General features: G+C 39.6%; 13 protein-coding genes and 1 non-coding gene across 23 annotated transcripts; 7 read left to right on the top strand and 7 right to left on the bottom strand.

The window, feature by feature from the left end:
• The first annotated feature begins 5,429 nt into the window (after positions 1 to 5,429).
• LOC108602256 (general odorant-binding protein 99b) lies at positions 5,430 to 5,989 on the top strand. Its single transcript, XM_017990310.2, has one exon. It carries the CDS (start codon positions 5,471 to 5,473, stop codon positions 5,921 to 5,923), a length of 453 nt encoding a protein of 150 aa, XP_017845799.1. The 5' UTR covers positions 5,430 to 5,470; the 3' UTR covers positions 5,924 to 5,989.
• An 18,110-nt stretch (positions 5,990 to 24,099) lies between these two features.
• LOC108601505 (doublesex- and mab-3-related transcription factor A2) lies at positions 24,100 to 27,625 on the bottom strand. Its single transcript, XM_017989405.1, has 4 exons — positions 27,479 to 27,625; positions 27,308 to 27,409; positions 26,825 to 27,227; positions 24,100 to 25,130 (listed from the first exon to the last, which is right to left on the bottom strand). Exons 1-4 carry the CDS (start codon positions 27,623 to 27,625, stop codon positions 24,262 to 24,264), a joined length of 1,521 nt encoding a protein of 506 aa, XP_017844894.1. The 3' UTR covers positions 24,100 to 24,261.
• Positions 27,626 to 33,145: 5,520 nt separating this feature from the next.
• On the bottom strand, positions 33,146 to 42,895 carry LOC108603394 (protein RUFY3). 3 transcript variants are annotated; one of them, XM_017992171.1, is made up of 7 exons: positions 42,195 to 42,360; positions 41,329 to 42,122; positions 37,204 to 37,637; positions 36,887 to 37,140; positions 36,431 to 36,830; positions 35,108 to 35,205; positions 33,146 to 33,983 (listed from the first exon to the last, which is right to left on the bottom strand). In XM_017992171.1, the coding sequence occupies exons 2-7, from the start codon at positions 42,113 to 42,115 to the stop codon at positions 33,350 to 33,352; spliced, it is 2,607 nt and encodes an 868-aa protein (XP_017847660.1). In that variant the 5' UTR covers positions 42,116 to 42,122; positions 42,195 to 42,360; the 3' UTR covers positions 33,146 to 33,349. The 3 variants fall into 3 exon arrangements, with proteins under 3 accessions (XP_017847660.1, XP_017847662.1, XP_017847661.1); XM_017992173.1 differs by lacking the exons at positions 41,329 to 42,122; positions 42,195 to 42,360 and adding an exon at positions 42,472 to 42,895; XM_017992172.1 differs by lacking the exons at positions 33,146 to 33,983; positions 35,108 to 35,205 and adding an exon at positions 35,306 to 36,220 and having other exon boundaries at positions 41,206 to 42,122; positions 42,195 to 42,359.
• Positions 37,796 to 40,983, top strand: LOC108603395. 3 transcript variants are annotated; one of them, XM_017992176.1, is made up of 5 exons: positions 37,796 to 39,679; positions 39,827 to 40,149; positions 40,208 to 40,353; positions 40,414 to 40,549; positions 40,782 to 40,983. In XM_017992176.1, the coding sequence occupies exons 1-5, from the start codon at positions 37,816 to 37,818 to the stop codon at positions 40,860 to 40,862; spliced, it is 2,550 nt and encodes an 849-aa protein (XP_017847665.1). In that variant the 5' UTR covers positions 37,796 to 37,815; the 3' UTR covers positions 40,863 to 40,983. The 3 variants fall into 3 exon arrangements, with proteins under 3 accessions (XP_017847665.1, XP_017847663.1, XP_017847666.1); XM_017992174.1 differs by having other exon boundaries at positions 37,796 to 39,685; XM_017992177.1 differs by lacking the exons at positions 40,414 to 40,549; positions 40,782 to 40,983 and having other exon boundaries at positions 37,796 to 39,685; positions 40,225 to 40,332.
• Positions 42,896 to 43,143: 248 nt separating the features above from the next.
• LOC108603396 (zinc transporter ZIP13 homolog) lies at positions 43,144 to 48,287 on the top strand. 2 transcript variants are annotated; one of them, XM_017992179.2, is made up of 6 exons: positions 43,144 to 43,485; positions 46,663 to 47,010; positions 47,079 to 47,192; positions 47,248 to 47,661; positions 47,725 to 47,880; positions 47,941 to 48,287. In XM_017992179.2, exons 2-6 carry the CDS (start codon positions 46,800 to 46,802, stop codon positions 48,117 to 48,119), a joined length of 1,074 nt encoding a protein of 357 aa, XP_017847668.1. In that variant the 5' UTR covers positions 43,144 to 43,485; positions 46,663 to 46,799; the 3' UTR covers positions 48,120 to 48,287. The 2 variants fall into 2 exon arrangements, with proteins under 2 accessions (XP_017847668.1, XP_017847667.1); XM_017992178.2 differs by having other exon boundaries at positions 46,650 to 47,010.
• Positions 48,288 to 48,889: 602 nt separating this feature from the next.
• LOC108601739 (40S ribosomal protein S8) lies at positions 48,890 to 50,403 on the bottom strand. Its single transcript, XM_017989659.1, has 4 exons — positions 50,307 to 50,403; positions 49,903 to 50,009; positions 49,275 to 49,686; positions 48,890 to 49,052 (listed from the first exon to the last, which is right to left on the bottom strand). The coding sequence occupies exons 1-4, from the start codon at positions 50,308 to 50,310 to the stop codon at positions 48,949 to 48,951; spliced, it is 627 nt and encodes a 208-aa protein (XP_017845148.1). The 5' UTR covers positions 50,311 to 50,403; the 3' UTR covers positions 48,890 to 48,948.
• On the bottom strand, positions 49,126 to 49,172 carry LOC117134887. The gene has a single exon (XR_004458901.1). It is a non-coding gene; the product is annotated as a small nucleolar RNA R442 (small nucleolar RNA).
• Positions 50,404 to 51,315: 912 nt separating the features above from the next.
• LOC108602991 lies at positions 51,316 to 52,454 on the top strand. The gene is made up of 2 exons (XM_017991385.2): positions 51,316 to 52,079; positions 52,135 to 52,454. The coding sequence occupies exons 1-2, from the start codon at positions 51,435 to 51,437 to the stop codon at positions 52,396 to 52,398; spliced, it is 909 nt and encodes a 302-aa protein (XP_017846874.1). The 5' UTR covers positions 51,316 to 51,434; the 3' UTR covers positions 52,399 to 52,454.
• A 74-nt stretch (positions 52,455 to 52,528) lies between these two features.
• LOC108602989 (maker224) lies at positions 52,529 to 54,401 on the bottom strand. 2 transcript variants are annotated; one of them, XM_017991382.2, is made up of 4 exons: positions 54,069 to 54,401; positions 53,814 to 54,005; positions 53,113 to 53,751; positions 52,529 to 53,056 (listed from the first exon to the last, which is right to left on the bottom strand). In XM_017991382.2, the coding sequence occupies exons 1-4, from the start codon at positions 54,312 to 54,314 to the stop codon at positions 52,565 to 52,567; spliced, it is 1,569 nt and encodes a 522-aa protein (XP_017846871.1). In that variant the 5' UTR covers positions 54,315 to 54,401; the 3' UTR covers positions 52,529 to 52,564. The 2 variants fall into 2 exon arrangements, with proteins under 2 accessions (XP_017846871.1, XP_017846872.1); XM_017991383.2 differs by having other exon boundaries at positions 53,814 to 53,999.
• A 111-nt stretch (positions 54,402 to 54,512) lies between these two features.
• LOC108602988 (KAT8 regulatory NSL complex subunit 2) lies at positions 54,513 to 57,207 on the top strand. 3 transcript variants are annotated; one of them, XM_017991378.1, is made up of 6 exons: positions 54,513 to 55,084; positions 55,142 to 55,334; positions 55,397 to 55,560; positions 55,632 to 56,032; positions 56,388 to 56,886; positions 56,967 to 57,057. In XM_017991378.1, the coding sequence occupies exons 1-5, from the start codon at positions 54,574 to 54,576 to the stop codon at positions 56,862 to 56,864; spliced, it is 1,746 nt and encodes a 581-aa protein (XP_017846867.1). In that variant the 5' UTR covers positions 54,513 to 54,573; the 3' UTR covers positions 56,865 to 56,886; positions 56,967 to 57,057. The 3 variants fall into 3 exon arrangements, with proteins under 3 accessions (XP_017846867.1, XP_017846869.1, XP_017846870.1); XM_017991380.1 differs by having other exon boundaries at positions 56,388 to 56,870; positions 56,967 to 57,056; XM_017991381.1 differs by lacking the exon at positions 56,388 to 56,886 and having other exon boundaries at positions 56,967 to 57,207.
• Positions 57,208 to 57,314: 107 nt separating this feature from the next.
• Positions 57,315 to 59,954, top strand: LOC108602990 (glutamyl-tRNA(Gln) amidotransferase subunit A, mitochondrial). Its single transcript, XM_017991384.1, has 4 exons — positions 57,315 to 57,424; positions 57,477 to 57,724; positions 57,782 to 58,024; positions 58,927 to 59,954. Exons 1-4 carry the CDS (start codon positions 57,392 to 57,394, stop codon positions 59,918 to 59,920), a joined length of 1,518 nt encoding a protein of 505 aa, XP_017846873.1. The 5' UTR covers positions 57,315 to 57,391; the 3' UTR covers positions 59,921 to 59,954.
• Positions 58,151 to 58,825, bottom strand: LOC108602992 (NADH dehydrogenase [ubiquinone] 1 beta subcomplex subunit 11, mitochondrial). The gene has a single exon (XM_017991386.1). The coding sequence runs from the start codon at positions 58,740 to 58,742 to the stop codon at positions 58,281 to 58,283; it is 462 nt and encodes a 153-aa protein (XP_017846875.1). The 5' UTR covers positions 58,743 to 58,825; the 3' UTR covers positions 58,151 to 58,280.
• A 23-nt stretch (positions 59,955 to 59,977) lies between the features above and the next one.
• Positions 59,978 to 62,285, top strand: LOC108602987. Its single transcript, XM_017991377.1, has 4 exons — positions 59,978 to 60,915; positions 60,981 to 61,610; positions 61,664 to 61,825; positions 61,882 to 62,285. Exons 1-4 carry the CDS (start codon positions 59,989 to 59,991, stop codon positions 62,173 to 62,175), a joined length of 2,013 nt encoding a protein of 670 aa, XP_017846866.1. The 5' UTR covers positions 59,978 to 59,988; the 3' UTR covers positions 62,176 to 62,285.
• Positions 62,286 to 65,297: 3,012 nt separating this feature from the next.
• Positions 65,298 to 89,544, bottom strand: LOC108602985 (tyrosine-protein phosphatase 99A). Of its 2 annotated transcripts, XM_017991371.1 has the most exons (12): positions 89,297 to 89,544; positions 85,293 to 86,050; positions 78,297 to 78,500; positions 76,660 to 76,940; positions 75,228 to 75,344; positions 74,139 to 74,278; positions 67,884 to 68,173; positions 67,475 to 67,815; positions 67,244 to 67,410; positions 66,628 to 67,183; positions 66,300 to 66,568; positions 65,298 to 66,231 (listed from the first exon to the last, which is right to left on the bottom strand). In XM_017991371.1, exons 2-12 carry the CDS (start codon positions 85,756 to 85,758, stop codon positions 65,361 to 65,363), a joined length of 3,702 nt encoding a protein of 1,233 aa, XP_017846860.1. In that variant the 5' UTR covers positions 85,759 to 86,050; positions 89,297 to 89,544; the 3' UTR covers positions 65,298 to 65,360. The 2 variants fall into 2 exon arrangements, with proteins under 2 accessions (XP_017846860.1, XP_017846864.1); XM_017991375.1 differs by lacking the exons at positions 74,139 to 74,278; positions 75,228 to 75,344; positions 76,660 to 76,940; ... (1 more) ...; positions 85,293 to 86,050; positions 89,297 to 89,544 and adding an exon at positions 70,009 to 70,550 and having other exon boundaries at positions 65,301 to 66,231; positions 67,884 to 68,170.
• Positions 89,545 to 108,896: the final 19,352 nt, after the last annotated feature.

The following is a 108,896-nucleotide window of genomic DNA, read 5'->3' as shown; positions in this document are numbered from 1 at the left end:
AGGCTAGCCGGGCAAGTCCACAATAAAAATACAGGGTCGCTAAGGACATGTAACCAGATTTAAGATTTCAGTTATTTCTGTATGAAAGTGGTTCGCCAAATTTGGGTCCATATAAATTAAGTCGTATTTTTAAGCCCTATTCTCACCGTCTAAGAAGTTTTGGGCATTAAAAGTTTTGCATGTATTTTGTATGAAAATTTCGCCAAATTCGGGTCCTATAATTAAATCGTACTTTTAAGCTCTACTCTCTCCAACCGTTGCAGAAGTTATGGATTTAAAGATTTTCAAGTATTTTGAATGAAAATTTCGCCAAATTTGGGGTCATATAAATTAAATCGTATTAAAACGCTATTTCTCACCGTTAAGAAGTTATGGCCATTTAAAGATTTTCAAGTATTTTGTTGAAAATTTCGCCAATCTTTGCGGTCCATAAACTAAATCGTATTTAAGTCTATCTCTTAGGTTAAGAAGATTATTGGCATTTAAAGATTGCAAGTAATTTTGAATGAAATTTCGCCATTTGCGGATCCTACTAAATTAAATCGTATTTAAGCTCCTATCTCTCATACCTTAAGAAGTTGATGGGCATTAATGATTTTAATATTATTGTTATGAAAATTTCGCCAATCTTGGGTCCATATAAATTAAATCGTATTTAAGCTCCTATCTCTCACCGTTAAGAAGTTATGCCCATAACTTTTCAAGTATTTTCAAGTATTTTTAATGAAAATTTCGACAAACCTACGAACGTACTTCGACATGTTTTCGAACCAGTAAAAGCCATAGACTTTATCCAACGTTTTCTCCCAACCTAGATGCATAATAGATTCGTGGACGTGATTAATCACTGCTCATCTAAATGCTCTAGGATTACAGGCAAACATTGTTTACGGGTGGGAGTTTTCCAATGTATTTATCTATTATAACAACCCTTTCGCAGTATAAGTTTAATCTAAGCTTTTTCCAGGCAATTTCGTTATTTTAACTTAGCTAATATCTGCCAATTACCAATATCATTCGTGAGATGCTTATCTGGTATGACATGAAATAGAATTTCTATTAAAAGAGCATTTACATAACTTTTGTAACATACTGGAAATACCAGCGTCACCAATACCCCGTATTGTAACAATATTTTTAATGTGTTTGCCATCAAACTTATCGGCAATACTACTTCGGATTAAAAAACACTCTGCTCCAGAGTCAAAACAAATTGGAAAGATCTCATCTCGGTGCATCATAACTCCTTTTGGCTCAGATACAAACAATTGATTACCTCACTTGCCACCTTGCACTTTCTGTCCAAGGCCTCAAGCCGTCTCTGTCTCTCGCAGTGACTCAAGTATACACGCACGACAATCGTATAGTGCGTAACTCTCTCAAACTTCTAACCTGACGCATCAAGCCCGTTTCTAACTATTTTGACCACCTGGCAAATAACAGGAACAAAGCGTACTACAGAAGAACCGTGTGAAAAGCAACGTGCCAAATTATTTTTCATACACTGAGAACAATAATTTTAGATCCGACATATATATATGTATATATGTGTGTTTATAATTGTATTCGGTACTTAAATAAGTACATACAACGAAATTTAACTACAGTGTTAACAATCACTTTAACTCCAATTACTGCTCAACAACGGTCACCGCAATGGTGGGATCAGCCTACCACCACCGAAAGTTCTGTTATCGATCGGACACCTAGAGGACCTAGACCTGGTTCTCTTTCGTCTCTGGGCGCTTCCCGTCCCTGGCTCTTTCTATTTCTTCCCGGGCATCGTGCAGTAGTGCTGGCAGTAGTGCTGGTGTTTGCCACTATCAATTTTTTCGATGTTTTGACGGAAAAACATCGATACTATCGATTTTTCATTAAAAAATCACATTTTATTTTTTTTTGTTTCATTATCATTTTAACAAATAAATTAATTGTAACAAAAAAATTACTTTTCGGTGTGTTATATTTTATTTTTAAAGAAAATAATAAAATAAAATAAATTAATCAAAAATTTGTAACAAAAAATTAACATTTCAATTTGTATTTTTTTTAACTTAATATTAATATTTTAACGTAAACCAATTAAAAATTCAAAATTATAAAATTAAATCACATTTCACTTTGTCATATCAAATTCATAGTTCCTTTTGTAACAAGTTTCAATTGTGTATAAGCCAATTGTTCCTGCTCGTGAAAATTATTTTGTCTGAAGTCGACGGTTTAAGTGAGGATCTTTTGTCACTGATCACAATGCCAGCTTTACTAAAAATTCTCTCACTCTCCACTGAAGTGGCTGGAATACACAACAGTTTTTTGCGCAAATTTTGAAGCCTTCGTTGTCATATATCATCTGCAAAATAAGATTGTTAAATTAGTTATCTAAAAAGTTGTCAAAACTAAAGACTTAAAGTTAAAGGAAAAAGTTTCAAAACATCGATAGTGCAAAAAAATCGATGTTTTCAAACATTGTTCCCGCCATCGATAGTATCGATAGAGCCCCGATGTTTTGCCAGCACTATTGTGCAGGCCAGACGTGGTTTTAGTGCGAGTGCGGACATTTATTTTATTTAATTTAATTTAATTATCACGATACCAACTGAAATCTACGGAGGTACTAGTAACCTTCATAATAAATGCCATTAAACTACAAAACTGCTTCGTATTCTACATGTAATTAATCAACCGCATCCGTCGTTGGAAAAAATCTTGAGACCGGCTTAACATAACCCGCTCTCTCGCTCAACCGCCCACTGCCAACCTAACCTAACCAAAAAGATTGCCCCTGCTCGGCCAACCGTAGCTTAGCACTTGGACCCGCAAAGATCCCGCCAACAGCTAATTTGCGCTAAAATATGTTAACTTATTTAAGCAGCACTGTCGCTTACCAGTAACTTTGATGTTGGCACGTCGCACGTAAAAATAAACAAATAAAAAATATAAATTCAAAATAAAAATTACTGCGAGCCAAATATCAAATATCCTAAAAAACAAAAAACAATTATTATTAACACATTTATTATTATTTAATCTCTACTTACTTCCGTATTTGAACTCCTTGCGATTTTGGTGTGTCCACAATAGCACTCTGCTTCCGCTTCTGCGTCTGATTCTGCACGCCGTGCTTCACATTCTCGTGCAACTTAAAGGCCTTAATGGTCTCAAATCATGTTCCGCACTTGCACCTGCAAATAAAAATGTTTATTAAATTAATAAATACAAATATATGTTTAAAGTAAAACTTACAATTCCACAAAACCGGAACGGCCGCATACCGCCGTATGACTCTCTCCGTCCACAACTGACAGCCGTTTGTTTCGCCCGCACTTGTGACAATTAGCTGTACAGTTGTTAGTATATAGTAAATGCTAGCGCTTAAAACGTTTAGTAATCATGCCACAAACACACTTACACTCACACTCACACTCATACACAGTCGCATGCATGCGCGCCAATATAAAATCTTGCAGTAAAACCCTCGCCGACGGGGACGCAAAAGCCCTCTCCTGATTACCCAAAAGGGATGTTAGGGCACGATTCCGCGTTTCGTGCTGTTCGTACTTCAAGTTTGATATGGCGTCCCTCTTCGCCTACTCCCCCTTGAATTGCACATTCTCCTCCCGAAGCATCTCATTTTCGATAATCAATTCTCTGAAATTATATTTTTTTTAGTATTAAAACTTAATATATTATTCTAATAGAAAACCAACTTATTTCTGCTCACAAATGACAAACCGGATAACTAGAAAAAAGTGTTGGAAAATGTTTGAAATTTGGAAATTCTGTGCCGACTGTTCACATGGCTTTTAATAAGTTTTAGTTGGATATGGCTAATAAGACCAGCCTCTAATTGGCCTGGTGTGGATGATGTCTTGACTAACATTTAGCACAGACACTTTGTCGTCGCAATCGGTTTGGGTATTTACTCTATTCTAGCTAGAAAAAGCTAAAGTCTAAAAATAAAAAATTTCCCAAAAGTAGATTTTGTTGTACCAATTAAATTATATTTATAAAAATATTTCGTACGGCTGCAAATACTAACTTAGGAGCTGCAAAATTTTTGTAATATAAAATAAATATTTTGTATTATATATTGGTAATTTTTGTGATCCCCAAAATTCTACATTGTATCAGGTGCTGTTCAAAATTGAGCCTCTCACTGCATAATTTCGGGAGACCCATACACAAATCAAAGCGAGGCAAAATTCCTATAAATGCTCAATATTATTTTATTTTATCACATTAATTCTAGTGGTAAATACTAAAATTAATTAGATTAAACGAGCATTAACAGGCGATTAAAAGTTTAGAAATCAATTATTACATATCTTTTTTATAGTTGATGCATTTTTTTTATTTTGTCATAGCCTAATGTGGACATATCGAAAATGAATATTCTTTGACAATTAAATGTTAAAATTCAAAAATGAATTATTTTATTGTACAGTAATTTGTTCAGTCTTTGTTCATACATTGGAAATTTTAATTGAATTTAATTTAACAGCTTACTTTAGTTCATATAGATACTAAAATATTGTAGCATTTATTTTAAAGTTGGCAGAGCTGACCATCAAGATCATTCCCATAAGTATAACATGTTGAGCAAATATAATATAAGCAAATTGGTGCGCATGCTTCAGACATTCGCAGGAGTTGTGGCCCGATATTTTTTAACTACCCAAAAGTTTTTGGTGCGTTAAGTTCGTGAATAAATTTTTTTACCTTAGTGATCAGAATGTTTCGTTTCGTTTCGTTTTATTGCCTTTTTATACACTTTGACATTTTTGTAAAATGGAAAAAGGGTATTATGAAGTTGTGCAAAATTAGGTAACAGGGAAAACGAAAAAAAAAAACGATTTTAGGCCATTAAAAAATATTTTAAATTCTGAAATAAATCAGAAAAGCCGATGCCAAAAATTTCAGAGCATTCGGATAACTTAGGAATTATTCACATTTTAATTTTCAATATAGACAACGGGGTGTGCTTGCTGACGCGGCATACAAACGTCGCTGCTGACGCTACAGCGAAAACGAGCTATGACGCGTTGGGTGTCTTGTGTGTATGTGTTTGTGAGTGCATGCGTGTGTTTGCTGCGATGCTTTAGTCAAAGTGTGTATAAAAGTTGGTTGCGCCCAACTTTAATTTGTTCACTTGTTTTTTATTATGTTAAGTCTTATGTACCGGGCCTCGTAATATCGACTGTGCCCGACTTTACTTTCCGAATTTTAAATCATATTACATATTGCTTATTGTCTGCGCTTTATCAGAGTTGGTCGTCGTCCACTGAATGCAAATGTGCCGCGACAAATATTCTGTGACTTCTCTGACTTTGATAAGCTATCAAAGCAGCACTCAATCATTCTAGCGACCTTAGAAGGTTATTATCAGTTGAGTAGTGTCCAGCTGGGGGCTATAAATGCGAATGCAAACGCAGCAAAAAGTGCAGTTGCAATCCAAGCGTTAGTCACCAACATGAAACTATTCCTAATCTTGCTGAGTCTTACTGTGGCCTTTGCCGCCGATCATCATCACCACCATCATGGGACCGACTATGTAGTGAAGACACACGAAGATCTGCTGAAATATCGCGAGCATTGCTCCAAGGAGGTGCATGCCACACCCGAGGATGTGGCAAAATATGTCAAGTGGGAGTTTGCTGATGAGGAGAAGACCCGCTGCTACCTCAAGTGTGTGTTTGAACAGTTTGGATTCTTCGATGCTGAGCATGGTTTCGATGTGCATAAGATACACGAGCAGTTGATGGGCGGCGACCGCGTGGATCACTCTGACGAAACTCACCAAAAGATTGTCACCTGTGCCGACAACAATGCACAGGGCAGCGATGCCTGCACTTGGGCTTATCGCGGTGGCATGTGCTTCTTACGCTCCAACCTCCAGTTGGTGCAAGGTAGCGTTAAGGCTTAAAGTCTAAAGCACAACACTGAAAACTGAACACTGAAAAATAAATTGATTACTGTCAATTTTCTAGTTCTTATTGTTGTTTTTGTTGCTGCTTTTATTCACTGAACGAAGATGCTCTGCTTTTTTTTAATTACGACTAGTATATAAATTGCAACTGCAATTATAAGCTTGCAGCTGATTGCACAATTTGCCTATTAGGCTTTTTGTTTGCGTTGCAATCAAACGTAAATTTCTAGTATTTGTGTTTAGCCTTTGACTGCATTTATTTTGCTTTTTATTGTGCTTTCTCCCGCTTACTGTGACTACTTCATTAACAAGTCGCTGTGTCGTTTTCACGCTGCAATACATCTTACGCATCATTCAATCTCAACCCGTGCACATGTCACAACCACATTTGACAAAGCTAATTTCATTGCGTCGGGCGCAACCAACCGATGCCACATGGAGTACATACATATACATTCATGCATGCATATGTGTGAGTCAGTGTGTGTGTGTGTGCCTCGCAAAACGCCAAACAAACACTTCACACGACCTATTCAATTATTTCTCAATTAAATTGTCGTTGTAAGGAAATCCAACGACGCTGCTGATGTTGCCTGCGCTGCCAACTCTTGACACTTTTTTTTTTTTTTTGGTAAGATGTGGGCTCATAGTAGTCAAAGGAAAAATTGAATTCAATTTGATTTTTCATTTGGCAACGAATCCTTTAGCTTGCGGGCTGAAGTCAATCAGGAAAACAAGCTTACGTTGGATTCACCCAAAATATGGGTTTTGATGATCAAGATCACTTTTCTTACTTCTTAGTCCGGGGTAGAGATCTCAGTCTGTCAAGCGACACTTCACAAGAAAATTTGCAAAAATGTGTAAGGTCGATTATAGGCGGAAGGCTATAACTAGAGTTAATTTGTACTAGAGACCATAGCTCTACTCTAACGCGTACTCGCCAAATCGAACTGATACTATATCGGGTTATGTCAATGCTGAGAAAAAGGGGAAAACGTATGCGAATCTAGAAAATACTTGATACGTTTTAGTAACAACCCATGTTCGTTTATTCGTTTATTCAATGTTATTCAATTATTCGTACTTTTGCCTTTCATTTCTATATTCACTTCTATCTTTCTCTATCGACTCTAAATAACTTTCGATACATTGGAGCTTTCAATGTTTTGCTAACTACTTTGTTCTAACTATCCTGTCATTCACTAAGTGAATCTTGATAACATCTTCTTGACTCCCATGGCACGTGGCGTTGTCAGATCGCTGCTTTTTCGTATTTGTGACTTTATTGGAAATATTTTTGACAATTTTTTCCACCTATCCAATCGATCCAACCTAGAGTGTCACTTAAATATTTTTTTTATTTAATATACACACTATCAGATCTAAGCTATTTTCTAGTAATTTGGGTTTATGTTCGACTTTAGGTTGTGCTATGGTGCTATTTAATATACACACTATCAGATCTAAGCTATTTTCTAGTAATTTGGGTTTATGTTCGACTTTAGGTTGTGCTATGGTGCTGATCGCCGCAGTCAAAGATCTATTGAAGGGACTGTCATTTCATATATTTAATTTCATTATATACACCAATCCGCAGTGCGTTTATAAGAATATACACTAATGTCAGGCAGAAGAAAACTCTTGTATTTTCTGAAATTTTGCTGCTATGACGTGCATACGTTTCCGAATTTCGGTATTTAAGCAACACACTTTAAAATTTGTGTTCGCTTTCAAGTTTAATGGTCTGGCATGTTTTGTTTCCATTCAGCTGGGTATTGTTTCTGCCTTTTGGGCAGTCTCAACTGTGTCCATTGTATGACCTTTGCCTGGGGCAGCAACTCATTGAAGCTGCTCTAATTGCAACTTTGAAACTCAATTGCTTGCAACAGCAGACGGGGCGCCACATTTTCAGCTCGCACGCAGCATTTACATGCTACACCAATTAAATTGAAAATGTTTTGGCGCATTTTGAGCTTTTCACAGTTTACTGTATACAATTTATATGCGAAAGCCACTGTGTGTGGCCCAGCAAAAGGTCAGCGTCTATTCATTGGGTGGCGCACACGTGCGGTTTTGTTTAAAAGCGCTCGCAAAGCACAAGGACTTGCGCTGGCGGGCGTGGCAAGTCTGCGTTTAACTGCGTTTAAATGCGACAGTAAAAAGTTTATGCGCCCTGCAAGCTGCAAGCAGAAAGCGAGGGAAAGCTCATCGAGTGCGGGGGCGTGACGTAGGCGACACATTGTGCCAAAAGTTATGCAGTTTGCCAAAGTTCTGCACGCAACTGCTTGGAAAAGAAATGCAGAAAAGAAAATTGAAATACTTTGGCAAAAGTTGAAAGTTTTGCAATGCGCGCTGCTGGCACTCGATGACCGGACACAGTGGGCATGGCAATTTGTAAACTTAATTAATTATTAATTAGCATAGCCCAAAGCCAAAAAAGTGCGCTTGAAAAATAAAAGAAATATATACGAGAGTTTATATAAAATATAATTCAAGTTAAAACAGCGCACAAAGGCAGCCATTGCCATTACCAGCTGGTTGCTACTAAGGATGGGGGTGGGTTTGGGGGATGGCTGGCAACTGAAGCTGACCATTGGAGCGTCGAGTGTGGAGACAGCGAGAGTTTGAGCTGTGGCGCGTGCAGCGGCTTTTCGTTGACCGCAGTATGCGCATTAGCGGGGCTAAATTACTATAGTGGGTGGGTGGGTGCTTGCTTGGTTGGTTGGTTGGTTGGTCGGTCTGTCAAGTGTGCTTGTCCACTTGTGGACTACTGTGGACGGCTGACTGCCTCTGTTGCGTGCAATGTGGTAATTGGAATTAATTTAGCATTAAGCTGCATTTCTTTTGCCAACGCTTGGACTCGCTGCTTCTGTCTGTATAGTGCCTACATTTTATATAAATTTTTTTCTATTCTTATTTAGCAGCGCACAAAGCTTTTAATTAATTGCGCCTAGTTGGCGCTAATGGCAGTTGGCAATTTGCCCCATTGGTGGGCGTGTCAAACGTTTGCAACTTGCGGTCATTAGTGTGCGGCAATTAGCAAATGCTTAAGCGTTTGCAAATAATATCTCAACTGTTTAAGCAAAAGCAACAATAGCTTCTTGCCGTACACGTGGCGTATGCGCAATATGAAGTACACCACAAGAGGGCGAATAGATAGAGAGAGAGAGCGAGAGAGAGAAAGAGAGATAGACTGTCTGCAGCATATTGACATTTTGTCAAATCACGGGTGGATAGACAAGTTGCTCTACGGTAAAGAGCATACAATTACGCAAACCTTATGAGCAACCCTCGCTTACATATTGTCTTGCTCGTTTGTCTGCTTCTTGTTACTTTTATCTGTTCTGCATGTACGCAAACTTTCGGTGGGCGGCGACCCCTTTCAGCTCTGCCCTCGACAATTGGCAAGCACACACCAGCAACAATCTCTATATCACTCTCGCATACTCGCTCTCTCGCTCTCTCGCTCTCTGTCTCTCTTTCTGACTCTCTCACTTGCCTTCGAGTGTTATCTATAGAACTCATTAACCTGTGTGCATTCCAAAATCCTTTTGTTTGCCCACAGACAATCGGCAGCTTCAACACACACACACACACACACACACACACACACACGCATACACTTACGCTGGTCGCAGTCATCTGCCTACGTATATCTATTGTTATAAATGCGAATATAGTATATTGTTTGAGTAGATATATTCATTGTACTATTTTACGCTTGATTACAGGCAAAGGATTTTTGGCGCACGCACACCAATGTAAAGTAAGTGGGTGTGTGTGTGGGGGGCAGCTCATTGTTCGCTTGCAGTTGACCGCGTGTTTGGCACTCTCTCCTGGCAACCATTAAGTGGATACGCTTATTATACCTCGCTTGGCGTTGATATGTGCCAAACCCTGCCCTGCCCTGCTGTGCTGTGACCTGCTTGCCAACTGCAAATCCTATGTAATTTTATTCATAAACTCGACTAACACACACTGCTGGCTGGTGCTGCTGCTGCTGCTGCTTAGCTAAGACTTGTTGATGGTTTGGGAGGGCTTCTGCTTTGTTTTTGGCCTCTAGCGGTTGGCTGCTGGCTGCTGGCAGTTGGCGCTGACAGTTGGCAAGGGCAGCACAGCAGGCTGTCTAACTGTTTTTGGGCATTGGCTTTTGTGTCAATGAATACAATAACCAAATTAAATAACCAAGGTGATGCAGCCAGGCTCATAAATCTAAACTCACACACACGCACAACTTGAATGCAGACATGCATGCCATACATACTATATATATATGAAAGGGGTTTGCAGTTAACTAAAGCCGCTGCAATTAGCCGTGCACTTCAATCGCTTAGATAGATACTTATCGTTTATGCTTATGTAGATGCCACAACAATGATGATGAGGGCAAGGGGCAGAGTGCAGAGGGCACTCGAGAGACAACAAACGTTGTCTGCAGTTGTTTGCTATGGTTTGGTTTTTAACATTATCCTCGATTTTGATATGCATTTATTTATGTTTTGATATATTTGTGTTCGCTTATTCGCCTAGAAATAAATGCCGCAGGGACATTCTCATGAGCGCTTCGCTCAAATGGCAAGCAAACAACATAATAACATACTATGGACATAAACAAGCATCAGTGCCTCAAGTAGTGCAACCTGCACAATCTTCCCACCACACACACACACAGTCACATACACATACCAAGATAGACAGACAGACACACTCTTTAGTTACATTTGGGAACCTTTTTTCCACTTGAGCGCACGGCCTGCGAAATCCAGCCAAGTACAGCTTCTTCAGACCACATCTTTCAATTTTATTTTTATTATGTGTGTTTACTTTGCTGATTTATATTATATTCTTTTTTTTTTTTTGGCAAATTGCAAGCAATTTAACTGCAATTAAATTGCAATTTTTTTTTGCTACCGCACACAGCGTTTGAGCTCAAAGCTGCAAGGATTCACGCAAAGGAAATGCAAAAGCAGCAGCCATTGTGTAACCTTTTGTGTTGCGAGGAGCATAAAAAACCTTTTGACGCAATTCACAATTATTTTCGCACTAAAAATGCAAAGGAGTGCGCTTCGCCACAGTCCCCTCGCGTACATCCCCGCTTAACGCAGTTTTCTTTGGCCCCTACTCCACTTTGGGCTTTTCCAGCGCCTCTTGACTTGGCTCTGCTTTTTATTGTGGTTGTTGTTGTTGTTATTATTATTATTGGTGTTGTGTTTTGTTATTACTGCTGTTGCTTTCCTTTGTGCGCAACGCACAAACAAAATGGCCGACTGCTTACCTTTGCCCAGCCTGGTCGCTTCCTCTGTCTCGCTCTTGCTTGTGCCGTTTTGTGTGCATCGACGTGTACTTTGTAATTTGTATTTAAAAGATTTGCCTTCAGCTTATGCCAAATAAAATAAGAATTTACCTTTGTGCAACATAATTGTTGAACACTGCTCTTGCCTCTCAAAAAATGCCCTAACATCTTGTGGTTTATACTGCAGCTACAGCAGCATCTGCTGCTGCTGCTGTTGTTGTTGTTGTTCCTCCCACTTGAACTGTCACAAGGTGCTCTAATCATGGCTTAGAGTTTCTTAAGTTTTCCATACTAAAGTGTTTAAATTATAAACAAATTGTACATCTATTAAAAAAAGAACTTTAAAAAAAAAAACTACATTCCATACAAAATAAAAGCCATACTACATAATATACATATATAAATATATATAAAGATGAATGTTTGTTACTCATAGAATCATAAACTATGCATTAGGTCATGTTATGGTCTTAAGCTAAGTTGTTCTAAACCACAAACAAATGATTTGGGGAAAGGTTACTAAACTTAGTATGTATATTAAATATTTTTGGGGTCGCTAATCACGAATCTAATATCTGTTTTGAACCATCACGTCAGGATTTTGTCAAAGCAAAACAAATTTTTATTCCACAATTTGAAAACAATTTGTAACTGACGTTTTGTTCAATGAAAAGTATTTTGAGTATATACAATACATGTATAAACTTTGCTGGCGGTTCGAAGTTGTCTGGGTCTACTAGTAGGTTATAAAAAAAGAGAATCTAAATTACTCACTTTATATTATCTTAGCCTAGTGCTAGGTACAATTGACTCTTATATGTAGATAAAGGTAGAGATTTTTAGCGACACAGTGAAACAGATATCTTAAAATTTACCCCATGTCTTTAAAAGAGGAATCTATTGCGTAAAAATAGCTCGAAGCTGTTTTCCAGTTCTTGGAAGGATTCGAAATTCTGTCGCACCACAGATTACTTTTGAAACCAATACATATTAAAAAAAAAAAGTTTAACTAAATTAAATTTATTCGGTGTTGCTTACAGTATATAATTAATTTCTATTTATTTTTTATATTTATAGTGTAAGTCTCGTGGTATTTGAAAAATATTGTTAAGAGAAACAATGTTTAGTGTCTCAATAACATTTTCTTTAGATCTTATTGAAATTAAAATAAGTCACATAGCCAAGCTTAATTAAAGTTTATAATACCAACACATAGCTAATCCCCCCAAAACATTATATTATCCACTTAGCTTTAGACTTTAATATAAAATACTTCATACTACTGTTGAAGACGTCTGTTTTTTTATATTGCGTTCCGAAGCAAACCTTTAAGACACGCCTTGTAATCTTTAAAATTACATGTAGTGTAATAAAACCGTTTGCTTTTTAACTGTTTAGCTCCATGGTTATATGTGTGTGATTAATTAATTTAATAAGTATTCGCTCTCATTTGAAACCCATTTGGAGCACCTCGCATGCTTAACATATTTAGGTGATCACATCATTTTAATTATGAGCCTGATCCCCTAACGTACAAAACGTGTACAAATTGCAAGGTTTTTATGCATAAAATATAAATATTAATTAAAATAAAATCGAGTAGTAGAGGTGCCAAAGTGTTAGCTAAAGACTTGAAGGCGTGGTGAGCCGTGTGCTGCATATTTAATTTAATTAAATTCACTTGGGGAAAATAACTTTGAACTAAACAACATTTATTGTTGTTGGCGACAACGTAATGAGAAATATTTGCATAAATTTGCCTTGGCTGCTGTTGCCGATGAAAACTTGCGCCTCGTCAAGTTGAAGGTGACAATCGGCAGACCTCAAGGCTTAATCCTTTGCAGCCCGAATGCTGGCATATGTCAGCGGCAAATGTTGAAATTAAATTTGTAAACAAATTAAATGGTGCTTCATGCACCCGCTGCTCTGCTCTGGGGGATAACACAATTTTCAAATGTTTAAATATTTTGCTACTTATTAAAAAAATGCGTAGCGTGGCACGAAATGATGAGCACGTGCCGCACATAAAGCGGTTAGCTCTCGCTGTCCATTGTCCTTGCAAGGGCGGCTGCTTCTAATCCTGATTCCAACGGCTTAATGTCACCAAAACATATTTCACTTTCAAATTGAAAACAAATTCGCCTGGGTACACTATTTGCTCTGTCCTTTTGAAAAAGTTAAAAAAATATTTGTTTGCTTGTAAATTTTTATCCCGTGAGTCTATGTGTGTGCGTTGCTTTATTGTTGTGACTGTTGTTGTTGGTCGCATTGTGTTTAGTGGTCAGCCTTGCAATTTATTTGAAGTGTCCTGCCGCCAGGACTTGTGGCTGATGTTGCTGATGCATGAATTATGCGTTTTAACTGTTTTTGATCATTTTTGGCCAGATGACCAATTTTTTCTGCCAGTCAGACTTTGAAACTTTATGCGCACAGTGGGCGATATACTCAAAAGCGCGTATTAATTTTCAGGAACTCCAATATTAATCTTTTCAAATCTGAAAATAGACAACTGCTGTGGGGTTAGCGTCTTTTGAGTGGAAGGCGTATGTTTGGCAACCACTGTAGCACCCTTTTGCTGCTGCGCTCTAATAAACTTAACAATAACGGCTTTTTTATCACCCCCTGCATGTGTATTTGTCATAAATAATTCTAATAATAAATTAAATGCATCCGTTACAGCGCGGGGTTTGGGTTTGGGTCAGTGACGAGTGAATGAGTTCCATAAACGATTTGCACCCCCATTTGTCTTGCCAGGCACAGTAACAGATAAACCGAGAGAGGGACTGACAGTCAGAAGGCTGTTATCCTTGCAAAAAGATTTGTGTCCGCTTGAGGGCACCAAAAGTATTTCGAAGCAGCGAGTTTAGCAAATCACTTGAGCATGGCTAACAAATTCAATTAAACTCTTGTTACCTTTGCAAAGAGTTAATTGCCAATTGCAACTAAGACACACCTGGCAAGCAGCGTCAAGAGTGGCGTGGCACGCCTCGCAGTGAAGTGGACTGATGCTCAATCAAATTGATGTACATATAATGAACTTATTTACACACTTTGCGTGACAAAATGCTGATGGGCGCTTGCGGTTGAGCGCAGACAGCAAATGAAAATTTCAGGCATGTCAAGCACAGACTCAGGACAAACAGACAGAGAGTCAGCTAGCCAACCCCCAAAATGTTAGCTTGCCTTTTGACGCGCCAATGTTGCCACAGATCCCAACACGCAACTCCATTACACAAAGCTTGCCTCACTTTGCCGTTGCCCGCGTCGAAATATTACAAAGTGTTTTTGCGCCCGCGGCGCCTTCGTAAAGGGGCGTTACATTTGCGGGTTTGGGGCGCGACGTTTATTGCCCATACGCATAATTGTGCCAGGCAGCTGGCCGCCTGCGACTGTCAACCCCCAATTTTGGGACAACCAGTCAATATGTAGCTTCACCACTGCACAGCACAGCACAGACAATGTCAAAGTGCGATGTTTAGCTGGAAATGCTTCCGCACAACTGCCTTTGCCATTGAGTTGTGAATGAGAATGTGAATACAAAAAATATGTTTTCCTGGCATTTTGAATTATGCTCAAGTGGACGGCAGTGGGGGGCAGTACGCTTTATTGAATACCTGCAAATTATCTTATGACATTTGAGGCGTAAGTATCAATGAATGAAATTGTGACACTGCTCAAGTATACAGTGGGATGATTGCAGTACTTTGTTGTAAATAACGAATTTTTACTTAGCTCAAGTGGTTTGAAGTATTTAACTTTGTCAACATTTAGGGACAGCTTTGTGAAACAAATAGTAAATGTATTTACTCGATTAGAATTAAATATTTGAACGTGTTAAATAAATACCTGTTAAACTAAATGCTGAAGCAATGAATGAACTGATTTAAATTACGATTATATTCGCTTTGTCACAACTAGTCGAAAAATAATACGAGATTATTTAAAAAATTGAGGAAAAGAACATATTTACATATTTTTAATTTATTTTGATTAATTTTGGCATATGTTGATTATTATTAACACAAATACTAACGATATAAAATACATACATACTCAATCTAAACTTTTGCTTTGCCAATAGCTTAAAAGCTTTGTAGCTACAGAAGAATTCACTCGCAAAAGTTTTGCAATAAAATAATAATATTTTATTTTTAATAATCAAAAATAATCCTCGCTTTTTGTAATCTCAAATAGTCCCGAACTAGTTTTTGTGTTTTTGATAGTAGTACAATAATTTTTCATTAGAAATTAATCATTATTTAAAAACTATCTACTGAGCAGGCATAAAAACATATTTGTGGTCACGCTATAAACTTATACAAATTGTAAATTGTATAAGGTCGGAAAGCCCGAAAGCTTATTTAAGCATAATAGTTAAAAATATACATACTTAAGTATTACTTCACGAAATTAATACTTTTTGTTATATAATTTTATCTTTCAAAGTATGTACATATATACTTTATAATAAACGTATTCGATTTTTCGGTTGAGTAGGTGCTAACCATTTCTGAAACAGTTTTCAGCATCTGGAATAAGTTCAGTATTCTTCCGCAATTTGAAGCAATTTCCAATTCTTTAAATTTTAGCCCCGTTTGAAGGGAGAATTTGAATTGGCAACATAAGGTTCTTATTTCTTACTGCCAGCTTATGAAAGTCTGTTAACAAAGCGCAAGTGGCCACAAGTTGAGAGGGTACAATTATATTCAGCATTTAAAGACTAAATTTCCTGGAATTAAGTGGGCTTCCTGCTTTGGCAGAAAGCTTCTGTTATGCCAGACCATATGTATGTGTATCGACGCCATTGTGACGTCAATGGCTGCGCCTGCGTTTCAAGCGAAACACCATGGAAGAAGCAATACACAATGGAAACCGATGCGAATCACTTGAATATATAAACTTGTGTATTGTATATGTATATTTTACACATAACTTCATTTTTGTTCGCATTATATGCAAACGTATGTATTGTGCTCGAATGAGCAATTGAATATGTAGTACAAGTATTTAATTGAGGGGTTCACCAACGGGGGCAGTGCCACATATACTACACTATACTATACATATAATGAACACGCGAGTGGCAGCCCAGACAAAGCAACGTTGAGGTTTAGCTTCATTGTTCCCATTGTGCAATGTGTTAAAAAGTTGTAAGCGTTCCTGAGAGCGCTCAGAGCTGAGCTGCGGTGTGTGCTGCGCCGGCGCATGCGCGGCGTCTAAGATTTCAGTAGCGCATCCTGCACCCAGTAATTTACGTTTTCCTAAGAATGTTTCATGAGTTTCTGAAATTGTAATTCAATTAAATGCGAATACACTTCGTACATCCTCCTACTCAAGACCCAGACCCATTGTACATCTAATTGCAGTTGTAATTGATATTTGCACTGTGTAGCGCGGGATAACAATTCAATTAAATGCCAGCGCAGAATAGACAATAGATTAATTGTCCGTATGGCTGTCAAAAGAGATTTTTGGTCGGCGGGGGAGACTACAGAGACTGAGAGTATGACAAACAAAAGCAAAATAAAATATTGCGCATACGTCCTGCATGCCAGCACGCATGGTATAGAACATGATATAAAATGTACAAGTGCCGAATGCAACTATGTATGTATGTCAAGCTCAGCAGCAGCATATGACATCAGGCTATAACTTTAGCTTAATGCCCAGCACATGCACATGGCAATTTATGTTTGACAACATGTGTTATAAAAGACAAAATAACTTTGTTAACGAGGCTCTTAAGCGCACTCACACACATGATGATGATTGTGCGGCAAATGTACAAATATCATTTTAATATATATAAAACAGAAAAGTACGTGAAAATGTGTGCAGAAAAATGTTAAGCGTCTGGAGGGTAAGTCTGCCTCTGGTCGCACATTATCCTTTCGAGAAATGCTAATGTGCTTGAGAATATGGCCGAAAAGCAAGAGAATAGCACATAAATATGCAAATGCGAGAGCGGCAGCGGCAGCGCGTCGACATAGTTCAAGTCTTGATATGATGTCGTTAATGCGCTGAATACTGCTTATCGCTAAAGTTTTTTTTTTGTTTCTTACAATATACCGAACAGTTAGTGTATTTGCGATTCGCTGCAAGGTCTAGCCATTCAATAGCAGATTGCTTTTTGGACACTAAACAACAAATTTGAATAAAAAAGTGCATAAATTGCAGACATGCTGGGGCAAGAGTTGAGCACAAGCAAGAAAAGCAAGTTCATTGTCTTTAAAATTCAAGGGGAAGCATATCCATTGACAAATGTGCGTGTCATTACAAATTATTAACAATCCCAAATGGAAGAGCAAATGCCTAAAGTAAAGCCGTTTGAGTGAGCCACAGGAAGTCAAGGCAACGTGGCAGTTGGCAAAGAATGTCGTTGCAACGTTCGCAAGTAAGGCGAGAAATTTACATGATTTAAATACCGTTTTAATTGAGTTTCAGTGTATATACATATCATATATATACATATATGTATATATCTATATATATATGTAGTAGAGAGGGTGTACATATAGCTCAACCCCCTGTTGATGTGCAATGCCAACAAGCATTTAACCACATTTAAATGAAATTTGCCACCAACTGGGAATGCAAAGAGCTGAAAACAAAAACGCTGAGCATTGAACATGGAACATGTCGCATGCCGCACACAAGGCGAAGTTGAAGGCACACACACACATATGCATAAAAGTAGGGTGTGGCAATGTCAAGTGGTCAGCATGAATTGCCGCAGGATTGTCCAGCGCCATTGCAGTTTGTAATTATGAAACTATGCAACGACCATGAACGAGCTTATGTGTGTGTGTATGTGTGCTTGTGTTTGTGTTTGTGTGTGTGTATCTTTTGAAACTTTTCCCATTGGTTGTACTTGCAAAGCCATTGAATGCTTTGTGTAGCCGCAGTTCGAAATCAATAGCACGTTGTATCCTTCAGCAGCAACAAAAGGAACTGCTGATTGACAGAAACAATTCACACACACACGCACACACACACACAAAACCAGGAGTGTGAGAGAGGGGTAGGGGGAGAGCAACCCTTTAACACTCAACTACATTTTGATTAAAACTTTATTTGTAGCTGCGTTGTTAAAAATAAAAACTACATACAATACATTTTATTTCCCTTTGGGTAGCTCACATACACACACACACACACACTCACAATTGAATTAATACACACACTCATACATACATTTAAGAATTCAAATAAAAACTACTCGATCAACAATGCGCACAAAGGCCAACTGTTTTATGTTTATTATACTCTTTGCTTTGTGCTTGTCACCGTGCAACTTAAATGGACAGAGCGGGAAGGCGGGGCTAGGAGGAGGTCATGGGTTGTCTTGTTCCCTGTGGCCGTGTCCTGTGCAAAAGCTGTGAAATAAAATGTATTTCTTGCAAACACATTGCATATTTTCTTTTACTCTTATTTTTGTTTTCGCTCCGCTCTTTCTCTCTTGCGCTGACTATTTGCTGGAATTTATTTATTTAAATATTGCTTTTATAAAATGTACATTTTGCTTTATTTTTACATAGGCTGGGTATATTGCTGGTATTGTTCTGTCGCGCTGCCTGTGTTCCATTCTACCCGTTCCCCCCAGCTCACAGACTTTAAGCGACTCTTCTGCTTTGTTCTTGGCTTTGGTTTTTTTTTGTTTTTTTTTTTTGGAGTAGCTCTTGTGTTACGTTGCCATTTTTGTGTGCGCTCTTTGCTCTTTATTATTTGAGCATTTATTTTGCATATTGTATTTTGCACTTTACTTTGTGCGCCTTTTGTTGTTGTCTTTGTCGTTCAAGTGTCCAATAGTGGCGACTTTGCTTTCGGGCTCCTGTTTTTTATTGTAAAATACTATAAAATGAAAATAAATGCAAACATTTTGTATAGATGTCCATTTTATTTGGTATAAAGTTTAACAGTACGGTTTATACAAGTACAGGGCCATTAGGACACACTGTATTTATTAAGTTACACGTATAAAAATAATTTTTAATAAAAGATATAAACGGAATATTGCAATTAATAAATTCTTAAGACTTATAAATTTTTGTAATGAACTTGTATTTAATAATTCGCAGCAACAAAGTAATTTAATTTAATTTATACATGCCTGGAACACAAGTTTGAAAATTATTATTTTTTACTTATTTGCTTTTTGAAATGCATTTAATTATAAATAATAAAATTACAAAAATAAAAATTTAGAAGCTTAAACTATAATCAAAACTTTTGAAAATGTAAGATTTCCTTCAGCATTTCAATATAATATTGTTTATGTCAATCAATGGCATCATCATAATTACATATAAGCAAAACGAAAACTTTGAAATTTTTCACAAAGTTCGAGCTTACAGAAATTTGCATATGTCCTTGCCAACGCGTGCCAATTAACACAATACCAATCAGTCTTCCACGTGTCCTGCACAAAGCACTCGACTCATGGTTTGTTCTGCAATCACACTCACCACCCACACACAAAAATGCTGTTGGATAAACATCAACGTCCTGCAAAGCGTTGCATTTAGATATTTATCGCAGTTAACCTCGTGCTGCAGTCAATACACACCCACCCCCACCTCAGCCCTCTTTCGCAGGCAATGTCAACCGCAGAGACTACACGTGACTTCTATCCAGAGTTCAAAAATCAGAGCGTTTTGAACGATATTTCACGGGCGAAACGCTGATGAGGTCGCCGTCGAGCAAGCTGACGAGCAAACAATGAGAGATGGAAAAGAAACAGAGCTCAGCCTGCACAATTGCTAAATTTGTTAAAAAAAATTGAATGTAAGCTGGTACAGTCGCCTTGCCTCAACGGAAATTATTACAAACATATTGATTCTATCTGCCGAAGACACACACAGAAAAAATATCAAAGTGACATGTCGGCTCGGGATTAAAGAAGAAAGCAGTCGAAGAAAGCAGCAGAGGCAAATGTAAAAAATCATTTGAAAGACAACAACACAACAAATAAGCAAAGGCAAACAAACAAAACAAAAACAACAGAAACTAAAAAACAATATGTAAATTATGAATTTTGTGTAAACAAAACGGCAGAGTGAGTGCATCAAAGAACCAAACAGGAGAACTGCCATTAGCCCCCCAACTACAGGCAGTCCCCAGCTACTGTATTAAATCATATATAGTTATACTTGGACCAATATCATCTGTTGGCTGCTTGGGCGGCACACACACACACACAGACAAAATTTAATTCTCATCGTGTCAGTTGCTCAACAGGCTGCCAGGTTTCTACTTTGCATGTTTTGTTTTTATATACCTACTGTATTTGAACACTCTGCTTATTAGCTTTATGGTCCAGCCTCAGTGACGTCGCACAGTGGGCTCAATTGACGTTAAATGGAAATGGTTACAAATTAATTTAATGTTCTTTAAAAAGAAAAAAATATATATTTCTTGCAAGGATTGGGAAAACTCCTATCAGATATGGGACAGTGTTCGTTCTTAATAATAAAGTAAGTTAACCGAAAGATGAAATTATTTCCGAGTATTTTATAAAAATTACAAGCTTGATATTTTTGGCATATGCTTTGATCTTCAAATTTTGTGATTGGCATCTGTAGACCAATTGTTAACCACTGTGCAGTGCGGCTGGCGGTATCTGCTGGTGCGTCAAAAGGTCTGGAGGCCACCTACTTTACACGTTCGCTACTTGAAATGGCATTTGTTGTCTTTTCGTTGGCTTCTGCTTCCACAACTGGTGAGTTGAAAAAACAAAACTGTGTTCATTGTGCTGGCAGCAGAACCAAATTAGTTAGCCCTCTGACCCGTTCATGCCGCAGATTGGGTTACGCGCAATTCAATGAGTCGCTGCGTATTTAATGTGCGTCTTGCAATAACACAAAGTGGGGGGCAAAGCAAAAAATAACAAATAAATGAAACTAATGCCAAGACCGAGACCACCCTCAATAGGCATATGCCTGGAGAGTTAATCTGTTAAGTAACCCTTTGGCAAATGGGTTGGCAATTGAAAAAAGTAGATTTCGTTGCCTGCTTGTATTTTAATTGACGGCACTTATGGCAAGGAAGCCACAAAGCGCCGCATGGCAGCTGCTTGTGTTGGCCTCAAGGCCTCCCATAGACAACTACAACTACGTACATACATAAGTATAAACTGTAGATTTATCTAGCTATCTATATATCTGTTTGTTGGTCTGTTTGTTTGTCTATTTGTTTGGCTTCAGTTGGCGTAAGCGCCTGCTATTAATTCATTGTCCATTATGCTGCAGTTGGGCCAATGGGTGAACACTGTATGCATTTTGTTTGCGCCACTGCATGTTGCTCGCTCAGTCATTGTTATGTGTCCTACATGGTACGCTAATCTAAGATATTATCAACAACTCGTCCATTCACAATAACTGACTGACTAAAGCAAGGCGACTGCTGACTCTCTATTGTCCTTGCCAGAGCTACTGGCTACTGCGATTGGTTTGTGGGTCAGAGTCAGAGCAGAGCAGCATTGTTAGGTCCGTGACAATAGTACCGAGAGCGTATAGTGTGTGTGCATTGTATGCCTCACACACACCAACACACCAGCACACCAACACACACACATAGAGTAGACCCTATTGTTGTTGTCGTTGTGGTTGTTGACTTTTCGAGTTTGCCAAGACACACAATGGCCACAAACCTATTGGACAAATTGATATCCAATAATTTAATTTTGTTATCCATTCAGCAGCATGTTTGGAAAATAGTTTTGTAATTTGCACTCGGCATGTGTGTAACCGATATTATTGTCCTGTATTCCTCTATGTCCTTTTGCCATTGTTAAATAACTGAAATGCTCGCACTAATCAGGACGCTGCTGGTCATTTTTACCCATCCATCCTACCCATCCACCAGCTCCCTTTTGTATGTGTGTGAGGGGGGGGGGGGATTAGTTTTATTATAATTTGTTTATGTGTCGTGTGTCCGAAAAGCAAACAAGCGAAACAATTTGTGTGAAAAAGGATTTCACACTTTTCCACACTCAACAGCATGCGTGTGGTCTCTGGCTCCTTGCACGCTCCTGTGCCGTTAGTTTTGTTAATAGTGGCCTTATATGATAGATAACTTTATGGCTTAACGCTTCCCAATATCATTTGTCCATAATTATTATTTGTTCTGCTGGTGTCGAATTGGAAATATTTGATTATCATTTTATAAATTGTGGGCAATTTGAACACAGTCCTATGAGTATTGTTTTGATATTTCACACGCCTATCAAATTAGAAACAATTGATTTTTCATTATCTATTGTATACGGAGGGTGCCACTGAAATCTCTCAAACAACATGGTAGGATGCCCAAGTAAACATATTTTATTGCTTGGAATATTAATTTAAGCCAAAAAGAGTTCCAACGTTTATAAAAGATATCTTAAAATTCTGTAACAGGTCTCATTATAATTTATTTTTATTTCATTTTGAGCTATTCTCACAGACAAAAATAGAATTTTTATCAGAAAATTCTTGAATTGCTTACAAGGTTATGGCTTTGAATTTTGCCCAGAGCCCTGAAATAACCAACTCAAAAGTTAAAATGCAATTAGAAATTTTAGTAGCATATCAGTATTTTATTCAATTGCCCATTTGATTGAATTTTTTTAATTATTTTTTTATCTGAGCGATCCAGCTAATTTTTCTCTATTTGTTGTTTTTTAGACCTAAGAATAAAATTAACTAATTCATTTATAACAATTATAAATATATAAGAAATATCACCGTAAACGATTAACAAGACACAAACTATGAATTTGATTTATTTTTTTATTTATTTAATGTAATTTATTAAAAGTCGACGGTAAAAGAAAATGATAATATATTTAAAACAAAATTTAAAAGTATTTAAAAATTAAGATATTGTGTTTATTTGAATATGATAAGCTTATAGACTGGGACTGTTAAACAGACCCAATATTCGTTGCAAGGATTGGAGAAAACCCAAAAAGTGTGTAGTGTTAATTATTAATAGTTAATTGGGGTAAAATAAATCACTTGGTAATAAAATCAGAGTCCTCTGTGTTGATAACAGAATAAAGTTTGTTGTAAAATACACAGAGTACTCGAAGGGGCTCATGCAGTGAATAATTAGTTGTGCAAACGTTAAGTGATAAAGGAACAAAATGTCGAGTGTACCTAGCAGGAACTGAGAAATTAAGTTGACTCAACAAATATGAGGACAAATATGACATCTAACATAATCCGGCGGTTAGTTAACGATATAAAATATAAACACTTTAAAAACCGCTCACTGACCTTATAACTCTTTAATTATTATCAATTATATATTATATGTATTTCCAATTTTGGAGTCGATTTATATGACGGTGACGAGTAGAAAAGACATATGTGCACGTTAATTCTATTTATTCAACTACTCTCTGATTATATAAGTTAAAAATTTAAACTTTAAATAAAATAATATACAACAGAGACGTCCCAGAAGTGCTTTTTCGGATTATTTAGTTACGGGAATTAATAGCTAAGCAATTAAAGAAAATTAATAAAAAAACTTACCTCTAGCATGTAGAATAAGCGGTGGGATGATTTTAGGTTTGCTTAAGCTTGAAATAACTCTTATTTAAATTAAGAAAAACCCTTAAAGAAATTTTAGAATTTTTTGCTGGATTTATTGAGTTTTGTTTTTAAATTTATTAAATATTTTAACACAGTGTTTGAAATGTATTATCTAATAATATATGTATGTATTTATATAGTACGATATATATGTATGTTACATGTACGTAATAGTTTGCTCACTTACACAATAATCTCAATAGGATGAATTTCAACTAAATATATCTTATACTTCCTAACTGGCAACTATGCGTGTGTCTAGAATATGTTTTTTTTATATGTTACAATACTTGTGGGTGATCAATGTTTCCGCGGATCCATATCTGTTTACAATATGTAAGCGTCGCTGGAGTTTCAATTTAATGGCGACTGAAACAGAAACAGTCTTGAATATGGCGATACTATTCAAAGGGGCGGAAGACGACAGCAACGCTAGTGGGGACGTTACTGCTGTTGCTGTTGTCTCAATCTTGGGAGTCACCCGCATTGCTGCAACGGTCCATGGCCATGCTATTGGCTCCATTCGACTCCGATTGCTCTATGTCGGCAGCACTTAGCACGCCGGGCAAATAGCCCGTGCCGGCATAGGGCGCGGAGAGGAAGCGCTTGGCATGCGCCTGCATGAACGGGTGATAGCGGTGCGGATGCGTAGGTGAACCGAAGACTGTGGGCGGCACCAGTGGCGAGAAGGCGGACTTCATGGGAAATGGCGGTGAAGATGGCACCTGGGGGGGCGGCGGTGTCTGTGTCATATCCTCACCAGCCAGCATGCTCTCCATTGCCTGCAGCACATCACCGCGAAAGCGTTGCATTAGATGCTCGACATCGCTGCGTCGTCTATTGGGAAACACTCGCATGAGCACATCAATGGGTGAACGCTGTTGCTGATGATGATGGTGCTGTTGCTGCTGCTGTGCCTGAACATGTTGCGCCAGCTGCTGTTGCTGCTGCTGTTGTAATGCTGACTGAGCCACCGGATGATGAGCGGGCAGGCCAGCGGCGGCAAGGAACTGCTGATGGTGATAGGGCATGAAGCCTTGACCATGCCCATTACCAAAGGAGCGCAACAGATGCAGATTCTCGGCGGGTGTGTTTGGAGGCGAGTTGCTGTCCTCCTTCTTGAGACTGAGATTCTCGGGTGTGGCCTCATCGGGCGCCGAGTCCACATCCAAATCGGATTCAGGTGAGCTGGGCGGACCGGTGCGTGCGGGCGATAGGCTGGAGGTCAGATTGAACAGTCCCGCCACCTTGGGTCTGGGACTGCTGGGCGAGCCCGACTCGGAGCCAGAATCCTGATCAGTTTCATTGGAATGCGCAGCGCCACGTTTAGAAACTGCCAAAGAAAAAAAAAACGCAAAATAATTAAAATGAGATTAAAAACAGTCAGTCAGTCTGTCTGTGTGTCTGTCAGGTCAGTCAGGTAGCTAGCTGTGGGAAACTGTGTGCGGTTTTTCCACTTGACAAGGCAAAACAAATAAAAGTATCGAATGCTGCAGCACAGCTGAAAGTGGAAAAAATTTAATCATGGCCATGACAAACACAAGTGAGAGAGCGGGAGAATAAGAGAGTGCGTGAGCGAGAGTTCGTTGACATGCCAACCTTTAAGGCTGCGAATTGAAACAAGTTATATGATATTTTTTCTATTTGATTTGCAGTTGACGAAGCCGCAGTGAAAATTTAATTAAGTTACACCCTGTTGTTAAAGAGTCCCCTTCTCCACTTAAGCACCTGCTGATTTTTTTAGATTTTGTAAAAATTTCAAGCGTGTAATCGTCTTCAGTTTCACAGCAAATAAACAGAGCGTTTTCCTAAATGGACAGGTTCGATTGATTTGCGTGAGAATCCTGGCGTCTTTTCCTTTCTCCTTACAAGCAAATATATAAAAAGGACAACGGCAAAGTAGTCAGCGCAAAGATTGAGCGTCTCGCATTACGCCCTCAGTTCGGAGTTGCCTTACCAGCTTGCCACCAAATTGGCTCATTGAGTGGATCACATACGCGTAACTATAGAGTTTTCAACAGCTTAAGACTTTGTAACTCTTGGAGTTAGTTTTCATCAGCCTGTTAATTTGGTTTTGCCTATTGTGTGGTGTAATGTTTTTTAATCCATGTATATTGAAATGATTATATTTTCAATTTAATGTGTTGAAGTATTTACATTATGTGTAGACCAATTTATTTATTGTTGGGTATTAAAATTGTAACGATTTTTTGCCTTCGTATATTAATTATGAATATTAACGCCTTCAACCAAAGACTTTTAATAGTTGCTCTTTTTTCAACGAAACTATAACTCAAGTCAACTAATATTAACTAACTATGCGTTAGTCATAACCCTCTTATGCATTTCATATTTACTTCTTAATATACCAATTGGTCGATAAAATTAAAATTGTCATCTTATGTAGATTATCGCTTTTTAACATGCTTTCTATAGGGCTTTAATGAAAAATTTATAAATTTTAATATGTTGAAACATTTTATAGCTTACATCAGCCTAACGAATATGAATTAAAGCAAATTATATTTTCTTTAATTTTGTAAATTCTTCTCAGCAGGATTAGCCTCTTTAGCGTCAAGAACTGCATTTAAAGCTTGAGCTGCGCTGACAAGTGCGAATGAACCCTCGAGCTAAAGCCCGCGCTGGGGGTTTGCTTTAATTGTTGCAACTTTGGACCCCTTAACTTGTACGTTAAATTTACGCTATTCGCTTGTGGGTATTCAAGTGGGTTTTTGTGGTATGCGCCGTTTAACAAGATGCAGTCTATGTGGCAGCAACACCCAGTCACAGTGCTTGAGCCCGCATGTACACACATACACATATGCAATGCTAACGACAATGCCACAATTTTTAGGCAGGAGTGTGGCACTTTATGCGCCGCTGCGCTTTTGACAATTGAAAACGGAAATTTTTCTGCTGGCATTTTCTTAAGCTTCTCAACAGCAAGCTCAAGTGTTGGGTGGTGTTGCCGTTGGCATAAATATAATAATTTCATTTAATTTTTTTTTTTGGGAGCGCAACACTTACCAGGACTTTCGTCGAGCTCTGTGCGTGTGGGGGAGAAGCCTACGCTGAGATGCTCGGAACGTGTGCGTCCTTCCGTGTCGGATTCATTGCCGTTGTAATGTTGCGCCGACTGACGCTGCTGCTGCTGTTGTTGTTGTTGTTCCTGCTGCTGTTGATGCTGATGGCTGGGCGTAGTGCTGGCTTCGTAGCCATCGCTGGGTGGCGAGGGTATACCGCCGTGGAAAACACCATTCTGTGCTGGAGCTGCTCCTGCGCCGGCGGCTCCAGCATGTGTGGGGCTGTGTGAACTAGACGTTATGCTGTCGTTGCCATTTTGTTGCGCCGATCCTGGCACTGAAGTGTAAAGCAAGCCCAGCTCACGCGCCTCGTTCTCCTCCTGCGCCTGTTGGCGGCGCAAGGCAACCTGCAAATGGAACACAAAAAGGCGAAAGATAGCAGTTGAGTTTGGGTTTGGGCCAGCCTGAGAAGCTAATGGCTACCCACCTGTGCAGCCATGACACGTTGACGTTCCGCAATTAGCGTGCACTTGGCACAAACGCAATCCCGCCAGCGACAGTAGCGCTTGTGACCCTTTAACGCGCTCACCTGCAAAAGGCAAAAGAAGAAAGACCGTTTGAGCAAACCTAAAAGCAGTCGAGGATTAGGATTACGCACCACGCCATGATTGCGACAACGCGCGCACTTTGGAGTGCGCTGATAACGCTCTGAGGCGGCGCGGAGAAAGAAGGCAGGTGGCAAGGCACCAAGCACCGGATGCTGTGACATTAGATTCTGCATATCCACACCCGACGGCAAACTCATATTACGCACTCAACACTGAACTTAACACACGCAGCTTCGAGCAGTTTCACTGATCTTCCTATATAGTATATAGAGAGCTGATTGTATTTGTCATAAACAAATGCCTTTCTTATTTTTATTTCATTTATTTTTCTAATATTTAATAAACACGCTTTATTTGTATAGAGGACGAACGAGGCGCATTGGCGAACATGTCAGGCGGAGCACTCGATTGCAACTGATTCAACTTTTCATAAATCTAAAGCGAGCAGCATCTGCGCTGCGGCAAATGGCGGCAAGCGGCAACATTTACCAATACAAAAGTCGCACACACACACACACAGTCGCAGTCGTTGTGAGTCGGGGAGCGGCGTTAAAATGAGGGTTGCAAATACACAAGCACGGCATAAGTGGGACATATCAGAGAAGAGAGTGTTGCCACCACCTTTGTATGCTGCCGCAGTTAACGCCGACGCAGGCAGAAGGCAGCAAGGCAGCAGCCACAGCAGCAGCAGCAGCAATTAAGAAAAAAGTTTCAAAATCTAATTTGGTACTGTATACAAATTTGTGCACTCGAGGCTAGGCAGCGACGGCGCGTAGGCTGAGCAGAGAGCCGGCAGAGAGAAGAGCGGTGTGCAGAGAGCAGTAGCTGCTGTATTTTGGGTCTGGTTGGTTATTTTACTGTTGGTGTGTGTGTGTATGTGCGTTAGTGGTGGTGGTGCCGACGGTGGTTGTTTGAGGTTTCTTTCATTTTCTTTGTTGCTTTTGTTTTACAATTTCTTTTTCTCTTTTTTTGTTGTTGTTATTTTTTAGCTTTTGCTGCTTGTGTGTGTGTGTGTATAAGAGAGCTTCGTTAATGGAATAGCCAACCAAAAACGTTGTTACGCTTCAGCTGCAAAGCGACCTCGTTGCTGGTTGGCATGGCAGCGTAGGCGATACACGCTCACACATTTAACCTCACACACACACACACACACACACATGCCGGTAGACACAACTGACACAGTTGGCATATAGAAATAAGCTTGTTGTTGCCTCTTTTTATGTGCATCAATGGAAGAGGCAAGCTAGAGTGGCTTTGTCACAAAAGAACTTATGGGGTCGGGGGATCAATTGCCGCTTAGGATCGTTTAAAGCGTTGGGCAGCTGCTCTCAAGCTGCTTTTGATATTTGCCATGATGGCTCAGCTGCCCTCAATAAAGGAAAAGAACGTTTATTGTTTTCGCTAGTGTACGTAAAATAAAAGTCCTTCAGCATCAAATTACAGTATATTACCAACGAGTTTGGAATACACTTATCCGTTCTATTAAATTTTCTTTGAAACTTTTTTATGTCAATCATATAATTTAGCAGTTGTAATAAAATATCATAGTTTCATTCTACTATTTAAATTAATGTGTTCTTCAATTTCCTATTAAAATAAAGTAGGAGCAATATTTTATCAGTTACAGCTTGCAGTATATTAATTATTAGCTACTCAATTAAAAAATTATAAATTTATTCAAAAATTGCATTTAATTGTATGCTCAATCCAATGCCTTTCCATATCCACCCCATTGTAGAGGCAGCAACAATGGAGCGCACATAGTCATTATGGTATGGGTAGATGGGGTTAAATTGAAGAGGGCGCCTGTGGGTCGGATTGGCCTATTAGAATGTTACAAAATTATTGCAATTGAAACAAACTGCGACGGCGGCGCCAGCTGCAGCAACGCAAGCAGCAAGAGCGACATGAAGCGAAAAATCACGTGTGCGATAGAAGCGGCGACATTTTAAAAGCTTTGCGCACTCGTCCGCTCTCTCGCTCTCTGCAAGGTAAAGCAGACTCCGCCCACGTGCTGAAGGCGGAGCCAATGCTCACGCACGCATACATACATATACAGACAGGAGCACACACACATACGGACACGCATACATAATAAAAGACACAGCGGCTACAATGTTCAATTTACAAAAGAAACAAGTTTGCAAACTGAAGAGAGAAACTGCATACGACTGAGCTGAGCTTGTGTTGTTGCTGTGCGAGAGCGCGGCCACAAGGACATGAATAGCTTGTGCTCTCACTCTGTGACTTGCTGGTCCTCTCTCGCTCGCACCCATAGCCAGTTGCAGTCACAGTCGTTGGCAACTGTAAATGGCTAGAATTTGTTGGTTTTGTTATTGCTACCGGTTTTTGCGCACATTAAATTTCTCATGTTTATAACTTTGTTTAAAGTGCACACACACACACACACACACACACACACACGCGAATGCATGCATGCAGACATAAGCTGGGCGCTATGTTTGTTTGTTGCTGGGTGGCCACTTCAAAAGTGTTTTTACTGCGGGCACAAATATGCAAATTAGTTTCGAACGCGCACTGACAACTTCTTCAGCTAACAAAAGCTGAAACATGTCCATTACGAGCATGTTGGTCGGCTTGGCTGCCGCTCTTCGTGCATGACCAGTAGCCCAAAAGCCCAAAAGCATTGCCAAGCGCAGGGGGTTGCATAAGAGGTAATGCGTCGGCATCGTTCCAATACAGTACAAATAATAATCTTGAGCTAACGCTAAGCACAGCCAAGGCACCAATCCGTCAATCAGTCAATAACCAGCAAAAACAATACGAATCATAACATGAAATACAATAGAGTAATCTGAGCATATTCATATACTATATATACCTTAAATAAATACATATTTAGAAATTGAAAATTATTTATTTAAATGTCGTAAGTGAAATATATTTTTTATTAAACAAAGTCTTTGTTCCGTTAATAAGCCCAACTGATCTTTTCTTTGCAGAGTATATTATTATACATGATCATGATTATCGTTATGTTATGTTAATTCAAAGAACACAACTGTATTACACTGGTCAAGTGTCCGTTAGTTGGCTTTGACTGGTTTGTATTATGCCAAGTGCTTCGGCTGGCGACGAAAGTTGAAAACGCTTGAAGATCATTGCTACTTTACTTGCCTTACGGACTGTTTCTTTGCTTTTGATGACTCCGACGGCTGCCTTAGAGCAAGAGAGCTCGACTGAAGTGCTCAGGTGAGCAGTCAGTCAGCGAGTTACGTTGAACTGCTTCTGATTCAACCTAAGCATAGTAGATGGAGGGGAGGCAGGGACAAACGTGCGGTCACTTACAGGCGATTGAGAGACAAAAGAAAAGTGCCTTAAAATGTTGACAAATATTTGCCATGCATTGGCCGCAAAATTATTTGATCAAGACCACCGAAAAATATACAAAGATATTTTGTTTTGTGTGTTCAGACGCAGGTACGACAGTTGACACACAGCAAAATATTGTACAAAATTAAAAATGAAACTTAAAGACATGCGACTAATGAGATTTCCTTAGCATCATTGCCTCATTCATTCATTACGTTGGCGATTTGTTTGTTTTATTATAGCTGCCGTTGCCGTTGTTGTTGTTGATTATTGCTCTGCGTTGCGCAGTTGAACTTGTATTGGATGTTTTGGCTCAAAGACAATATTTGAGCAATCATTGAAGACACACACACAAATATATGCGCACATTGTCTCTATTTTGAAAGGTCTTTCGTATCTTTTGCCCCAGCTCCAGTCAAAGCCAAAGCGCTGACCCAGCCAACAAAACGCTTTCCATTTGGAACTGTCAGCGGCAGGCATTGAACAAAGCGGCGGCAACGGCGGCGACAACAACGCGCCCAGGCAGCACTCCAAGTGGACAGGGGGCGAGAAAAAAGTTAATTTAATTTCAAGTGTGTGCAACAATTGTCTGTGTGTGTGTGTGTGTGTGTGTGTGTCGGACTGGGCTTATCCTTTACATAGCATACCCGTGTTGCCACCGAAGTATGTTAATATGAAGGCACAACGTCCATGCTTTTTTGGTCCTTGGCTTTGCATATTGTTTTACAAGACATTTGTGCTTTCTTAGTTGCAGACTGTGAGCATGCTTCGACTTATCTTTGACATAAAGAAATCTCATTAAATAACTTCCGGCGCTTTCAAGTCCTGTGCGCCAGCTCCAGCGCCAGCATATTCACATCCAGCTTCGCTACAAGCTGAAACTTTGAACTCTCATGTACTTATTTCAAGTTTGTCGTTCAGCGAGCCATGAAATTACATTTTACTTTGCACATACATAGTATATATGTACATACTACAAGCCAAATTCTGGAGCTGTGCGAGGCTGCTCACGGAAGCCATATTCGCAATCCACGTGCTCTTGGCTAACACAAGGAAACGTAAAATATTGTTAAAAGTTTGTGCAAAAACTTTTGTGTGTTGCTTTCCTGCCATATTGTCAGCTACATAAGTTTCTAGCTAGTTGTTAGATTTGTTGATGTCACTTCCAGACATTCCGATCTAATACATTTCATACTGCATTCTTCTGCATGCAGCATTGTAATTGAGTTATTGCCAAAACAGCAACAAGATTTGTTGCAAATGCCGTATCAGTGTCCTTGTCACAGGACACACGTCAAAAACATTCCAAGGAAACAGCAAAAACAATGGCTTGGCCGGAAGCTCAGATTTCAAACAATTGCCGTGAAAGCAAAGAAACAGCATCGAGATTTATACAATATTGCGAATTCCGTCGCAAATTTATTTGACACCTCAGAAAAACCTAAATAAAACATTATAGTATCGTTGGCAGCTCAATGCTCATAGATTAGGATGTGCGTAATTTGAGCTGGCCACATTACCCAAAACATGCTCGCAGCCAGAAAACCCATTCAAAGTCAGTCTTGAATAGGTTTTCTGGCTGCTAATGTAATAATACTTATAATATTGTACACAGTTTGTATAATTTTTTAATAACAATGCAGAAGATGAAGTGGAAACGCCCTGTTGGGTGTAAACACTGTTTCCGATTTCGAACGCGCTGCTTCCCAACCCCCGTTATCTAACCCTCAGTTAAGAGCGCAACTTCTGTTGGAATGGACGCCCCTTTGCCAGCTCGCTGAGGCAACTGTTATTTTGTTGTACATACATCTAAACATATGTATGTCAGGGCGCGTGGTTCCCAGCCAAATATCGGGTTTAAAATGAGCTCTCTCAACTTATGGTAATGACAACTCTCGGCATGCCGTGGGCTGTATTTACGAGTAGTTTAGGAGGCCAGCTGTGAATTTTATTTGATTTAATTAAAAAATTGCATGTATTGCTTCATATAATGACCAACGAATAACGACTGCTCGTGCCAGGAGTAAGTGTGCCCTAATCGCTTACCAGTGCACATTATGAGAAAATAAAAAATGTTCTTTTCCTTTTTGGTTGAACTGTAGTTCGCAAATTTCTAGTTGCTTAAGGCTTATCTTCACTGCTAAAAAAACATTTTTTTTTAAATATAAATTCATTTATACTATCTTTTACCTTTAAAATAGCGTTTGTCCTATTGGATGCAGTTTATTAAAATTCAAATTAAGAATACCGCCTTCAAATCTCGATATTAATTCAAGTTATCGATAGATTACACAATATACCAGATGGAAATACTAAAACGCAGCTCTGGTGTCGTTAATATACCATAATATAAAAAGCAAAAATATTCAATTTTAAAGCGGTTATGTTTGTACAAAATTTATTCAACATTAATTGAAGGTTTGTGTCAACCAGTAGCAATATAAAAATACGCAATTTGATATAATAGCTCGCCTTGCCAATTAGGAATGTAATGGCGAGACAGATAGTATTAATATTATGACTATGGAAAGCCAATTACAATATGTAGCAATAAAATGTTAAGCAAATATAATTATAATTCTTGTTAATCATTTCGCAGTGGAAGTGTAGCAGGCATCACAGACTCGCACCGGCTTGCCCGGCTGTCCCTGAGCATTGAGCAACGACAGTGTGTGCTCCGAACAACTTTTACAGAAGATTTCACCACAGCTGCGACAATGGTGCTTGCGTCGCGTCAAATTGAATTCTCGTGCACAGCCGGTGCAGTGAGAGGCAATAGAGTCTGGAGCCCAGATGCCAGGACTGCAGACAGTATCTGGAGTGGCCTGCAGAGACTGAGACGAACCGGACAGCAGCTGCTGATGGCGTCGCTCGCTGTCCTGCAACTCTGCAATCTTTAGTTTGCTCACGCTTAACTGAATGCCAAGCTCCTCCAGCGTAGTCTGAGCCTCCGACCATTGCGATCGCACCTTTTCCAAATCAAATCTCAGCTTATCGCTTTTCTGCTTTTCCTCAGCTAGCTCCTTCAGGCAGTTTTGTAGCGTTGTTATCTTTTCTTTCAGTTTCAGCTCCTTCTCCTGCAATGAGACGCGCCAGTCACGTTCAATGCGCACCTCAGCTTCAGCGCGAGCCGCCCGCTCCTCAGATGCGGTTACCTGAGTTGACAGCGTTTGGGATGTAGTCTTTAATATCTCACCCAAGTTACTTTTATCATCGGTCCATCTGTTTATAAGAAAGACAAAACATATTATTGTCAATCAAAAAATCAAATATCCAAAATGAACTCAGTAATTTTCAGAAATGAATTAATTGTTGAAACATAACATAACACTTGGCAACAACTAATGTACTTAGAGAATTGTTTATAAAATAACTGCAGATTTGACTCTCTTATCTTACGATAAGTACATTTTTCATTTAATAGACAAAATTATATGGTAAAATATCTTGGTGAGGGTTAGTAATGTAAGTAGAGAGTTTGTTGCCTAGTATGCAATGATTTCACCAGCTATGAACTAGTGCCCATCCTAATCCCAGTTTAATTATTTTTAATTTTTGATAATTGAGACAACAAAAAATTTAAAAAACATTTCTAAAAATTCTATGAAAACCCTTTTCTGTTTCGAATTTGTTGCCTACTGTTATGTTAGGTAATTTTTTCATACTATTTGACATTTGTATACAAAATGGAAAGAGTATAATTAAGTTGTGCAAATGTACGTAACAGAGAAAATGAGTCGGCAATACAAATTATAAATACGAGGTGCGCTATCTGTTGCAATAACATTTGAATTCCGTCATTTCCGTCATTTTTTTGACGTATTGATGGTGGGTTTTGATTTAAAATCATCATAAATGATGAAGCTCATTTCACAATGAATGGCGGGGGTCACACGCCGCTTTCAGGCCGACGAAAATCCTTCCATTATCCAAAAGTGATCGTTTGGTGGGCCATATCGGCCAAAAAGATCATCGGTGTGGCAATGCCACGCTCACGCAATTTGGCGCCGTCGAACTTCTTTATTGGGAGGGGTATTTGAGGAGCCAGGTTTATATCGATAAGCCGCTTATAAGTCAAATATCGCTTATTACCACTGGATGGTGGAAATTGTTACGCAAAATGCACGAAAACTTGCATCTTTTTGCATCAAATATAAACGGAGCTATATTTTGAATATTATATTCAAAACAAAATGGAAATAAAATAGAAAGGAACACATAAAGTGTGTACAAAAAAAAGGTGTCCATATCAAAAGCTATTGAAGTTTCAAATGCTATATCTACATTTTACAGCGCACCTATTAGTTAAAATTTACGGTCCCTATCCATTTCTCACACATTCTTACTTTTTCTCTAATTTATCAATGGTGGTAGCCATATCTTCCTTTTGACACTCTAATTTACTCATTAATTCCGTTTTGTGGGACAAGGATTCATTGCAATCCTGTGGAAAGAAATTTAAATGTTGAAATCTTTTAATCTGGTTGATCGAAGAGGCACAAAATGTGGTTAATCAGAATGGTATAAATGAAAGACTAGGGTTAGGATAAGTTTTATTTTGCATTGAATTAGATTATGTTACAGCTAGTAGCTTCTGTTCAACATGTATAGAAACATATACATACATATTTATATAATTACATGGTTAGTATGTTAAATTAAGCGAGAGAGTATTTGGTTAGCGTTTATAATATTGTTTTAATACAAGTATAATATAATAAATCAGCTCTATACATATAACTTTGGTTTGGGTGTAATTTGGAGTTTGATATTATGCGGGAAAGGGGCAAATATAATTTCTGTTAATTTGCAACAAGTTTATTATAATCTTAAGCCAACGCGCAAATGGCAACAAATGACTAGAGGTCTCTCCGCATTGAAGGCAACGTACAATTAGGAATTATGAGATACAAAAACATATGCGTGTATTAATCTCAGCAATTTGAGTGCACAGCTCCTCTGATGACCAATAGTAGAGCTTAGACATCATCAAGCGTAGCTGTATCCACGGATAAGGCGTAGTCGCTTCTTGAACCATCGCCGCCACCTTTGAAATGCTGTGTGACGGCAGCAGCTGCCTCGGCCAGCTCATCGTTAAGTGATTTGGCTGAAGTGGGGGTCTTCTGTGAATCTTGATCAGCGGCTGTTAGAGGTGGAGCTGCACCAGCGGGAGATTTGCGATAGTTGTTGGGATTAAACGGTGGAATGCCGTCCATTTTAAGATGCATACGCTTCATGGGCGGCCCAGTGTCCTGCTTGTGTTTCTTTGTGAGAGCCTCAAACTTCTGGAGATTCTGTTGACGCCGCGTGGTAGGTGAGGCGGCGCTCACTTGCTGCTGATCGTTGAGCTTGGATTCGTATTTCTTTTCTAACGATTGTAAAATGTTACCAATTTGTGAGGCTTTCGTTTGCAAACGAGAGACCATCTCGCCTTTCTGTGTGAGTTCATCTTCACATTCCTAATTGAATTTCAAAATGTGTTAGGTAGCTTTAATAGCTCAATTGTGATGACGAATTAGTTTAAAACAACAAATAAAAACAAACAACACCAAATGACTGCATGAAATGTGAATAGATGAGTGTGTGTGAAGTAAGCAGACTATATACATACATATATGTATATAACATATAGTGTGCTCATTATATGAATGATTTCTAGATATGCGTACCTGCAACTTGCGATACATTTCCAAATTGATTTGCTTAATGTCATCCAGCTGACGACGCAGCGAAACAATTGTGTCCTGCTTCTCGTGTATATCCTTTTCCAGCAGCTTCATGGCCATGTCAGACTCTGCTTTGAGTGACACTTGCAGCTTTAGTTCCTTGTCCAGCTCAGCGCTCTTCTTACGCTCCTCCGCCAATGCTGCCTCAAGCTGCGGTGACTTCTCCTTGTCGCTGCCAGTGGAGTTGCTGTCTGACTGCCCCTGACTTGCAGACTGCCTCATGGCTTGATTTTCTGCCTGCAGAGCTAGCAGACTATTTCGCGCTATGGCCAGATCCTCCTTCATGAGTGCATTGGTGGTGGTCAGCGATTCCACTTTGGCCTGCAAATTTCCAACAGTAGCACTGTAAGAGCATGCCTATAAGTAACTATATATTGAAGCTGTATTTAGACAACGCACTTGAGATGACGGTTCAGCTCCTCAATATAATTCTTTTGATCCAACACTGCAATCATATTGCCCTGACCAGTAGCATCTAGTGGCGCAGCAGCAGTTACGCTCGAGTCCTCGTTGGGCTCAGCATTGCGTGAGCTGGAGCGCAAATAAAGCGAGAAATCAATGACGCCTTGCTGCGAGTCCAAGTCCTCCTCCTTGACGCATAGATTGCAATCGATCACATTCAAGCCCACCAAAATTCCCATTATAACAACAATCTGCAAATTCAATAGAAGTGTGTGTAAGCAGGGGGAAGAGCAGCTCTTTTATGGTTAACAGACCTCATCGCTCATCATGAGCCCATGTGGCTCGTAGTAGTCATACAGCGAATCCTCACGATGCTCGATGAGCGCCTGCAAATAGTCCGCTAATTTCTTTTGCATCAAGGCAATCCTTAGCCAAGCGCGTGCTCGTCCTATGTGCGTGCGCACAGTGGGCAAATCACGCACGCTGGCTGTTATATCCTGCGCCTCAGGACAATAGCTTTCAACGCTCTGCAGCAGATCCCAGAGCTCCTTGCGTGGTCCCAGCAAACCCTTCTTGGGTCGTAGGCCATGTCCCAGCACATGCTCAATGACGATGAAGAAATGTTGCAGCGGCAAATGATCCGAGTCCAACATGCGTCCATAGCGCAGCGATTGCTCCAACAGCTCCTTAACCACCAGTTTGCAAATGTTGACCAAATTGCTCCGCTCAATCTCCGCCGTATCACGTGCTGTAAGCGGAACAGTTAACAAGTCAATGTGCCAATAGAATAAGCTACACACTAGCAACTACAAATACTTTATCGAAGTCGTAGCTGTGGAGCCGCGGCAAACTGCGTCAAAACAAATTAAAAAAACAAAAACAATGCAAACTCTATATAAAAAAAAACAAATACAACTATTATTATTATGAACATTTGTGTGCTGTTTGCGCTGCTGTTGTTGCTTGCCCCCGGCGGCTGCCCCATCTACAGCATAGATTTATCCACACTGGAGGTGCCTAACGATTTTCAAAATGAGTTAACGCTACAATCGATGCTCAGCTCCGAGTTGCACCAGTATCGCAATAAACTAAACGAGGAATCACAGCGGCAAACTCAGCAAAGTGACATTGAGGAACGCATCAAGGCCACTTACGCCGCAACAGATCCAAAGCATAAGATCAGCACTAGCTTGGGAACAGCACCAACCAAACTAACACGAAGAGCCAGCGACTCTCTGACATTTATGGGCACCAATTTGTTTGGCAATTACCTGAAAAATTGTTTCTCAGCGGAGGACATAGCGCTCATCTCAGCACGCCGCGACTTTGAGGCACTGCTGCCCAAATCATATCCCATCACGCTGCTCAATGATCGCATTGTCTATGCCATAATGAAGTACTTCAATACAGTGAACCAAATTGTGTTGCGCAAGTCACATCCAGACACAAAGCCTTTGCTGCAGCGCGCTTTCTACGATGCCTTCGGTAGTTATCTGCACTATTATTTGCTGCCTGTGGCGCAAGTGTCCTACTATGCGGGGAAGATAAAGCTCTGCACAGTGGAGCGTCTGGTGAAGCTCTATCGGCAGTGTAAGCTGCTCTTGAACACTAATGGCAACAACTGGAAGACGCCGTCACAGAATATACTCAGCCAGTTGCATGAGGTGCACATAGAGCACATAGCGCTCAAGAGGAATGACAACTGTGAGCAGGATGCCAGCAGTTGTGCTATGCTGGATCAATCCTGCATCAATGAGGATGTGCAGAGCGATTTGATGATAGTGCCGCTGCCACGCTTGGAAACAGTCGATAGCGATGGCTTGTTGACCAACATATTCTTGCCATTCAAGCAGCGGCGCATCTACAACCTACGCTCACCTAGCTCAGAGCACATATTGGTCAAGTTTTTCAAAACTGTAAGTGAATGCTATCGCTTTCAGGGTATCAGCTCGAAAGTCTACAATATGAAGTTGCGCGCTTGGATTAGAGAAGCCCTGGAGCTGCACTACAGAGACGAAATGTTTTATCCAGGCCTTGGCGGTGTTATACAAATCTATGAAACTTTGGGATCGCCACAATGCACGCGTGTTACAGCAATGCCAGCTGACGAGCAGCCTAAAGAGAACCTTTTATGCGAGGACTATCCACAAGGCGCTGATGACAGCGACAACTTTAAGCCGGTCAAAGGCAACAATAAAACGCAGCACATGACAACAAATAGCACCCAAGTAGAAAATAAATCTAAAGAAAGGCAGAAATCAAAGATAAAGTCCGGGAAGAAGAGCCGTTCCGCACAAGCAGAAGATCCCCAATCTCAACAGCAATCTGATGCTACATCTACGCCCGACCAAAAACTACAATTGAGTTCAAGCGGCGACCAGTGTATTGATTGCGATGATGACAACTATGTCACCTATATAGCTGTTGGTTTAGCATTGCTGTTGCTGCTATTGCTCATCATTATTTGTTGCTGTGTCTTTAGAAATAGCAAACGACGTAGATTACCGCCGCCACAATCAGCTCCACCGCCCCCTCCAAAGGAGAAAGAGCCCCCTGCACCGGTTGAAGCTGAGGAAAAAACTGATGTGGAGGCTGCGGCAAAAGAAGATAGACACAAAAAGAGCTGTTGGGGCGCGCTGTTTGGTAAAAAGCAACAGTTTGTGGAAACTGAAAAGAGACGTCTGCTGTCCAGTCCGCACCTGAGTCCAGGCATGAGCTTAGTTAGCAGTAGACGGGAGCGACTTAGTTACAAAGATAGGGAAAAGCTGATGCCCCAAGCCAGGCAACAAGGTGGTGGTAAGCTCTAAAGAAGTGTTGTTGACAATGTATCGGTAGTATCGATAGAAAGTAGTTTGGCTACCGAACTTTTATAGATTAAACAAAATCAACAATGCTACATTAAAATTTGTTTACAAGCGTTACAATGCATATTTTCAGCTTCAAGCTACGATTTCGACGACGATTCAATGACATCTACGTCTTCACTGGGCTGCCAGTTTCATCGCAAGCTCATTCCTTTGAAAGCGAGTAAAGAAAAGCGCAATGTTTATTATGCTAAAGCGGAGAGTCGGAAGATTGCTCCTGTAGAGCACAAGCGCTCCTTGCAAAAAGCAAAGTCCAGCATAGTAAAAGACAAAGTGAATGAATCATTGGAGCTAAAAACAAGCAAGACTACAGACTTAATGTTGCATAGAAAAAGTACGCCCGTGTTGCACAAAAGGACTGAGGGCGGCATGGCTAACAGCCGACTACACAGTGGGGTAAGCTGCACACATGCACGACATGCGAATCAAAACGACTAACCAAAGCTAAAAGCAGCCAAAACCTTCAAATAGCGAAAGCAGCCTAAGTGAGGAGACTAATGAGAGAAGCTTGTACAAGAAGCAGCCAAATAGGCGAACTGAACGTAACCTAATCGAAGAGAATTTCAAGGACAGGCAGGAGCATATATTAGCAGAGCACAGGTAGTACTCAAAATTTGTTTTCTAAGCTCATTTAATTAGATTTATTATGTCACTTTACAGCAACACAAGCGCATATTCAATGACGGGTTTTAAAGAAAATAACAATGCGAGGGATGCAAGCGAATTGGCAGACAACTCAACCAAGAGTGTTGTAACTAAATTGCAAGATTCAGTTTCTACTGAGCAAATAATAGAGGTAAACAATATATGAACATTAAGAAAGTTAGCGATCTTGAAGCTAAAATTAGATTCAATTAAGAACTTCACAGACTTAAAAAAATCATTTCAAAACCAACTCGATATTTACATCTTCGAATCGTACATATTTTTTCTTTGTATACAACGGAGATTTTTACCCAATCTTATCGGTCTAACTAGTAACGCTATCTTTTAAATGTAGACTTAAAAATTTTTCTTCTGAAATATAGCCGCTTGTAAGGCATGCAACTAGCTGGGAGACAACTTACGATGAAGATGACGACGATGATGAAATAGATAATGAGAGCTAAAGCTGAATATATCTAATGCTGTAATGCTTGATTTTTGTGCGAGTGTTTGCGAGTGTGCTTTTGTTTTCCTATGTTTATAAATAAGTTTTATTTTTCTAATAAAGTTCATTGTACAAGAGTCCGCCTGCCTGCCCTAGACGTAAATGAACTTTGAGCACCCTCGAGACTATAATCACACCAGAGGACTCAAGTGCATAAGGCATAAGTGTAATAATGCAATAACATGCCAAAAAAAAAAAAGAAAGAAAGATAATCAAAGAGTTAGCTAACTACAACAAAAACGAGCAACAAAGAACGCTTGCTAACGAAACGAAAGGAAAACGGTGAGTAAGAAGCAACCTACAGAGATGCGACCAATCGGCAAGTGTGCCACCAATAAGGCCCACATTTTTCTGTGGCGGCTGTGCTGATGCGAGTGCAACATCGCACAGACGACGACCGATTAGATTTTCAATTGCCATAATACCATTATCCTCAAGTGTGCTGCTGGCTGTTGACAAGCTCGAGAAGCGTTTACTGTTCCGTTGGCCAAACTGATGATTAGTTGATGATTGGTGACGTCGCATTATCCCGCCGCTACCAGCACTAGCAGCAGCATTTCCAGCAGTCGCAGAACCAACTGTAGTGTTAATTAGGGCTGCACCGCCGCCAACAGTTTTTTGCCCATGGGCCACATCAATATCCTGCAGCTCTTTCAGACACAGCCATTCACCATCGACAGAAACACGAAAGTTGCACAAATATATGGTGTCCTGCACACCGCCGGCCAACTCCTCGCTAGTATTGGCATGCGACGCTTTTGGCAAAGCAATTGTGTTGCTGTTGCTGTTATTGCTGCTGGTGTTGTTGTTGTACGGCTGCAATTGCACTGTCTGTGGTTTTGTTGGGGGTGTTGGTGTTGCTGATGTTGCTGTTACTGTTGTCGTGTTCCCGGTAACAGCTGTCTGCTTTTGTGGTGGTGGATTCTGACCCTTTTGTGCTTTCGCTGCTGACTTTGCGCTGGAGCTTACAGTCGATGACGCACCCGTTTTTACGGGCTTGCCAACTTGTTGTTGTTGCTGCATACCCTGCGGCGTTTTCTTAGCGACAACTGATGGTGTGGTTGGTGTTGTTGGTGTCCTAATTGCGCCTTTCGTTTGCCTGGACGTACCTGCGCTCATTCCAGTTGTTGCTTTGATACGACCCATACTGTTATTGTTGTTGTTCGCCTGCGACATCTTGGTTTTCCTTGCATCCTCCACTAACCCACGCATTTTAATACTTTGCAAATGGATACGCGAGAAAAATAAATGAGCGTATTGAGAAAGCTGCGTGGGTGTACGCTCAACCTACGTGCGAATTTCCGTTCCAACGATGGAGATTATGCAGGACTACCAAGTGTTTCGAGGCTTAAACACTTATTAAATATCTTACAATGTTGTACATTGGAAAATTGTCTTTTAAAAGTGCAATTTTCAAGAACTAATTTGTTATCCTGTTGTGTGTGTACGACGAGTTGAATAAAACTGAGGCAAAAAGCTTATATTGATTTGTCAAGCGCGTTCGACACTGAAGCTTTTGGCAAGCTTTCATTAAGGGTGTTCACGACATACAGCTAAATATTACTCACCAGGCTTTTTACGTTTGGTAGCAACTGTTGGTGGTGGTGCTTCTGGATAGGGATATGTGGTGGTGCCATCAATCACTTCGGAGGCGGCTGCTGCGGCCGCCGCATTTGAAAACTGTGTTGAGATTTGATTAAATATATGCGATGAAATACTCTCCGTGCGCCGAAACGTATCGCGCAGGCGAGTTAATGATGAGCCAGGCGCAGGCGTTGTTGCTGGTGTTATTGTTGTTTGTGTCTCTGGTGATTTTGTGGGCGATTCATCGCTCTTCTCATGACGCACTAATAAATCGTCTGTGCTGCTCATTTTGGTCAACCCGCAATACACATCCACTTCACGCACATAAATCACTTAGCGGTGCCGATAAATATTTTATAATTTTTCACTGCACTTAAAACAAATAGACAGTCAAATAAAACAAACAAGAAGCCAGCAAATATAGAAAAACAACTGAAACAGCTGTTGCATGCCAGAGCAGCAGAGTGACCGTTTTTCAAGTATCGACCATTCGCGATATAATTAAATTTATCGAAATTAAATTCAGACGATAGTTCGTGCGGCGTGCATCAGCTGTTTTGTGAGTGTTTGGTTTTTTCGCATAAAATCAAAACAAAAGCGCTTGCATTGCAATATACCTGTTTCATTTAGGTTGTAAATGCCATCGACGAAACAACAAGATTGAAAACAAAATACTAACTGTGTCAAACTCTCCGTAAATTTAATAAAAGTGTTATACAAAATTCGGTAAATTGTAAGCAACTCGAATTAAACGTCCAGTTACTCAGTCTCAGTGCAGATTAGTGGCCGGGCATACATACCATTGTACACCTAAAGCGTCATTAGTGCTGATAAATACTGCGCATTAAGCATATTTTTGCATTATTTGTCTTGTACAGACACTACAAAATTAAAACTACTGTGCTCAAAAGTGCAATAAGCAAGCTCAATAAATGCAAGAAGCTCCATTTACGATTTGAGGGCGAAACTGCAATTGCAACCGCAAGCTGCAACAAACGGTAAGGCGGAAGTGCAGTGTTATTGACCTTTACCTACGCAACACATCGATTTTTAATCTAACATACAACCGCTGTGCCTATATTTGTTATTTTTGCAAGCAGCACTAAAGATTCTGTGCGAGAACCATTATTGTTTTGAGTCTTTATCAAAGCGATAACGTAGTCGCCATAGTAAGCACATACACACATACATATGTATGTACAATAACCACAATTGATTTGAGGGAAATGACAAACTGGTTTTTGGAACAAAATCTGGTTTTATGGCATTGTAGATCCACCATGCAAAGCGCTATTTATGTAGCTCTATTCAATAATTTATTTATCAGTGCCTTTTTAATTTCACAATCCTTTGTCTTGTATACGGCTAAGTAAACATATATATGTATGTATTTTTTTTTTATTGCAAGTGTCGTGAGCAAACGACGCCATGTTTTCACTCTCTATCTTACACGCTTGCGCTCTCTCCCACACTGCAAGCACAGCTGATCTACTCACGCGGTTAGTCTCTTATCATTTCGTCATTACGTCTTTGTATTTTTATTTTCCGAACGTTGGATTGTACATAAATACATACGTATGTACATACATATGTTGAACGTTCCTACTCACCTGCAGTTTTGCCTCATTCACTACCCAAAAACAATTTTATCGTTCGATTAAATTGCAGTTTTCAATCAATTGATTTGTGAGCTTCAGCACGTTTCGTTGATAGCACCAAGTGCTCGACTCTCTCATATTTTTATACTGGTTGAAAGCAGCGTGAAAAATAATCTGCGCTATTTGAAGCTCAGAAAAAGAACAATCAGAAGCGAATGACTTAAAATTGCAGTTGACAATAAAGAAATGTTGTTCCCCCACCTACACTTAAGTATGTATGTATGTATGTACATACATGCACAAAATAAAACTAAAACATATCGGACAGTTCTATATTGTATCTATACGTATATCATAAAAAGCTAGGGCAACGCATCTCTTGCGGCATTACGTTTTCAGTAGCTGGCGCGATTAGACTACGACGCGAACATAAATTTCAGCATTTGCGCTAGTCAAGTGAGTTTGCAAGTACATATATTGTAATTGGATTATATTTTATGTAGAAGTTGGACAATTACAAAAGCAACAACAAAACACACACACGGATGCTACAAATCAAGTTCAAAACCACGCCGGCAGCAACAACAACTTTAGTTCAAGATTCAAAAATCGCGCTATACAGGGCTTTGTCCTCTATTACTATACAAAAGTGTATGTGTGTGTGTCAATTTCTATAATTGAAATGTGTTTTTGCTAAAATACAAATGTGTGTATCTAATGTGATATCAACTGACTAAAAACCTTTGCGCTTGCTTTTCAGTTTCTGAGAGTTTTGTATTTGCGTCTTTTCGGTTTGGTATTTAGCCTAGAGCTATATAAACAAAAACAGGTATAAATTAGTCAGTTTGCTCTTTTTGTCAATATGTGTATGTCTGTATGCGTTTGTTTCTCACCGGTTCATAAGCAGCCCAAGTTATTGTCTTGTTAATAGTTTATTAAAAATTAAATTAAAAAATATCCAAGTGTATAAAACGTTTTAATTGTAAAATGGAACTGGGTTTGTCAATCAAATCAAGGATTTGCAAAATATATAAAATATATTTTAGGTTTTATTTATAACGGTATATCATTTTAGTGATAAGGAAGCCACAGCTCATAAAAAAGAAAACAAATGCATTTATTTATCAACTATTAAAGTGCGTCTACTTTGATTAGCTTTGTAATCGCACGTTGTATACAAACTAGCCACAAACAAGTTTCAGTGTTTTTGCCTTTGCTCTTGATAAGTAGAACCGCAGTCGCAATTGACGCTGACATTGGTGGGGCAATGGGCGGTTGGGTGGAATGGCTGCGATTCAATTCAGTTTAAATTCAATTGTGGCTCGAGTGTTAACGTAAAACTCGTTAATAGAAACCGTTTAAAAGCATTTGCCATGCCAATTTTGCATTGGTGACGTATACGTGATATTTGAAAATAAAAGCAAATACACTTGTTGTACGTGTGTTATCAATTTGCAAATGTGAAACGTCCAGTTGCAGTATCAGCATATATACCTATAAAGATATCGTTGGGGCAGTCAGAAAATCACGTTTCTCATTATTTATCCACATTTGACGCTCCTTTGACACTTAGTTAGTCCCAAAGCTTAGCGTGCAAAGGATTACTTGAAGCTCACATAAGTGGCGTCTATTTATATGCTTCATATACGTACATACATACATATACAAATATCTTATCGGTAAAAATTCAACAATTTAAGCTACAACACAGACATCAAATCATTGTGGCAAACTGAAGTGAAATGTGTCATAAATCAGTGCGGCACGTTCTCGAATTGGTGGTGCCTATGTGCTAACCAAGAACCTTCTGATACTTGAATTTTTGTTCAGTCTCCCTGTGCTTGCCAACAGCTGAGGATTTCTTTTGTTATACTAGTTGGTTATTCTTGGGCTTTATACCTTAACTTAATAAGTGCTTGTATCTGCGATTTGTGCTCACTCATTTAGTATTTGCGTTCAGTAGTTTTCACTGAATTCAAGATTTTTGTTATTAGAATACTGTATCATAGAAATTGTAATACATCAAGATTATTATTTCCGGAATTAACTTAAAAATTAAAATATGTTGGAAATTAAGTAAAAAAATAATGAGCAACTATTTCAAGAGACAAAAATTTATGTTTATATAGGTTCAAAGCAGAAGATTTTATATTTATATATAGCATATATATATATATAGATATTCCTCTGTAACTTTTTAGATATTTCTTAAACATCTGTTTCTTTCAAACCCGTTCGTCATGCTTAGATCCTCCACGCTTTTATTTGACAGTTGATGGAAAACATAGAGCCTTACAAAAGTTTATAATCATAGTTAAGCTTGAACGATAAGTTATTGTAGCGGACTGAGGTTGAGGCTGTTGCCTAGGGCTGCATGGACATCGTCTTGTTGCTTAAATGGATTTATATATCACCATGTGTCAAATAATATCTATCAACAATGTTGGCCATGCACAAGTTGTCCGTTGCTAGGCGACTTTGAAAAAATATACTTTGTTAAGCATATTAAAAAAAAATGTTTCTCAATTTTTGAAATTTAAATTCATATTTTCAAATCTTTAAAGTATCTATTTATAGTAAAATAACTTGGCAGCCATTTTGCACTTTTGGAAGGACATGTCAAGGAAATAAAAAGGCGCCAAATTTGAAACCAAATCAAAAGTTAAAACCAAAGAATATATACACCCACACACGCAAGAAAGCGCACCTGAAGCATGAACATGAGCAGCGGTTTCTTTGAGGAGCATTTCGGTGCGATCTGCTCCAGTTTGGTGAATCAATATATGCCAGAATACCTAAAAAGCTTCGAATATACACCTTGGGTATTCTCACTGCTAGGATCGGTGGTCATTGGACTCAGCGGCATATTTCCTCTACTCATTATACCCACAGATGAAAAACTGGCCAAGGACGGATATAAAGATCGTAAGTCGGATGTAGCCACCTTTACTTTATACATTTATATATGTAACTATTTTATTATTTTATTGCAGCTGCCGAATCGAAATTTCTACGTGTGCTGCTGAGCTTTGCAGTCGGCGGTCTTCTGGGTGATGTTTTTTTGCATTTACTACCCGAGGCCTGGGAGGGCGATAATCAGAGTCAGAGTGAGTCATGCAATTTGCTTATCATTTGTGGTTTAATTAAAATCCCACATTATAGGCGCAGATAGTCATCCTTCATTACGCTCTGGCCTCTGGGTACTTGCTGGCATACTCATCTTCACCATAGTCGAGAAAATCTTCTCGGGGTATACCTGTGCTGATGAGGAGAATCCTCAGCCCAAGTGTGTTGAGATAGCTAACTGTTTGCTGCGTCGTCATGGTGGCAAGCTACCCGAAGGACAGACAGCCGACAGCTGTGGGGGTGCCTGTGACATTGAGGATGTGGATAAAGTCTGCTTTTTACGCGAACGCGAACAAAAAGCCAAAGTGCAGAAGGAGCAGCCTAAAAAGGTGGCAGGCTATCTAAATTTGCTGGCAAACTCTATAGATAACTTCACACATGGTCTGGCTGTGGCCGGCTCCTTTTTGGTCTCCTTCAGGCACGGTGTGCTGGCAACATTTGCTATACTTTGTAAGTTAACTATAAGCACATTCTACCAATATATATATTCTTATTTTAATTCTGTTTTTGCAGTGCATGAAATTCCACATGAGGTGGGTGATTTTGCCATACTCTTACGTTCCGGTTTTAGTCGTTGGGATGCGGCGCGTGCTCAATTACTAACGGCTAGCGCCGGACTGTTGGGTGCTCTGGTGGCTATTGGTGGCTCAGGCGTCACTTCAGCCATGGGTAAAGCAATTGCATACAAGCTTTATTCCCCCATTGCTAATGCTCTTTTACCTTTTTTAGAGGCGCGCACATCATGGATTATGCCATTCACCGCTGGCGGGTTTCTTCACATTTCGTTGGTTACAGTATTACCCGATCTCTTGAAGGAGGAGGAGCGCAAGGAATCTATCAAACAGCTGTTGGCCCTCATCTTTGGCATTGCACTAATGGCACTTATGACAATGCTATTTGAACATTAAACAACAGAACGCTGCTAAGCTAGAATCATTTAACTGAAAAGGCCATTTGTTATTGGCAGTACAAATTGCAAGGAATTTGTTGTATTCTTTCTTATGTGACTCGCCTTGCTTGTGTTATGTAATTATAGCCACTAATACGAATGATATTTGAACTATTGTTATTACTTACGTATATTGTGTATCATACTGTACTATAAAGTAAAATCTTTTGGATAGAAACAAATGAAAAAAATATATAATTTTTAAGCATAAATCTAATACAATTCATTACCTGGAAATTCCAACTTGTGAAATATTATTTCAGTAATGATGAGATAAGTTAATATTTCGACGTGAACTCTCAAATTTAATGCAATTTAATTGAATTTGTAAAATGTTTACAATGTAATTAGGCAAATTATTTTTTAGACTATCATTATCACTGCAGTCGGAACTTATTTACCAAAGCAAAACTGACTAAGCAATTTCTCATGTATCATTACAAACTTGTTTCTTATTCAGAAAATCTAATCCTGTGAAAAATCACATATTCACAACTAAAATTAGTCTAAGTCGCTTTTTAAAGCAACACAGACACAATAATTTTTGGTTACACCTGCATTGCATTGTATGAATTCGTGAATAACCCCCAGTCATGCCAAACAATTAACTCTTCACTACCTTTTGAGAGCAGTAGCTCAAAGGTTACATTAACTATATTAAATAGTTATATACAAATGTTTGGTGAAACAAAATCTATTTCATCTTTCTTTTATAAAAAAAAACAAGCCGTTTTATTGTTTTCTGTCTGCAAATCAGTTGTCGTTTTGCAAGCGCCTTTCTAGTGCCTTTATTTCTTAGACTTGATCTTCTTAAGGTAGAACTCTAACTCCTTGCCTTCCAGAATGTAGCCATCAGAGCGACCGCACTGTCCGGGGCGGGATGAAATGCAAGCTGTAAAGCCAAATAAAACAATGCATTTAAAGCCATTCTACATAACAATAAATAAATAATTTGGATTATAGTAGCTCAGAGTAACTATGACAAGCCATATTCACGCCCAACTGGCTTGCATCGCACTTAAAACAAGATTAATACAATAAAGTAGCTGGATCGCTAGGGTTTTTACATCATTGACTGACAAAAGCTAGTTATTTGATATTGCTAAGTACGCACCTAGGATACGACCAGAAGTGAACTGATCCTCCAAGGCCTGCTCGACCTTGCCGTACTTTTGGCGCTCCAAGTACTTCTTCATGACCTTGTCGCTTCGTTTCTTGGTCAGCACATCGTTCTCATCCTCCTTCTGGGCGTGCTTGGGGTTACGCTTGCGTCCCAGAGGCAGCACATAGTGTGACTCGTACCATTGACGGAATGGCGTGGCATCGATAACCACAATGCTGTTCTTTACAAGAGTCTTGGTGCGCACCAGCTCGTTGTTGGAGGCATTGTAGACGACATCGGCAATACGCGTCTTGCGTGCAACGCCTTCAGAGGCCCACGCGAAGTTACCGTTCTCCAAGCGCAGAGCACGCATTTTGCTGTTGCCTCCACGAGTGCGGACCTTGTGGACGCGAGAGCCACCAAGCTGCAAAGAGGCGGGATCATATTAAAATCATGCTTAAGTCAACAAATAAATAATATATTGTTGTAGCGGTAAAATCAGTAGTCCGAACATAATGCTTTTTGATCATCAAAGGTGTTTTGCCCACGAACAAGTCGAGTGCGTTTACAGTTGACACGCGATAACATCATTTTAGTGTAGATTTTCATTTACGGCTGAATACGATCGTTGTTACCGTACCTTGGTGTTGGCTGCGGGGCGGCCTAACTCGAACTTGCGCTTCTTGCGGAGCGACTTGCGCTTGCCACCAGTGGCGCGACGCTTGTGTGCACTATCACGGCTAATACCTTAAAACACAAAATAAAAGCAAATAATTAGTATAAATATCATTTAATGCTGCTGCATTTAACTGCTGTTAAATATCAAGAAAATCGCACACATACACACAAAAACCACACACATGAAAACACGCGGCGCTGCCCTCGCTAGCAAGTGCATAATTATAAGCTAAATTTTACATTTTTCATATATTCATTTGTCTGGATGCATTCAGACTCATAGTGTGCACATATTTGAGTAGTTGTTCACATTCTTGCATCGATTTTCTTGATATTTTATTACATTTTTCACAAGCCGACACTCACCCATGTTGGAGTAAAACGCGAGAAAGAAAGGAAAAGACCTCGTGTCAAAACTTTTAGGTTATTTGATATCGATGGGCAGCACTTTCGCAGGGCTGCTTTGAACGCTCGATGTAAGCAACACTTTTAAGCAGTGCTGTAGAGTTTTCAACAACAAAATAACGCCACCTATTGTCAATTAGCAGAAAAGGTAAGCAAAACAAACCACAGTTGATCTCCATTGATAGAACACTGCATTTTGCAGAATTAAAAAAAAAAAAAAATAACGCCACCTATTGTCACTCAAAAAAACATAGTCATAAACAAACCGCAGCTGATCTGCATAAATTTGGGACTCCAAGCGCTGAATTCAAATATTAATCGAAAATAGCACTATATATTGGGCAATTAATAAAACAACAATCAATAAAATAAACAATTGGGAAGAGACCTTCTGGCCTTGAATGACAGTATATAAAAGGTATTAAAAAAACAAATAAAATATGTTTATTTATAAAATTTAAAAGATATTCTACTAGCATGTGTTGGAATGTTGTAACAGAAATCACATTGACGAGTCTCAGTTCTTAGTCTAAGTTCTCTTGATGTTAAAAAAGAGTCTCCTATGCGATTTAAAGAAGACTCGAAAATGATTACAATAAAAAAAACACAGAGCAAAACCAAATTGAAAATTCATTTGAACACTTAAATGTATGTTGCTCTTGCTGTTCTTATTGTGTATAACTGAAATGTTTCCACAAACTTATGAAAAAAATTCATAAACACGTGTATATAAATATATAATATATACATACATATATACTTGTATTTATTCATATAATAATAAATTTATTCAAAAATCAAAATAAATTAATTTGAAATCCTAACTGCTATTTTCAGTCCTTGGACAACCGTTTTAGTTTATTTCAAAGCGATGGGCAGCACTTACCAGAGCTGCTATGATTGCAAAAGAGACAACTATAGTTTATATGCATCCATACTCTATACGTGTAGTAATACACTGTCATCCATGGGCTCACTAAGAGTCAAAAAAAACTGTACGTGAACCATAGCCATTTATGTACCAATAACAAAAAAAACTGGATTCTTGTCGTAAATAGTGAACATTGAACTGAATCGTTAAATGTAAACATGGTTGGACGCAATGCGAAGGCTTTATCACACTTTCATCGGCTTACAGAATATATTGTACAATGCAAACACTGTGACAAGACGCTGTCGTCTAAACACACATCATCAAATCTGACGCGACATCTAATAAGGAATCATAAATTATTAGCGCGCGCTATCTTTGCCGGCGACGAAGGCAAAATGCTGGCGGAATTAAGGGAGGAATTGAATGCCCCTTCGCCAGAACCGAATGAACAAATGCATGAGACCAAATCTGCTGTGCGCACCATAATGGACAATCAGCAACAAGTGCAACAAGTAAGACATGAGCAACAGAATTCCCACACGGATGTTCGTAACAAAGTTATTGGGAAAAACAACAAGCTTTGGGCGCATTTTGTGCGCATATCCGAGTTTATGGCCAGGTGCAAACACTGTAGCAAAACGCTATCGTCGAAGCACTCCTCGTCCAATTTGATGCGGCATATTATTCGACGCCATCACAATCTGTCCAAGAATTTGAGCTACTCCCAGCACAGCTTAGTATCACCTAAGAAGGAGACAATGGCGCCCGAAGAGCGCAGACAAGTGGATCCACTAGAGAAGGTCGATTTTGATGATGTAGACAGCATTATTGAGAAGGTCAACGATATAGTGGACGATGAGGTATGTGTATATTATATGGCTAGTATCTATGAATGCTAAATTTAGTTTGGCATAGGAACCCTTCTACGAATATGTCGTTGACAATTCTGATATGATGATGCCCCGCAGCTGCGATGAGGAACAATCCACAGTGCAGCACTCCATGGACCAAGGCTGCGACGCAAATTCTTATACAGAGACAACACAGCTGGACGAGAAGCTCAAGGCAGAAACTATATATTATAATGAAATGGCCGATCTGGCAAGAGCCAAACGTCGATTAGTCGATTTGCAAACAAAGAAACTGCTGCTCGACATGAATGTAGTAGAAACCAATTAAATTAGGTCAATTAAAGTTCTTCTGTTTTTTAAATGAACATTATTATTAAAAGATCTAACACTTTAGTTTTAGTAGGTATATGTATGCTTAAAATTAAAATGAATAAAATACATAACTTTATGTAATCCATTAAGAATAAAACTGAGAGCAAGGGCATAAATTTTGATTAGCTCACAATATTATTATCTACGGCATGAGTTGATTTAAGCTTTTCAATTTGCAGTCGCTCCTTGCGCACTTGCTGAGCGATCAGATATTTTTGCATCCGATAGTAGGCAGCCTTTTCACTAAAGTACGATGCCTGTTGACGTAGCAGATCCTCCTTAAGCATGCGTATGGCTGGCGTGTCGTCGGCCTGTATTGTAGTCGTTACCAACTGAGCATCGGTGCTTTCATTGCTCTCATAATCGACTGGGTAAACTGAATAACCAGATGCCGAATCCACATAGGTGTCTTCTTCAATTACCTGATCGCTAATCTCCACAATTTCGTGCATGTCTTCTTCTTCTATAATAGCATGGTAGAGTTCTTCATCTGCCTCGACATTGGCCACTTCAATTTGCACGCCATCGTGCTCATTAACAGCACTGGTATCTTCCTTGAGCACATTAGTGTATAGTGCATGAATGGTTTCATCCTCATTTTCCGGAGCATAATCCTAGATTATTAGCAAATTAATTAAATATATAGATGAGGCTCATTTACTTTACTTACATCCATTTCACTTCGCAGAGCAGCGCCATGTACTCGAACCATATGCTTGACCACTGTCTCCTCCATGTTGTCGTTGTGCTCAAAGTGTGCATCACACATTTGGCACTTCCACACGGTTGCATCGTTGGTAGCCTCGCAAAAAGCTAATAGCGTTATCTCGCTGTCTTGTTCCAGTTTAGTTGCCGCCGACTCGTCAGAGCTGCTTCCATTCCAGACAACATTGTGCATGCGATGAAGATGGCGCTGCAAATTGCTTGTGCCTTGGAAAGATAAATCCTTGAGGCATATAAGACAGCGTACTGTTTCATCGGACACTCGCGTCATGAACCTCCATGCAAAGCAGCCATTACTGCTGCTCCGACTGGATCTTGTTATCTGCTCATTTGTACTTGACGTGGCAGCCTCTTGCACGCTGCCCCCTTCTTCGACTTTTACGACAGTGTCCTCCCCCATAATGCCATGCCTGCGTTGCAGATGCGTTATAACATTCGCCGTTCCGTGAAATCGCATTCGCCTATTGCACAAGTTACACATTACGGAATTCTCAGACAGCTTCTCGCAGTAATTCCAAATATAGCTCTTTCGGTCCCTCTTAATCCAATCAGCATCCGAGCGACCAATGCCTGGTATGTGTTTGGACTAAAGCAGTTTTAAAAGAAATTAAATTGTGTAATAGGCGAAACCCTTGCAATACTACTTACAGCTTCCTCTATTTTTTCTGCATGCATGCGCCGCAAATGCTTCGTTATGTTTGAGGTGTTGCCGCCACCGAAGTATAGCACCTTCTTGCACAAATGACATAGGGCTCGTTTCTCATCGAGCTTGGTGCAAAAGTTCCATACAAAGCTGCGATTGGGACGACCTTTTCTAACTGAATTTTCACGATGCTGCAACTTTTAAGGTACAGTAAGTACCGGATATACATATGCATATGTAAACAGATTATAGTTACTCACAATATCGCTAATGCCATGCACTGTTTGCAAATGTCGGCCCAAATTAGCCGTCTTGTTGCCAAATGTTTCACTACACACTTTACATCTAAAGACTTCTAAATGTTCAGGCACTTGAGTAAAGTAGTTCCAAACATAGCTGTGCCTGCGCTTTTGTGACGCCTGATGCTGTGGTTGGGGTATAGTGTTTTGGTTTTCCGATATATCCTCGGGCTCAGTGTCGCCCATTGAATCGTTTTCTTCCTTCATTTTCCTTAAATGCTATACATAAATTAACGTTTTTTAATTATTATTATTACTTTAATTGTTTTCCCTCGTTTTTCTGTGCTGTTTATATTTTCTACAGAGATAGATATTCGATACCGATAATTTGTAAAATGTATCGTGACTTCTTCCTTCTCTGTTCAATAACAAATAAAATCGATTCTTTTATATTGTCAACAACCCTGTTTTCTGTCAATTGCGTGCTATTAAGAATTTAACAATTTTTGAGAGAAAACAAAAATAAATGGCTAGTTTTTCACCAAATCAAATGCGACAATGCGCACGCATAACAAGCACTGCATGCACGCCGGAAAAGGAGCAGAAGCTGCGAGAACAAATTCACAGCGAGCTGGCAAAAATAAAATACTGCAGCAATCCCACATACGAGTGTAGCTTGATGCGCATTGATGGCTATGAGTATTGTATACGGCACATTTTGCGCGATCCACGCGCCAACTACCGCCAGTGCACACATGTCTACCCAAATGGCAGAAAATGCATCAATGCTGTGCCCAAGCTTGATACTAAAAAGGAACAAATATTGACTACGCTCTGCTTTGAGCACAACCGTCAGACACAGTTGCAAAAGACACACTTATCAGTGGGTCGCTTACGTAGTCGTGTGGAAACCAATGAAACACTTTTGAGTAGCCTAACACATCATGTCAATATAGAAGATATTAAACAAGAGTTGCCCAAACAGGAGCATGACGATGATGAGATTGATGTAGTGTCTCCACACGTAACACCATTCGGTAAGTTCACTTTGACTTGACCCCCTCCCATGCTGTATTTTATAATTTTCCACGTAGTTAATCAGGATCATACCAATCCAATTGAGCATGTTGTTGCCAGCGTACGCAAACGACGTCGAAATCTGGATTATGCGTCAGACAGCTCAAGCAATGCCGATGAACCGCCGTGCTTGAAGAATACCGCACGTGACTTGGAATTCTTTGAATCAGACTATGAAAGTGTCGATTCTGAAGAAGATGATCCTCTCAAGTAAGCCCTAAGCCTTAAGCCTTAACTGTATCTAAACAATTTGTAATCATATTATTTTTAAGGCATGCAGGCGTCTACACACGGGCAGAGGCAGTGCGCCTTTCTGAGCAGAAACTAATCAAACTACAGGGCTTATACCGCGATCAATTAGTGCATTTGCAACACGTATTCAAACAGAGACGACGCAGCTATATGCATGACATACGCCGCGAGCGTGAGACATACTGTAATTTATTAGAATATTATAAAACATTTCAGTCAATCCTATATTTATAATCTTCTCTAACGTATTTGCAGGTAGCATACATGATCAACTCAAAGAAACGCCACATGAACGCAAACTGTATGAACAGCTCAAGGCATTAAATGGCTACCATCGTAGACAAGGCATGGAGGCGGTGCTCTACAAGAAAATGAAGGAGAAACGGACACGTGACATTGTTCTCCCAACAAAATCTTCTAGTCAGCCCAAGTGTGTGTTCACTGAGGGTGGCGTCAAGTGCGGTGAGCGCACATTGCCTTGTTGTAAGCACTGCCGCAAGCATATACTTGAGGATAAACGTCAGGTGTTGTATCGCGCTTGTGGCGTTGAACGCAGCGGGGTTGTGTGCCAAGAGCCAGTGGCTAACATACTCGAGGACTCGACTTGTGTGCTCCATCTGGGTGTGGCGCCGGCAAAGCGCCAATATATACAAAAGGTGCGTTAACCAGAGGCTGAGCCTTCTACTACTACTACCACTTCTAATACCACCACCACCACCACCACCCACTATCTACCACGCCTACATTTGTGTACATACTAATTGCATATGCCTACATACATAACTGCACCACTCACAGTACTAAATGTTGCTTCGTTTGGACTACAACAGCCTAAATAACTAAATAATTTTGTTATATGTATGTACTACATAAAGTTTTAGAGATACACGCATACATACATATACTATACTCTAAATATTGATTAATAAGTATATCGTAGCGTTTAATGAACAAGCTTGTGATCGCAACTTTGAATAAAATTCCAACCTCTCATCCCCCTTCCCCCTATAGTTGTATGAAGTACCGAACACATCGTTGATCGAAAGTATTTTTACGGCAGGCGGCAGTGAGTGTAGTATGGTGGTCAATGATGGTGAGCGCATTGATGATTCCATTGAGAGTGGGGATAATCAAAGTGATCTATTGGATTTGGCTGAAGGTATTTTTGATTTTGATCAAGATACAGCTGAAGATCTCGCCAAATCAATCGATCAGAATTATGCCATGTTACTTGATATGGACTGTAGTGAATTGGGGCTGGGGCTTGAAGATCCTTACATTACCGATCGTAACATAAAATTCGAAAATCAAGAACATGCGAATAATCAAGATGAAGCTATTCAAATCCCGTTTAACTCTAATGAAAACTCAATTCCAATTGCATTTCAAAACGAAACGACATTTCAATTTGATCAAGATGAGGGTGATATGTTGAATATTCTTGATGGTATCGAACAGTTGCCCTGGTTTAATGCACTCTTAAACTAACTGCATGTAAATTCCATAAACTGTACAGTCCGATTTTCCATTATTCTATGTAAACATCTAATTGTAATCCATACTAAGCTAAATTCATTTCCATATTCACAGAAATGCGAATCTGAAACAGAAGATGAGGAATCAGCCACTATAACCGTCAAGAAGGAAATAAAAACAGAAGCTCTGGAGACAAGCAATGAAATAAATAAAACCACAAAACATGGGGTGACCAACAAAAAAGATCGATAAGAAGGAGAACATTTTACACCTGTGCACAGTATAAAATAACTTTTAATAGCTAAATTGCGCAACTTTTATGTTTAATACATCAACTTTTACGAAATATAAATGTTAGTCAAAACCACTGCCTTAAAATTTGAAACCTATCGATAACCTAACATAATCTTATCGATAGTCTTTGTATCGTGCTTATTGAGTGCAATATTTGTTGTTTATTTTTTTGGTCGTTTTTCTTGACTGAAATGTACGTGAATTGAGAGTTGCGAATTTTATTATACTGATAGCTTATAACCACAATGCGCAGACATGTAAAGCTGGGCATTAAACAGGTGAAATAAGCTAATAATATATTGAAACAATTACTGACTGCAAATCCTACAGCTGACTAGTGGTTACACCAAAGGCCAGCTGACTCCTCAAACTGTAGTGGAGCATGCCTTGGAGGATGCCGTTAAGTTACAGACATTGAATGCATTTATACGCTTAACACCTGAACAAGCCCGGCAGCAGGCCAAGGAGGCCACAGACCGCTATGCAAAACAACAAGCCAAAAGCAACTTGGATGGCGTTACCATTGCTATTAAGGATAATTTCTGCACAGCAAATGTGCCAACTACTTGTGCCTCACGGTAAAATGATATTCTAATTTATGTTATTACTGTAATTGATTTTCAATAAACTTGCAGCATGTTGGAGAACTTTGTGCCGCCTTATGATGCCACAGTCTACGCCAGATTGCGTCAAGTCGGTGCTGTATTGCTGGGTAAGACAAATATGGATCAGTTTGGCATGGGTGCCGGCACTGTAGACTCGATTTATGGGCCTACCAAGAATATTTGGAGTGCAGACTTAAGCCAAGATAACTGGAGGATAGCAGGTGGTAGTTCGGGAGGTTCGGCATCGGCTGTGGCAGCTGGCTTGTGTTTTGCGTAAGTCAAATGGTTGTTTGTTTACATTTTTTATTTTCGCTCTAACCTCAAACTGCACAAATTTCAAAACAAGACTTGGGTATTGACACCTTTATGCTGAATGCGCTAGTTAAAATTACTTTGCCATTAGCTTACATGCTGAAATATGTAATTTTATTTGCAATTCGAATGCAGCTCAGTGTCTGGGCTTCATTCAGCGTTTACCGTTACATAACATTCGCTTATAAAACAAACTAAGGTATAGTGCACTAATTGTTTAAATGATAATTTCTGTGTCGCCGAGATCCTCGTCCGATGGCAGCGCAATGTTGGACGGGTCCACATAGTTGGAGCTGACCAAATCAAGTCCCGCTTGCTCGCGGCGACGCAGCTCTAGAAAACCTTCACGTTGTGCCCAATCGCGCAGCTGCGTATCTGGCAAATATGCCCAATAGAAAGTGCCCCACACCAGGCAAAGTGTGACAGCAAAAAAGAATGTTGACTTTGTCGCTTTGCGATCTTCAGCTTCGGTTTTGTAGTCGAAACCGTAGCTCATCCAGTTCTTAGGGCTTGGATTTGCAAAATCTTCAGTTGTAACGCTTGCAGGCGCGGCGACTGTTTCATCTTTCTTCGGTGAAGTTTTGATGCTACGACACGCACGAAGTGAGGCAGCCTGATTGAGGGCCAAGGAGCGTTGAAGCCCTATGGCGCGGCTGGTTAGGCGGAAGAGCGCAGACATCACTTCAGCTCACAAAATTTAACGTAATTTTCGTAAACTTTTATTTTTCGTCTGCTTAAGGCAAAGTGTGACCGTTTCCCAACAAATTTGTCAGCTGTGCGACCAATACTTATAAATCGATAGATTTAGTTATTTTTCATCGATATAAATCAAGTTTTGAATTCAATTTAAATTTTTATTCTAGAGCAATTGGGTCAGACACCGGTGGATCAACGCGTAATCCAGCTTCCTATTGTGGCGTCGTGGGCTTTAAACCTACCTATGGTCTTTGCTCACGTCATGGCCTAATACCGTTGGTAAATTCAATGGATGTGCCCGGCATATTGACGCGTTCGGTTAGTGACTGTGTAGAAGTTTTAAATGCTGTGGCTGGACCGGATGCCGGACCGGATTCAACTACCATACGAAAGACTTATAAAAAGCTAACATTGCCTGAAGTGGACCAAATTAATCTGCGTACTTTGCGCATCGGCATACCCAAAGAGTATCACTGTGAAGGCTTGTCTGCCGAAGTTTTGGAAACGTGGACAAAGATTGCCGATTTATTGGAAACTGCTGGAGCCAAAGTGCATCAGGTGTCGTTGCCAAATACAGCGGCCAGCATTTTTGTGTACTCAATACTAAATCAATGTGAAGTAGCAAGCAATATGGCACGCTACGATGGCATTGAGTATGGACATCGGGCTAATGATGAGCGCAGCACGGAACAACTTTATGCCCAATCCCGCGCTGAGGGCTTTAACAATGTTGTCAAAACGCGTATACTGACGGGTAATTTCTTGCTTCTTCGGAAGAACTATGATGACTACTTTGAAAAAGCTCTGCGAGTGAGAAGATTAATAGCTGAAGACTTTATCAAAGTATTTGAGACTTCCACGGAAACAGATCGTGTCGATATACTATTAACGCCAACTACTTTAACCGATGCACCGCTCTACAAGGACTTTTCGTCGCTAACAAATCGTGATCAGTGCGCTGTCCAGGACTTTTGCACGCAGCCAGCGAATATGGCTGGAGTACCAGCTGTATCCATACCTGTGCGTTTGTCTAAAGCGGGTTTGCCGCTAAGCTTGCAGCTTATGAGCAACAATCTGAATGAACAATTGTTGCTAACAGTTGCGCATTGGATTGAAGCACAAGTTGGTTTTGATTGTTTACAGAGCATGAATAAAACGTAATTATATGGGATTGTAAGGCCTATCGATTAATGTTGACCTTATTTGGTTGATCTGGCAGCATTGCAGTTATGAGCAGCGAAAGTAAATCGTGTGATTTAAAAGTAAAACAACGTCCTACACAGCGTGGCCTTAGAAAATGTGCTGATTGTGGTGCCATTAACGGCAATCGAGCGCTTCTCTGTCGAAACACCGATTGTCCGAGAAATAAGAACGCTTTGGATGGTGTGCAGCTTATGTGTCAACGCGCCGGGCGTACTGTTTACTCATTGCGTACGAAGGAACGGGATCGAGAGGTGCATCCACGAAACTTTGTGTTTATTGAAGATGTTACTTTGTCCTTGCAACCTAATGCAGCTGTGGTTGCAAGCAAAGCCATCTGCCATGTGGATTCGTGTAAAAAGGCCAGCGATTGTCAGCATATCAAAGCCTGTCGTGAGGCTAGTGACCAAATGCCTAAGGCTCAGGTTTTTAATGTGTCTCGAGAGGTACTCTGGAACTTGAACATAAGCCAGGAGCAAAAGCTACAGCTGTGGCAGCTATACAAGCAGAACGAAGAGCAGGAGCAACTGCCGTCGGTACAGCGCTTAAATGCCACCACTTTTGCCGTCAAATGCGAACGCTCTGATACGTTTCCCGCTGGACGTTTGCATGTGACAGCACTCGCTAATGGCTTGTCCACAAAAAAAAGGCCATTTGCGTGTGCATGTCGAAAGTTAAAGATTATACTGGAACCGGACAATTCGCTAGTTATGCAAGACGAAATCTGCGACCATTTGCTGCTTGTGCTGGCAGGCTTACTCAGCTCCCCGCAAGGCAAAACGGTTTATGGAAATTTTACAAAAAGTTTACAATCTTTCTGGATGCCCGACAAACTGGAGACGCCACTCTGCGAGGTGGCACACGATGACTTATGCCTGAGTTTGAACATTAATATAGGCGGTGATGTGGATCAGAATGAAGACATTTTCATTTTCGATAATGAGCACTGTGATGATGTAAGTTAGCTTTATTAAGTTACGTGCCGCATATTAATTAAAATGCATTATTATTCTTTAAACAGTTGTTGTCCATGCCGGATGCACTTTCGGATGTCATATATAACGTTGAGCCAGCACCTGTGCAAGCAAACGGCACCAGCGGCAATGCGGTGGTCCACTATGCCAACGATGCACAATTGTTATCCAATTATGATATATATGGAGAGCAACAAGACCAGCATCTCGAGTTGACAGACTGCAATATTGAACTCATGGACCAATGCCAGTTGACAAATCAAATCGATTTGTCTAGCGACGATTTGGAGCTCCCGCTAGTCAGCGAACCTTACAATATATTGGCGCCACCTGCAATATTTGCTAAAACTACAGCAACAACGGCTAGCAATCAGTTACCACCTATAGAGCTGCCCACAATAGCAGTAGTAAAGAAGCCAGCTATTAAGGCAAGCGAAATTGTGGACGAGGTGAAGGCGCGCAAACAGCCACCTTTGCCGGCCAAGCGTGCACTAATTGTAAATGATCCCATAGTTGCTGCTAATGCGATTGAAACTGTAGATGAAGCAGTGCAGCCTGCTTTGGCTTACAGTTGCTGGCTGGATCATGTAATAGAGCTGCTGAATGAGAGCATTGTTCCATTGCTGGCTCAGGCTTTAAGCACACACTTGGTCCAGCAGAGTTTTTACGTACACAAGGCAAGTTAGCAATAATAACAGTCTGATGAGATTATAAATAAATCTGTTTGCAGGAAACTTTTTCGCACTTTTGCAAGAGCTTCAGTGCTGGCATTAAGAGGCGTCCCTTGCATCAGCTTGTGCAGATTGAATCTGGAAAATATAAGGGTTTAACTAAGTATGTCTGGCACTTCAGCGCGTCGCATACAGTCAAGCGAATTTTTAGCACTAACAATGTAAGCGATAAAATTAAATAAAATACAGATAACACAATTAAATGATATGTTTATAGATTTCACTGCAATTGGAACGAGCCTTTGAGCAACAGACTGAAGGTCAGTTTACGCCTTATGTTCGGCAGTATGTTCCATCAAAGCCCACACAACCTAAACAACGTATTGTGCATACAAAACTGGAGCTCTATATGGTTAAAATGCTCTTCGATATCAATCAACAGTTGTCTGCTCAAAATGTAACATCTACGAAACCTGGTTTGCTGTTATCCTGGACACCAGATGTGTTAAAACGCAGCAATTTCGGTCTTATGATGATTGAATTTACTTTGCAGACATGCGCACCGCCTTGAATAGTAAATTCATTTCAATTAGGATAGGTAATCAGGTCACAACCAAATCGCTGTGAAACACTTTAATTTAAAACTCAGAAAACAAATTAAAAAATTTAAAAATCTTCAAATCTCAATATATTTTAATGAATTTTTGAACCGTATTTGTGTGACTCAATAAATAGTGAGAAAATTATAATTAATATTAGTACAGAAATGGTCGGTACCAAAATTACATTTCGGCTATGCCCATTACCATCGTCCACAGATTCCGAACTGTCCAAAATATGCATCCCAGATATAGTAATTACCTTACTTTATTTGCAATTTTTTAAGTTTATTAAGTTGTGTTTGCATTCGTATCAACTTTTCATTGGCTTATCACTAACTTAAGTACACATACATACATACATTCAATTTGTATGTCGAGATACTTGTAATTATTTTCATGCCTCATGCACTACTTGAAGCTTTCGACTTAAATAGCATTTAGTTTGGATTTACTTTGACTTTGCAATCAAGTGTTTTTTTTTCGAATAAAACGTTGGTGGCTGCCGTAGAACATCTCTTTGCAATATGCTTAGCTCTAAAATCGTGGATAATGCTTACTTAAGTTCTTGCTACATTCAGCTTTCATACTATTCTTTTTGAATGTTTATGTTATTTTGTTTACTTATTTTGTGAGTTGTTTTTTTAATACGTTGAAGTTTTGACATTCATCACATTTATAAATTGCATAACACCGTCAATTAGATAATATTTATGTATATATATATGATTTGTGAAGGTAGTTAGTCTTGGAAAGGTTCCTTTGCTCGAGAAGTGTGTGCAGTGTTCCATCTAATTTGTTTTTTTTTTCTTTTTTTGTGTTTCTTGTTCTTTACATTGGCTAACATGTTACTCGTCAGCTTAGGCTGACCAGTTTAGTTTGGCTGTCATTTACATATAATTTTCCATTAACTTTAATTTATATTTGAGTATGTCCATAGATAATTTACTATTTAATGCTCCTTGCTTTTTATAGTTAAAATGCATTTTTATATTACAGGTGAAGCATTTTGTTTGCTGTTTAGTATGAGAATTTACAAGCATCCTAAAGTTAGAGATATTTATTAATTTGATGTTAAGCACACTATTTAAAAAGTGCCTAAAGTTGGATTTATTCTTCATTTGTTCTTAGTTTTTATTGTAGGACAAACACAATATTAAAATTGGTCATTAGGTATGAATTGTGGTTCTGAAAATATGAAATTATTTTGCAAATATTCAAAGTATGTTTATGTATCTTGTAAGCGCAGAGTTTCTTACACAACAGACTCGTTTAGAATCATTTAGTATCGGGTTGGGTTTATCAAAAACAAAGTGAAGAATTTTAAAATTACAATTATATGTAAAAAATACGTTAAGTTTAAATTCTTGAAAGACTATATTTCTTTATCAGCGTCCACTTTCTTTTAAAAAAGTTTATAGGTAGCACATAATTTGTTCATATTGGACTCTAGGGAGATACGCCACAAATACATAGTTGAAACTTAAATATCCCATTGATTTAAGAATAAGTATACATACATGCTTAAGTTAAATTGTACAAAAAACCAGTCTTGAAAACATGTTATCAGTAAATACACAATTACTTATAAATGTAAAAATTATTTACATTCTAGTTCGCTGTAATCTTCAGCGAATTGAGATAGGGCGCCAAAAATAGATAAAAGCCAAAAAAATATAAAATGTTTTTTTCTCTTTAGAAACACAAACGCTGCGCCTCGCCTAATGCGCATCAAAAGATGTTTTTATCATTCTTTCATATTCTAAGGTGCAACATGTAAATACATATATTTTGAGCAGTTAGCCAATCTACTAAGTTTATGGTCTGTACACAAGAGTTAAATATTTCGCAATCGAGTTGGGCGTAATAATGTTTTGCTTACACATTTTTTGTTCGGAGAAAAACAATTGTTTGAATTTTTTTTTTACTTTTTTCACTTGACTTTATATTTTAGTAATACTTTGCTTGCGATCTGTTACAGTTATTTAGTTCTTAAGTTCTAGACGCCAAGCAGATGTCTCTCAATTTTACATTATTTATAGCATCAGGCTAGACTTAAATATATTTACTTCATATTCGTTCTCTTTCATGCTTTTAAGCAAGTGCTACATACAACATTATTCTTAATTATACTATTTAATTTATTTACAAATGTGATGTGCTTGGGTGTGATTTAAGTTAATACACGATTTACAGTGAGGTGCAGTGCTTGGATTATTTTACTTGTTATGTTTACTATTATGTTTTGTCCATTAAATTCGCAATTTTGCTAAGATTATTTTCATCTTTTTTGTTTAATTTCAACATTTAATTTAATAATTTACAATACAAGTGGGCAGAGCAAAAACAGTATTGTTAACAAATGCTAGGACGGACATTGAATTCAATATGCAAAAAGCAAAATACAAATGTGAATATTTTCATCTGGCTTGGGATTGTATATCTGTATTAACCTGATTTAAACTAAGTGAATAAGAGCATGGCACAAATGTACAACAATTTCAGTTTGCTGTTGTCAGTTTTTTTTTTAAAAAAAATATTAACAAAATGACAGAAACTAAAAAAAGATGTGTATTAACAATAATTGATAAATATATGTATATGTATACTTATAAGCTGGGTAAACTATTAATTCCATTCACTTTGTGCGCTAAGCTAATCTTATTTTATTAATCATGTGCCTTTTGTTTTCAATGCTTCTTTTTCTTAAATTGCTGACTATTTTATAATTATTTTCATTCTGCTTGTGACTAATTAGCTTCAAAATATGCATGATTACTATATATGTATGAATATGTATGTGTTTGCCGGTATCTAATTATAGCGCACAGTGTCCCAATGGAGCGTGTGCTAAATGTTAGGGGAGTGTAAAAAATGGCGTTTAAAATTAATTGTTTAAAGTAAATGATTAGATTGAAGCACAGAAATAGTGATAAATAAATATGTGTTGCATAAAAACCTATGAATAATATTAATAACTTAAGGACATAGCGCTAAACGCTTTGTTTACTCGTTTACGTCATACATTAGTAATGTATACATAATGTGTGTACCATGTAATTACATTTATATATATATATATATATATATATATATAATTTAATCGTATTTTAGCATTTATAAAATGATTCATTTGCTGTTTTTTGTTTATGTTAATTTAACCTACAATATCTAAGTTTTGAGCATCTGTGACTGCTGTTGTTAATTGTTGTTGCAGTTCATCATTGTTGTTGTTATTATTATTGTTGTTGTTCGGATTGATGATTGTGTTGGCGGTGTTGTCATCCACATTTGTGGGCAGCAAGCAGTTGACATTTTCCAATTGTTGTTGATCATGTTGGTGCGTATTATATTGTTGTTGCAATTGCGTTTGTTGTTGCATCAGTGCGAGCATTTGTTGTTGTTGGGCCACATTCAGTTCATCGCATATGGCAGCATCAGCAGCATTGTTAGTAACAGTGGTAAAGTTAGCATTAGTATTCTGGGTTAGTTCAGTTTGGTTGGATGATGAGATGGGTAATAGGGAGGAATTAGTATTGGTTGGTGTTAATGTTGTTGTGTTTGTTGCTGTTGTTGTGGGCTGTGCGATTGTCTCTGTTTGATGGCTATTACTAATGAGATTTGGTTGTGTTTGCTGTGGTGCTTGCTGCGGCTGCTGCTGCTGCTGTTGTTGTTGTTGTGTTTCGTGTTGCATTTGCAGCTGCAGCAAGTGTTGTTGCTGCTGTTGTAGCACTAGTTGGTGTGGAACATTACCGTTACTGCAGATTTTGCTATAGAGATCAGGCGTGGCCGTTGTAACATCCTCAAATTCCGTGCGCAGCGCTGTGCGCTTCAATAAATTCAAATTGCCAGGCAAAAAGGACAGAATATTGTAGATTAAACGTATATCCTCGCTTGAGGTCCAGACACCGGGACGTTTGTTATGATACAGCTTGGCATACTGATACACATTTGCAGTGCTGCAGTATTCCATCTCAATGGCCAGCGAGGAGATGGCACAGAAGGTGCAGGCCTGCGCACCGCCATATCTACAAAGGTAAAGATTTAAAAATAAACATCCATCATTCCAACAAGGGAGAGCTCCGATGCGACTAACCTGTCCACCACAACAATGGGTCCATTGCGGTAATCGCTGCTGCGTTCGTGCACATCGACTATGAAGTCATAAATGCTGTTGGGATTGGACATCTCTGGCCAGCTGGGGCAATGCAGCATCTTCACACTGAGCTCGTAGTCGTCCTGTATGGACTGTATAACAAAATCGCGGCTCACATAGTCGCTCTTGTTTGTTTTGTTCAGGAATTTCACGCGATAGTAATCGCTTTCAATGGGCACATTCTCATCCGGCCAAAACTGTGCAAAGTTCTAAAGCCAAAAATATAAACGTGAGAGAGCGGAAAATCATTAAAATATATAAAGCTTACAATATCGTCCAGTGAAGAGAGTAACACTACGGTCTGCGCATTGTGGTCCCAGACCATTTGCCAGAAGTCCTTTATCGTATGAGCCATAGGATGTTGTGTGACAATAAAATCACGCAGACGCCGGAAGCCATGTAGCCAGGAAGCGTTGATATAATCGCTGCCATCTTCGCCTGGCTTTGGCGTCAGATGCACGCGGCTGCCTTCGATGGGAAAGATGGCGCCGCGATTCTTAATCGAGTTCACCTGTTTCATGGCCGAGGCAATGTGTATGTCCTTGGTCTGGAATTGGATAATATTCTTGTACTGCTGCTCCAAGTAGGGAGTGCAGTTCTTTAACTCCTCGACTTGTTCGGCTGTCAGATTGGTCTCTCCGGACGCAATGGCTTCTACCAAAGCGTCGTGTAGGAAAATATACTGTTCCTCGGTTTGCACCAGGAAATTGCGCTGAGCACGAATGTGACGCAAAAAGCCAAATACATTGACGATAGATTTTTGCTGTATCTGCTTAAGCATGGCGTCTAGAACAATGTAGGTGCCAGTGCGTCCAACGCCAGCGCTGCAGAGGAAGAGAGTAGTCTAAGTATTTTGAAAATGCTGGGTGCTAACAGAAAACTACCTGCAATGAACAACGATGGGCCCAGCCTCGGGCGGATTGGCAGCTGAGGATTTCTTGATAAAGTTTAGCACGGGCAATGGATGATCGGGTGTACCATGATCCGGCCAGTTGGTATAATGATATTGATAGACCAACTTCTCCATATTGCTTTGCTTCTTCTTTTTGAGCTATAAATGGCATTGAGCGGGTTAAATATCATAAATATTGATGCGAGTAAAGAGAGCAGCCTACCTTTAAATGCTTAATCTGCAGTGTACGCACAGTGTAGGTGGACATGACCTCCTCCTCAACTAGTTTCACCTGTATAACACCGTACGTTTCAACGCCATCCTTTGGCCAGTACATATCGCATTTGCGTCTGCCGCGCTCCACCAAATTGGTAATCATTACAATAATGGCTACACGCTGCTCCCAGATCATGCGCCAAAAGCAATCGAAAGTGTCTGGAAGCGGTCCTTGAGTGCCGATAAAGGCATGCGCCTTCTGATAGCCGTCAATGAAGTTCGCATTGATATAGTCCAGATTCTTTTTCTGTCCAGGCGTGGGATGCAAGTGCACACGACTGTGATCATCTGTGAATAAAAATGCTTAATGAGTTGATACCTCTATAAGGCCGAAAGTGTGAGCTAGCTACACTTACATGCTGTTATATTGAGATAACGATTCTTGCGCTTGTTCTCCGGGTGCTGGGAGTGCTCGCAGGCCAGATCGTCGGTAACGCACTCATTCTGTATGGCTTCATACTCACGGCTGAATCCAATATCACCATCGGCATGCAACGAGGCCACATGCTTGGCAAACTCATTCACCGGCACTGCTGCCCGTATTTCATCGCCAATCTTTACCGGCACCTCCCAGTCCACCTGCGGCGTGTTGGGATGATGAGGTGGATCGTCCAAATAGTAGTAGGCGGCATGGAAGCACTTTCTGCTGAAATTAATGATACAAGTGCTGTGTGTTAATTAAGCAATTAATTATATATGAATGTGCATATGTATGAACATTTCGTGCAATAATTTTTATATCATTATTTTGTCGTTTAATAAGCAACTATTTGCTATTTGAGAGAGAGAGAGAGAGAGAGAGAGAGAGAGAGAGAGCGAGACTTGGGACTTTCAGTCAACTTGCAACGCGCTTTTAACAAATTCAAAAACTGCATAAATAATAATTCGACAGAGCGAATAGGTGCAAGAGACACGTAGTAAAAGTAAGCAGCTTTATTTCTTGCGTTTTGTTGCGCCAGGATACTTGCTCGCTGGCAGCTGGTCAAGACTGATGGTATTTAGCTGCAACCAGGCGTAAACAAGCACATTCCTGAATAAAGTCTATGAATAAAATCTTGCTTTTAGTATTTCAAACTTTTGCACAAAATATTTTGTGCACAGCTGCACAACAAGCAAGTGACACCCGCAAGAGAGTGATAGAGAGAGGGAGATAGAGGGTGAGCGCGGGCTGGGCAGGACACACAGCTGATCATTCCACCTGGCCGGCCTTTGCAAATTGAATGCGAGAGCTGCTTACAAATTGAGGTTAAGTTTGCTCATTGGTTTTAAGCGTTTACAAGAACAGCACAAAAGTTTGCCTGCAGCATCAGTAAGCGAAGCAGAGCGAGGGGGTGGAAAGCTTGGCAAGTTTACCTTAAGTTTTTAACTTGTTGTTTGGGCTCGGTGTAAAGCACTGAATAAGTGCCGCAACTTGACTATGATGAGTGCAAAGACTTCCACGGGGCTTTTGTGCAAAGCTTTGTAATGAACTTTATCAAAAATGTACATTATTTTTATTAAAATTTATGACTTGAAATATTTGCGCATTGATTAGTAACTTATCGCAGTCTTTAGCTTTTGTCAATTTAGCATAAACTTTATAAAATAAACAGAAATTGTTTAAAACAGTAACATTACACTTGAATTCAGCGCAAACAAAAATATATGCAAATTGTTTACATCTGCCTGCATCCGATGACTTAAACACTGAAATTGCTTATCAATAAATAATAATAATAATAGCAAAGGCGCAACAGTCACTTGAAGTGAGCCAGGGAGAAGAACTGCAGGGGACTAAGCTAGCAACGAGCGTGCGCCTATAAAAAGTTTTGCTTAGCTTCGAGCTTTGTTATTTTTTACGTTCTTGTTGTTGTTTTTGTTGTCGTCGTCATGGGCTGTTTTTTACGCACCGCACCTCCGACTTAGATACTATTTGCGTTAGGAAAAATACGTACATACATATATTATAACCTTAGTCACGTTGTTTATAAATTATTCTCAATACAAATAATTTATGGGACTTTTTACTTTGAAATAATAATTGCGCTACACAAATTTATTTATGTAATTGCTTAGACTAAGTTGAGCCTCGTAAATTGAACTTGAGCAAAGTGATTAATTTTTATGACTCTTAATTTTTGCCCGACAGAAATAAAAATTAAACATGAGTTATTGCTAAAATAAACACATCTAAAGTATACTGCGCCATTTATATTAGAGAGTATTAGGTTTGCGACTTGGCAAGTTCGCTTGGATCGTTTGTTGTCATTGTCAACTTCCGTTTTGTTTATTTGCTTCTTATGCTTTTTTGGGTAGCATTTGAAATGCTGTTATTCTTTGTTGTTCTCTTAGCTCATTTGTTATGCATTCTGTTGTTGTTGATTGTTTTTGCCATAAAGTTGATCGGAAGATTCATCCCCCACCACTAAACATCTGATGCGACGTACACGTGAGTGGGGATCAAAATGGCCCAATTTACTGACTTGCGGGCGAGAAACTTACGTAAACCAATTTCCACGTTGCGATTTGCGGCGTACAAGGGGCTGCGTTGGCGAAGCTGCCGATGCGGGCACCATCATTGCCCTGAATGCCGCTGACATGCTGTTATTGCTGATTATTCGCTTATGGGATCGGGGGAATAGCGTGCTTTGTTCTCTACAAATATAATTGCATTGCGCTTGTTGCTAGGCCTATTGTAGCCTTTGTTGTCGTTGTTGAATTTGTTGTTGTTTCTCTTTTGCTCTGCACTTTTATTTACACATATATTACGTCATATTGGCAGTGCAATGGCAATGCGTCTAAGTCACAGCGTCAGCGTCAACGACTGCGGGGACAGGTGTATCTTGTCAACCACTTGCACAATTATTTAGTACGCAATTGTCGATCAGTACACAGGCACTTGAGATTGTATTGTGATATATTTTTGCACAGCGCATAAATAAATGCGTTGCTATGGCTACACTACTATACTTGTCGGCTTATCACGATAGACTGTTTTCCCGTTTTTTGATAAGCAATGTTCATGTTTCGTTTTAATGCGCGCGTCAAAGCTTCGACACTCTCACATCTCTCACCTGCGCGAGGTAAACAAAAACGCAAGTCCAATTGGGAGATCGCCGATATATTCTCACCGATAGTTAGCCTATCGAGCTTGAGACTAACAAGTAACGAGTTATCGGACTATAAAGTTACTCAACTAAAAAAGTTATTGTATGTTCAATGATGTTATTGCCCAGAATTATTTATAAAAAGACTTAATCATGTTTGCTGTTTTAATTCTTTGAAAAATCATGTCAGCACTCGTTGCGTTGCTTCGTGTCAAAAGCTGTCATGTATAAAAGTTGTTATAGGCTTGTTTGCTTCTGTTTGACTGCAACGTAAAAGTTCATATCGATATTTTATGGAAGTAAGCATCGATAGAATTTTATTTGACTACCAATATATTTCCTTTTAAATTCTCTTGGCATGCCAATTTTACTGAGCTTGCACTTATTCCCATACCTGACCTTACCTGAATATTAATATTGGCACCAATCATTTTGCCAACAGTTCAAAATTATGTGCCGAAGGCCGAATTGCGCAAAGTAAGAAAACTTGCTCACATACCATTGTTTAATGTCAGCATTTTGAAAGCTCAAAATAGCTGGTGGACAATAAAAACATATTGTATATACTATATGGCTGCAGATATATATTTATGTACTCATACTATGAAGTGAGAGCTAAGACATGTTCGTCTTTGAGTGCTTTATACATCAAAGTTGAAAAAGTTTGATTGCTCAAAGCAACAACAACAATAGCAAGAAAGATACTGCAGGGACTGTCAGGCGCAGAGCAACTGATGAACTGATATCTTAAGCTTTATACTTACATGCATAGATATGCCTATATTTATTAACACACACACACACACACACACTTTAACGTATACATATTTGTGCGTGCACTTGCTTCAACATATTTTGAGGTTATGGTTGCTTTCAATTTTGTTCTTCTTTTGCACTGGCTGCTGTCAAGGCTTACACACACACATACAAGGACCTAAATAGTTACACCATCCCAAGCCCCTCAGTGGAACGCAGGCACACGTGCTTCTAATATTTCTACCGATGCCAGGGCAACAAAGGAACTTTGACAAAAGTTGCGCATACGAAGCCAAAACAATTTCTTGCCAGCATTGTTGTTTCATTTTTGAGCCAAAGGCAAAAGTTGGCGCTTGATACAAGCCCGGACATACTTACACACACACGCACGCACTCACTTCTGTGGAGGGACAAAAAATAAAGCCATCGTAGCAGGCAACAATGTTGCCAATGTGCATAAAATTTGAAACTACCCATAGAAAGAGATGGATGCCGAGAACGCGAGCAAATGAGAGAGATAGCAAGCAAAGTTTTACTTTTTGTACGCTGCGTTCTCGCTCGGCGTCAAAATGTAAATAAAAATTGTTGTTATCGTTGACATATTTTTGTATTGTAACCAGCAAATTGTACCAATAACAATTTTGTTCAAGTATTCTGTATGGCATCAGCACAAAAGTTTAGTTGATAGTTCAAAACATTGTCAAATGCTGAGCAACAAAAACGACAATCTCAAAACAAAAGATAACTGATACGGCATCAGCGTTGCTAAAATCTACTAAAGACAATAGGGTGAAACGATTTTTTTCTCAAAAAATTCACAAAATTCGTAAACTACAAAAAATTCTAAGAACATCTCACCAGGGAAGTATGGATCTAAATTAATTTATCAGTTATATCTCTTAACGTTGGTTCAATTAACTGTTGGGTCTGCTTAACACTCTCAATATATTATATTAACTTAACTTAAAAAGAAAAGCTTAATTATTAAATAATTATTTTAATTTAATGTTAAATAAATTTAGTGATAATTTTCTTGTACAGTCGACTGTTCAATGTTGTAAATAATACCGAGAAGAGTAAGAATATTATTTTAATATTTTTATCATAGCAACCTGTTTCATATAAATGAAAATTTTGGCTTAAGAGTAATAATGATTATTTTTGAAATAAGCCAAAGAATATTTTTAAGAGATAAATATATATACAAAAGTCATGTCCGGTTTTCGTGGCTGAGACTTGAGTTTAGACCCAAATTTTCTTGATGAGATGTTCTTGGAATTCTTTGCAGTTTCCGAATTTGGTGGATGTATGTAAGAATCATTTTTTCTCTCATACAAATCGACCCGTGCCAATATACATACATACATGTAAATAAATATACGCGTTTATAAGTCTGTTGCTTGAGCGTAAAAAGTTTTAAGTGACTTTCATTAGAATGTGAATTAACCACAGACATCAATACCAAATTAAAAAAAAAAGACAAAAAAACTCCACCCAACCAAGCGTAATTGGAACCTTTCTCATTTGTTTGCATTGAAAATGAAATTGTAGAAATTCGTTTTGTTTGTTAAATAATATTAACATTTTTCTGACTCTAAAGTTCGGGCAGTTTGAAAAATGGGTTGCTTTCAGCAAAATCCTTTTTCCTTTCCCACACCCGAACATTTCTTTTTATTTCTGACTGCCGTCACTTAACTTTCTAGCGCATTTGAAAGAAATAAAATAAAATAAATAAAATGGCATTAATTTGTTAAAAAACACAAGTTTGTATTTGGCATGCGGTTTGCGACCGCAACCGAGGGCAAGCAGAGGAAGTGAGTTCTTTTATTTGACATATTCGCGGGAGCATAAAAAATGGCATAGAAAAAAGGAAGCGTACAAAATATTTCATTGAAGTGCTTAAAATGCTTCTCTTTTTCTTTATTTTCCGTAAAGTCTACAAAACGGACGTAGTCTGCTCGAGGCCCGTATATTCTGACGTTTTAACCGCTTTTTACATTTAATAAAGATTTTAAGTTACTTAAAACTGTTTGCTTATCTACTACTACCCAGCCTCATCCTTTTGACGTCGCCTGCTGTGGTCTTCATTTTGTGATTTGAATTTTAATTAACAATTCTAATGAATATGCGGGTGTACGTTCAGCAAAAACCCGTTTAAAGTCTTTGGCTACCGTTTTATTCTATTTGTTTACACTTTCTCTAAAGCAAACACAAAATGCTTTGCAAAAGGATGTGTGCTCTTATTTATAGCCAGGTTCGAAACGAATAAAGACAGCAATTGAAATTAAAATATTGTGGTACTCTTCTTCTGTATTGAAGTCTGTTTAAGTTTAGCATACACAACATGTAGAAGTATTTAAGAACAATATTGTTTCAGCCAAAGCCCCTTATTTGTATTCTATTTTTAAGGAAACGGAGTTTCAGCAAGCGCGTGTCTTATTTTTCACTGCTGGACTAATCCCTGAAAAACTCTTGCTGCCCTGGTATGTATTTTGACAGTCCCAGCCCCCTTGCATTTACGACGTCATTAACTGTATACGTAATTTCCAAAGTTTTTGGAAAATAAAAAGATGCCACATCTAAAAATAGCAGCTGACATGCTGTGCAGATTGAATATAAGTTCCAAAGGCTGTCGGCCTAGTCGACAGCTTGATTTGTGGTCGATGCTATTTTCATGCATTAAAGGGGGTGAGTGTTGAGGGTTTATTTATGGAAACAGAGGCCGCAATGCACTTGCTCGTGTTTGGTTTATACGGGAACGCCACTTACCTCCACAAAAAGAAAGCCATAACAATGAGCACAATGCCAAAGCAGCTGAAGATGATGCCAACCAGTACGGCCAGGTTGTAATCGTTGTGGGATTGACGCAGCAGCGGTTGAATTTTCTCGCAATTCGGCTGCAATTGTATCTGAAATAATTTCGTAGGTTAGTTAATACTATTCAAATTTATATTTCGATGCAACGCATTTACTTGAGTTTTTATGTATGCTTACTAAACTTAGTTACAGCATAAATTATATTTAGTTTAAAGGACATTTGGTAAAGTATGTGTGCGTCTAACCGGAAACTGTAAGCGGAAACGGACCATGTAAATGTGGCCAAAAGGTGCAGCCACTTGAAATTCAAGTGAAAGCCAACACAACAACAACAACAAGAACAAAAATAATAATAGCAACAACAACAACAATGTGCTTGTGTATGTAAATTCGTAAAGAAAAGTCAGCAGCTGAAAGAGAGAGTATGTGCCATAAAAAATGAAAAATGTGGGTGGCAACAGTTTGCCCCTCCAGACCCAAAACAGTAACAAGAACGTCGTAAACTAAGCTGAGCCCAATGTTGAGGCAACGAGGTCAACAACAAATTGCCATATTTTGTCACGGACTACACATGATATTTTATGCATGCAACTAACTTGTTTCTCTTTATGTACCTATGTTGTAAGTTGGGGGCTAAAATGTCATTAAGGATGTTGTTATGACAAGTTAAAAGTTGACAAAAGTTTATGTTTGCAGCTTTTAAAACTCTATAAACTCCATAAACAGGTAGCTATTGATGGGCGTGGCCGATTGGTTTGCTTGTTTTTCGAATAAAGCCATGAAATATGCATAAGCGCTTATTACCCATACGCCCCGAGGACCGCGCAATGCGCAAGATCAACAAAAGTGCAGCGCATTTTTAACTTACAACTGACTGACTGGCAGTCGGTGGTAGCTACGCCATTTTGTAATCTCACAAGCAGAGTTACGCCCAGCTTTGCATTATTTGTAGAATTTACACACACACAGTCCAATTTCAAGCGAGTATGCATATTGGCTGCCAGGTGTGGCAAGTTGCATGCATAGTTATGATATACTTACAATTCTGGATTCGGAAAACTTGCCAAGCACAATTTTCTTAGGATTTATAACGCTGAATGTTGCCGCTGCCACTTTGACTTCATAGTAGGAGTTCGTTGTCAGATTTTGCAATATCATCTGCATAGAATATAAAATAGAAATGTATACTTAGTTATGATCAAGCTTTAACTCGAGCTACTTTAGCTTAAAGTCTAATAAGTAAAACTGAATTGTTATGAACAAGAATAAATATATTTTAGCTTTCATGTGTTGTATTCAATTTGCGCCAAAGTTATTACATTATTTTATTTTATTTTTTCTGCTGCAAAAATAGTTTTCAGCGATAAAAACAAAGCGCGTATGATGCTGTAAAGCAACAGCAAAACAAACAATAACTTTTGGCACCAAAAATGAAACCGAATAACGCAAAAAACAAAACAAAAACAAATGAAAATGTTACGTGTATGATAAAATTTTATTGTTGCGAAATGTTTTTTCTTTATTTTTTCTGTCTATGCTGGCATAAAAGAAAAAAATAGACAAAGCTAACGTATTGCAGAGTGAGACAACGATCCCACACCAGCACATACGAATACACAAAAAATAAAAGAAACCTGCCAGCAGGAAAAACAGCATAAATTTAATTTATTTGCTTTGCAACAACTATACAGGTGTGCCCAGCTCTATGCATGTGTATTGTTTTGGCCAGAAAATTTATGCCACACAAAGCGTAAGCCAAAGTTGAGGCGCGTCGCGTGGGCGTTGCTGCAGATAAACATTTGTAAAATATTTATATACCTGTGCCTTTCGCCTAACGTGCATCTATTTTTTAAATACATATAACCAAAAAACCCAAAAGAAAACTTTTTGCATTTTTTTGCATGTGTTTAAAATTTTGCCCGCTGCTCTGTCTCTATATGTTTTTTCAACTTTAATTTTTTACCATAGTCGGATAGACCCTTTACTGTTCTATCGTTTACATGTCGCATTGTTTGCTGTATAAAAATGCAATTAATGCTTGCATGTTTTTCTGTCTACAAAATTCTCTCAGTTGCCAGTTATCTGCTGGACTTTTGGTGGGTGTTTATCAAGCTCTGCCTTTACTTTTTGGTTGACTAACGAGTTGTATGCCAAAAAAAATATTTTAAAATTGTAAACAAAATGTCTGCAAAGTGTAATAAAGCTTTGACAAACTGCAAACAAGGTACAGTCGGGCGTAGCTGGCAGCGAAAGACTCTATACATAAAACGTTTAATATTCGAAGGTATTTGAGATATTCACACAGACAGACAGACAGACAGACAGACAGACAGACAGACATTTATATGTGCAATAGGCTCGACAACCTGAATTAGAATATGCTAAACTAATAGACTATTGTGAGTTATTGTGAGTACAGAGTCTTGGCAGTGAGTTGCGCTTTTCATAACTCTTTTAGATGGGGAATGCTTACCGCTGTTTCCAGCTCCTTGACCGATGCATTGATGCGTATATCGCGATGTGTATCATGACCAGCCAACCTGGTTTTGATGATGTAAAAATCTATGGTATTGTAGAATTCGTACGGCCGCTTCCAGCGTATCGTTATCGAATCCTGCGAGTGACATGTCAGATTTACAATCGCCGGCGCACTGGGACCGCCCACATCGGTGCGTTGTACAATCTGATCGGAGGGTTCGCCTTCGTTTTTTGTGGTAAACGCTTTCACAATAATACGATAGTCGGTGAAAGGTTCTGAAAGAAAATCGAATTTTTTAAATACTTATTATGCATTGGTGGCCTTAATGCGAAACTGCTCTTTGCGCTTCACTAAGTTCGGTGATTATGCGTCGTGAAAATTGTGCATTTATTTATTTACAAAAAACTCTTAAAGCTCAATTTGCAATCTGTCGCTGCATATCATGGCAATATAAACAAGCTGACAGCAAATTGGCTGCATTATAATGAAATTTTTTATTTATGAAAAAATTCAACAGCAGCAGTAGCAGCAGCAGCAGCAACTACTATTGATTATGGTAAGCAGTTGATTATTGGGAAGCGCGTACCTGGCCTTAACAATATGCGACATGTGGACAAATTGATTAAACATGCAGTGACAAAATGAGAAATTGCGCACTCTGAGTGTTGCATTTAATTTCATTCAACAGTTTATTTAATTGCAAATTATTTAAGAGTTGTCACGGCAACAAGCGCAGCAGTAGCAGCAGTAGCAACGAGTATGTGGTAAGTTCGTCTGTGACGCTATAAGCTGCATACCTTGCAGCATTTTTATGCAATTTTATATTATCAAGCATTTGTGCAGGTTGTAATAAGAAAATACCTTATGTACATACTAGTTACATGGCGCGTTTAATTAATCAAACAATGTCTGTATGCGCTTGTCTCTCTCTCTCTCTCTCTCTCTCTCTCTCTCTCTCTCTGTCTTGATTACTGCTATTCCTTGCTGCATGTGGGCTTTGTTTCGTGGCAAGTTAATTGCATGTGTCGCCTTGCCCTCATAAGCTCTTTCTGCTGCTGCTGCTAATTTGTAGTAAAACCGAAACTATGCAACAATTTTTGCTGCGAGAGCAAAGGATTCTTAGAAATTCATGCTGTAAAACAAACATTTTGTTTGGCTTGCGGTTGCCGCGGCTGCTGGTTCATAATTACAGACGATAAAAGTTGTTAAACAACTAAAAGTGGCCAGCGCCAGGCACTCTAAACTATTTAATTACAAAGCGGCGTCGGTGACGGTGGGTAAACAATTGACTTGCCCCACAATTAGTGCCAATAAAAAGGGGCAGGGTGTGGGTGTTGACAACTTCAGCTCTGAATGGTGAAGGGGCTCAGGTATTGACAGCTTGTTGTTGCACGGCCACGAAAACTAATTAAAAGGGGCGTTTGAAACGGCTGTTGACGCTCATTTGAGTTAAGCTCGAGCGTTTAATAAACAGCTCGGGCGTAGCGTGATTATTTGTCTAAGACTTCAGTGCTTGAGTGCCTAACAATGTTAACTTTCTCAGTTAAAACTTTAAGGTGTTGCAGACAATAACTTGTAGCCTGCTTCAAGGCGTAGGCGATTAGAAAATTTGTTTCCAAATTCATACTTACTCAGCGTTTGGAGCTCAAAGTGGATTAATGTTTCCGCCGAGTTGCGTGAGTTCTTCACAATTTCAACGCCCGTCTGATTGTCGTGTATGTGAAAGACATGATAGCCGGCAATGGCGCCATTTTGATTCTTTGGCGGATGCCAAGACATCGTTATGCTGTTGGCGGATACATCCAGCACGGTGAGATTAAGAGGTTTGCTTGGCACTGCAAAGTAAATAAAAAAATAAATGCGTGTTAGCTTCCATTTGCAATAAGTTTAAAATGTTTGTATGCCCGAGCTTTTGTTCAGCTCCAGATACGGCACAAAGTTCCATTTACCATTAATGAGTGCACGGCACAGCTGCTGAAGCTTAAGCTGGAAAACTTTTCGCCAAGCACGACAAAGCACACGGCGCATTGCAAGGCGCCAATGAGCAATGTATAAATAATTTATTAAAATAACAAAACTAAACATGAAAGCAAAAAGAAAAGCATTTGAGTTTGCCATAGCCATAGCCATTGCCATTGCCATTGCGTTTGCATGAAGAAAATCCAAATAAATTGAAATGAATATTTTGCAAGCAGACGAAACAATTTATATTCAAATGCCAAACACACACAGACACATATAATACAACAATGTACGAGTGTGTGTGTGTGTGTGTAAGGAGCTACAAAAAATTATATATTCAATTACGAAATAGCAAGAAGCGCAGAAGAGAAAGTGTAGAAAAACTGGCACAAGTCAAGCGCAAAGTAATCGAAGCGCATAAAGAAACGGAAATGCGATTGCGAGCAATTTATTATGGCTGCATTTGTGAGTCTCTGATAGCGCACACACACACACATTCAGACGGACACACACGCTTACACATGCATGCACAGTCAATACACATTTAGAAGCTGGTGCTTATAATCCAAGCATGGCCAAAGGATTCAAAGCTGCAGCAATAATTTCATTTGGCTGCCAAAGGACAACACCCGGTCATGTGTGACAGCAGAAAGCAGCAGGACAAAGCAGACGACGCTTGTCGTGGGCGAGTAGAGGGGTGTGCAAAAAGCACTAAATGGTAATTTATTTTACTAATACAACAAAAGCAAAGGGCAAAGGCAAAAACGCTTTGCGTTTGGCAGCAATCAAAAGAACAAATGAGTGACCCGAGGGCGGAGCAAACACTTGACCTGCCACTGCTTTGCAGCTATATATGTATATACATATGTATGTGTGCCATGCAAATGCTATACACAATAGACACACACACACGCACACACAAATATATATAAATATGTACGTGTGTGTGTGTGTGTGTGTGGCTGCTTGTAAAATAAACAGTCGCTGTCAATGTGCAGAAATTTATACAATTCAATAAATGGCATTTCTCTTTCGTTGCTTTGCTTGCTTCGCAGCTCTTTGCAATTGCAAACGGAAATGGAAATGGGAAATGGCCAACACACAGGCAGCTGCAATGGCAGTGGCAAAGGAAAAATCCAATTTATAGACTACAACTATAAAAGCAAAGGCTCCGCTACCCGCTCAGCCCACAGTGTCCTACGAGATCCTTGGCAAATTGTAGGCCCTGAGCGCGTGGTATTAAAATCAATTAAGCAACAAAGTGCTGCATATACTCAGGCGCCAACGATAAATGTCGTTGAGGTGCCGCGCGCCTCAGCAATGATGGTGGAAAGGGAGTAAGGGGGAAGGAGTACGCTGGCAGCATAAACGAGCAAAAGTTAATAGCATTGACAGATGCCAAAGGCAGCTGGCCGTAGTTTTTCTTTGCTTGCCATCTTCCACGTAATCTTCCCATCACCTACATACGTGCCTCACTTAGCCCACTGCTCCGCCTCTGCCTAAGTTTACCTGATTGGTTTTGCCGCATTCAGTTGCTGCTGCTTAATTGATTTGCATTCGTTTTCGCTTACACTGCTGCTCCGGACATTCGATATCTGACCAACTGGCTGTCCACTGCTCTTCTAACATCGCAATGTGTATTGAGCTCGATTTCGAACAGTAAAGAATAGTTTCATTTCATATTAGATTGGCTCGAACAGCTAAATATTTGAACCCTTCGCTCTTGACTTTTGCTTAGTAAATTTTCGCTTTTGTCAAGTTAAATTTTAAGGCTTGATGAGTAGAGCGTGCATATTAAAAGAAAACAATTGAGGCGCAACGCACTATAAGTTACGCCCAAGCGCCAACCGGAAGAAGCCAAGTGTGAAAAAGCAAAAGAAAAGCTCTGCTGAAAAGAAAAGATGAAAAATACTCAAAGCAGCGCGTGATTATTTTCACAAAGGCAAAAGCAGGAAACAAAATCTTTCTTCTTCTTCTTCTTCCTTTTTTATTTCACTTGTTGTTTAAAAGAGTAACGCCCGAAAACCAATATAGACGACGTGCTTAAGTTGTTAAGAATGCCAAACAAAAGCAGTGGGTGCTGCCAAAGGGCGTAAGGCACACTAAGTATATATATGTGTGTGTGTGTGTGTGTATGTGTGTGTGTGTGTGAGTGGATGGCAAATAGCATTAAGTTGTCTGAGCTTGCAAACAGCAAAGGGAAAAATAAAAACTACGCTTAAAAATAAAGTCAAGCAAAACATGGAAACAATTAAGCGCGCCACAACGAATATTGTATACACTCGAATGGGGCTTGAAGTGGGCTTGTAGCGCAAGCTTAAATACTCAAGCTAGAGTTAGAGCATAGGCCGCCGACGTCTTGGTATTGTTATGCATAGTTGCTGTTGTTGCTGTTGTCCTTCAAGCGCTTGTTTTTCTTGCTCAAGTTTACGAGTTGCTTTTTGGATTTGGCCAGACGTTAAAAACTAAACAAAAGCTGACGTGCAAAAAGTAAATAGAAAGGGCGGCTGTTGCAGACACACGGAGGCAAACAAACAATTAGAGTGCACAGAGATTTTAGATGTGTAAAAGGCGCACACACACGCACACACGCACACACGCACACACACATGCATTTTGATATGTGAGCGCAACGCGCTTGGCTGCCTTTCAATGGCGCGTCAAAGAGTGTTGCGCCTTACTTAAAAGCGCACACACAGAAATTATGCGAACCAAATAAAAGAAAATAAATGAAAAAGTTTGTCGCAGAACAAATAAATGACGGCCATTTTGGGAGCACTTGCTTAATGTTGAAAATCTTTTAAAGTCTCCATGTGCATGACCTGCCTAAAGTTCGTGATGAATGTCAGAATACCAGAACGTATGCAAAATATCTCAAGGTAATTAATTGCAGTATATTTTCAGCATTGTTTTATAACTTTTGGAAATATACCAAGTTGATGAGCTGTAATAATTACTATGTGCTTGATTCATTTCTTTGACACTTGATACAGTTTGCGTTTAAGCTACAAAATATGCATTGAACCGTTTGCTCATTAGTCCAAAAGTGTGGTAACAATCTTATTCAGTTACCTCTACTCATTAAAAGCGTGCACACGACAGAAATGTGTGCATAGCCAGAGCAAAATGGCTAACGTCAGGAAGTTGCACATGACAGCGCTGCCGACAGTCCATAACCTTCCCCCACAGGAGCTCATTTGTTTTGTGCTATGCTTGAGACACGGAAACTGTTTAGAGCATCAATGTCACGTTCAACGCATTTCAAGTGTGGCTCGCTTTAAACAAGCTGTTTATGACTTTAAGCGCCACACACACACACACACACACATGCAGACGCGTGGCAGACAAAAGACGCACGCCTGGCTGTCTGCCTGGCGTCAATGACAAGTGAATTTCAAGTGGTAAAAACAACTCAAAAAAATAAAAAACAAAAAGGGAAAAATGCCAACACATCAACGTAGGCCATGCTTGTGGCTCTTGGGGTTGTTGTACTCTGTAGCTGAAGTGCAGAAATGTGCTTGCTTGAAGTGCAGTTAGGCGGAAGTTGTGGGATATGGCCAAGATTTATCTGTTGATACATATGCACGGCTGTTGTTTGGTCTATCAATCACTTGGTAGACAAATCAAACGCAGGCATTCCCTTACCCAAGCTAGTGCGCTGTAAAGTAGGCAAATAATAATTGGCCTGCTGTTGAGCACAAGTGGTCTAGTCGCTGCAACGCCTTGAGCACGTCCGCTTATGTGCGTAGCGCCGTTGAGGTATGCAACGTTTTTTATTTTATAAAACTTGTGTGTCGCAAATTAAAATCAAGACTAGCTAGCTGGCTAACATGATTGATGGCTGTTGTTGGTACGTTCAATGATTTATGCTTTTGGTACCAAGTTTTGAGCATTTTTGTTGGCTACTAAATGATTGTTTTCTTCACGCTACTTTCCACTACTTTGCACTTTTAATGTATTTTCTGACAAGTCATGTTCATAACTCAGTGTCCTGTAAAATTTCGACACACACACACACAGTTGTCCAGCGTTGAAAGTTTTGCTGCAAAGTTAAAGTCGAAAGTTTGCTTTGGCACTTTTTAGTTATTTTTCGCTTAGACTTTGTGTTTATATATATATATATATATATATATATATATATATATTTGTGTTTATTTTAGTGCCAGGCAAATCATTTGTCAACAAAAAACTCAACAAACTTTTGGCTGTTTGCTGTTGACAAGCCAAAAGTTACATCAATTTGTATTAGCCAGTTCTTTATACGCTCAGCCCAGGAAACTTGTAGTGTCCTGAGATTCACATCAAAATCTATTCTCAAGCTCAAATTGTCTGACTCAAATATTAGCTGCAAGTGGTTTCAGTTTCAGAGTCAGTTGCTTCTGTGGCTTACATTCTATCGGTCAACTACATAGACTTTAAGTTTATGATTTATTATGGCTTAAAGGCCCTGACAACTACATATGTCACCACATTGAAATTAATTATAATGCTGACGAAAAGAGCGCCAGTTGATAAACTTTGCCCCAACTGTTGTTTATCATTAGCCCTCAACAGGCAGCTGCTGCATAATGTGTATGCAGTTAATTGTAAATTGGAACTGGTCTTAAGTGCGAGCAGTAGTCAACAGGCTGCTGATGCAAGTTGCTGGCAGCTAAGCCAATTTCAATTTCATGCCGCAAGGCAGCACTCAAGTGCCACTCTATAATGCTGAATGAAAGACAGCGCCCCCGAAACTTGCAGCCCTCGCTTGAGCAAAATCTGGAAAGCATTGTCGTCGCCTGCTGGCACTTGATGAACTGCAACGGCAACAAAAGTGTTGGGAAATTGCGACTGCTAGCAGCTTCTTATAATGAATTAACAAGAAATTAAGTCGACACCAGCGCAAAGTTTCGCGCAGCTCTCACACACAACTACACAATTAATTACGCTAATGACTGGATAGAAAATTGCTACAATAGCTGCAGCATCATTAGAACTACAAGTCAAAAGCAAAAGCTGTTTTCATCTTTTAGTCTGTATGTATTTGGGTTAGTGATTATGTAAATATATATTTAATGCATAGTTTGATGTCAGCATAATATGCAAAACAAAGATCAGCTTTGACACTTTGCCGCGAGTAAACAACTTTGAATAGAGTTTAGGCAGTGGTAGATGAGAGAATAAGAAAGCTTAACAGACTAACTAAAAGTCTTGAGTTGAAAGCGAAAGCGATAAGGAATTAATTTCATGTAATTCTATATGCTATATTTCTTGCGAATGAGCTCACAGTGTGCAAATAGCACATACTATAAATACATTCTCAATTAGTCACTTTTGTCGCTTAGTGTTGATTAAGCAGCGTTTCGTTCGTATTAAGTGCATTCTAGAAATGACATTAAGCTTGGCTTTATATGTATGAAAGTAATTGAAAACTGTTTGATTACATTATATACTAATTAAACGCCTCAAGCGCTGTTGACTCAATTGCTCTAAATTGCCAATTGGCTTGTTGTCTCTTCAAATATTTATCATACTTCAGCATATGCAAATGAACAAGTGTTGCTTATTTGAATTTGAAAGCACATTATGCATTTAAAATAACATTTAGTTGCCAGCAGACGCCAGTGCTAAAGGCTTGAGTTTGTATGTAGTTTCATATTTAGAGCAGGTCGAAGGACATTAGCAGCTCATTGACTAAAATAGCCTGCAATGGGGTCAGTGTGGTGAGACGAATTGCGCTATTTAGGTCTTTTGTCAGTCAGCCCTGTCAGCCTTATTTGATTTGGTTGCAACCAGCGAAAGCTGACTGCAGTCTAATGCAAATTTCGCGTGTGGTCAACGTTAGCCTGGCTTATACGAGTGGCCTGCAATTTGCGAGCTGTCAGTCTGCTCAACATATGTAGTGTCAAATGCTTAGTTAGCACGCAAGCATTGCGCTAGTCGCTTGAGTTTAAAGGCTATTAAAAGGCTTTGTGCATAAATAGTTGAAAGCTTAACAATAAATACCAAATAATTTTGCGGCCATAAAAGTTAAATAGTTAATTGCTTGCTTTGCTGCTTGATTCATCGCGTGATCCGCGCATTGACGAGTTGTTGTTGTTTCTGTTCTTGTTGTGTGGGTGTCAATCCTTGGGCTAAGTTTCCATTTAACGCGCCAAACTTGGCCCGCAAAACTCATGTTAAATAATTCATGCGGCAAGCACAAAGTTTTTGCGTGAGAATTTGGCCATATTACACGTTAGCCCCAGCGGCTTTTGAGCGTGTTCAACCGGAAATACAAACTCTGTTAATTGCCAGAGCAGTGCGCTAGACATTGCCATTGTTTTCGCGCTCATAATAAACTATTGATCCTTGGTTACTATCTGGGCAATGCCAATGAACCCATCTGCATAAGGCTAGCGGCACTTTGGCCATAATTGCAGATACTTGTAAGTTCATCGTCCATCGAAAACAATTTTGCAAGTTATTAATAATGTTAATAATTAATAATGTGCTTAACAAGTACAGTATGACCTCGCAGAAACTATTTTAAATTACTATGCACTATCTTTTACATTCTCTAAATTTGTGTAATGAACATATGCTCATTAAATTAAAGTGGTCATTTTAAACAACTCTAAGGCGCGGGCGTATTTCACACTTGTGGATGATTAATCAAGTTTGAAAATACATTGGCGATTATTTACCATAGCTGTCATCGACGGCTGCATAGGGGGGCGTGGCATCGCTGTTAGCAGCCAGCGTGGAGTCCATTGTATCGCCAGCAATGGCCACGGCATTGGCAAAGGCCAGTGTTGTGGCTGGAATGGCAGGCGGTTGATCCTGCTGCTCAATGGAAGTGGGTGCCGTGGCTTTAAGCGGAGTGCGCTGCGTGCCTAAACTATAATCAGTCTCAAGAGTTTCCCTCCACCCAGAGCCAGCAGCAGCAGCAGCAGCAGCGTCTGTCGGATCAGCGGACTCAGTTGGCGCAGTCTTGCTGGTGCTGGAGTCAACGGGAGCAGCGCTGCTCATAGTTGATGTCAGTGACGCGGCTGCAGTTGTGCTGGTGGCCATTGCACTCGTCGTAGTCCAATGTTGTTGAGCGATGCAGCTGAAGAGTAATAGCTGGAGCAGTGTGCCCACCGCTCGGGGCAGTTGTTGTGGGCGTGGCATTGTAATGTTTGTGCTTGACGATTTATTAACTTTAATTAAATGCTTGGCTTTGTGCGCGTTTTTTCAGTTTATGAATCACTTTTTTTTATTTTGCTATTTATAGTTGTTTGTGCGTTGTTTTGTGCCACTGTGCATGCAATGCCTTACTATTGTAGGCCTGCGTTTGGCTTTGTTTGTATTTGTTTATTGTAACTGGCTTTACAACATATTCGTGCTATTTATTGTCGTTTTGCTTTTATGCAATTGTTTAGAGCTTAACTTTATAAATAATTTCCATTTTGGCACTGTCACCCTAAACATTAGGCATTAAACATTAGCTAATTAACACTGTTATTTGTTATTGCTACTGCTGCTTATGTAAAAGGTTATCGCGTATAATTTATTTCATTTCATTTTTATGTTTTTCTGCTTTGTTTTACCGCCTTTGTGTTGTGCTTTTTATTAACGTTTTTTCATCGCTTTTATTTTTTGCCAGCAAAGCTCTGGCTTAAGCATAGGGGCGTGACGCAGACGCTTTAAAAAAATATGAAGAGTTCACTGCAAATTGGCAAAACCTAAGCTGACGACATGTGTGCGCCAGCTGGCAATGTTACATGATTGTGCGAGAGAGAGAGAGAGAGAGATAGAGAGCGAGAGAGAGAGAGAGAGAGTACGATTTGGGATGTACTGTATTTGACTATAAAGAATTTAGCTAGATACCCAAAAATCAAGTTAAGGGGAAAACCTTGTTAGTTGTTCATCAGCTTGTCAATCAGCAAATGCTGTCTTACTAATTAGTCGATGCTTTTCCTCATCTGTCATTCACATTTCCTCTGGCAACCAATATGCCTTAACTAACTAACTAAGCAAGCCACTGCCACTGCCACTTCAGTGTGGAGATGACTCTGTTAAGCTGCAGGGAGCGATCGCGGGGGAGTGAAGAGAGCAAGAATCAGCTACTGAAATGGGCAATGCGGAAAATGTGCAAAGTGCAAACTACAATGCACTCGTGTTGATTCATTCAGTGAGCTGCTTTGGCACGCCATTGGGAGGCAGCTGGGGAGCTCTAGCCGTAACCGGGAGCACAAGCAGTTGTAGCTAATTAGCAGCTCATCAAGCTGGCGGCCACATGCAAAAAATAAATTCAACTGCAATTTTAGTGGCTCTCCAGCGCTCGTTCGAGTGGCGCGCAGCATAAAAATGAATAACCAAATGGTGACACATTCCATAAATGGACAGAAAGAGCAAAAGCGAGAGCGCCATGGCGGGTTATAAAAAACATTTATATTGCAGCTCGAGTTCAGGCTGAGCGCTGTCAGTGAAAATTGGTCAATTCGGGGACAATTGTTGGGCATTTATGGCGCGGGAGTGCGTTAAGTTCGTAGCGCTCATAAAAGTAATAGCTCTGGCCATAAAAGCCACATATAATATTATTGAAAGAGAGTGAGCCTGCGTCAATATTTAATAATCAAATCAAGTCGGAAACCAATCGAAAACGATTTTATATTGGGGTCAGCGACTTTGCACCCACAGCATTTTATACATATGCCCATGACATGTGCCAAGCAAAATTGCAAAATAAGAATATAATTGAAAAATTGCGCACAGTGCGCTGTCGAGTGCTCAAACGGAGGAAATGCTATGGAATATATATGTATACACAGATGACCTATAAATAGCAATCAGATTCAAACACACACACACACACGCACAGACATCAGGCGTATATGTTGAAGTTTTTACGGTCATTGGCCGTTTGCCCAGATAAGCTTCATTTTCCCTGTCACATTCATAAATAATAGCATGCGATTTGTTTACGTGATTGATAAAAAGTGAAAATGTCACTGTTTTCGGCAGTTAAATACAATTTAAAGACATCAAAGATCTTTGGCAACGGAAACGCATTTCCCTTTCTTTCTTTCAGCGCTGTAGGCTTGAGAGTTGATTATCTATGGATTTGTTTATAATGTGTTGACTTTGTTCAAGCTCAACAAAAGAGAACTTTATATACATAAGTAAAGCTTTAAAGGTCAATAAAATAATCTAAATAATTGGGCAAGCATATGGGATAGCATATGGTTTTCTTTGGAAATTGCAACGGCTGTATCCAACACGAATTGCTGTGTGAGAAGAACTACCGGATAGCTTATTTAGAATGATTTTCTTTTCATTTGATTGCTTTCTTAAGAGAATGCATAAATACTTGACTGGCCCTAGGAAAGTTTTTCATGCGTGAGAAGCTTTGATGGCCCACATATAATTAACGCTCTCAAGCAGACACTTTCCCAAAAAACCACAAATCAAATATACAAAACACTGAAGTTTGTTTATAGTTTTTATGCATCTGTGTGTGTGTGTGTGTGTGTGTGTGTGTGTGTGAGTGTGAGTGAGTGCGACTGCACACATGGTAAGCAGCGTTTTATGAATGGCCCACATTGTTTGGCGACTCGTATATCAAATTGTCTTGTTTGTTGTTTTTAGCGACTTGTCGAATGGAGTTAATTTGTTACCAAAATAAACGAAAATGACAAAATGCAAACATTTGGCGCACAATGCGAAGAAAGCCAGGGCTAAGGTCAGTGCACCGTGGGCTTTGCAAATGATGCGCATGCACAGCATAAAATGGCAACACACACATAGGAGAAGGATATGCGAAAAATCAATAGATCCTGGGCAGGGCATATGTGCACGTGGCATATACTTGACATAGCAGCGAGAGCCGAAAACACAAATTTTGTGACTGCTGCCAAAAAAGAATTTAAACGAGTGACGGGGAGTTGCGCGGCTTCCGCCTAATCATCTTTTGAAAATTGTGTCACTTAACTGTCAAAGCGCCGAACTGTCAAAGACCCCAAACGAGTGGCGCCTTTGCGAGATGATGATACCACACTATTTACTTTTTGGCTTTTAATTATGTCTTTCGTTCGTTTCAGTTCAGTTCAGTTCTTCTAAAAATGCGAAACTATTAAGAAGATTGTTGTAAAAACACACAAACAAATGCACAGCTAGAATATCAACAAAGCGCTGCGAGAGCAGCATAAGTTACACAGCGGCAATGCGTTTCTTACGCGCTCTCTCTCGCTCTCTTTCATTTCTCTCGCTCTCTGCTGTGGTGCTCACGACTCGTTTTGAGCGAATTTGCTTGGCCTTTGGCTTGCGTTCTGCTTTTTTTTTTTTTTTGTATTGATTTCTTGAAAGGTACACAAAATGCGAATAACAACAACAGCAACAATAACATCAGCGAACAAAGGCAACATGAATAACAACAACAGCATCAGTAGCAGCAACAATGCTCTTCAGCATTTTCATTAACATATTTATTCACTTTAATGTAGTCTTATTGTTTTTGCATAAACTGTAAATGTTTGGTTTATTGTTTTGTGTTGCTCTTACATACATAAATATGTATGTATATGAATGTTGTATTTATTGCATTTAATTCAATTTCCATTCTTATATTGTATTCACACACAGTTTTTCACACTTTATATATATGTACTTTTTAATTCAATTAATTCATGTTTATGTGTGTAGTATATGCATTCTCATTTTTATATACCAATTTATTCGTTGCTACTGCAGGGCATGAAAAAAGGCGGCTGCTGCGCACACACAAATTTTCAAGCGTACGCACAAAAATTTTCACAGGTTATTCACAACACGAGTGTTTGTAGTTTTTACTAAATTTGTTCTAGTCAGCAATTGTTTGTGCATTGCATGCATTTCATTGAAGATTTAATGCATTTATATGAAGATTTTAAAATGTTTTTAGCATCGCCACAATCAGAAAAACTACAGAAACGAGACGGCGGCAACTAAAACGACAGACAACAACGGGAGACAGACAGGCACACGGCGACTACTTCAACTGTCAGACACTCGCACTCTCAGCTACATTCGCCGCCGCTTTTAGTTGGTGCTCTCAATTCGCCGCAGCAATTTGCACCATATGCGGCAGCTGCTTGGTACTGCTGCTGCTGAAGATATATATATATATATAGAGAGAGAGAGAGAGAGAGAGAGCGAGCGCAAGCGTGAGCGAGAGCGCGTTTGACTCGTCAAAGTAACAAAAGGCGAGTGCAAACGGGAAATTTATTACGTGCGGCGCTCTGGGAATTTTACGTTGAGGCGCGCGTTTGAATTGAGGAATTTTTGTGTAGTTTCTTTTATGAGTGCAGTAAACAAAAATATGATTGAGTGCTGCTGAAATTAATTATAATTCAGTTACTAACAAGTGATAGCGCTATTGTTATTTGAAGTTAATGAAATTTTTGTATATGTGGTAATCGTTGCAATTATTCACGCTAATTTATTGCATATTAATGGTTTCATAAATATTTAATAAATTGATAGTCTATTATAGTCTATAGCATAATATGCTTAGTTCTTGTGCACATTTTTTTAAAGTGTGCCAAGTCTTATGCACTGAAATGTCATTAATTAAGTGTAATACAAGGAGTGCTTAACCTAATGTGTGCGGCCTCTGTAATTGCCAACGGGTATGACTAACGCAGTCCTGTTACAGTTTTTGGCAGTTTTGTAAGCCAGTGCCATGAAAGATACATCATTAGGCATTATGTTAAAATTACCTGCCTATGCATAAAACCACTTGAAAACTCATTACAAAAGCGCCACACCAATACACATACACACGCAGTCCTTTGTCATGCAGTCACACACATACGCACCTATGTATGTATGTATATGGAGCACGCTCTAACTGGCACAGCAGTTTGCACAATTGCCCACAAAAGTCGGCGCTGCAGAGTTGCCACAGGGGCGTTAAAGCACTTAGATTTATGTCGCTCGATACACACGCATACTCACACACACACACACACACACACATACCCATTGTATATGTACTCTATGTATATGCATATAAACTCTCACATACAACAAAGTCATGACTTTGACTCGTTTTATGCATTTAATAAAAACTTTCACTTCAGCGTTCGCAGTTTCTCGATATTTGCTTTGCTTTCTTTTCATTTTACTGCCTCCTTGCCTTGGCTGCTTTTCATTTTTTCTCTGAGCGTCTGAGCGCGCGTTGCAGCTAAAAAGTTTTGCGCTGCATTGAAGCCAAGTACTTAAAAAGCAATTTCCATGCGGCCCGGCATAAAAAGGGCTGCGGCTGGTACAAATATTAATGAAATGATTTTGAGTCGAGTTATGCTTAAGCACGTATATACTCAAACATTTTGCTTTATTATTTGTTTAAATTCTTTGATGCTTATTAATATAAAATTTTTGTGGCTTATTAAAAAGTTAATAGCCAGCGTAGGTGTTTGCTGCAGCGCCAGTGGCGCAGTTTTCAGACCATATACTAGAAAATTGCATTGGTCTTTTAGTTTCACTTGAGCGTGAAACAAATGTAAAGGTTTATAAGGATGAGTTAATATCGCTGTCTGTCTATATGCAACTCATAAGTATTTGATGCTTGACAATCTCGTTTTCTATGCATATGAAGAAAGGAAACAAAGTACTTTGGGCATATGAAAGATTTTCCTTGAATGTGTAATGCTCGAATCAAATTTCGTATGTACATAGTCTTACGCTGTCGGCTGCGCCCGACTGTAGTGCCCGAATTCTAAATATTGGTCGAGTATGAAAAAATCATAAAAACCATCAAAAATAATGTTAATTCATTAAGTGGCAGTAATTTCACTCGGGGCGCCCAAGTGTAGGCTATAAAAATTTTTACGCACAGAAAATAACCGCAAACAGCAGCAACATCTTTCAAGAGTAAATTTTGGCAAGAGTGCCTTGGGCTAGGCTATGGCAGTATGCACAACATGAATGATTTTTATTTGTATTTTATGGGCACTTGAGTGGAGCAGCGCGGTGAGTGGTGAGTGGTCGGGGGCTGGCTGGCTGACTGGTAATTAGAGCAGGTTTATGCTTACTGCCCGCCAGGTGTATATCATGCGGCTAACAATAAACTCGAAAATTATGTGAATGAGTTTCTTAACTTATTTTCGCTTGGCACAGACTTTTAAAATATCCCTACCCGCCTCAGCCCAGTGCCAAAGAAATGTATAAGAGAGAGAAAAGTTGTAGGCTTACAAGATTTGTATCTGGCACATGGCAGGCAGGCAGGCAGGCAGGCAGCAGACATAAAGTGAAGCGAAACAAACAAACAAAGTTAAATGAACAACTTTTGTGCATTATTTATCTGCAAAGTGAAAACATAAGCAATAAGAAACAAATCAGTTAAAAACTGACAAACACAGCTCGACTATGGCATGCTCTAACCGTAACTTGTAGTCAATATAGTAATTGTAAGAAGCCCTTGAAGCACTCGTCCAACCGTTGGCTGCGGCTCACAGAGCTTTTGCCTTTTTTACAGCTTACAGCGTGGCAACTTGCACAATAATGAGCCAAGTTTTGGCTAAAATATGGTGCGTTAGCTTACCAACTGGCAAATCATAACCACAACACTGCGGCAAGCCCCGCCGACAAAAGACAACGCAGACTGCTGCCAGCACCAGATGAAACCGCCACTGCCACTCCGTCTGACTGATTATGAGCTTTTGTGTCTTGTTTGTGTTTCAGCATGCATGTTTATATATATACTGTGTGAGTGTGTCTGTGTGTGGCAGCCACTCATTTAATATTTTATGGGTTATCTCTTTTCTATTAAGATATTTTAATGCAGCACACCCAAAAATTGTGAAGCGCACAACCGCAAGCAGGCAGCTCAGCTTGGCTGCTAACATAAAATCTAATAAACATAAGTCAAGGCTTATACATATGTGTATGTATGTGTGTGTGTGTGTGTGTGTTGAACGTCATTTGGTTGGCTTTATTGATACGAAGCGCAGCTCGCTGAAAACTGTTGCTGCTTAGGGCGCATTTATTTTCTTTGCAATCTTTAATATGCATTAAAATTAATAAGAACACGTGTCGTTGTGACGCTTTCTCTTTTTTCGTCATCCGCTCATAATTTCATTTTATCGCGCACAAATTTTTTATAGCTGCGCCGCAGGCGTCAGAAATTTTAACTTGTGGGCGTACGTGCCACCAGCAGCAGCCGCAGCAGCAGCAGTGGCAGATACTTAATGTATATAACGCTGATTTTGGCGCCATTTTGTTGGGTTGTTAATTTTACGCACACATAACGATAAGAAATTGTGACAAAAATGCTGGAAAATTGTTGTGTAAAATGCTGAATAATGCAAAGGCGAATGCAAGACAAATGCGTTGGCATGATTAGGTGCCGCATGTGGCAAGTGTGTGTGCGTGTGTGTGTGTGCGTATGTGTGTACTGGCTTGGCTTGTGGTCATGTAATTGCAATTAGTTTCATAATCCAATCGACTGCATGCGCTTCAGTGTGCGGCACATTAACTTTCAATTTGATTTGCAGTCGAGCGTAACGCAAACATTGCAGCATATTGGAAGTGGCTTGCCTCAGGCCTGAGACCTGACGCTTAATTGCTATGCCAGCTTGTTTAGTTGACCAGTTGCCAAATGATGTATGGGTTCAACCAGCTAATGTGACATAAACTGAAATTTGCAGTAGTTTTAATCCGCTAACGGTGGCAAAATTGGTAACCATGACAAAGGCAGTGGCAGTGGCACTGGCAGTGGTAGAATCAACATCAGCATGTCAGCATTGCTCATACGCAGTGTGTGCTGCAGCATACAATAAACCGGAATTTAATTTTGCGCTTTTCACGCCAACAAAACGGCAAAGCAGGTGCACACACACGCACACACACATGGTGGTGTCTAGCGCTGGCAAATGGCCACTTAGTGCCACGCCCACAATAGCAACGGCAGCACCAGCGCAGCGACAGCAGCAGCAGCAGCAGCAGCAGCATTAAGCCAATTATTTGTTGAACCTTTGACATTAAACTCGATTCAATTTATTTGCGCGTACAGTTGGGCTCTCCCCCTCTACGTTGTGGCTGGAACTTGCTGCAAGCGAGTTTTTGATTTTAACATGAAATTTAATTTCATGCTCACAAAGTAAACAAAATGAGGCAACATTGCTGTCGCCTTTGTTGCAACAACCGGCCAGAATATTATGGTTTAAGTGCAGCCAAATTGAAAATGCAATCACTTTTATTTCAACTTTATTGCCAAAGCAATCACTTCACACGTTTATTTATTAAAGTGAACAATTTTCGGTAGTCAGGCTCTTGCACTTAAGAGAATACTTTCAACTTTTTTCATTTATTATACGTTTTGGCCAGCAGCTGCCCCAAGCACATGCATACAGAATATGCATAGCAAAAAAAAAAAAAAAAAGAACAAAACACAAATTGTGCAACTGTAAAATTTATGTTTTCTATTATGCCATGTGACTGTCTGCACATATTCATATGTCAGCAGCGTTGCTATTGTTGTAGCTGCAGCTGCAATTGTTGCTGTTGCTATTGCTGTTCTTGTTGTCGTTGACTTAATGGCAGACGACATTGTGAACATAATGTTGACATAATAATATTTTTGTAGCTTGCAATGATCTGCATGCCATAGCTCTCGCTCTCTATCTCTATCTGTCTGCCTTGCTCTGGCTAACAGCTGACGAGCTGGAATTACTGAGATACTGACTAACTGACTGACTGCCTGAGGACTTGTGGGCGTCGGGCGTCGGGCGTCGGGCGCGCTGGCAGCTGCCGACTGCTTTGCCATTTGTCTGGGCCATTAGTCACAGCGCCAATCTGCACTTGCAGGCAAACTATCCTATCACACACACACCAACACACACACACATACACAAACTTATGCAATTGCAATTTGCAGCAGCTTCAATAAATTCCATAGCAAATGGATTTTTATTGAAATATATTTTCTGCTCTTTTGGCGTTGAATAGCACAAAATCAGCAGCTGAAGCCTGCCACATACCCACACAACCAACCATCCAAACAACCCACCCACCCACATTCACGTACTTATGCTAACACGCATTTAATTAGAATTTTAAATTACTTTAAATATTCCGCTGCTGTAGAACGTAAAATCCTGTGGCAAGCTTACTAGTGCGTCAATATCCTGCAGCGGTTTTTTTTTAGTGTTCACACCTTACTCAGCGCTAAAGTCAAAAATAATTAACAAAAGTGAAAATTTGAAATTTAAGCAGCGTCAGCAAAGTTTATAATCGATTTTCTAGCTATCGTCTCTTTAGCTTTATTTAACTTTAAAGTTGAATAATTCATTGAATGTGGTTAGAGTTTATTTTTTTTTTGCTGTCAAGCTGCGTAAACTAATTCAATTATAAAAATTTTAAAAATTTATATAATTACTTTAAGCAATATTTGCACATGCATTGAAAATTGATTCATAAATTATTAAAAATATTTCGTTGAATTTAAGAGCTTTGCAGCAGATTAGAAAATATTTGTTGTGGGGTAGCCAAAATTTATATATAAAGCTCTTTCAATGGCTGACTGTGTGTGTGTGTGTGTGTGTGTGTTGATATGCTTGTGATTTGAGCACGAAACCGAGACGTATGATGATGTTGATGACGATGACGATGACAGACCCGGAGACCCCAAACACAAGCGTGGCAAGTGCAACCAGAGCTGTGGGTGTCATAAACAACAGACAAGTTGCACATGCACTCGAGCATAACTACCCGGTTACAGTGCCATGCAAAAATCCATACACACTCGCATAGATCGCAAGCGAAAAAGTCAAGCCAATGTCAGTGGAGCTGGAGATGGGCTAGGGCGGATGGGAGGTGAAGGCGTTGAACATGCATGAGCTCAGGCAGGCGGCGCCAGTCTGTGCATATTTGAACTCCCAGTGGAAAAATTTCACAAGACAGTTTAGTGGCTATGAGGAACATGTGGCAAGTGGGCGTTGCATTGGCAGTGTGTGTGCCCAACAACTGTGGCCAAACAATGTTGAAGCTTTGATGAACCTTAAAGGACAACAACAACAACAACAACAACAGTAGCAGCAGCAGGAACAACAACAAGAGCAGGCACAACAAACTGTATGTGCATACAATGGAAATATGACAAAATACAGAGCCATGGGGTCTGGCTGTACACTGAATCGTGTTGCTGCTCGTAATCTTTGCCTCTATGCCCGACACAGCGAGCTCACACACACACACAACGGGGCGTATGAGTGTTAAAAATTGTGCACTATGGATGAATTGAAATTGCAATGACTGCTTCTGTGTCTGCTGTGGCATGCATGCACATATATAGTATACCATATATAGACTCGTCACTTCAAGCAAATGGAGATGAATGCAACGTCAGTGCTGCTGGGAGCAGACACAATACACATTGGCATATTTTATGCATGCTTTTACCACAAAAGACACTCTACACCTATGACCAAGCATAGTTGATAACGCAGCCAGTGCCACACGTGTATGTGTGTGTGTGTGCGTGCCCCATGGCAATCAGCAACTTTACAATTTTGTGGTTGCAAATAGTTTTGATAAATCGTATGGTTGCCCACTTTGCTTTCTTATCTGTGTTTTTTTTTTTTTTTTTTTTATAAATTAATTGTGTATTAAATTGGTTTCTAGATTGAAATGGAAGTTTATACATTTGTTTTGCCAAATTATAATACCAACAGCTCAAATATATAGTTGCATTTATATTTATTATTGTTGTTCAAATCAGTTGCATGCAAGTGACACTTGAACGCTGTTGTTGCTGCTCAGCTTGAGCTTTCTGGCCATGGCCTTTGACATTTAAATTTATGTCCTGACCTGCTGTGTAGAAAAGTCAAGCAACAGCCGTGACTAATGGGCGTGGTTGCCTTTGCCAAAAACTTGACAATCTTTATAATTGATTAATTAAATTCTTGGCCAGCAAGCACTTATGATGCTGAGAACACACACACACACACAGAAAGACTCACATATGTAAATATGCAAAAAGTTGAAGCAATTCTGTCACTGCAAAAATATTTGTGACTTTTTATTTTACTTTTACTTGGCATGAGTTTGACAGACGAGTTGAATTCTCATGTTGCTCACTTGTCAAGTTGTCAATTGGCACAAGGCAGGCATGAGTAGATCTCACACCCACACATAGCAGATGCCAGTGTGTGCGAAAGACGGTGAGAGAGAGAGTGAGGGTGAGAGAGACACAAGCAAAGACACAAGCGAACGGCAAAGTTGTCAGACTGATATGGCATTACTTATATGGGCACTTGAAAAAGTTTCAAAAATCAAATGTGCAAAGCTGCAATGGCAGGCAAATTCTTTAAATGCTCGCTCTCGCTCGCACTCCCTCACGCTCGCTTGTCTGGCACGTTAACTGTTATCAGATTAATAACTGTAAACACTTGCAAAAGTGTGCAGAAGAGCAGCCAGAAATTCACATTCAGGTGGATTAAATTTCATTCTCTAGTTGAATTATTGGCAACGGAAATTGATGTCATTGACTCTCAGCACCAAGCAGACTCACACACGCAGACACATGTACATGTTTGTGTGTATGTGTGTGTGAGTTTGCAGTGTGCTGCTTGTGATTAGTTGATTGTGCAACTGCAAAGTTGCACAGCGTTTGATTGATTTATGTGTGCCGCTCTGACATTGGGACGCGGTTGTCTTTGAGTTCTGTTTGTTTTTTTTTTTTTTTCTTTTGCTGGCAGTTAAATGAGCTGCAAAAGGACATGCTGATAAATCTAGTTTGACAAGCTGTGCTAAAACCTTTTGCTTGACTAGTTTTTTATTTACTAAACTGCACTAACTATTGCATTTTTGCAGAAACTAACATACATGGAATGTTAGTTACTTTGGGCGAGCAATTTTTCGCAGAAATTCAATTATGAATTCGAATTGGAATTTCAGCTTTGATTGCTTTGCTTTACAAAAGCTCAATTTACTTTGCGTGTGTGTGTTTTGTAGTGCAAATGCATGAAATCAATTGTGTATAAAGTTGTGTAGCACCATGACAAATATTTGTGTGTTGGCCAATGGGGCGTATGCTTGTTTGTTTGATTTGGGCACAGTTTGAGTCAATTGATAATTTTAATTAAGCGCTAATACTATAATTCATAATTATGATTATGTTGTTGCCAGCTGAACGCTGCGCTGCACTTTATTTATTTTTTCACACACACACACACACACACACATAGAAGCGCCCACAGTGGCGCATGGCGTATGATTGATATGACAAGAGCTTGCTGGGCGTCTATCATTTATTGGCATGCCTTGTGGGCAATTTTAATATGCAGCTATTTAATTATTTTGAATTATTGATGCATACTCAGCTAAAATACCGTTATATTTCAAAAACACGCATAGCCAATTAAGCCCATAGCAATTTTTATTCGCTGTGCGAGTATTTGCTACATGCCAATAAATAATTGCACTTGTTTGGGGCAGGCTTTACTATTATTTGCGGCTGATTTATGCGGTCGCTCAACTCGGGATTAGTTGTATTTAAAATACATACCGTATGTAGCAACCCAGATGGGCTGCAGTTCATTTTAATTAAATCAGCCATAGTGAATGTTTAAGCACATACTTGTGCATCGCAAAACAATTAACACATTGCAGTTGCACTTACCTAAAACGAAAGAGACAGAAAATGATTATTTAAAGCTGAGTGAGAGGCAACAGCGTTAAAAGCACTTTAATTTTCAATTTCAAGCAGCTTTATGAATGTGCTGCGTTATTTACTTTAACACACACTCACACCCACTCACGCACAGTGCGTTCGGTAAATAAGCTGCCACTCTGAAAGGCTGGTAGAGTAAAAGTTGAGCGCCCAAGTCGAGGCGGCTTAGCGGCAAAATCAATGACACAATAAATATTTGTGCAGCGCTTAAGCACAGAGAGCAAGAAAGAGACAGACAGATAGAGGGAGAGGGAGAAGGAGAGGGTGTGTTTAAGGCAGTGTGCAACAACGCCAAGCGCTAGGACTATAGCCTGATATACAGATAAAGCGTAGACGCCTTTGTTTTCTATTTTCGTTAAGCTGCCGCGCTTTAAACAGCATATTGTTTGTAAGCCTTAACAGCCAACAACAGCTTCCAAATACAAACACACTATGCGTGTATGTGTGTGTGTGTGTGTGTGTGTGTGTATTGGTTGTGTCTGACAGTAAGCCATCTTGAGTTTTATTTCTACTTTGGTCTGCTTTTTTTCTGTTTGCTGTTTTTCTTTTTGCGGCTCCACAACCAAACTGTAAGTGTGTCAGCTTGTGTGTGTGTGTGTGTGTGTGTCAGTTGCGCGCATGTTTATTGCACTTTGGGGAATATCACTTCTGACCCAGCATGGCTCAGTTTGCTTGTGTAAGGCAAAACGTCGCTTAATGTGGCAGAAAAATGTGTAAATTACAACGAAACGAGCAGCACATACACTATATGTCCCTATGTGTGTGTGTGTGTGTGCAGCGAGTAAATTGAAAAATGTTGCGCATTATAAAAAGGGAAAAATATGTTGAAATTGAAATAAAAACGGCAATTGCCAGGAGATTTATCATATATGGTATATGATATGTCTATGGCATGCATGATATTATTATTATACGTATATTTGCTTGTTAAGCTTGATTCCAAAGAGCAATAGCCACAATAATTGTTTTTGTTAATTGTCAATGCAGAAGTAGAATTTGCAGCTTTAAAAGGAAAAGTGGTATGCAAATAAAGCTGCATTTATTCCACCGAAATATTTGTTATATGGAAATAATAAAATGTTTGCAATTTGTAAGAGCTGCTGAGGTTCTTCGAATTTCTGCGAACTGTGTAAATTAAATTTATATTTGAATTATTATATACACAGCTGTAGTTTTATACAAATTGATTCGCTGCATTAAAGTCATAGCATTGTTGCACTCGTAAACAAAGACAAAGAACCAAATACAGCAGCAAATCAGTGCACAACAAAAAATGTGAAAAAAAACCAAATGAAAGTAATAACTCAACGTCTCATTGTGCACACGAATTTTTTATTGCTCATCAATCCCGCACTGCGGGATTCAGATACGTTGTATTTTTTATCAGTTTATGTGTTACGCTATTTGTTTTTATTAAACTAGCCGCATAGCAGTTGCTTGCTGCTGGCTTGTTAGTTTTCGTTTTTGGTTCTGTTGTTGTTGTTGTTGTTTTCGTTTTCGTTTTCGAACGGAAGACACAAATATCAAGCGCGAAAAATCAGAATGTGTGTGTGATTTATGCGCTGGAGTTAAACTCTAACTGGAGTTGTTGTGTTGCAGGCGGTGCTAGGTGGGTGTGGGGCGGTGTGGCGATGGTTGTGTATAGAAAACATGCGAAAAGCGTTGCCACATTGTGGCCAAATGAAATGCGCATAAAGCATGATAACTACCCCCAGAGCCAAGGCTTTAAGCCATTGACAGACAGCTTGGGGCTTTGCAGTGCCACTTGAGGCACATTACAGAAGCATAAACATACATTGAACAACGCGCGCTCAAACTTTAATATTAAGTTTATTTGTGCAAAATTTTTATATATTTTAATTACAAGCGATTTTTTTGCTGCTCAACTTTTCTGTCAATCACAATGGCAGCTCGAAAGTTTTTCAATTTTGCAGCAACAAACAGCTCTAACAATGGCTGTTTATATACAGTATATATATATATATAAAATATATATATGTATACGTACAGAGTCGATTCAATCAATATGGCACACAATTGGTCCATTCACACGCCCATTTGAACGCCGCCATTTGAACACGCTGCTGGGGCCTTAGGCTAGCCTGGCTTGAGCTCAGCCAACTTTGGCTAACAAAAAATTAATTTAAAAACTTGTTTCAATATCAAATTGAGCCCAAAGCGGAGGCAAAAAAGCAGCTGCCCCGCCTGCTGAGGCGCTGAAAAGCGTGTAACATTTTAATACGATTAAAATGAAAATGTCGTAACAGTTTTTCTTGCTTTCCATTTTGTTTTCACTTGCTTTTTTTTCTGTGCGAAAATCGTCAGGAAAGTTGCTTGCTCTTATCAGCTCTATCTTTATTTTGTTTCTTTCAATGCATCAAATCGATAAGAGAAGAAAAAACAAAGAGAGCGCGTTATGAAGCATTTATGCCTCGAAATTTGCTCTTACTAAGCAGCAGCTCCGAAAGAAATGCAGACAATGTACTTAAATGCAATTATTTGGCATGACATGTGTTTGGATCAACAAACATTTACACAGTAAAAAGAGAGACTGTGTGTGAGTGTGGGTGTATCTTAAGCCAATAACAGTAATTCTCCGGCAAGCAAACTGCAATGTTGCAAACAAAATGAAAAAAGTTGAAGTAGCTGTGCACACTTTACACTATTGAAAGCAAAGTAAATGTGTAAGAACGATAGAGAGAAAGGGAGAGGAAAGAGAGAGGGAGAAAGAGCGTGCTTTACAACATGCCACATGGTTGCAAAGTATTGTGACACACAAAATGGCGCAAGAGGGCGTTGCACGTGAGCAGTAAGCAAAGCCATAAGTATATACACCCATACATATGTACATATATACATATATATATGCAATGTTAGTTTTTAAATGGTTGGGGGAGAGTCGAACCAAACCTTACGTATATAACGATCAGCGCGCCACTGCGTTGGCTGTTGGCTAATGCGTGCCGCTTGTGGCAAGTTATTGTTGGTGCTGGCACACTTCAGCGCTAGCGCATTTTTGGCATAATATAGCAAAATTGATTTGCAACATGCATCATTATCAACAACGACGTGAGTGTCAGCAGGGGGAGCTTGCTGGCTGCTGCTGCTTCTGTTGTTGCAAGTGCCATTCAATTCAATGACGTGCATTCATTCAACATTTTGCAAGTTGTTTTGAAACAGCAATTGAAGCATCATTAGCTGCATGCTTTTAGTCAGCTTATTCGAAGCTGCCTTAGCAACGCTGCGTATGTGTAATATATGCATGCCATTTACATTGATTTGCGATGGGGCACACACACACACACATTGACTTTGACTTTGATGCATGCGCTTCCTTTGTTACAAAAGTGAGTTTGTGCTCCTTGTTGATTGTAAGCGGATTTAAGTCTTAACGCTTAAGCTCTAGCGCAGTTTGGACTCAAGTTTATGCGACCGAGCTCTAAGTTTTACAACAAATGCACTTTAAATGTTTAGTAGGCAGTTTAAGCTCAAATTTAACCAAGTATCAAACGAGTCTCTTGTGAGTATTTCTGTATGTAGGAATGGAATAAGGAGGGACTAGCAGGTTGGCAGCTTGTGCCAACTTGAAGGGCAGTGAGTCAAGAGAGTAGATCAACTTTAATTAACTACTTAGTAAAAAGTTTAATTACCTATATATGTATTTATGTAACTAGCATCTATAGATCGGCTTTTTGGACTCATGACTACCGAGTGCGATCGGGCCAGCTGGCGTTTGTTAAGCTAATGTTCCTTCAATTAAATGTTTAATGCAGCGACTCATACTGATGTGTGGCACGTGCTTAAGCGCAACTGAATTGAATAAATAAGCAAATGCACAGTGCCTGTTGTGAGTATGCAAACTAGTTGTTGCCACATAAATCGAAGCCAGTGCGCGTATAGTCGTTCCATATTCCAGTTGCCATTGTTATCACGTACGCTAATGCGACAAGCAGCTCAACGAGGAGCAAAATGCTTTTTTTCAGGAATTTACTTAGTGCCTGCCACTCTCCCCGCCCGGTTTGCCCCGCACGCTTTGCTGCGCCGTCTTAGGTGCGCTGTGTTGTGTGTTTACATTTTTACGAAAAGCAAAGGGTTTGCTGGCCCTGCCACATCCGATACATTGCCGTTTCCTGATGTTTCTTTAAGCGCAAAATACTCTTCCGCTCAGCGCTTGACATGCCAAAGGACATACGCTGGCGCAAAAAAAAGAATTGGCGGTAAGACAGCCCAAGAGCGCAGCCAACTTTTGAATACACTTTGCCGAGAATTCAAAGACATTTTCCACATTGTCGGTTAACAAATATTTGAAACTACATCAATCTTGCCGCTACCTGCTCATGCACAACTTGGGTAAGCCCTATAATTGTGACTCAATATAAAAGTGTATTTGCAGCGCGTGCCTTTTGGTTTAAACGGCAGACAAAAACATAGGCATGCCAATCTAAACCGCAGCAGCACTGCGCTGCAGCTTGACACACAGGTGTGGCACACACACACACACACACACACACACGTACACGGTTGCAGAGATCACTTTTGGTGCTGCGGCTGCTGCGGCAATTGCGGCAGTCGGCTGTCAAACACATGCAGTCGGCGTCGACTGATGTGTTTATACATTCAACAGAATGACAGAAATTGAATAAAATTTTCGCGCGCTCTCCACATTGCCCGTGAACTGTCGTTGAGCGTTGGTCGGGCACGGTTTGCATGAGAATTGCGCGTATAACCGCGCACAGGAAATCAGAAGCGAAAAAAGAATGAAAAAGAAAAACCAAACCAAACCAAACAAGAGAGAGAGAGAGAGAAAGCACCAAATTTTCATATGTGACAGCATGAAGCATTTCCCATGACAGGGATTGTGGAGTTTCGCAATAAGCGTGCCACAATTCGCATATAAAATATAAGCGAAGGTCATTTAATGTGGCTGCCACCGAAATGCGGCAGTTAAATGCATAACAAACAAAGCTGCACATAAAGCAACTTTAAGCATTAGCCAGCAATCATATTGCTTTGAGTATAAACCAAAGCATAATTAAGCCGAATGAAAATTTGAGCAGTTGCAATTACCTACGACAGCAGTGGCTTCAAAACTGCAGCTTAAAGCTCATTTTAAGCGTGGGGATTGCCACGCCTTATGAGCCCATAATGCTGCAAGTTTATGGCCCACGTTGGCTTACTCTCTTGCCTCAAAAATATGCAGTTTGCGTGCGCTTTAGTTTTAGTCTTAGTTTTATTTCTATTTCTGTTTTTATTTGCTCTTACGCTCTTGGCTTTTTATGAAAAGCGTCGCAGCGTTTTGAGCTCAACAAGAATAACGAACAAAAGGCGTTATTCTCGTCATGGTTGCCTTTCCCACGGCTGTGACATGCTACGCCGGGCATGTCATACTGCTGGTCTAGCCTCCTGCTTCTCCAGCTGTCCAACAGCAAACGTTTTTCAAAACTGCGTCCTCTCTCTTTCGCTCGCAGTGGTAGCTGGTCCTGCTGCTGCTTGCTGGAAACATTCAAATCAAATTAACGCATCTTGACTGCAGCCAGCACAATGTTTTGGACACAGAGTCGAAAATTTTCCAGCATCTATGCTTTGCTTTGGCTGACAGCAGAAAAGTTTTCCTTGACTCTTGAGTACGCGAAACAATAAAATGGACGCTCAGCTTTATTAAGGTGAGCGCGTAATTAGGCCATTTACTAATTAAATCTGCATTCAATTCATGACGTGGATGGGGCAAGGCAAGACAAGGCCGGGACAAGCAAGGATTTATGAGCACGCGCGAGTCTTTGACAGATTAGTGGTTGCTGCATAGCTATTTGGCCTGTGGCAGCAAATTTCAATTATGCGGCTTTTATCCCAAAGCCTTAGAGCCTTTGAAGTGTTAGCCCAGTTGTTGGAGCGCACACTTAGTCGTCTGCAAATTAAAGCTGCCCCAAGTACAGCTGCTGTTGCCCGCAAGGACCCAAGTGCAATGTACTGCAGCAGCTGTCGGAACCTGACATGTTATGCTGAGTATATTGCTAAACAGGATTTCCAGGCTACAAGGCATTTAACAAAATGTTCTTGCGCAAAAGAATTGCCAGCAACAAGATGTGCGAGCAGCCCAACCTAAGCTGCACAGTGGAAATCAAAGCTTAGCTTTAAGATTATATTCTAATATTTAAATCAAAGTGTGGAAGTTGAACACAGTCAACTTTTTGATACACTTTGACCTAGGGCATTGCAGCGAGCACGCACAAGCACGTCACAGTACGTTTTCGGTTTAGCGGCAGCAATTTTCGGGGTAGGTCAAAAATGTATCAATAATAAAGCGTGCTGCTTCGGAAATAGGAGTATCTTCTACATGCCAAATTTGGTATATTTAGCTCTTATAGTTTCGGAGTTCTTGTTGCTCATACATTCAGACGGACAGGACACAACTTTTTTTTTTCTGTTAAAGAGTCTTTTTTTTGTCATGTTACATACAAAAATGATTCCTTATTCCATTTCTTATAAAAATGTCAGGTGTATAAATGTGGGATGTATATGACTGAGTTTACTGTAGCAGTAGCAGCGGATTAACAAAGATGAGAGAGACGCAAGAGTGAAGATCGAAAGAAATGGAAAGCAACTTATGAATAATATGTGAAGAACACCTGAGTTTAATGTAATATAAATAATTTTAAGCATCTCGATCCAATAAACAATAAACATATATTTGTAGAACCAAACCCTACATAAAAATGCTAAATGTGTAATTAATTTCAGCGCATACTGGACACTTTTGCGCCACTGTACGGCAGCATTTGTTAGATGTGTGTTATTGAGACAGTAGCAACAACAACAATGCCGCATTTCAATGCAAATGTGTTTGTGGTGTAAATGCAGTTTTACAAATATTATATATATGTATATATGTGTATGTATATGTATGTACTATAGTATAGAATAGGCGCTGCATTTGAAGACGACAAGGCAGACGGCAGAATGTGCATAAAATTTGCTAGATTTACATTTGAAAAATGAAAGAAAAAAGCAGCAACAGCAAGAGCATCTGTAACAAACCGGAGGAAGTTGGAATGTCTGTCCACGTTTTGGACTACGAGTGTTGGCGCTTGGGTTTGCAAATGTGGTTTTAACGCTTTACGACTGCGACAACGCCACCCGAAGACCCGAAGACTTTTTGTCAAGCAATGCAATTTGGCTAAGTGCGTTTTAGGGCGCAAATGAAAATGCATGCAGCCATCAGTTTGCAGACACTGTTTATTTTTTCTGTATACAGATTTGGGCTCAAATATAAGCAATCATTACTGGAGCTTTGGCTTGGGCGTGCGGCATGCGGCATGTGGCATTCGGCATAAATCTAAACCTGCGGCACTTAGAGCCAGATAAATTTCAAAAGCTGATTTCCCATTTAACATAAAATGTGCTTAGTTTTGTGTACTTGCTGCCAACAAACCGCATGAAAGTCGCATTGGCGACAACAACAAATGCACATGTATGCAACATGACAAGTCACACACACACATGCACACATACAGTCGTTTAGACATGGCCGCAGGATATATGCACATCAGCTGGGCATGACATAGTGAGCACCCTAAACGAGTTAGGCCAAGAGACAGACGGCTGTAAGAGAGCACAGACAATCAGACAGACGGACAGACGGACAAACAGCCAAAAGTGCAAAAGGCTGAGCGACCAGCGTGCGATTGAGAGCGAGAGGAGGTGAGGTGTACAGAATGCCATTGACAATGTACAAAGTGCAAAACTAATTTTACAGAGTGTAGCTTGCAGCAACAGCAACAACAACAACAGGAGCTCGAAGATTCAGTCTGTTGCAACATGTTGCAAGTCTGTCTGCGGGGACACACACACACACACACACACACTCACACACACACACACACACAGTGCTGGAGCTTTAAGTAAAATCTATCATACGCCTTGCTGTGCAATCGTCATTGAAATAATATTTTAAAGACTTTCTGCTGTCAGCTTTAAGTCTTTGTCATTTAAATTAAATTTAATTGACTGTCAGGTGCCTTGAGCTCTGGCAAATGCGATTAAGTTGGGTTTTATTTGTTAGTTTGCTAGTTGCCTAATTGCCTTAGATTTATGCAATTTAAGGCGATTACAGCTCACCGCAATATAAATTAAATATTTTTGTATTTGCACCTTAGCCTGGCCACAGGCCAGAGCCATACAGGTGTTTACTCAATTATGTTAATCGCTGCATATCAAAGGTTTGCAAGGTTAGCTCTACAGCCTGGGGGCATATCTCAGTCATTAAGATCTTTGACACTAACAAATCAAACGCTCTTGTTAACTGTCAATGGCTGGGCTGGGTGTCTGCCTAAAAAAGAAAGAAATAAAAGCAAAGCACGATTGGGTGTAAAATGAAAAGTTGGAAAAAATGTAATCAAGCACGTAACCTGCACAAATTTTCTGCACTTTTACCAAAGCCAAGCACAAAAATAGCAAAAAAAAAAAAAAACAGTCCTACAGGCGCTGGGCGGCAAACACGCTGAGCCAAAGGATGTGACACGCACGTAAGGACGACGCCCACAGACAAGTGCAAGCTGGCCTCAAAAGATTTCCCAAATACTATACACAGCAATTCTTGCCTTGTTGAACTTTGGGGGTTTCTTTCTCTTTCCCTTTCCCTTTCCCTTTCTCTTCTTTTTTGTTAACAACCAAGCCAAAGTCAAAGGACAAGTTAAAGACTTTAAAATCCGCTTTTGATAAAGTGATTGAGCGTGTGTCGTTCAATTGAGAATCACTGTAAATGGCAGACTGCGAGACTGACAGACAGACAGTCAGACAGACAGACAGACAGACAGAGCAGAGGTAGATGATTACCAGCTGAAATCAAATGAAAATGATACCGAGAACTGTTGCTGGCAGGAAAAGAAATCAAAGAGAAATCTTTGTGTCCCAAAAGCGCCGACATGATATGAAATATTTGTCAACGCCATTTTCCACAACTTTTGCAAACATTTCATTTCGTTTTCGTTTTCATTTGCTGTCTCTGTGTTGGTGTGTGTGTGTTTGTGTGCCTTTGCATTTGGCATTTTGCATTTGCAGAGTTGCCGAGTCAAGTTTTTGCAACTGCCGCAAACATGCAATGACAGCCATCGAACTGGAGCGTTGTAAACAACTTGTGATTGCTTTGAAATGTTTTATTAGCTTGTCTAGGCCAGGGGCAGCGACAGCGGCAGCGGCATCGGCATCGGCAGTGTAGACTGCAGCAAGCGCATAAAGGCAACAGTTGCATTGCGGTTGACTACTTACACGTATACAGTTCGATGTATGAGTGGGTGGGTTGTGTGCCCCTATAATGGCATAAGATATGAAATTTGATAGGCACTGGCATTTGGATAACTGTTTGCATAGCACCAATGTTGCCAATAATCAACATACCAGACATATGTATGTGGATTAATATTATTGATTGTTGTGCACTCACTATAATGTGCAAATTAGCAACTAATTTAATTGGAGATTCTCTATAGCGAGAGCTAAATTCTAAACTACAAAACTTAACAGGTGCTCTAACTCGCTCTCCCGCTGGCTTGCCGCTCATTAATTTTCTCTATTTACAACAAAAAAGTTTGCTGCGGCTGTTGGCAAATTCTCTGCTTTTTTCGCAAGTGGTTTTGCGGTTAAAGTTTTTCTTTTTGCAGCAGAGTCCGGCTAACTGAAGAGTTGAGGTTTATTTCAGGGCGCGAGCGCGATTCAAACAAAACTGTGCGCAAACAGGAAATAACGGTAACGCTGCTTCATTTCCGCTTTTATTAAAACATACTTTTCGCGTTCTATCTCATCCGTTGCATCTTCGTCGCGTGTTTGTGCGCGCTGCTTGTCGCCATCTTTTTATCAGTTTGTTGTTCTTGTTGTTGTTGTTGTTGTTGCTGTTACAGCTGCGTCACTTCCGCTTGCCTTAGCTTTGACTCTCTATTTTATTTTCATTTGAGCTGCTTTTACTTTTTTGCGGATTGGGCTTTAAAAAGAGTCCAGCGGATGCGCATCCACCTTTTAGCCCGGGCATGCAAACTCTGCCGCAGCTAACATAGTTGAGAAGTTGCAAGTAGCCAAAGGTAATTAATTTTAGTTGCTCCAAGTTCTGCGGGAGCACTTAGGCAAACAGCAGAAGCAGAAACAGAAGCAGAGCCAGCACTACTATCAAACCGCGAAACTCAACTTGGCTCAGCGCTAAGTTGGGGCTTCTGTTTAAGTTCGCTCATCTCGCTGATTGCCAGCTGACGGAGCAACAAGCGCAAAGCAGCAACAACAGCAGCACAGCTTTGACAGGCCGCAGTGCAAATGGATTTTCCATTTACCTTAGCTCTCATTTAGAATGAGTGGTCGCATTTTCGTCAAACGCAAACGCAAGCGCAAGCTGCAGTTGCTTTAACGTTTTCTTTTGCGCTACATCTATTAATTTTCTTGAGTACATGGCCAGATGGCCACGCCCTATTGGGCGTTGACATGCTAACAAATGGCAATTGCGCAAATCTCTCAACTGCAAATTGAACAATAAGTCTAATGGAGCGTAAGCTTCAGCTGCATTGATTTTGCATATTCTTAAGCATTCATCACGGTGGTCCGAGCCAAGCGCTTAATAAGAACTTTAAGTTTATGA

The sequence above is a fragment of the Drosophila busckii genome, chromosome 3R, assembly GCF_011750605.1.
Source record: "Drosophila busckii strain San Diego stock center, stock number 13000-0081.31 chromosome 3R, ASM1175060v1, whole genome shotgun sequence".
Classification (NCBI taxonomy): Eukaryota; Metazoa; Arthropoda; class Insecta; order Diptera; family Drosophilidae; genus Drosophila; species Drosophila busckii.
Note: the sequence above shows the minus strand (reverse complement) of the source record. Positions and strands in the feature narration are given on the sequence as shown.

Coding starts and splice junctions, on each gene's coding strand:
- LOC108602256 (XM_017990310.2), top strand. CDS start 5,471: ATGAAACTATTCCTAATCTTGCTGAGTCTTACTGTGGCCTTTGCCGCC.
- LOC108601505 (XM_017989405.1), bottom strand. CDS start 27,625: ATGAGTTTGCCGTCGGGTGTGGATATGCAGAATCTAATGTCACAGCAT. Junction 27,410..27,478: donor GTTGTCGCAATCATGGCGTG/GTGCGTAATCCT, acceptor TGCCTTTTGCAG/GTGAGCGCGTTAAAGGGTCA. Junction 25,131..26,824: donor AGAGCTCGACGAAAGTCCTG/GTAAGTGTTGCG, acceptor TTTCTTTGGCAG/TTTCTAAACGTGGCGCTGCG.
- LOC108603395 (XM_017992174.1), top strand. CDS start 37,816: ATGAACATTTGTGTGCTGTTTGCGCTGCTGTTGTTGCTTGCCCCCGGC. Junction 40,150..40,207: donor ACAGCCGACTACACAGTGGG/GTAAGCTGCACA, acceptor AGCTAAAAGCAG/CCAAAACCTTCAAATAGCGA. Junction 40,354..40,413: donor CATATATTAGCAGAGCACAG/GTAGTACTCAAA, acceptor GTCACTTTACAG/CAACACAAGCGCATATTCAA.
- LOC108603394 (XM_017992171.1), bottom strand. CDS start 42,115: ATGCGTGGGTTAGTGGAGGATGCAAGGAAAACCAAGATGTCGCAGGCG. Junction 35,206..36,430: donor AAATGTATCGCAAGTTGCAG/GTACGCATATCT, acceptor TTCTTTCCACAG/GATTGCAATGAATCCTTGTC. Junction 33,984..35,107: donor ATTGATAAATTAGAGAAAAA/GTAAGAATGTGT, acceptor TCTTATAAACAG/ATGGACCGATGATAAAAGTA.
- LOC108603396 (XM_017992179.2), top strand. CDS start 46,800: ATGAACATGAGCAGCGGTTTCTTTGAGGAGCATTTCGGTGCGATCTGC. Junction 47,662..47,724: donor GGCAACATTTGCTATACTTT/GTAAGTTAACTA, acceptor CTGTTTTTGCAG/TGCATGAAATTCCACATGAG. Junction 47,881..47,940: donor AGGCGTCACTTCAGCCATGG/GTAAAGCAATTG, acceptor TACCTTTTTTAG/AGGCGCGCACATCATGGATT.
- LOC108601739 (XM_017989659.1), bottom strand. Junction 49,687..49,902: donor GCCCCGCAGCCAACACCAAG/GTACGGTAACAA, acceptor GCCTCTTTGCAG/CTTGGTGGCTCTCGCGTCCA. Junction 49,053..49,274: donor CACTTCTGGTCGTATCCTAG/GTGCGTACTTAG, acceptor TTGGCTTTACAG/CTTGCATTTCATCCCGCCCC.
- LOC108602991 (XM_017991385.2), top strand. CDS start 51,435: ATGGTTGGACGCAATGCGAAGGCTTTATCACACTTTCATCGGCTTACA. Junction 52,080..52,134: donor ACGATATAGTGGACGATGAG/GTATGTGTATAT, acceptor AGTTTGGCATAG/GAACCCTTCTACGAATATGT.
- LOC108602989 (XM_017991382.2), bottom strand. CDS start 54,314: ATGAAGGAAGAAAACGATTCAATGGGCGACACTGAGCCCGAGGATATA. Junction 53,752..53,813: donor CAGAAAAAATAGAGGAAGCT/GTAAGTAGTATT, acceptor AAACTGCTTTAG/TCCAAACACATACCAGGCAT. Junction 53,057..53,112: donor CTCTGCGAAGTGAAATGGAT/GTAAGTAAAGTA, acceptor CTAATAATCTAG/GATTATGCTCCGGAAAATGA.
- LOC108602988 (XM_017991378.1), top strand. CDS start 54,574: ATGGCTAGTTTTTCACCAAATCAAATGCGACAATGCGCACGCATAACA. Junction 55,085..55,141: donor TCCACACGTAACACCATTCG/GTAAGTTCACTT, acceptor TTTTCCACGTAG/TTAATCAGGATCATACCAAT. Junction 55,335..55,396: donor GAAGAAGATGATCCTCTCAA/GTAAGCCCTAAG, acceptor ATTATTTTTAAG/GCATGCAGGCGTCTACACAC.
- LOC108602990 (XM_017991384.1), top strand. CDS start 57,392: ATGCGCAGACATGTAAAGCTGGGCATTAAACAG. Junction 57,425..57,476: donor TAAAGCTGGGCATTAAACAG/GTGAAATAAGCT, acceptor CAAATCCTACAG/CTGACTAGTGGTTACACCAA. Junction 57,725..57,781: donor CCAACTACTTGTGCCTCACG/GTAAAATGATAT, acceptor ATAAACTTGCAG/CATGTTGGAGAACTTTGTGC.
- LOC108602992 (XM_017991386.1), bottom strand. CDS start 58,742: ATGTCTGCGCTCTTCCGCCTAACCAGCCGCGCCATAGGGCTTCAACGC.
- LOC108602987 (XM_017991377.1), top strand. CDS start 59,989: ATGAGCAGCGAAAGTAAATCGTGTGATTTAAAAGTAAAACAACGTCCT. Junction 60,916..60,980: donor ATAATGAGCACTGTGATGAT/GTAAGTTAGCTT, acceptor TTCTTTAAACAG/TTGTTGTCCATGCCGGATGC. Junction 61,611..61,663: donor AGAGTTTTTACGTACACAAG/GCAAGTTAGCAA, acceptor ATCTGTTTGCAG/GAAACTTTTTCGCACTTTTG.
- LOC108602985 (XM_017991371.1), bottom strand. CDS start 85,758: ATGCCACGCCCACAACAACTGCCCCGAGCGGTGGGCACACTGCTCCAG. Junction 74,279..75,227: donor AGTTTTCCGAATCCAGAATT/GTAAGTATATCA, acceptor AAATTATTTCAG/ATACAATTGCAGCCGAATTG. Junction 67,411..67,474: donor TGCAGATTAAGCATTTAAAG/GTAGGCTGCTCT, acceptor TGCCATTTATAG/CTCAAAAAGAAGAAGCAAAG.